We start from the raw sequence: 144,179 nt of genomic DNA, 5'->3' as shown, positions 1-144,179 counted from the left end.
ATTTTAGTCGTTTCACGTGAATATGTGCGTATTTTCCCTTATAAGTGCATATAAATGATGTGTTTCTTAGAACGGTTATATCTAAAGAATGTTTCATTCTAACAAAAAAATTATCAACTCCAAGTTTGTGGAAAATTTTTCGATCTACAATATTTGCTCGAGTCACTTTTTGATTAGGCCCACCGTTTTCAAGAAAAATCCGAAAACCTAACAAAATCCCTAAATTTTGACCCCGGAATAACCTTTTTTGTACACATGGGATTGTTGGAGACTTTTGGGACATTGCTTCTGATGGCAAACCCTAGTTCTCCACCAAAATTCAGCTTTGTGGGAATTTTTGCTATTTCAATGTCTATCTTGACTGGACTAAAATGGAATATTGGGATGTACGCCAACCTATTTCGCATCATTATAAAGGTGACAGATATTCTTCTTCTATTTACGGGCTTTCCTTTTGGAATACGCCTACTAGAATTTTTCTCCACGTAACTTTTTTGTCCATTCCGACCCCTGAATATTATGCGACCATCACATACCAGACCAATATGCTTCTTCCTCTCTGGGTTCCACCATTAGCCACCAAAATTTCGTGATGATCCGATTAAAAGTGCGCCCTGGAAAAATGCATTATCGACTTTTGCGATATCTCAGGTGTTTATCTTGCTACGCCAACCTTTTTTGCATCAATGTAAAGGGGATATATTCTTCTTCGTAGAAGAAGCGGAGATATTAACATAAGAACAAATAAAATCATCAATCCCAAAATTTCGCGATTATCCTATCTAAATTCCTACTTTGCATCAATTTAAAGGACACCTTTTCTTCTTCCAATCCCCAAAATTTCGTGATTATCCGATCTAAATTCCTACTTTGCATCAATGTAAGGGAAACCTTTTCTTCTTCCATTAACGGGAATACTGGAATACTCCTACTAGAAGCGGATATATTCTATTCTATATGCAAAAAACGTTGAATTTTCTCCACCGCCTTTTTTGCTCATGCCGATCCATGAATATTACCCCACCCCCCTTAATCGGCTTCGTCACCACTGGTATCCCCATTAACCCCCAAAATTTCGTCACGATCCGATCAAAATTGCGGCCTGTAGCGTGATTACAAAAAATAGAAATTGAAATATGGGATGAAATATGTGTATATCTATTGGGATATCTCCGTTATTTGGCCACCTACGCCAACGAACTTTGTATTAATGAAAAGATGGGATTTTCTACTTTCATAGTCAGGCTATGCAATGCAAAAAGTTCAGCCGATTTGGATGAGAAACTTACGTAAAATCTTCAAAATACCGAAAATAGGGAAGCACCGTTATATGGGGTCTATATCAAAACGTGGACCTATTTCCATAATTTTTATCGGGAAAGTTTTTTGTCAACTGGGAACCCTGCACCACAAAATTCAGCAAATTTAGTCGATTAACTTAGCTAAAATATTGAAAATATCGAAAATTGAGAAGTACCGTTATATGGGAGCTATACCAAGACGTGTACCGACCTTCCCAATTGCCCTCGTCATTATCAACCAACAATAAGTACTTGTACCACAATCCACCTACTCCAACTCCTTCTATTCTGGGCCACCGTTTATATGAACTCGCGACGTAGTGATCCGTAGACCCGGACGTCCGAAAAGTGATTGGAGGAGAACAATTAATAATGAATAGACATCGGATTTTGCATATTTGCATATTTTTTATTAATAAAGATACGAAAATTCTGATTGGACCAAAATTCGTTTTGAAGAAAACTGAATGCAATGACAGGCTCATATTTTTTATTTTTTTGCATATTTGCATATTTTGCATATGCACAAAATATGCAAAATATGCAAAAAAATATGCAAAAAATATGCAAAATATGCAAGTAATTTTTTTGACAAAAATCATCAAATTAAATTTGGAAAGTCATTAAAAAGTGTTCTAAATTGAGTCTATTGTCGTTAAACGTCGATTTCTTAGCAGATTATTATGTTATTAATTATTATTCCGCCACAACAATGAATGTGGACTAAAAGACTTATAAAATTTCCTATAACCCAGTCTTCTTATTACAACATAAGTTGCTTTCTAATACAAATTTGTTCAACAACTCAATCAGAAATGTCAAAATGTACGTATCCAAATATGTTGATAGTTTCTGCTCGGCCAAAATTGTCTGACAGAATAACAAATGAGCTAGAAATTAAGGGCCTGTTTCACTATGTAGAAACAAAATGAATGCGAACGAAAAACACCTAAACTTTGTTTTTCATGGTAATATTGATTTTGTTTTTGCTTCGAAACAACTACAAAATTTGAAAACCATACACGAGTTAAGAAGTTTTTCTTTCGTTTTCATTTTCGTTCGACAAATGTTGAAACAGGGGCTAAGACTAAGAAAATATTGAGTATTACATAAAATCTTTCATATTTTAATAAAAACATATACCATATAAAAACCATATACAGGGCAATCATGAATATTTCCCTCGGAATTTTCGGCACGGAAAATAATTTTAAAAAGTGAAACTCTTTTAAAATTAATATTTGTTAAAAGTTGAAAACTACTAGATTTGCTTCATTATGGTGTGTTGCATAAATATGGAAATAAAAAATTGTGAAATTGGGGAAAGGAAACAAATTCTGCGCGGAATTTTTATTCATGATTGCACTGATAACTATATTTTAGTAGACTAAGGGTTTATGTCTTAGTGAATGAGTTTTCAACATACAAAATGAAACGAAATAGACCCACAGTTCTTTTTGATGATCTGCATAGATTGGCACTTATCCATCTGGCCATGTCTTTTTGACAACAAAGTACAGGTCACATTTATAGACCAATTCGCATAAAATTGGAGATTTTTTGGCCCTAGGGCGATCCCTATTTATTTTGGTAAAAATCGATTCAGATTTGGATGTTGCTCCCATATTTACAGTATATTCGTGATAATCCCTACACCACAGGTTTCGGCGGTGTCCGAATTATCAAATTGTCTGGATTAAAGAATTGTAATGAAAATAAATTATTTTCTATGATCAAATCACTCGTGGAAGTTATATAATAATACTTTTTTAAATTGTAATTGCTAATACCGAACACTTAAATGGAAGTGCTCTACGTGTAAAAATAGTGAGATTTTTCTACTCGACAATCCGGACATTTTTATTGGCATAGCCCGTATTTGTATTTCAGGATGAAAGCAAAACAAGAGACATATGTGGAATTTCATTGTTATGTAAATTAAGATTCCTTGAAATCTTTGCCTTTTAGGCAACTTAAATGACAATATTGCGACGACTACTTTTCTTAATATATTTATTTATATCCAATACAACAAGACTAATGTGTCGTAAAAGGTTTGTCCTTGTACTAGATAATTTTTACTAAATGTTGCTGAAACATTTTTTCACGAACTGTAAAATTCGAAGCATTGTAATAATTAGTAAAAATTATCGAGTACACGGACAGATATAAATTAAAGAATTGTGTATACAAAAGGGTTATGACTTTTCGACTGTGTTATCAAAATTGTATTCCTGTAGCAGGAATGGAAGAACTATAGAATTCCAAATGCTTTTCTAGCAGAAATATGTGAGTGGTTTTGCCATGTTAAAGATAATTCCAAGGCTTTTGACTTATTTTACCACTACCACGCTATTGGGTGGTATAACAATAATGCATTACTTTTCGCCGAGGAGTGGACATTCTGCATTAAGCGGTTGTATGCGTACAATATATTTCGATATTATAAATTTATGCATTTTTAGTGCATTAAACTAAAACCATGTCATCAATATTAAAGCGGCAGTTAGAGCATTTTTCCAAAAAACCTTTTTGGCCACAAAGAACCAAAATTGCCAATTTATGTCTGTATATACTGAATAAAGGACTAAACACTATAAAATATATTCAAATCTAATATGTGAATATTCAAAACGTATACTTCTAATTGGTACTCTAGTAGCTTTTCCCATTTTGAGCTAAAAAACGAACCCTTTTTCCAAAAACTAGAAAAAATTTCGCCTTTATCTAAACAAAAATTGCAATGACTACCTCTAGCTCCTTTGTTTTTCTGCTAGACAATTTTGGCCGATTAGAAACTATCACCATATATGGACACGTTGATTTTGGCATTTCTGATTGAGTTTTTGAAATTTTTCCGTTATCTACATTTGTATAGGAAGCAACTTATGTTGTAATAGGCATGCTGGGTTATTTGACATTTTCTCACCTTGTGAAAACTGATTTAAGTCTCATTAGTCCAGATTTATTGCTGTGGCGGAATATCTGGAGAATCTCAATAAAATAATAATTTGCAAAAACTATGTTAAACGGCAAAAAACTTAATTTAGAACGCTTTTTGATGATTTTACAAATTTAATTGACGATTTTTGACAAAAAACACTTGCATATTTAGCATATTTTTTGCATATTTTGCATATATTTTGCATATTTTTTGCATATTTTTCGCATGTTTTTCGCATGTTTTTGATATGACCCCAAATATCGAGAAATTGACCCTCAAAACGCCTAGATCCAAAATTTGAGTCCAATCTGATAAGAAATAAAAAACATGCTAAAATCCGATGTCTAATAATGAATAAAACAAAATAAATAAATAATTCGATGAAATAAAATTAATATGTCAAGATAGATTAAAATGAAAATATATTTTAGAAGCCCTATGTTCCCAAGTAAGTAATTTTTCTTTATGTTTCATAATTCATTTCAAACATTTTTAAGCATACAATTTTTAAATATATAGGTAATCTCCATGAACATCTTTCAAGAAATACGTCTATCTGATTAAGGCTATGATGTCTCTAGTAAAATAAAAATACACTATCTTACACACTCTCACACAATCTTTATGAAATGTTTATAATTCACAATAACGTTTGTCGTCAGATAGGTGCGTGTCTTTGCTAAAGAATTTAAACGATTGCATAGACTAACTAAATATAGACAACGGAATGCTTCGTCTTTATTGTTCGAAAAAAATTTCAGATTAGGATGGCGTTGGTGTGCAAATTGAATTTCCCCTAAAAAATGAGTGAAAACATTAACGTTCGCAAAAAAAAAACAAAAACACAATAATAAAAATATATTTGCTAATAAGCCACACAAACTAAAACGTTTTATACAGCGAATGATTATTTATCATTGTAAGTGCTTCACAATTGTGATGTTGAGTTTAAACAAGTGAGCAAAGGCTATAGTCGGGACGGGGCCGACCATGTGATACCCTACACCACTACCCCTGTGGATAAGCTTTTTACTGGTAAACATTTCTTTTAGGGAATATAATCCGACTACCACCAAAAATAATATGCCTCTTTCTCTATGGGACCCCCATACGCAACCAAAATTTCGTGACCATCCGATCAAAATTACGACCTGTAGCTTGATTGCAAAAAATGCAAGAATTGGATGCATTACCGACTATTGCGGTATCTCCCTTGTTTGTCCACCTTCACCAACCTGCTTTACACCAATGTAAAGGTAATATTTTCTTCTTCCATTGACAGGCTTTGCCGTTGGAATACCCTTACTAGAAGCCGATATATTCACAAAGAATAGAACTTTGAATTTGTCTCCAAATGAGTTTTCCCCATTCCGACCCCTAAATATTATCCGACTATCACCAAAATCAATAGGCTTCTTACTCTGTGCGCCCCCATCTACCCCCAAAATTTTGTCACTATCCGATCAAAATTCCAACTTGTAGCGTGATTACAAAGAATGGAAAAATTGGATATATTACTGGCTTTTGCGATATCTCGGTTTTTGTCCACTTATGCCAACATACATTAAATCAACATAAAGAAGATCTTTTCTTCTTCCATTGACGGGATTTCCCTTTGGAATGCTCCTACCAGAAGCGGAGATATTCGCATAAGAAATAAACGTTGACTTTTTTCCACATAAGCTTTTTGCTTATTCCGATTCTTGAATATTATCCGACCATCACCAAACCTTATAGGCTTATTCCTCTGTGGGACCCGCATCAACTCGTGAGGATCCGATCAAAATTGCGACCTGTAGCGTGATTACAAAAATAATCGGAAAATGGGTTGCATTACCGACTATTGCGATATCTCTGTTGTTTGACCACCTACGACAACCTACTTTACATTGTTGTAAAGGCGAAATTTTCTACTTTCCTTGCCAACTCTTAAAGAAACAGAGCTATTGGCTTTGAAATAAAACGTTGACCTTTTCTCCAAATAAGTTTTTGCCCATTCCGACCATCAAAAAAATCAATAGGCTTCTTCCTCTGTGTGACCCCATTAACCCCCAAAATTTCGTGACGATCTGATCAAGAAAAATTGAAAAATGGAAAGTATTACCGACTATTGCTATATCTCCGTTATTTGGCCTTCTACGCCAACCTACTTTGCATTATTGTAAAGGTGGGATATTCTTCTTTAATAGTCAGGCTTTGCTTTTGGAAGCACCCTATCCCAAGCTGTGATATTCGCCATTATAATTAAAATCGCAAAAATGAAAAGTTCGGTTGTATTTGCGTTGTATCTTCGTTGTTTGACCACCTACGACGACCTACTGTACATCGTTGTAAAGGTGATATTTTCTACTTTCAGGTTTTGCTCTTGATATACCCCTTATAGATTCGGAGATATGCGCTTTGAAATAAAACGTTGACTTTTTCTCCAAATACGTTTTTTGCCCATTCCGACCCCTGAATATTATCCGACCATAGCCAAAATCAATAGGCTTCTTCCCCTCCGGGACCCTCATCAACACCCAAAGTTTGGTGACGATCCGATCAAAATTGCGACCTGTAGCGTGATTACAAGGTTTAGATGGACAGACGGACGGACGTACACACATAGCCAGATCGACTCATCTCGTCGAGACATATATATATAAGTATGGCTCTTTTCGATGCGTTACAAACTTTTTGGCCAAAACCAACTTATAATACCCTCCCCACATAGTGGTGTAGGGTATAATGAAAATGAAATAAAATAAAATAAAAATAAAGTAAAAATAAAATAAAAAACTTTGAAATAGTGTTTATTCTAAGTGATTTATAATGTTCCTTTATCAAAATTTAGTCAGCAAAAACAAAATGCATAGTTGTTTTTTTATTTTTAATGGGCTTTTTTGGTCAGATTTATTAATGAATAAAACTAATGTAAATTCATTGTTTTTCCCAACGTTTCGTCAGTTTGTTTCCGACTTCTTCAGGGGATATTTATTGGAATTTTCTGTAAAAACATAGCAGCATTTGTTGAATATACTTTTTTCTTGTGTACTTTTTTGATTATACTTTTTACTTACAATTAGTTCATTTTCCTTATATTTATATTTATAAAAAACGGGACTTCACAAACACGCATTGTATAAATATTAAATAATTAAATAAATAAATAATTGTAAATAAAAAACTTAATCTATATCACAGAACGTATCACTTAAGCTATTGCAACCGAGTATTGTAGTTTAGTATTGTCCTTGCATAGTTTTCTGTGGAACAAAAGAGCAACATTTTTTGCAAAATCTTATCAAAATGCACTTTGCAGTTACAACTTTTCACTTAGCAGAAGAGGACGTTTGTGGAACAGAAATAAAAAAGAGAAGAAAAATTTGTTGAGAACTTAGCAAACTCAACTTATCATTAGCAACTTATCACTTATCAAAAATAAGGGTAAGGGTGGAACGGAAAAATTTGCGAGTTTTCAAAAATATTGCTAAGTGCAAAATGAAAAGTTGATAAGTTGTTTCGTGGAAAGGGCCCAGTTATGGGAGTTTAAAAAGAAAAAACTATTTGAGGGCTCTTCTCTGGATTTACAAATATTTCTGAGTACGAACGATACAGAATTTTGGGACAAGGTTCAGAAAAATACTGACATGCATGAGCTACACCCACTGCCTTGTGTTTTATTTTAATATGATCTATATTGTTATTTACACACAAATATAAATATGGTTACAAAATTCCCCATAAAGTATCACATTCTCTACAAAGGTTGTCATACAAATTTCTTCAAGCCAAAAAAAACGAGAGTATTTCCTCCATATTTGAGATTCCAACAGCATTACATTGGATTTTAGTATGAGAAATTTTATTTCAAGTTGAAACAAGTTCAATATCACGCGTCAACAACGATGTAACACAACAATAACACCCATGCGATTGTTGCAGCGTAAAAATTTCATAATCCATGCCAAATACAATTACCTCATTGTTGTAATATAAAAAACAAAAACAAAATGAAAATCACGAGACCAGAGAAATTTGAGTGAACAACAACCACAATCGACAATAACAAGTATAAGCCAACGATATAGCAACAAGGAGAAGTAATATAATAAAACCTTTCTCTTCACAAATCAGGTTGACTTGCTTTTGTTGTATTTTTTGCGTGCTATACGCTTCGTTAGCAGAGTTTGTGGTCCACCTTTTTGTGGCAATACACACCTGTAGTAATAAAGAATAAACTGCATGTGCTGCTTGCTGCCACTGGTCAATAACAACACTTGCGAAATCTCCCCCTGTTCGTGAGCTGAACAAAGATAGTGAATTGAAGTTTTAAGCTGAAATTTCTACCGATAAATGGGTCTAATGTGAAGAAATGGAAGTGACCCTCGGAAGCATGTAAAACTTTGACCAAAATAAGATTTGATTTGAAATTCATTGTCGACTTCTTAAATGTACACACTCCAAGACCGATTATTTGGAATATGAAGTTTAAATAATGGCATCAGTCGGTTAACTGCAGTTTTTCTAAATTAAGCTTAAACTTACCTCGTGTTGATGTCACTTGTCTCCAAACATTACCATCTGTAAAGAAGAATGATACAAAATTATTAAAACCAAAATATGTAAAAACAAGTAAAAACAAGTAAAAAAGTAGGCTTTGCCGACAGAGAATAGAATTGAAACTATCATCTAAGGACAGATCGAATGTATTTAGGATCTTTTCAGAATTTTGTGGCCCTTTTTGGACATTTCAACATGCCTTTAAACCTAGAAGTTAAACTAAATTTGGACTAAATATTAGGAGATCCCAAGTTTGGACTAAATTGGTTGGCCCGTTCAAGAGATATCGTGCTTGCCCTTTTAGTGACACTTTTAATGTCTGGCAAAGCACAGGATTTATCTTGGTCCCTCTTTCATCTCAAGTGGACACTGACCTCCCTGTGGTGTCACCTGGTGAACTGCCTTTAAAACCCGTTAAAGGTAGTGAGCTAACATGTGCCGCGCGTTCACCCATAAGAACGTTAAAAACTTGGGTTTGGGCGTCGGGTTAGTAACCCTCCCCTAGAAAAAACAGCCTACTATGGAAAAACGAAAGAAAAGAAAATCAAACCCTTCTAAAGTTGACGAACCCCGCAAATGTTTTAAGGACCATGATCTGCGAATCTGTACCTGGAATGTTCGCACTCTTTATAGAGAAGGTGCAGTTTACGCATTGGCGGATGTTCTTGAAAAGTACAAGGCCGACATTACTGCCATACAGGAAATACAATGGAACGGGAAAGGCGTCACAACAACATGTAAAGGTGCCGCACTGTATTATGGCTGCCATGACACAAAGCATGAGTTTGGTTGCGGATTTGTAGTTGGTCGGAGGTTAAAACATCTGGTCTCCAGCTTTACCCCAGTGAATGAAAGACTCATTGCAAATCGATTAAAAGCAAAATTCTTCAACATCAGTTTTATTTGCGCTCATGTTCCCACTGAAGACAAGGACGAACAGACCAAAGATATATTTTACGAGCGCTTAGAAGAAACTTATGGCCGTTGCCCTGCCCATGACATTAAAATTATTCTAGGCGATTTTAATGCCAAAATTGGAAAGGAGAATATCTTTGGCCCAACAGTCGGGAAATTCAGTCTCCACAGTGAAACATCTGACAATGGTATGGGGCTGATAGACTTTGCAGCTGCAAGAAACATGGTAGTTAGCAGTACCAGATTTAAGCATCTCGATATTCATAAGGGCACCTGGCTGTCGCCAGATCAAAGAACAATAAATCAAATTGATCATGTTGTGATAGATGGAAGACATGCATCAAGTGTGTTGGATGTACGATCGTTCCGAAGTGCAAACATAGACTCGGACCACTACCTTGTTGCGGCAAAGGTACGTACCAGATTAAACGTAGCAAACAAAGTGCGAACAGACACAACACGGAAGTTTGACACCGGTAAGCTGCAATCACAACAGATAGCCACAGCATATTCCACTCAACTGGCCCAACTGCTTAATCAAAGCACTCCTCGTTCCAATAACATATCAGGACAATGGCAAAGCATTGCCCACTCCATGCAAACAGCCGCAAAATCAGTACTTGGATACCAGAGACCTTCACCAAGGAATCCATGGTATGACCAGGAGTGTCGTGCTGCTAACGAAGAGAAAAATGCGGCATATAGGGCTACTTTACAATCAGTAGCAACGCGTAGCGCACGAGAGAGGTATCGGGAGAAAAGGAGAGAGGAGAAACGTCTTTTCCGCAGGAAAAAGAGAGAGATGGAAAAGCGGGAGTGTGAACAAATCGAGATGTACAGGAGACAGAATAAAGTCCGAAAATTCTACTAAAGAGTGAAACATCAAACTGATGGCTTTGGAACTGGGACATCCTCCTGTAGAGACCAGCAAGGTAATCTGGTAACTGATACAGATAGTGTGCTAAGGATATGGAAAGAGCATTTTTCCAAACTGTTGTTATCAAATAGTAGCGGAGTCGACGAAGATACCACAGATCCAATCCAAGAAGACGGTATTGAATGTATACCAACCGGCCAAGATGAGCAATAAAACGGCTGAAGAATAATAAGGCAGCAGGAGCTGATGGCCTATCAGCCGAGCTGTTTAAACCCGGAGGCAACACGCTGATAAGGTGTATGCATCAGCTAGTTAGCTCCATCTGGCAGGAAGAACGCGTACCCGGCGATTGGAACCTGAGCATCCTGTGTCCCGAAGATAAGACTTTATGCTCCAACTACAGGGGCATAAGTCTTCTCCCTATCGTATAGAAGATAGTGTCAGGGATATTGTGCGAACGACTAAAGCCCATGGTCAACGAAATAATTGACCATACCAATGCGGCTTTAGAACCTGGCAAGTCCACCATTGACCAGATATTTACCCTGCGCCAAATGCTGGAGAAGACCCAAGAGATGCAGATCGACACCTACCTCTTTTTGTCGATTATAAAGCAGCCTTCGACTGCCCGCTACGTTCAAAGGTTTTCCAAGCAATGTCTGAATTTGGTATCCCCGCAAAGCTCATTCGGCTTTGTAAAATGACTCTAACTGACACAAGATCTCCAGTTAAAATAGGAAAGAACCTCTCCGAGGAGTTTTGTACCAAAAGAGGTTTCAGGTAAGGAGACAGCCTTTCGTGTGACCTTTTCAACATCCTGCTAGAAAAGGTTATACGAGAGGCAAACGTCAAAAGAAGTGGCACAATCTACACCAATAGCCACATGTTACTTGCTTATGCTGAAGATATAGACATCATGGGACGATCAGTAAAAGAAGTAACCTATACCTTTATGAAGGTCGAAGGAGAATCTGCTAAAGTGGGTCTGTCGGTAAAGGGCGAGCAGACCAAGTTGATGGTGCCAAAGCGCAATGCGTCCATTGAGATCGGACAAACTGTTGAAGTTGGTTCGTATAAATTTGAGGTAGTAAAAGACTTCGTATACCTCGGCACCGCCGTAAACACAACAAACCACATCAGTTGTGAAATAACAAGTAAGAAAAGCGTTAAGTTCGGTCGGGCCGAACTTTTTATACCCTCCACCACAAATTTCAGCCATTTCGGTGGATTAATGTGGCCACAACCTTCAAAATACCGAAATTCGGAAGGTACCGTTCTATGGGGGCTATATGATGGCGTGGACCTATACCTACAAATTTCTGGGGAAAGTTTTATACGCCTAAAAAAGACTAAATACCAAATTTCAGCCATCTCGGCGTGATAATGAGGCTAAAACGTTCAAAATATCGAAAATCGGGAGATACTGTTTTGTGGGGGCTATATCAACACGTGGGCCTATATAAACATTTTATGGCAGAAATGTTTCTTAGCCTCTGGAAACACAAAATACAAAGTTACAACCGATTATTTGGTCAAATGGGTCAAATAGATTAAAAATATATTAAAATGACGCTTGAAGCAATCCATATTTCACTAATTACACTTTAATGCCCTCTACATTTCAATAGTAACAATATTCATAGTTTTGTACCTTTGTCATTGTGAGTTTGTAAATATTCCAATTTCCCATTGTGATTGATTCATTGTATTTTAAAGTTAACTGACAGAATGCAACTATGTAAATAATTTATTCTACTACTCTTGTAATACAACTCATTATTTACTACTTTCGATATACCATTTTATGCAACTGTAAACTATTAACGCCCTACTATTTCTTCTCACGATTAGTACTTAGGCTAGAACAAAATTCAATAAAATCGCTCAGTTTGTGATCTACAATCTAACGCGTTACATAACCATCAGATAAGATCACAAGGGGTGATCTCCATTCTAACACGTTATGGTAACCATCAGATAAGATCACAAGGAGACAATTTGTCCGTCCGGCAGTATACAACAATCCTCACTGGTGTTTTCATATACAATCGACACCAGATTGTTATACGCTTACTTTATAAGGGGCCTTATATGGGGGCTATACCAAAACGTGGACCTATATAACCCATCTTTGGAAGGAATGTTTTTTGACCTCTGAAGACACAAAATACCAAATTACAACCAATTCTGTGGTCAAATGGGTCTAATACATTCAAAATATATTAAAATGACGCGTACTTTATATGGGCCCTTATATGGGGGCTATACCAAAACGTGGACCTATATAACCCAACTTTGGTAGGAATATTTTTTGGCCTCTGGAGACACAAAGTACCAAATTACAATCAATTCGGTGGTCAAATGGGCCAAATATCTTAAAAATTCCTTAAAACGACGACGCGTCACGCGTCATTTTGTATGGGGGCTATACGAAAGCGTGGACCTACATAGCCCGTTTTCAATACCAAAAGTCCTACGTAAATATAACATATTTTCCCAAAATTTCATCAACCTACGTCAATCCGTTCGGACGCTAGAGTGATTTCCACAGACGGACAGACGGACAGACGGACAGACGGACGGACATGGCTATATCGATGTAGAATTGCACGCACGGTCTACAATGATTATTTCGAGTAGTTACAAACGTAGTGACAAACTTAATATACCCCCATCCTATGGTGGAGGGTATAAAAAGAAGAATTGTATTGGCCAACAGATGCTACTTTGGCTTAAGTAAGCACTACAAAAACAAAGTCACAACTCGTCAAATAAAAATAACGCTTTACAAAACACTGATATTACCCGTGCTGATGTATGGCTCCGAAGCCTGGGTACTTGCGCAAGCAGATAAGGCAGTGCTTCAGGTGTTTGAGAGAAAAATGCTTCGAAAGATCTACGGACCAATCTGCGTTGACGGTGAATATCGACGTCGCACAGTGGTTCAGAATCGTTTTTTCCTGGTCAAAATTCTGTAACTTTTGAACGGATAGAGATATTTTCATAATTCTTTTTTTGTTAGATAGATAACACAATCAGCTATCAGACGAATTATGAGCGGTAAAATTCGGTCTGGTAGATGCAGAGAAATTCAAGGTCAAAGTTAAACTTTTGAGTTTTCCAACTATTTTTCATCAAAATATGAGTGTTTTTGTGGTTGTTATATCTTCCTATGTATTAAAGATGGTCAAACACCAACAAATAAACATTAACATTACCAAAAATTAAAAAAAAACAAGTGAGCCAAGGCTATAGTCGGGTCGGGGCCGACTATGTGATACCCTACACCACTACCTCTGTTCATAAGCTTTTGACTAATAAAATTCAAAATATTAAAATTGGGATAGCTTAGCGCCTTTGCTCTGAATGTCTTCATTAACACATGTAAATTTTTTTGAAACGCATTTAAGTGCATCGACAGTACAACCCAAATAAAAAATGGAAAAGTGGGATGTATGCCAACCATCAATAGGCTTCTTTCTCTGTTAGACCCCCATCAACCCCCAAAATTTCGTGAGGATCCGATTAAAATTTCGAAAAAGGGATGCATTACCGACTATTGCGATATCTATTTTCTACTTTCCTTGCCAGTATTTTCTACTTTCCTTGCCAGGTTTTGCTTTCATTATACCTCCTACAAATTACAAATATTAACTTTGAAATAAAACGTTGGTCTTTTTCCAAATATTTTTTTTCACATTCCGACCCCTGAATAATATCCGACCATTATCAAATCAAAAGGTGGGACCCCCAATAACACCCAAAATTTCGTGACGACCCAATTAAAATTGCGACCTGTAGCGTGATTTCTAAAAATGTGGAAAAATGGGATGTATTACCGACTATTGCGATATCTCCGTTATTTGGATACCTACGCCAACCTGCTTTACATCATTGTAATGATGGGATTTTTTAGTTTCATTGTCAGACTTTTGGAAGGTCCCGAACCAAAGCAGTGATATTCGTCATTATTATTAAAATCGCAAAAATGAAAAGTTGTGTTCTATTAGCGGCTACTGCGATATCTTCGTTGTACGTAACATCGTTGCAAAGGTGATATTTTCTACTTTCATTAGCAGGTTTTGCTTTTGATATACCCTTTTAGAAGCCGAGATATTCGCTTTGAAGTAAAACGTTGACTTTTTCTCCAAATAAGTTTTTTCCCATTCCGACACCTGAATATTATCCGACCATCACCAAAATCAATAGGCTTCTTTCTCTGTAGGATCCCCATTAACCCCCAAAATTTCGTGACGATCCGATCAAAATTGCGACCTGTAGCGTGATTACAAAAAAAAAAAAAATGAAAAAATGGGATGTATTGCCGACTATTGTGATATCTCCGTTATGTGGCCACCTACACCAACCTACTTTGCATCACTGTAAAGATAGGATTTTCTACTTTCATAGTCAGACTTTGTTTTTGGAAGATCCCCAACCGAAGCTGTGATACTCGTCATTTTATTATTAAAATCGCAAAAATAAAAAGTTGGGTTATATTAGCGGCTATTGCGATATATTCGTTGTTTGATCACCTACGAGAACCTACTTTATATCATTAGAAAGGCGATATTTTCTACTTTCATGGCCAGGTTCTGCTTTTGGTATACCACATACTGAAGCTGGGATATTCGCTTAGGAAAAAACGTTGTCTTGTTCTTGTTCTTGTTCTCCAAATAAGTTTTTTGGCAATTACGACCCCTAAATATTATCCGACCATCACCAAAATCAATAGGCTTCTTCATCTGTGTGACCCCCATTAACCCTCAAAATTTCGTGACGATCCGATCAAAATTGCGACCTGTAGCGTGATTTCCAAAAAAGTGGAAAAATGGGATGTATTACCGACTATTGCGATATATCTCCGTTATTTGGTCACCTACGCCGACCTAGTTTACATCATTGTAAAGATGGGATCTTCTACTTTCATAGCCAGGCTTTGCTTTTGGAAAGTCCCCAACCAAAGCTGTGATAATCGTCATTATAATTAAAATCGCAAAAATGAAAATTTGGGTTTTATTTGCGACTATTGTAATATCTTCGTTGTTTGATCACCTACGAGAACTTACTTCACATCATTAGAAAGGTGATACTTTCTACTTTTATTGTCAGGTTTTGCTTTTGGTATACTCCGTATATAAGCTGAGATATTCGCTTTGGAAAAAAACGTTGTCTTTTTATCCACATAAGTTTTTTGCCCATTCCGACCCCTAAATATTATCCGACCATCACCAAAATCAATAGGCTTCTTCCCCTCCGGGACCCCCATCAACATTCAAAATTTCGTGACGAACCGATCAAAATTGCGACCTGTAGCGTGATTACAAGGTTTAGATGGACAGACGGACGGACGGACGAACACATATAGCCAGATCGACTCAGCTCGTCGAGACATTGATTTTGGTATATATAAGTATGGATCTACGACCATTATTTCGATGCGTTACAAACTTTTTGGCCAAAACCAACTTATAATACCCTACCCACATAGTGGTGTAGGGTATTAAAATCGAAAAAAAAATGTTGAAGACATTTTTTTTTCAAAAATTGTATAAAAAATTTTTACAAAAAAATTAATTTTTTTCAAAAATTAAAAAAAAAAATATTCATTGAGTTTTCATAAAACTTATATAACTCGTATAAAAACTCATATACTCAAAAAAATGTTAATTTGTGTCAAAAAGCTGTAATCCATATGGAAACAGTATAGAAAAACACACATTTTTACCCATGTAATTTCAATAAATTGAAAAAAGTGTTAAACGGACTGAACGGGACGGGTACAAAAGTATATATGTGCTGAAAGAGGAGACCCTTGGGCATCTTTCTGTGAAAACAGAACTTTGTTCCATGTTGTTCCACAAAGGTTATAGTCCACTAAATTTGGAATTTTATAAAATTTAGTACCTGAAGAAAAATAAAATAGCTCATGTTGTGTAAACGCTACGGTAATTTACTAAAACGGTTTTTAACGGCCACAATCCTACCTATCTTACAAAAAAACAGTGAACGCAATAACTGTTATAGTTTCCGAGAAATAGCTACGTCTTTCTCGAGAAATTTGCAAAACTTACGTAATGGGGAAATTTTTCGTCTTTAGGGGCACACCACGCCCACACCTTCCAATATTTTGACCTAATTTTTTGGTTTCCTTAGTTTCAATATGTTTACTATCGAATTCCATATAGAAATTAAATATCTTTGATAAAACAAAATTTTGATTTTTGGCCAGGAAAATCGATTCTTGAACCATTGTGCGTCGTATGAACCACGAGCTGTATCTGGTATACAACGACATCAATATAGTTAAACGTATCGAGATGCAGCGATGGCGTTGGCTAGGCTATATAATAAGAATGAGTGATGATGAGCCCACTAAAAAGGCGTATAAATTTGAGCCACATGGCGGTGCACGCAGTATTGGCAGGCCAAAGAATAGATGGAGCAAACAAGTGGATGAAGAGATGGCAAGGCGCGGTATTCTAGAAAACGAAGCACTAAACGGAGAGAATTGGAGATCTTTTCTTAGTTCTGTAATGGGCCAGCTAAGTAAGTAAGTAATACCCCGGTTACACTTAACCGGATTAACTCAGTGGGTTTGGATTTCAAATGTCAATTCCATAGCGCAAACGTCAAATAAATCCTCTCGAAGCGGCAAAAAACCGGCAAAAAACTTTAGTGTAACCGTACTATAAAACCATTATTTCGATGAGGCACATTTTGCCCGTATGAAAGTGTTTATACCCTCGTTAGCATAAATGCTGAGGGTATAAATATCAGTAGTGGGATTCTGTAACTCATTTTTGCTGTTATCGATAATTGTCGGTAAAATTAAAATGCTTATAATTTCGATAATTAACGAAATTTTTCGGTTAAGTTAACGAAGAATAAAAAGTAGTCGCTAGCCTCTACCGACACAAACAGTGACGCCAACTTTTCTTTATGTTTTTAGTCATAATTTTGCGATTTAATTTTACCAATTTTTGTCGGTATCAGGAAAAATGAGTTACAGAATCCCACTACAGCTTTGCTAACAGAGACATGATATTAGTCTGTGCCTGTACCAAAGAACAATAACAGAAGTGCTAGACCTGAATGTGGTATGAACAGATCTCTAATTTTAAAAAAGGAGCATTTTCGTAGGTGACAAAAGAGTTCTGGAAGCTTCCATATTAATTTCAAGGCGTTTATGGACTAGGTGTCATAAACAGTTGACCTAATTATTCCTCGCACAGACCCAATAAAAACAGTATACACAGAACAAAATTTACTCATTGTAACAAAGACTACTAAAAACTTGTTAGTGGTAAAGTTGTATGACGGAGTGGCGCTAAATCTTGGGGCATTTCGTGGGTCCATATCAAATCAAAATCCCCTAGCAAATCAAAATCTAATATTAAAGTCATGATTACAATAACTACCCGCAATTAAAATTTCAACACGATCCAAACTGGCTATTAAATACGATTGAAGTATGGATCTGGAACTGAAACTAATTTTGAGAGTTATTCCTTTCGACAATTATCGGTGACAAGCAGTCATTTAAGTTGTTTACAGTATGACATTTTAGAAGCCCACAACAAAATTATATCGTTGTAATCAGAATTTAGTGCCCGTAATTTGATGAAAATTTCAAAACAATCCTCGAACAGCGCTTAATCAATGCCAAAGCGAATACTTTTAAATTGTGTGAGAGAAGTACAGGAAAGAGTTATCCGATCCATAATGTCCATCTTCGAACTTGATTTAAGTTTGAAACAAATATTACGGTGCAAAAGTTGAACCAATGACAATCGCTGCTTTCGACAGTTATCGCACCCATCAATCGGTTTATTTAGATACCGTAGGATATTTTAAAGCTTAAGGACCACTAATTCAGAAATCATTACCCACGAAAAACGTTATATCGATGTGAACAGGACCGCAAGACACACAACTATTCTCAAACAGCCCTTAAGTTTTTCTTAAGTAAAAACTTAGAGCTTTTGCAAGTTACGGACCCGAAAATGTTGTCCGATTTAGATCTTCTTGGAAGTTGATGAACGTTTGGAAGAAATTTCACAAAGTGCCAAGTTTCGGCCAAATGTTTCACTCAATCGTAAGCTTTCATCTCCCATTTTAGTTGGTGCTGGCGGTATTTTTTTCACTTTAGGTCACAATCTCAGGAAATATCGACATTCCCTCAAAAACAATTTTCCCGTTGTAATAGGGGCAGCAATTTTGAGAATATCTTTTATATGTTTTGTGAAAGGTACACGAATAATGAACCATTATAGTCCATACTCGAACCTAATGTATGTTTCAAAGCAATGTTACAATGGGCAAAATTTGAACCAAATTGGTTTCTCTTTTCGGGAGTTGTCGTGCACGCCATTTTAGGGAACCAAAATTTGGACAAAATCGGTTGATCGGTTCCAAAATTATCCTTAAAATATTTTATGAATAGAGGACCTTCTAATGGTATTTTATTTATAGATAGAAAGATATAAGCCGTCCTGAAGGTCTTCTAGGAAAAAAATACCTCTTACAAATAGAATACAACTAGAATACCTTCTATAGATAGAATACCTCCTATAGGACTTCTATGGATAAAAGATCTCCTATAGGTCTACTACCGACAGAGGACCTAATATAGGTCTTCCAGGGGTAGAAAATCTCTTATAGCTATTCTAGGAATAGAAAATCTCATAAAGGTAGGAAGGAAGGTCTTCTAGGGAAAAAACGTCTTAAATGTCTTATAGGAATAGGCCTTTAGGAGAATATATCCCAAAGGTCTTTAATGGATAAAATACCTTGTAAAGGTCTTCTATAGACAAAAAAAAACTGCTAATTTTTTGTTTATAGATAGAATACCTTCTTTTAGATCATCTAGGGTCTTCCAGGGATAGAAGACCTCTTCGAGGGATCAAAAACCTCTTAAGGGTCTTCTAGGAATATAATATCTCCTAAAAATCTTCTAGGGATAGTCGACCTCCAAAATGTTTTTAAGGAATAGAAGACCTCTTCGAGGGATAGAAGACCTCTTAAAGGTATTCTGGGGATAGAAGACATCTCAAAGATCCTTCAGGGGTAGAAGACCTCCTAAAGGTCTTCTAGGGATAGAAGGCGTCTTAAAGGTCTTCTAAGAATATAATATATCCTAAAAATCTTTTAGGGGTAGAAGACCTCATAAATGTCTTTTAGGGACAAAAAGTCTTTCAGAGATCGAAGAGCACATAATTGTATTCTAGGGATAGACCACTTAAAGGTCTTCTAGGGATGGTCATTAAGATAAATTGGTATTTAATTAGTGAAGATACAAACCACTCTAGCGGCGACACAAAGCGGTCTGTTAGCCCTTTTGCTAACAGAGCGTTAGCAGAGCACTGTTAAAGTTAACAAAGCTATTCAAAAATGGTTTTCTTTGTAAAAAAAAAATATACTTTTTAAGGCCTTTAAGGAAAATTCTGCCAGGACAACATGGGTACCAGGTCCTGGCAGAATTTTATTTAAATGATCTGTGCTCAAAATAATTATCCTTACTGCAGGATTTATCCCAAAAACCGTAAATATCGTATCATCGGGCAATATTTTTTAAAGATTTTATTTGGTCAGAGGATAGCAGACTCGATAACCTTTCCAATGGTACCCATCTTTCCAATGGTACCTACCTGGCAGAATTTTCCTTACAGGCCCTAAAAAGGATATTTTTTACAATAAAACCATTTTTGGATAGCTCAGTGCTCTGCTAACGCGCTGTTAGTAAAAGCGTTAACAGAGCGCTTTGTGTCTCCGCTAGAGTAATTTGTGTCTTCGCTAATTAAACGCGAATTTATTTTAATGGACATCTTCAAAGGATAGCAGACATATCAAACGTTTTCCCGGGGTAGGGGACCTCCTAAAAGTCTAATAGGGTTGAAAACCTCCTAAAGGTTTTCTAGAAACAGAAAACCTCCTAAAGGTCGTCTATGGATAGAAGACCTTCTAAATATCTACAAGAGATAGGAGAAAACCTTCTAAAGGTCTTCTAGAGATAGAAGACCACCCAAAGGTCTTCTAGAGATAGAAGACCACCCAAAGGTCTTCTAGAGATAGAAGACCACCCAAAGGTCTTCTACGGGTAGAAGACCACTAAAAGGTCTTCTAGGGAAAATAGACGTCCTAAAGGTCTTCTGTAGATAGAAAACTTCCAAAAGCCTTCTAGGGATAGAATACCGCCCAAAGGTCTTTAACGAATAGAAGACCTCCTAAAGGGAAAGAAAACCTTTTCCTTCTATAAATAAAAAAAACTGCTTCAGGTTTCACAGAGATAGAAGACTTTCAGTAGGTCTGCCATGGACAGAAACCTCCTAACAGTTTTCTAGGGATAGAAATCCTAATGCTCTTCCTTGGATAGAAGACCTCCTCAGGGTCTTCTAGGGATGGAAAACGTCTTAAAGCTCTTTTAGGGGTAAAATACCTCCTAAAACTCTTCAATAGATAGGAAAATACCTAAAAGCCTTCTTTAGGTAGAAAGCCTCCTAAAGGTCTTCTAGGGATATAGATAGAAGACTTTCGTAGGGCCTGCTAGAAATAGAAAATCTCCCAAAGGTCTTTTAGGGATAGTAGGAGTAGAAGACCTTGTAAAGGTCTTCTAGGAATAGAAAACATCCTAAATGTCTTCTAGGGATAGAAGACCTCCTAAATGTCTTATAGATAAAAGACTTCTGTAAAGCCTTCTAGGAAGGTCACCTAGGGTTAGGAGAAAACGTTCTTAAAGTCTTCTAGAGATAGAAGAAAATCTCAAAAGGTCTTCAGGTCTTCTAGGGATAGAAAACGACTAAACGGTCTTCTAGGGACAATAGACCTTCTAAAGATCTTCTAGGGATAGAATATCTCCAAAAGGACTTTTAGGAATAGCATACCTACTTAAGGTCTTCTAGGGATAGAAGACCTCCTAAAGTGAAAGAAACCTCTTAAAGGTCTTCTAGAGTTTCACAGGAATGGAAGGCCTTCTAAAGGTCTTACATGAACCGTAACCTCCTAACAGTCTTCTAGGGATAGAACACCTAAAGCTCTTCCCTGGATGAGGACCACCTCAGGGTCTTCTACGGATAAATCGCTTTTAGGTGTAAAATACCTCCTAAAACTCTTCAATACATAGAAACACACCTAAAAGTCTTCTTTGAGTAGAAGGCCTCCAAAAGATTTTCTAGGGATAGATGACGTTCTGAAGTCCTTATTGACAGAAACGTTACTCTAGTATTTAAGACTCATAAAGCTCTTCCGTAGACAGAAGACGTTCTATATATCTTCTAAAGATAGAAGACCTTCTAAAGATATTCTGTATATACTCGACCTCCTAAAAGTCATCTACATGGAAAATACCACCTAACGGTGTTTTAAAAATAGATGACCGCCTCAATGTCTTCTTTAGATAGAAGAGCTCCTTAAAATTTCCTATAGACAAAATACACGGTGCTCTTGAACTACAGTGTTCATAAAAGAGAAAAATCAAAAAACTAAAACAAACAAAAAATCGCCGGAGCGCTTTCTAAATAAATCGCGATTCAAGTTGACATTTTTAAGGGCTTTTTTAGGTTTTCACAATTTTGCTTGGAAACCGCAAGCCCTATCAAAATGGTACTAAAAAAAATGTTGTAGCTATGAAAATTCTCTACAAGATTGACTTTTACAATATCTTCGTAGTTTTTACCGTTATTGAGATACAGAAGTTCCTTATAAACCCAGCAAAATGTTCTATGGCAAAGATGCCATTCAATCATGGGTTAAAATTATCTGGCATGTCATCTTTTTAGCATCTTCATCGATGAATTTTATATGAGCGTGGACCCCAAAAGATGCTATTCATTTTTGGATCCAAAGCATGTCATTTACACCAATGCTTTGACATGTCATTTTCACCAATGCTTTGGCTTGTCATTTCCACCAATGCTTTGGCATGTCATTTACACCAATGCTTTGCAATGACATTATCATTACGACGAGAGTTTTAACAACGTTGGTTGCGATTTCGAGTCTCCGACAACATCAAGCCTATTGTAAATATTTAATCTTATATGGGAAAAATGAGTATAAATAAAAACACAAAATTCATCTCTATTGGATCGACGGAATGGGTCCAAATGCTGATGAAAAGATCGGATCTTTCACGACTTCCTTTGCATTGGTTCAAATGCTAATGAGAAGATCGGATCTTTCACGACTTCGTTTGAACCAATGCAAAAGATGCCATGAAATCACGTCACCACATGGAACCCCTTCCTTCCCTTTTGCTTGGAAGCAATACCATGACTGCAATTTCCAATTTAAACTTATATATCTCAAAAATGGTACAACCTAGGAAAAAATTACGAAAGCCAATCTTGTAGAGAATTTTCACAGCTACAACATATTCCTTAGTCCCATTTCGAAAGGATTTTCAGATTTCAAACTAAATCCTGAAGACCTAAGAAAAAAATCTTAAAGTTTGATCTGAACCTTTATATCTCAAAAATGGTAAAACCTAGGAAAATATCAATCAGCCAATCTTGTACAGAATTTTCACTGCTACAATATTTTCTTTACTCCCATTTTGATATGACTTCCAAGCAAAATCGCGAAAACCAAAAAAAGCTAAAAATGTGAACTTTGATTGCGATTTATTAAAAAAACCATCCAGCGATTTTTTCTTGTTTTTGGATTTTTCTCATCTATAAACATTGCTGTTTCAGAACCGGCAAAAACTTCCTTGGTGTAAACGGTTGTGTTTAAAGCTAGTTAAGCATAATATTTTAATATAAGGAGGCGATACAGTCAATCTATTGTCCTAATTTGATCTTCTATGTCTCAATAACTGTAAAACCTACGAAGATATCATAAAAGTCAATCTTGTAGCGAGTACAAAAAAGTACATAGCTGCAAAATTTTCTTCAGTCCCATTTCGATAGGATTTGCGGTTTCCAAGCAAAATCGTGAAAACCTAAAAAACCCTTAAAAATGTCAACTCGAATCGCGATTTGTTTAAAAAGCGCTCCTGAGATTTTTTTTATTTTTGATTTCGTCTGCCACAATAACAACATCCTAATACGCTTGAAGATCGGCTTAACCACCCGTGAAACGTAGCGTAATGGTTGGATGCGTGGGACTTCGGTAGACTCCTAATTTTTCAATGTATCGCTTAGGCCATGAAAGCTCAACTCGAAAGAGGATTTTTTTTGTTTTTGAGTTTTCTCATCTATGAACATTGTAGCTTCAGAAACCCCAAAAACTTCCCAGGTGTAAGCACCTTCCATTTAAATTTGGTTCAAGAGCACCGTGAGTACCTTTTAAATCTATTCTGCTTCCAATTTCACTTTCATGGTTATATGCCCCTTTTAATATTGTTTTCAATTATAAATTCTTCCGACTCGTTTAACACATCTTTCCATGTCATAGGCCATTGTTAACCAGCTTTATACCAAAGTAGTTACCATTCTTTAACCTTTTGTCATGGAAAGGAGCTGCTATTGTTGACTACGTTTTGATTTCCGCAACGGCTTCAGACTGTAAACGTTGAATTTTTCTATTCAAGTCAAGTTCATGTGCTTTCTATATAACAAAAATGGGAGCTTGGTCATTTGATTTTTACTCTTACTTTTGTTAGAAATATAATTAAATTGCAAAATTCAATTTAAGACGGCTTTAAAATACTCTACGAAAATGACAACATTAAGAGGAGAGAATATTACATCATTATGGTATAGCCTATAGAACAACAAATGTCCTTATTTCAAAAATGCATCACATAACAGACCATAAACATTATCACATAACGATGTTTAAACTTGTAAGTGATGGTGGGGAAAATTTCTGACTTGTTCAGTTGTGAAAGCTTCTCTTTCAAGTTAGTCCCATTATATAAAAAAACGAGGGTAATATTTTTTTTAAATATTGATCTTTTGATTTTAACATATTTGGTGTCAATAAATCTTAAAATGAAACTTACACAAAATTCTATACGGTACCATCTTTATCATATCACCTTAAATATTGCGCCGACCCTACGCCATGTTTATTATATTTTCATGTACTTCCCACAGTTAATAACACTATGCTATGCCGTAGGGTAGTCCAATCCAGCAGACAATAGGTGCAGAAAATTAAACAGTAAATTGCAGACCGAGTAGTGATGTTCGTGGTAAATGTTTTGATGCCACCACTGTAAATTTGTATGTGAATCGTAAGTCATTAAGCTTAGACGAAGCGGGAAACCGTCTTTCTTTGTGGTTTGCTTGTAAAAGTAAATTGTTAAATTGGTGAATGAAAACAAAGCCCACTGCCAGAGAGTAAAATACATAATTGGAAACATTTTTTTCAATAATGGCTGTTAAATAACAACACAGAGTGTGTCTCAGGGTACAAAGATAATTTATTAGGAGTTGTGGGACAACCCACTGGCTTGTAAAGCTTATAATTTACATAATTGAAGCAATTAGTTCACATTCCATATGAAGTTCAGAGGTTATGTGAAAATCGAACTTTGAAATATCCAACAGAAAATGGCAATTTGAGGTAACATGCAATAATGACATGAGGCTGGTGGGCTTAGCATTTGCAAATATATTGTAGGTGGCAGTAATAGATTGAAACATATACCAAACTACTAGAAACCGGAATGATCATCTTATGAAGGAAGCAATTATTTACAAGCCAGATCGATCAGAAGAGCGAGTATCAGACCTTTAGCTTGTAGCACGATTTATGGGCTTTAAAAATATTTAAAAAAAATCCACGATTTATGGGCTTTAAAAATATTTAAAAAAATCCACGATTTATGGGCTTTAAAAATATTTAAAAAAAATCCACGATTTATGGGCTTTAAAAATATTTAAAAAAATCCACGATTTATGGGCTTTAAAAATATTTAAAAAATCCACGATTTATGGGCTTTAAAAATATTTAAAAAATCCACGATTTGTGGGCTTTAAAAATATTTAAAAAAATCCACGATTTATGGGCTTTAAAAATATTTAAAAAAATCCACGATTTATGGGCTTTAAAAATATTTAAAAAATCCACGATTTGTGGGCTTTAAAAATATTTAAAAAAATCCACGATTTATGGGCTTTAAAAATATTTAAAAAAATCCACGATTTATGGGCTTTAAAAATATTTAAAAAAATCCACGATTTATGAGCTTTAAAAATATTTAAAAAAATCCACGATTTATGGGCTTTAAAAATATTTAAAAAAATCCACGATTTATGGGCTTTAAAAATATTTAAAAAAATCCACGATTTATGGGCTTTAAAAATATTTAAAAAAATCCACGATTTATGGGCTTTAAAAATATTTAAAAAAATCCACGATTTATGGGCTTTAAAAATATTTAAAAAATCCACGATTTATGGGCTTTAAAAATATTTAAAAAATCCACGATTTATGGGCTTTAAAAATATTTAAAAAATCCACGATTTATGGGCTTTAAAAATATTTAAAAAATCCACGATTTATGGGCTTTAAAAATATTTAAAAAATCCACGATTTATGGGCTTTAAAAATATTTAAAAAATCCACGATTTATGGGCTTTAAAAATATTTAAAAAATCCACGATTTATGGGCTTTAAAAATATTTAAAAAATCCACGATTTATGGGCTTTAAAAATATTTAAACAATCCACGATTTATGGGCTTTAAAAATATTTAAAAAATCCACGATTTATGGGCTTTAAAAATATTTAAAAAATCCACGATTTATGGGCTTTAAAAATATTTAAAAAATCCACGATTTATGGGCTTTAAAAATATTTAAAAAATCCACGATTTGTGGCGTCTAAGATATAGATAAATATTGTTTTCGCTATTCAAACCACTGTATGTGTGTAGTGCTAATGACTTTAGTTTACAAATTAAGTAATTAGAAATGATTTTACGTAAATATGAAATGAAATACGAAAATATTAAAATATGGTTTAAAATGGGTTGGGCTGGATCAAAGTTCATGCAAGTAAAACATTTCAATCACAGACTAATTTGTGTTTCTAGTTTTGTGATTTTTGACCTTTCCCCATTATGACCCAACAAGACCAATGTACATTCGAATACAATTAAAATGTTATTTGTTTCATTTCATGGCAAATTTAATTACATCCATATTCACATTTTATTTGTTGATGGTTTATACTATATTTTCAAATGTTTTGAACAAATCGTTCATGCATTTCAGAATTTATTATTTTCCTTGTTGCGTTTTTCAACGTTGAATTTGTAATTAATTGGTTTATGAGTTTAAAATTAACGTAAACAACCAAAAAAGAGGCAGTACAAAACATGTTGATATAAGAAGAGGAACAAACAATGGAAAAACAAATTTATTACCTCCTCAACTACAAGGAAATAGAATACATGAAAACGTCGCTGCTGACCACCACCACCACAATATACGCGAACACGCGAATTTCAAAATCAAAACAAAGTAAATGAAAATGGAGCGCAGCGAAACCAAAGTTGTCCTGTTAACCAACATTGTCTTCGTCATCGCTTTCATTGAAAAAGTTTCCATGGAATCATAGACGGCAACTGGGCAAGACAGCAACGTGTTGTACTATAGATGGTCCGCATTCTCAAAACGCTCAGTACACAACTGGCTTGACAAGAATTCCAGAAACCAGAGACAATTTTCCATCTGTTCTAAGCCAAGCAATAACGGCTGATTGGATTTTCTTCAGTTTTCAACAACCAGTGAAACATCAAAGAAGAACCATTTTCAAGTGAAGAAAGTGCAAATGTTTTAGCAAAATTAACAAAATTTACTTTGTAACTATGTGGAAAATATTTACATTTATTGTTCTTTGCAATGCAGAAGGTAGAGAAATTAACAAAAAATTTGAAAAGTTTTGCAAATGAAAGTTTATTATTGTGTTTGTTATAATTTCTTTAATATCGCCATGCAGCTCACGTCTATGTCTGGAATCGTTCAGATTGGAATATTTTCATACAACGCCATTTAAATATTGAACCGTTATATTGCCAGCTATTAAGAACGGATGCATGTCCCCATAAATATTTAACGTTTCAATTTTATTCCAAGTAAGTTGGTTGATTACGAGAGATAATTGATTTGCTGTATATTCCGCTAGTGCAGACAAAAAAAAACAAAAAACAGAACGACAGACAATCAAAAGCTCATTAAATGCTAGTTCAAGAATGAAAACAAAAGACTTAAGACACGAACACGATCACGATCATTGACCATTAAACGGTCTTACTCACATTGCAAGTGATTTTCGTGAGATAAACTGTGCGAAATTGTTTTTCTTTTTTTTTTTGCAAAATTGTGTTAAATGTTGTGAGCGTATTTATTTTTGATATAAGAAAAAAATTGAGAAAATTACGATGAAATCGAAAAAAATAAATACATGTGTATTATTTTTCATAAAACTGAAAAACCATATTGAAAGTGAAATACTCGTACATGTCAAATTTAATGAAACTACTCACATTGAAATTGTTTACGAGAGTTATTGTTGGTGTGATGGGTTGAAATAATGATGGATTTTTTTTGTCAAATTCATTTTAGAAAGGTAAAACCTACATACTTTGACGTTTGTTATTCCCGCCGAACTTTAAGGAAGAATTTCACTATTTCAAGTGACCCATATAGTTCATATAGCACGAGTGTTTAATAGATATGTTAAAAATTAAACAAATAATAACAATTGTTTTATAATAGGATCGTTACTCGTTTACTTCTTATGCCCTCATCCCTCATAATGAGGGTGGGTATATGGTGAATGTTGTCAAATATTTAATATTCCATTTCAAAAAACATAAAAAATATATCGTCGGAAATCGAGCTTTATAATGTATCTGAAAAAGGAAAGCCGACGACTCGAACCCACACACCTACCACAATGTGACATGACATATTTCACCTTTGGTAATGAAGGCTCCTCAGACATATTGGATGTGGGGCGGCTACGCTATCATCTAACTTTTACTCTTTCAAATGCAATTTGTGTTTTTACAACTCTGAATGTTTTGTTCAGTAATTGTATGGCTCTCAACACACGCTTAGCGTAGTCTTTGAAAGTTATGAGTTTGGCTCTGAACACTAGCACGCCGTGACAACACTTTTTTCTTTGTGTTTTTCAAGGACGTGGGTTCAAACCCTAGCCTGGCTCAAATTCTCAAACAAGTAAAAAGTCGTTAAGTTCGGCCGGGCCGAACTTTTTATACCCTCCACCATAAAATAGTCTTGATTAAAATGGAATAATTAGGGTCTTTTCACAATTTTAGGTGGAAGAACTTTTCGACATGGATAGACTCCTACTGCTTCCCAATATTGCTTAAATTAGACTGTGAACACAAATGTTGGGGCAGAGATAATTCCTTTTGGAGATGAAAGCCCTTGGTGTGTGTATATTAAAAACCCCTAAGGACAGATGCGCCGTGAGTCGAACTTCCGCGTTATGGCGTGATGAAGTTTTTGCAAGAGACCCTGTAAGCCATCATGAATTAGCATTATATATTTTTTTGTTGTTTTTGTTGAGCACTTAAGTAACAGTGAACAAAGATATAAAGCTAATTCCTGATGGCCCACAGGGTCTCTAACAAAAATTTCATCACGCCATAACGCGGAAGTTCGACTCACGACGGATCTGTCCTTCGGGGTTCATAATATACTCACCAAGGCCTTTCTTCCCCAAGAAAGGTAGGTGAAAGTACCACCTACGGGGCTAAATCAAAGAGTCAACCTATCTTTAAATTTTTTGGCGGAAAAGTTTTATAGCTGCAGGGAACTTCAAGAGTCAAATTGAGGGTAGTTTCATCAAAACAATGTAGACCCTCAAAAATGGACCCATGCTGATGAATTTTAGTGAAGAAATTTCGTGACCACTGAAAATTCCCGAAAATCGGGAGGTACAGTTATATGGGGGCTATACCAAAACATGGACCTATGTTGACGATGCTTGGTGGAGATATTTCATGACCACTGAGAACCTCAAATGGCAAATTGCAGATAGTTCGGTTACAAATTGTGGCTAAAATTCTTAAAATACCGAGAATCGGAAGGTACCGTTATATGGGGGCTATACCAAAACATGGACCTATGTTGACGATGCTTGGTGGAGATATTTTATGACCACTGAGAACCTCAAATGGCAAATTGCAGATAGTTCGGTTACAAATTGTGGCTAAAATTCTTAAAATACCGAAAATCGGGAGGTACCGTTATATGGGGGCTATACCAAAACATGGACCTATGTTGATGATGTTCGGTGGGGATGTTTCATGACCACTGAGAACCTCAAATGGCAAATTGCAGATAGTTCGGTTACAAATTTTGGCAAAAATTCTCAAAATGCCGAAAATCGGGAGGTACCGTTATATGGGGGCTATACCAAAACATGGACCTATGTTGACGATGCTTGGTAGAGATATTTCATGACCACTGAGAACCTCAAATGGCAAATTGCAGATAGTTCGGTTACAAATTGTTGCTAAAATTCTTAAAATACCGAAAATCAGGAGGTACCGTTATATGGGGGCTATACCAAAACATGGACCTATGTTAACGATGCTTGGTGGAGATATTTCATGACCACTGAGAACCTCAAATGGCAAATTGCAATAGTTCGGTTACAAATTATGGCTAAAATTCTCAAAATACCGAAAATCGGGTGATACCGTTATATGGGGGCTATACCAAAACATGGACCTGTGTTGACGATGCTTTGCTGGAGATGTTCAGGTGTCAAATTACAGATATTTCGGTTAAAAAACTGTAGCTAAAATTCTCAAAATACCGAAAATTGGGAGGTACCGTTATATGGGGGCTATACCAAAACATGGATCTATGTTGACGATGTTCGGTGGGGATGTTTCATGACCACTGAGAACCTCAAATGGCAAATTACAGCTAGTTCGGTTAAAAATTTTAACTAAAATGCTCAAAATACCGAAAATCGGGAGGTACTGTTATATGGGGGCTATACCAAAACATGGACCTATGTTGACGATGATTGGTGGAGATATTTCATGACCACTGACAACCTCAAATGTCAAATTGCAGAAAGTTCGGTTACAAATTGTGGCTAAAATTCTCAAAATGCCGAAAATCGGGAGGTACCGTTATATGGGGACTATACCAAAACATGGACCTATGTTGACGATGCTTGGTGGAGATATTTCATGACCACTGAGAACCTCAAATGGCAAATTACAGCTAGTTGGGTTAAAAATTGTAGCTAAAATTCTCAAAATACCGAAAATCGGGAGGTACCGATATACGGGGGCTATACCAAAAAATGGACCTATATTGACGATGTTTCGTGGAGATGTTTCATGACCACTGAGAACCTCAAATGTCAAATTGCAGATAGTTCGGTTAAAAATTGTGGCTAAAATTCTCAAAATACCGAAAATCGGGAGGTACCGTTATATGGGGACTATACCAAAACATGGACCTATGCCCATATCCTTTGGGATATAAGTTTGTTGATCACTGGGAACCCTAAGTGCCAAATTATAGCTAATTCGGTCTGCAAATGTGGCGAAGAACGTCAAAATACCTCAAATTCGGAGGTACCGTTATATGGGGGCTATACCAAGGAGTGGACCGATATAGCCCATCTTCGAACTTGAGCTGCCTATGGAAAAAAGATCCTCGCGTGCCAAATTTCAGCACTCTATCTCAATTATTGCGGACGCTAGAGTGATTACAACAGACGGACAGACGGACAGACAGACGGACAGACGGACATGGCTAGATCGTCTTAGAATTTTATCCTGATCAAGAATATATATACTTTATAGCGTCGCAAATGATTAGTTCGATGTGTTACAAACAGAATGACAAACTTAATATACCCTCCATACTATGGTGGAGGGTATAATAAATAAAATAAGCTGAGCCAGGCTGGGGTTTGAACCCACGTCCTTGAGGAGCCTTCATTACCAAAGGCGAAACATGTCATGTCACATAGTGGTGGGTTCGTGTCGTCGGCTTTCCTTTTTCAGATGCATTATTGATCATAAAGCTCGATTTCCAACTAGAAATTAATACTAAAAATGATCTTCGCCTAAAAAGGCAAAATTCTCAAAAAATATATACGAATGCGCTTTTTGTTAACTACGGGCAAAAGTTAAGGCGGTTTTATTTCTGCTTTAAAAAAATATATTATAAAAGCACTACTTATTTTAATGAGCACAAATTTTACTAAATAGTTATCACAAAGTGACTTCAGCGAGTAGATTATTGTATTTATAATACTAGCCGACGCGGTCCGCGATGCTGGCCCTTGAAACAGTTTTATGCTACCTTTTCTTAAGTCAATTATATATTTCTTGCATCCATAATTAGTCGGGATCTGCAAGTGAGTATAAATAAAAAAAATTTCAGAAATGTTGGTGTTGATAAGCAATTTTGACATACCGCCAAAGAACTGATGCCTTGAGGCATGCATTTATTTCATCTGCTGGAATTAAATCCTTCAAAAAGCGACCTATAGCTTCTAGGGAATTTTTATGTGCCATCGTACATTCGTTCCAAATGATAACTTCTATTTAATATTGTACTTATTCCCTTCATTCATATAAATTTCCAGTGGCAACTTAAGGACCGACTGTGTCGTCCTTCCACCTTCTTATAATGTATATCATATATAACTGATGAAGCTATATCTATCTATATTTTGCCTTCTAATCCAAACACTTGCTTTAAAATAAGATGTTATGTATAACATCTGGTATTTCCATTGACTTATAGCTTTCGTAAGATTTACATATATAGCCCATTTAAAAAAGTAGGGCAAACGGGATAACCCTCTTCTCCGAAATTCCACAAAATATATAGCTTATTTCCCACCATTGGCCATCTCTGTACATCATCTGAAAATGATATGGAAATCGACTCAGAAGTTTTGGCGATATAACATATTAAAAAGAGGCATGGTCGGGTCTTTAGGTCCCAAATAAGGACTTAGGGTGGGGGACACAACCACCATTGCAAATTCATTTTCAATCCTATACGTTCGCAATATTTACAAAAATAGCGGTTTTAAAAAAATAGGGCCTTGTGGAGGTTCCTCTCCGAAATTCAACAAAATATATTTTCACCAGGGGCCATCCCTGTATATTCTCTGCAATTTTCAACAAAATCGGTTAAGTAGTTTTGAATTTATAACATATTTAAAAAAGTGGGTGTGGGGTGGGTCTTTATGCCCCAAATGAGTACCTAGGGTCGGAGATACAACCACCATTGCCTCGCAAATTAATTTTCTCACCGATACGTTCGTCAGTTTTGCTAAAATAGTGTTTTTTTTTTTTAAATAGGGCATAGGGGAGGTATACCGCCACCACTGAAATTCAACAAAATTTATAACCCTTTTCACCACGGCACCTCCCTGTACATTCTCTGACATTTTCATGAAAATCGGTTCAGTAGTTTTGGATATTTGGATATTTAAAAGTGGGCGTGCTAAAATAGCGTTTTTAAAAAATAGGGCATAGGGGAGGTACCCCGCCGTAATTCAACTAAGTATTTTCAAGAAGATGGGTTAAGTAGTACATTCTCTGAAATTTTCAGGAAAATCGGTTCGGCAGTTTTGGATATATAACATATTTAAAAAGTGGGCGAGCTAAAATAGCTTTTTTAAAAAAAGTAGGGCATGGGGGAGGTACCTCGTCTTGCCTATTTGCACCACCGGTGTTCCCTGAACATTCTCTGAAATTTTCAAGAAAATCGTTTCAGCTGTTTTTGAGCCAATACGAAACATATGTATGTACATACTAACATACACACATTGTCTTTTATATAAGAAGAAGAAGATGAATGACTTTTTTAAAGAAATAGGGTATAGGGGAAGTACCCCGCCCCCTCCGAAATTCAACAAAATTTGTATCCCATTTTATCCCGGGGCCATCCCTGGCAATTTCAGAAAAATCATTTTAGTAGTTTTTGAAGAAAAGATAAAAATTTAAAATTTAAAAAAATGTGTGGCTAAAATTTCACAAAAAGAATTATCCAAATCGGCCCAGCCGTTTTCAATTTTAAATGAAAAGTGCTTACACCTGGGAAGTTTTTGCGGATTCTGAAACTACAATGTTCATAGATGAAAATAATATATAATCAAAAATCAAAAAATTGCCGGAACCCTTTTTAAATAAATCGCGATTCAATTCGGCATTTTTTAGGGTTCTTAGGTTTTCACGATTTTGTTTGTAAACCGCAAGCCCTATCAAAATCGAACAAAAGAAAATGTTGTAGCTGTGAAAATTCTCTATAAGATTGACTTTTATGGTATTATCTTAAGTTTTAACGTTTTTGCGATATAGAAGTTCAAATTTGGACAATGCACTGACTGTATTGTCTACTTATAAAACAGTGTCATGACTGCAATTTCCCATCTTAAACTTATATATCTTAAAAATGGTACAACCTAGGAAAAAAATATGAAAGCCGATATTGTAAAGAATTTTTACAGCTAAAACATTTTCTTAAGTCCCATTCCGATAGGAACTGCGGTTTTCAAGCAACATCCTAAAGATCTGAGAAAAAAATCTGAATCTATATCTCAAAAACGGTAAAACCTACGAAAATATTATGCAGGTCAATCTTATACAGAATTTTCACTGCTAAAACATTTTCTTTAGTCCCATTTCGATGGGACTTGCGGTTTACAAGCAAAATTGTGAAAACCTAAAAATGTGAACTTTGATCGCGATTTATTTAAAAATCACTCAAGCGATTTTTTCTTATTTTTGGATTTTTCTCACCTATGAACATTACTGTTTCAAAATCCGCAAAAACATCTCAGGTGTAAGCGGTTTTCACTTAAAGTTAAGGCGCATCATGTATAACATTGTTTTATAAGGTAGCGTTACATTTGAACTTCTATATCTCAATAACGGTAAAACTTACGAATTTATGATAAAGGTCGATTTTGTAGAGAATTTTCATAGCTAAAAAAAAGTCAACTTGAATCGCGATTTATTAAAAAGGCGCTCCCGCGATGGTGCCATAGGGGGTTTTTACAGCCTTCGAGCTGTTTGCTCAAGAAGTATGGACTTGCCCCTAAAAAAACTTTTACCATCGTAATTGAGGCAGTGAATGCAAGTTGTTCAACAAAAATCAAAGTGATTCGATATCAGGTCTTAAAATGAACTTATCCGAAATTTTGTGTGGGAGGTACCGGATGGAGTGGACAAATATAGTCCATATTTGAACCTGATCTATGTATATCTGGTAGGTATATTAGGATGTGTAAAGTATAGACCAATTCGGCCACTCCCTTCAAGAGTTAACGTACGAACAATTTTTCCGAACATTTTTTAACATTTGTGGGGGAGGTACCTGAAGGAGTGGACCGATATGGCTTATCTTCAAACCTGAACTATGTTTGGACAAAATATTACAAAGGCCAAATTTTGGACCGAATCGGCAGATTCGTTTGAGAGTTATCTTGCGCTCCAACCACCTCACACTATTTTCTATTTTCTCAGGAAGTACGCTATTTTCTCAGGAAGTACGAACTTGCCCCTTATGAAACTTGTACCGTCGTATGGGGGACAGTAAACACAAGTTGCCACAATAAAAATTAAAGCGATTCGAGAGCAGGTCCTAAACTGAACTTTTCCTAAATTTTGGGTGGGAGGTACCCGAAGGAGTGGACCGATTGAGTCCATATTGAAACATTATCTAAGTCTGGTACACATTTCAGGATGTGCCTTTGCATGGACCAAATCGGTTACTCCCTTCAAGAGTTATCGTGCGCACAAATTTTCCGAACATTTTCGAACTTTTATGTGGAGGTACCAGAAGGGGTGGGCAAAATATTACGAAAGCCAAATTTTGAACCGAATCGGTTGCTCCGTTCTAGAGTTATCGTGCGCACCAGCCAGACAGACGGACAGACAGACGGACGGACATTGCTAAATCAACTCCAAATTGTCAGAAACACATTTCGTCCAAACATACTTGGGGTCTAAAACCATTATTTCGATGAGGCACATTTTGCCCGTATGAAAGTGTATATGGTAAAATTCAAATTTCCTTTAAAATTCCATCGAGAAAAAAATTAAAAAAATTTTGAGAAGCACATTCACGATTTTTGTTACATGGGTTAAGAAAAAAATCGTGGCTTCAAATATGTTCGCGTTCACAAAATTGGATGCTGCGCCCAAAAGTTATGGGGGGTTTTATTCCCTTATAAAGAAAAAATATTTAAAAATTCCCTTTGTGTTGCAATACCAAAATGTATATATAAATCGGTAACAACATTTAATATCTATCCGTAGACGCCTAAATATTAGCTAAATTTATTTTCATTTTCGCGGAAAATCAAAAAATAATGAAGGAATCTTGGAGTAAATTTTATTTATTCTTACTCAGAGTCCATAAAAATCTCTAAAAAATAAATTAAAAATACGTACAGAATCTTGACAATGTCCAGAAAAATGTGAGACCAAAATTTTATTGATTAGGATTTTAAATTGCATATTGCAGCTACAACAAAAGACAAAAGTTTATTGTTGGAACATTATTTCAAGAATATATTTTTTGGTTTAATACGAAAAATTTGAGAAAATTTTTTGGAGTTATTCTACTATTTCGCTAAATTTCCTAACAAAACCTGAATTATTTTGCTAAAACCTCTTCAAGGAAAATAGTTTATCATCGTGAAAGTATATTTGCATAGTGTGATAAGCAATAGAATTAAAAAATAAAGAGTGATATAGATATTACAATCAAAGAAAAAACATAAAAGTTAAAAACCGTATAACGCGCGAAATAGTGCTTTTCGCATAGAGCGAGTGCATCTCTGCCAATATGTTTGCATTTTTCCATGTTTCATTTAACCGCAAAAGTGTGCCATCAGTTGCATCTTACTGCACCAAAATGCTTCATGTGGGTAAAAATAACGCGATGTTCATATGATTATAAGGCGCATCCGATTTCAGTGACCCCCTGTTAAAAATACGTCAATAAGACAAATTTTATACAGATTCGTCAAGAACCGCGGATGTGCTACCTGATTCTATTTTTGGTTAAATACGAATACTACTCCCGAATCTCTGAAATTCATGACACACCTTTTTGACAAATATTATAATCGTGCATAAAGGATTCCATTTATGTAAAAAAATTTAAGGGCAATCGCGGTTAAGTATGCGGATTAGTCAAAATAAAATTTTGCTTATTTTCCTATTTTCAGGGTATCTATATCAGCGGTTTTAGTGGATGGATTCGATCGCGGTAGGGCTCATTGAATCGGGCGCGGAAAAAAACTAAAATCACGCGGGGTTCAAGGGTACCTGAGTCATAGTTGTAAATTTTGAAGCCAAAAAATAGGTTTTTAAAGAAAAATTACGTACCAAAATTCGACTTTGGACTCCTATTACTAGGGAGCTGTGGGAAGCACACTCATGAGATATACATCAAACGACGTGGAATCACGAGTTCTACAATCCAATAAATAGATTAGGTCATTATCTGGTTGCGCCCTCCAATTATAAGAAAAATTCAAAAAACCCCGATTTCAAAACTTCAAAATGTCAGCATCGATTTAAGAGGGATGCACTGTATATATCGAGAAGTCACACATTAGCATCATGTTGCCCAAGGGGTATTTTTCAATCCTTTCTTTGAGCTCAGGTCTGAATTTTCCCTCGTTTGACCAGAAATCAAGAAAAAACACAAAAAAGCTTGCTAACTTCAACACATTTTTACCCATTTTTTTATATTACCACCAACTAGAGTTTGGGAATTCCCGACTTTTTTTCATTCCCGGGAAATCGGGAATGAAAATTTCTCATTCCCGGGAACCCGGGAATTCCCGGGACTATGGGAAATCGAATCCCTGAGGCATAGACGTGACAGAGAGTAAGCAAACATGAAGTACTTACTCCCTTTATGTGTAGTTGTGTCGTTAGTTGTCTCTTTGGAACAATATTAAGGGTAAAATACTAAAGGGTCAAAAAGCAATAGCAAACATCCAAAATTTTGAAAGAACAATAAATCATATACAGCATAGGCAGCTGTTCAAGAATATCTATATGTATGTGATCAAAATCCAATTATTCCTGATTAATTTGCGGAGGTTATATAGAATATATTTTTCGCACTACCATCCTAGCAAAGCTTCCTTGATATCAAAGAATTTTTATACGGCTGACCTTTTGAGTACACGACTTCACAATTGCAACACGGTGGCACCAATGATTAGAGGCGTACTTATATGAACATTCATACCATAGTTATTACTGGCTTCCAACCCTAATATACTCTATTTGCCACTTATACATTATACAGTTTTTAATATTGCATACTATAATTTTGGAGAATACAACAATTCGAATAGATCACAGCTTTTATATCATGGTAAATTAATATCCTTCAAGAACGCCATCAATAAAAATATAGACTAGAACAACAAGGAAATGGCTTCAAAAAGTTCAGAGTGCTCCTATTCTTTGCCGGAATCAACTAAGAATATAGACTTATGTGAGGTTCGAATTCCAGAGAAAAACACCAATTATCGAGAGGACCAAAATAAATATATTTTATACGAATTACCGCGATTTTTACAATGGACCCGCAATTACGAATAATCGGGGCACGAATTATCGCGACTACACTATATTGCCGACATTAAATAACTATAAGGCAAACAAGTAAGAAAGGCGTTAACTTCGGCTGGGCCGAACTTGTTCTACCCTCCACCACGAATTGTATTGAAGTAAAATGGAACAATTAGTTTCCTTCCTTTATGAAGAAGACAAATACCAATATTTCTGTAAGATAGTGTGGTTAACAGGGTGTAAAAATGCTTGCCTGTCACACGAACCGTTCGTACTAAAACGTATACGTTAAAAATTTGGTTCTTGTAAAATTTTACGAACAATTCGTTTTTATCTGAAATCTTTCGTCTATTTCATAAAAGCTTTTATATTTCAGGGTTTGCATGATACTTATTTTGGAAATTTTGCATAGACATCTGCACGTAAAATGTGTTACTTGATGGCAACCCCGATAAACAGATGGAAAACAAAAAATAAGAAAAAATGTAATCAAATTTGTCCAAAAATATTTGTGATAATATGAAGAAACCGATGTACATATACGCGTGTGCTTCTATGGAAATGAATAAAATTGCATTCCCCTCCAGTTTTCGTGTGTTTTGTGCCATTTATTACTCAAATTATATATTTTTCATTCAAAACGATGGGTCTATTCCATTCGTTTATTTTTGACGTATTCGTTCGTTTGATTTTGTTACGAAAATAAAAAGCTTTCATTTGTTTGTCACACGAATACAAACGTCAATCGCTATGAAAACCAAATTGTGTCTTCGTTCATGAAATCGACGAACGAATGGGCAAAAACTTTTTACAAAAACACGCTGTAAAACCTAACAAATACCAAAAATCAAGAGGTATGCTTCCATGGGGGACATAGGAAGACGTGGACCTATACTAATAATTATTTTCTGGAATATTTTATAAACCCATAGAAGACTAAATAACAAATGTCAGTCATTTCGGTGAGATATTGACGTCACAGCCTTCAGAATTACGAAAATCGGAAGGTATCGTTCTATAGGTACGGTGACCAACCGTACTCTATTATAGAGGACAGTACTCTGTCCTCCAATGGAAATGGTAAATGGCGCCTGGCATTGTTGTCAAGCCCAGAAACTTATGTAGTAGCCCTCGTATGTGTACTCTATTTTCATCCAAACCTGGACCTGTACCGACAAATTTATGGGGGAAAGTTTTATACCACCAACGAAGATTAAATATCAAATTTCAGCCATTTCGGAGGAATGTTGAGTCCAAAACCTTCAAAATATTGCGAGCTGTATGTTGATTTCAACAGACGGGCGGAAGAACGGACAGACGGACATGGTTATATCGACATAGAATTTTACCCTGATCAATAATATATATACTTTGTATGGCCCCCGATGAATATTTCGATGTGTTACAAACGGAATGACAAATTTAATTATACCCTCCATATTTTGGTGGAGGGTATAAAAAAATACATGCCTTATACATGAAAATACAAATGCCCGTATTCCCGGGAATTTCAAAAAAATTTCCCGGGAAATCCCGTTCAAAAAATTTCGGGAATTCCCGGGAAATCCCGGGCCGGGAATTCCCGACCAGAAACTCTACCACCAACGCAGCTTCCACGAAAATTATTTGTTATGGTTCATATTATAAGATCGTGGCTAAAACACTTCAGTTCATGTAAATATATTCATATTTTATAAAATATATTAACAGTTCGCGACTTATTAAATGGTGAACCTTAACTTCAACGATTGTAAAACATTTTTGAATATTACCATATACCCTCGTTAGCATAAATGCTGAGGGTATAAAAAATAAAAATTATATTATTCTAATTTTGTTGTTTTATGATTTTAAAGGAAAAGTTGAAGAAAAAAATGTTAGAGTTCTTTCTCTTTTTCGTCAAAATTTCGTGCAATAATGAATATATTCCGTTGCAACCAATTTTTGCTTTATAGTTTACCTACGTATTGGCGAAAGTGTTTATATCATTAGATTAAATCACAAGGACTTCATATTGTGGCATAAAATTAAAATAAAGTTAAAGTAAAATATTGAAGCGCATAGAAACCGCGTAGTCGTGGAAATTACATGATGCGCATCCGATTTTCGTAAACAGCGAATCAATCCCTTTTATTTGATATACACTTTGTGAAATTTTATTTGGTGACCACGATGTAGCATCTGTTGAATATTAGGGGGTAAAAAAACAGTAAAATGGCTATGATATACGCATCCGATTTCAATGATCACCATTAAAAAATACATCATTTTATGCCGTTTCAATGCGATCCATCGAGAACCGTGGAGGTAGCATCGCACTCAATTCTTAGGAAAAATCTATTATATCTCTGGATTCGCAACAATTTTTAAATATCTGTTTTCGCAAATTTTAAACACGCGTATCGATCTATTTATTTAAGTAGAACTGACACATCCAAAACTCATTTTACTACGCGATATTTTCAAAAAAAAATTTTGCACTTTTTCGAAATTTGAGGGATATCATATCCGCCGATCTAGTGGACCGATTTGGACGCGTTGCGGCTTATTAGATTCAGAACGCAAAAAAAAACTAATTTTACGCGGGTTTCCACGGAAATTATAAGACAGTTGTACATTTTGGACCAAAAAAGTAGGTTTTTCAGAAAAATTTACGCACAAAAATGTTGACTTTGGGCGAAGATTGCTGCGATCCTATGAAGACTACACACTCGACTTATACATCAAAAATGCGAATTCGCGAGTACTCCAATCACATAATAAGTTTTAGACAAATCTCGTTGCGCGTCCGGATTAGAGCAAAAATTCCAAAACCACTTGTTTTTTTGCATCAAAATGTCAGCATCCTTTTGACGTGGTTAAAGTGAAACTTCGAAAAAATTATACGTAGGAAGCTTAATGTCTGAAGTGTATTCTTTAACTTTCTCTTTGAGCATTATGCTGTGCATTGTGTTCTAAAGCTAATAATTGGACAATAATAAAAAACGTGTTAGCTTCAAAACATTTTTCCCTATTTTTTACATTAATGTGGTCAAAGCTTCCGCACAAATAATTATTTAAAAAAATCCTTCGGTGAATCGTGCTAAAACAGTTCATTTTACCGATATACGTTCAGAGTTTGTGTTGATGTACAATAGTTCGCGTGTTACAATACATCAAACATACGCTTCAACATAAGTTAAATTTCTACAAATATGGCCATATACCCTCGTTAGCATAAATGCTTAGGGTTTAAAAAGACAGATAGGCTTCAACCCATTTTTTATACCCTCAGCGTTTATGCTAACGAGGGTATATACACTTTCATACGGGCAAAATGTGCCTCATCGAAATAATTGTTTTAGACCCCAAGTATGTTTGGACGAAATGTGTTTCAGACAATTTGGAATCGATTGAGCAATGTCCGTCCGTCTGTCTGGCTGGCTGGAGCGCACGATAACTCTCGAACGGATGAACCGATTCGGTTCAAATTTTGGCTTTCGTAATATTTTGCCCAAACTTAGTTTAAGTTCGAAGATGAGCTATATCGGTCCACTCCTTCCGGTACCTCCCCCACAAAAGTTCGAAAACGTTCGGAAAATTTGTGCGCACGATAACTCTTGAAGGGAGTAACCGATTTGGTTCATACTTTGCCCATCGTGGAGCGTGTACCAGACTTAGATCAGCTTTTAATATGGACTCAATCGGCCCACTCCGTCGGGTACTCCCACACAAAAATTTGGAAAAGTTCAGTTTAGGACCATCTCTCGAATCGCTTTGATTTTTGCTTTAGCAACTTGTATTCACTGCCCTCCATACGACGGTATAAGTTTCATCAGGGGCAAGTCCATACTTCCTGAGAAAATAGCCTGAAAGTTATAAAAAACCCCTATGACACCGTGTGAGGAGGTTGGAGGGCAAAATAACTCTCGAACAGGTCTGCCGATTCGGTCCAAAGTTTGGCCTTAGTAATATTTTGTCCAAACATAGTTTAAGTTCGAAGATAAGCCATATCGGTCCACTCCTTCAGGTACCTCCCCCACAAAAGTTCAAAAATGTTCGGAAAAATTGTGCGTACGATAACTCTTGAAGAGAGTGGCCGAATTGGACCATACTTTACACATCCTAATATATCTACCAGATATAGATCAGGTTCAAATATGGACTATATTTGTCCACTCCATCCGGTACCTCCCACACAAAATTTCGGATACATGTTCACTTTAAGACCTGCTTTCGAATCGCTTTGATTTTTGTTGAAGCAACTTGCATTCGCTGACTCAATTGCGATGGTAAAAGTTGTTTCAGGGGCAAGTCCATACTTCTTGAGCAAACATCCCTGAAGTTGTAAAAAACCCCTATGGTACCATATGTAGTGTCTGGAGATCCATTATTTTTAGTATCTTCTCCACAAAACTTTTGATCTCTAATCCTAATCAAAATTTTTGTCAGTTCAAACGCCCAAAAATTTTAAAACTCCCTAAATACATGCGTTTTTTTTGGGAAAAAATTGTTTCAATATACACAGGCTGAGGGTATATCTCTGTCGGCAAAGCCGACTGATACTTTATTACTTGTTAACATAAACATAGCCACAGCTTCCACGCAAATTATCTTTTAAGGCCAATATTTTTTGCCACGTCCAAAAACATTTCATTTTATCTACAAATATTTAATGTGTATAATATATAATCACAAGTCGCATGTTTTAAAAGGATAAACCTTGGCTTCAGCCATATTAAATTTTCAAAAATATTGGTTATATAGATTTGGCTCTCATTTATGGAACAAATTAGTACTATTTCGCATAGGATACGTAACGGCAGTCGCACGATAGTTTGCGAAATACATGAACGCCTTTTTAGGCGGAAGTGAGTGACTGATTTCCTTTCGTACGGGTTTTCGTGCGACATACATAAATAGGCTGTTAATGTCTACAATTATTAAAAAATTTTCACATATATTATTTGCAAAAAGTGATTTGCTCCATTACAGACGGACATTTCATGAAGTAATCTTTTGTATGAATTTCCAAATTTCCCACAAATAAAAGTATGTAATACCTATCTAATACAAAAAAATCTTTCACACAATCTCCATATTCTGATTAACATATTTGGCTCATATTCATACAAAGACAAAAGACTTAAGGCACAAGCGTTTACAATTTAATTGTTTCCACCCTGATTAGGAGCCAAAGAAATGCAACATCATTCCAAACAATCTTAACAACAACAACTACAATGAAAGTAACAACCCACGTAATAACATTTCACATTACATTTTCATTTGTATTCATTTCACCACCGAACAACAATGGGAAAACATAATTATAACACATGTCTATCTAAATTAAAACAAACCAAGCAGCCAACCGACCAAAAAGCTACTGTGTATAGTGTTGAAGATGCACACAAGCTAAACACAAATCACATATGTTTAGAAGTAAACAAAGCATAACTCTGACACTACACCACTCTCATAACATAAATCCCAAGTGTAATAATTGAAACGACAGCAGCCCAACACAACAACAATAACATCCATAAAATACCAAAGAGACTAAATATTTTATTTGTTGTTTTGATCATGATTCCATAAATCAAAAACAAAAAGAAAACAACAACTTCACTCAGAAGTCAAAATAATGACCATCGAAAGATCACTGTGAACAGTTTGAGCCAATTTAAGCGAAATTGAGTTAAAGTCTATAGATCGCGAATTGTAAACATGCTCAAAATAAATCAAGCCAGTCAAGTGCGCCATTCATAATGGCAAGTTTTCAAGAGGGGAGAGTATGATAAGACAAGATGTGAAAAAAAACAACAACAGAGAATATATGACATAGTTCTTGGATAGTTTATGAAAAACGTGATTTCGGCAATTATTTGAGTTTTGTTTCATCCATCGGCTGTGTTAGGAAATCATTAATATGCTATAATTACTCGATTAATTAGTAGCTTTAACTAAACCAGTTGTGGAATTCTTTGCCTATTTTTCCGTTACCGACAAAAATTGGTAGATATTTAAAGGCAAGTTAATACTGTTGCTATCGGTCGCTAACTTGTTGAAAATAATCGTTATTTGAAAGATTTATGAAGACTGAAAATTTCCACTTATCAACGAGTGTCGCACAATGGTTCAGAAATCGACTTTCCTTAAGAAAACCCCAATTTTGTTGTTGTTTTTGTTGTAGCAGCATAGAAACCTACGTAAAGCACAGGCTGCCAGGCCAGCGGCTGCCAACCTGGTCGAAACACTATGGTTTCGGGTCAATCCGGTACGAAAGAACTCGCTGCCGTGGGATTACCCAATTTTTTTGTTGTCACCGATTGTTAATTTTTACAGTGTTTTATTTAACTTGTTTTGGTGTCCGTTTAGTTCAACTTTGCACACTTTTCAGATTTGGATGACAACACATGAATATGAAGCCAGAACCAATATGGGTCCATTTTTTCATATAGCCCCCATATAGCGGTACCACCAGATTTCAGGCATTTTGAGGATATTATTTTTATATTTAGGCCGAATTGGCTGTAACTTGGCATTTAGAGTTCCCAATGGTACAGCAACTTCCCCACCAAAAATTGTGGACAAAGCTCCAGGTTTTGGTATATCCCCCCATATAGCGGTACCACCCGATTTCAAATGTTTTAAGGATTTTATCTTCATTTTTAGGCCGAATTGGCTGTAACTTGGCATTTGGAGTTCCCAATGGTTCAGAAACTTCTCCACCAAAAATTGTGGACAAAGGTGCAGGTTTTGGTATAGCCCCTATAAACATTTTTTTTGACCGATTAATGGTCAATAAACGACATACTTTTTGTTAAAAATTGAATTTTTGACTTTGTATTCTTTTCCCTGACGGTGTATTCTTTTTCGGGGACAAGTCCATGCTTTTTGAGATAATGGCCCTGGAGCTTCAAGAAATCTGCCTGCACTAACTAAAATTGGTTCTGCCTAACATAAGACTCGCGTACATACTTGGATTACGTCCAAATATAGAACGTGCATCGACCACTCCTTAGGGTATCTCCCACACAAAATTTGGAACATGTAAAGTTTAAGGTTTTTTATACCCTCAGCATTTATGCTAACGAGGGTATATACACTTTCATACGGGCAAAATGTGCTTCATCGAAATATTTGTTTTAGACCCCAATTATGCTTGGACGAAATCTTTTTCAGACAGTTTGGAGTCAATTTAGCATGGTTCGTCCGTCTGTCTGTCTGTCTGACTGGCTGGAGCGCACGATAACTCTCGAACGGATTAACCGATTCGGTCCAAAATTTGTCTTCCGTAATATTTTGTGCAAACTTAGTTCGGCAATTTTCGGAACATTTGTGCGCACGATAACTCTTGAAGGAAGTAACCGATTTGGTCCATACTTTCGTGAAAATTCGTGAAATTTCTACCAGACTTAGAGAAGTTTCCAATATGGACTCAATCGGACCACTCCTTCGGGTACCTCCCACACAAAATTTCGGAAAAGTTCAGTTTAGGACCTGCTCTCGAATCGCTTTGATTTTTGTTGTAGAACTTGTATTCCTTGCCACCCATATGTCGGTACAAGTTTCATCAGGGGCAAGTCAATACATCCTGAGAAAATAGCCTAAAAGTTTCAAAAACCCCTTATGACACCGTGTGTAGTGGTTGGAGCTCAAGATAACTCTCGAACGGATCTGGCGATTCGGTTCAAAATTTCGCCTTCGTAATATTTTGTGCAAACTTAGTTTAAGTTCGAAGATAAGGTATATCGGTCCACTCGTTCAGGTACATCCCCCACAAAAGTTCAAAAATATTCGGAAAAATTGTGCGCACGATAACTCTTGATGGGAGTGACCGATTTGGTCCATACTTTACACATCCTAATATATCTATAGATCAGGTCCGAATATGGATTATATTTTTCCAAAGTTTTGGATAAATTCACGTTAAGACCTGCTCTCGAATCACTTTAATTTTTGTTGAAGCAACTTGCATTCGCTGCCTCAATTACGACAGTAAAAGTTTTTTCAGGGGCAAATCCATACTTCTTGAGAAAACAGCCCGAAAGTTGTAAAAAACCCCTATTGCACCATATGTAGAGGCTGCAACCAAATACTGCGTTCGTCCACACTTTAAATATTGTAATATTTCTTCGAATATTAGATGAAATTCGAAGGTGGTGCTTATAGGTTCACTCCTTCCGGTACCTCTCCCACAAAAGTTCGAAAATATTCGCTAAAATGCTACGCGAGATTTCTCATAGACGTAGCAACCGATTTGGTCCAAACTTTGGATCTCTAAATATTGTCGAAACTTAGTTTATGTTCAAATTTGGGCCCTAACTGTCCAATCCTTGTGGTACCACCCACACAAATATCCAATTTTTTGTGGTTAGGGGTTAATTTTGTCCACATAGTGGAAGATATCGGTGGTATTTCCTCAAAAATTATTTGTAATGGTCGAAAATCATCGTACAAACCCTCAAAGCAATTAATATCCATAGCACGGATGCTATTTTAATGTAAAAATAATCTGATAAAACGAAGGAAATAAGACCAAATCTTTTGGAAACGTGCTAAAAATCCACTTTTATGGATTGGTATGGTCTTCATTTTTGTTATCCAGAACTAGAGCTATACGTTTGCCAAAGATCCAAAAATGAAAATCCAATCGGCTTCCGAGATATGAAACCAACAATTTATAAACATAAACTAAGATTAGCCGGCTGTAGACGAAGTCATAAAGTGACCGGGCTAGAGATGGACAGTGGGTAAATACCCAATGGGTAAATACATGGTAAATTGGGTAAATACCGGGTAAATACCCATTTGTGGGTATTTATTTGGGTATTTACTATATTGAATCCCCAATACAACATCTTACACCCTATTTCTGGGTTTAGGTTGTGAAATCGTTTCAAAATGGATAGTTTAACAATACTTTAAACAAGTGGGTAAATACTTGGGTAAATACCCGAGTATTTACCCAAATGTTGGGTAAAAACTCTTTAACTGCCGAACCACTTGACGAAGAGAACATCCGGTATTGAAAATGGGGTCTCTGGGTCCATGTTTTCATATAGCCCCTGAAATTTGGCACAGTGATTCCACCATGAGTATAAAATAACTTTGCAAAATTTTGTCAGCGTAGGTCCACGTTTTCTTATAGGTACGGTTATATGGGGCCTATAACAAAACATGGACCCAGGGACTCCATTTTCAATACCTTTAATACTATTGATATGAGAAAGTTTTGAGCCAAATTTTGTCAGCCTACATGAAGTGGTTCGGCAGATAAAGACTTTTTACCCTATATTTGGGTAAATACTCGAAATCGGGGTACCCTTATATGGGGGCTATAAGAAATCGTGGACCTACGTTGCCAATTGTTTGCAAGGATATTTTATACTCATTGAGGACTCACTGTGCCAAATTACAGCCAATTTGGTTGTATAATGTGGCTAATAGGTGAAAAATAACTTAAATCGGGAGATACGGCTATATGGGGGCTATATCAAACCATGGACCCAGGGACTCCATTTTCAATACATTTAATACTATTGATATAAGAAAGTTTTGTGCCAAATTTCGTTAGTGGTTCGGCAGATAACGAGTTTTTACGCTATGTTTGGGTAAATACTCGGGTATTTATTCAAGTATTTACCCACTTGTTTAAAGTATTGTTAAACTATCCATTTTGAAACGATTTCACATCCTAAACCCAGAAATAGGGTGTAAGATGTTGTATTGGCGATTCAATATAGTAAATACCCAAATAATTACCCACAAATGGGTATTTACCCGGTATTTATCCACCGTGTGGGTACACGCAAAAAAATAACGGCCTCTCTAACATATGTCCCAAACATATTTTGCAGCAAACATATATATGTTTGCAACAGTCCCAAACATAATATATGTTTGGGTCTGCAAACAAATATATGTTTGGGTGGAAACAATTTTATGTTTGGGTGCAAACATTTTATATGTTTGGGTGCAAAAAAATACAAACCCAAAAGGCACAACAAAAACAAACACATGCACCAGTGGGCGCTTACTGAGAGCAAGGGAGCGTAAAATTCAATGTAAAACACTTTGAAATGTGTGCTCACTTGCTCTCAGTAAGAACTCACTGGCTATTACTATAGTATACACACAAATCTTGAGGTTTTTTATTGAAAGGCAAAAGAACAACAAACACATAGGTACATACAAAATTCCAAAGAAATACATAACACACTTTAATAAAAGGAAAACTGATTGATAGTTGAACGCTTCTCCTTAGTTGTGAAATAAAACTAATTGTCCTCATAGTTGAAATCATCAGCGGGGAATCGGCATCTAGACTCAAATGATTATGTAATGTAATAAATAAATTTTACTAAATTTACTAAAAAGCACAATTTCTTTAAGAAAACACAAAACACTGATTTATTCACTCACTTTACCGTCTTGACTCTACAAAGGCATCTAAAACACTGAAGAAAGAAAAAAAATATAATTCATATCATTTCTTCTTCTAAGTTGGTTAACAACAACAAAAGCTAAGTTAGTTAACAACAACAAAACAAGAAACACACGAGTTTGACGCATACATGCCGCCAAAGCCCCCTTCTTCGCTTCCACGTCTTCTATTATACAATACACACAACTCTTCATTACAAAAACATCATTCCACAGCCGCGAGAGCACTGTTATTACTCTCGTTGACAAACATCCTCTCTCCACCCATGAAAAAAATGTTCTAACATAAAAAATATGTTTTACCCAAACATATCAAATTGAGATATGTTACAAAATGTTGCAAACATATATTTGTTTGGACCCAAACATATTATGTTTGGATCCAAACATATATTTGTTTGGATCCAAACATATTTCTAACATAAATTTTTCTGCGTGTATTTACCGGGTAAATACCCAGTAAATACCATCTCTAGACCGGGCATTTATTGCATTCTCCTAATGCAGATTATTAAATTAATTTAATGATTTATAGCAGTATTATTGCAATTTTCGTACATAGTAGTTCCGCACTGCTATTATTTTGCACGCAACTGTATATATCGATATAGATTTTCATGGTGAACACTGAAATCGGATGCACTCTGAGCAAATTAGCGATGTTTTATATGTTTTTAATGCTAAAATGCAGCCGATGTTTCATCTTAGCGTCGAAATTATATTTCTGTAGGTTTTTAACAACTTTACTCATTGTTTATTTTACAACAATTTCTTTTGAAACAAAAGAACAAAAGAAATTTTAACAACTTTTCAATCGATAAAAGCTACAGAATTCCTATAATGGTCTCGCTGTATATGAAAATCACATGCGGACAAAATGATTTTGATATTTACGCGATTTACACATATTTTAAAAATGCATATAAATCAAAACTCTTTTTCCGTTTAAGAAGCCTAATGATTATCTCAACAACCCGACAATTTTGCTCAATGGGAAACCTTGTATGTGAATGTAGATAAAACAAGTAAAAAGGTATCAGTCGGCCTTGCCGCCAAAGATATACCCTCAACCTATGTGAATTGAACCTTACATCTACGGACAGATCGAATGTATTTAGGGTCTTTTCAGAATTTTGTGCCCCATTTGGATTACAGACAAAAATCTGGATTAGGATTAAAGTGTTGCGAAGGAGGTACTTGAAAGTGGATCTTGTTTTGGAAGTCATATCTTTCCGATAGATATCGCACACACTAGTAATTTCGGTGGGTCATCGTATAACATTTGGGCCAGTATACCAGGAAGCATGAACTTGTCCAAGGAAAACATAATATCGCTGTAAACAGGACCACAACCAATAGCATCGGTATACATTTCCAAAGGAACTTCGAACAGACCCTAAACTGCACTCAAACAACGTTTTGCGGGGGAGGTACCTTAAAGGGAGAACCAATATGGTCCATTTTAAAAGTTAAACTAAATTTGGACAAAATATTAGAATGTTCACTAAAGTGTATCTTGCATACCATTTTAGTGAAATTTTTTAAGTTTTGGGGGAAGTACTGGAATTTGTGGACCGGTATTGCCCAAACGGAGGCCAAATTTCTGACCAAATCCGTTGACCAGTTCGAGTGCTATAGTGCGCTCCAGCCACTACACATGATGTCATAGGGATTTTTGCAACTTTCAGGCTATTTTGTCAGGAAGTATAGGCTTGACCCTGATGAAAGTTGTACCATCGTATAGGGGTAGTGAATACAAGTTGTTACAACAAAAATCAAAGCGATTCGTAAGCTGGTCCTAAACTGAACTGTGCCGAAATTTTATGTGGGAGGTACCCGGAGGATTGGACCGATTGAGCCCATCTTGAAACCTCATTTAAGTCTGCTAGAAATTTCACCATGTGCAAAGTATGGACTAAATCGGTTACTTCCTTCAAGAGTTATAGTGCGCACAAATTTTCCGAACATTTTCGAACTTTTGTGTGGGAGGTACCCGGAGGATTGGTCCGATTGAGCCCATCTTGAAACCTCATTTAAGTCTGTTAGAAATTTCACCATGTGCAAAGTATGGACTAAATCGGTTACTTCCTTCAAGAGTTATAGTGCGCACAAATTTTCCGAACATTTTCGAACTTTTGTGGGGGAGGTACCGGAAGGAGTGGACCGATATAACCCATCTTTGAACTTAAACTAAGTTTGGACAAAATATTACGAAATCGGTTCATCCGTTCGAGAGTTATCGTGCGCACCAGCCAGCTAGACAGACAGACGGACGGACATGGCTAAATCAACTCCAAATTGTCTGAAACACATTTCGTCCAAACATACTTGGGGTCTAAAACCATTATTTCGATGAGGCACGTTTGCCCGTATGAAAGTGTATATACCCTCGTTAGCATAAATGCTGAGGGTATAAAAAAACAAGAGTGACTGGATTATCGAGCTAAAAAGAGATGCCGTGACATAACTCCCAAAAACGATTTTGTGAGTCATGTCCGCCTTGGAATGGGTGCTATGTCCGTTTTCAAATAATTTTATGAAATCAGGAGGATTTTGTGGATAGTTCGAACACCCCACATTTTTTACGGTGCCCGGACATAACGCCCAAAATGATTTTGGACATAACTTCCAACGAATTTTGGGGGTTACATATGTCCGGGCACCGTAAAAAATGTGGGGTGTCCGGATTATGGAGTCTATAGTGTAAATAATTTTAGTGTCCGGAATACCGCGTTGTCCGGATTATCGAGAATATACTGAATATCGCAATTAGTTCAGATTTATATATTTCTCCGATATATTTTACATATTCACAGTGGTGTAGGATTTCATATAGTCGGACCCTTTCCTCACTAGTTTGTCTTCCATTACCCCGCTGTGTCAGAATATGGTTATTCGTTCATGCTGTAAATTATTATTATTTAGCTAATAGTTCTGTTCTATTTTAAATAGTTTGGCATAAAAGCCAATATTTTAGCATAAAATTTTAAAACTATGTCCCACCAAGTCTTTTTTGCATACCAATAACATAGCGTTCAATAACCATGGTCGATTTCTCTTAATTTACAAACCAACCATGTTAACATTGCACAGAAGTTGTAAGGAATTCAAGTGCAACCAACAACAAACAGGTAACTGCTGCTAAAGCCAAATACTGCAGAATGGAATGACTGACTAGCTTTGGCTAACTAGCTGGTTGGCTGGCTGGCTTGCTGGCTTGCTGACTGGCTAAACGTAACGAAATGTGAAATGTAAACAACATAACGTAGCGGTAGCTCAAGGAAGAAACACACACGAACGAGTGATCAGCGAGCGAATCTCTTGCAAACGGGCGCGAGCTTCTTTACGCGATTAATTCAAAATAAAAATAAGCGGAAAAAAGTGCAAGCTAATTTTAGAAGCCAAGCGTAAAATCACAATGTTCGTCGAATAATACTCGCGTAGAAGGCAAAACGTTTCGCATGAATATGAAAAATTCGAAAGTGAAAATTAAATGAAAGTGTGAAAGGATCTGTTTGTTTACCAAAAAATATTCCAAGGATTTCATTTAATTGCAAATATAAAAGAAAAGGTTTTAACATATTTCATTTATAATATTGTGCGAAATTTTCAAAAGGAAAATGTCCATAAAATTATATTTTCCTTGTGCATTGACGTTGACACTGATCTTCGTGTTCTTCTGTCCATCATCGAATGGCATAATTTTCAGCCAAACGGATTTAAAAAATTTTATCCAAAGTGGTGTCTGGGATGTAAATGTGTTACGCTGTATGCTAAAGAACAATAGGATATGTCCTAGTCCATATTTAATGTATCGCCTGTATTCACCGTAAGTGATCCAATACAAAAAAAACAATTCGTTAAAAAATTTAATTTTTGAAAATTATGACAGTGCTTTTAAAACTACCCAGCAAGAATTCGGAACCGTTAGTCATTATGTAATCCCTTACAAAGTGATGAAAACAAAAATAACTACTTATATTACCCCTTACTAAGTTATGAGTACGGTGGCACAGAGCGTGTGTGTCCGACTACAAATCAGAGGATTGTGTGTTCAACACTCACCGCCGCACAGAGGGTTGAGATCGCAAAACATGCAGATTAATTCAAAAAATGAATTTAGGTTTTTGGAATAACTATTATTATACGGTTATAGGGTACAAGATCTACGTATGTACAGAAAATATCAAGGCCATATGACTTTTGAATTTTTATTCACATTTTCAAAAGTAGCTGCAAAAAAACAAAATGTGTTGCTTTTAAAGTGAGATATTTTGGTTTTGCGGATCAAAAGTGAAAATTTTAGAATGGAATAGTGGAATGCAGTTACTTATTAACATTTTAGAAAAAAAGAGCTATAGAAAATATGGTGTAAAACTATAATTGAAATTAAGTAAAAATGTGTCTATATTTTCAATATTTTCGAAAAGTACATTTAGTTTTAAAAAAATTGCATTTGAGAGGTGTGAAAATTTTAATTTTGTATTTTAGTGTAGAGTTTTTTATTTCAAAATCAACTCATAACTCGTGCCGTTTATAGCCGTTATTTTTTCATTGAAGAAATTGTGAAAATAGTCATGTATTAAAAAAGTGGTAATTATGGAGATTTGAAAATTTTTTCTTGTTATTGGACTAATGGTTGTTATTTTTTTCTAGTATTTGTTCTTCAGCACTGAGTATTTTGTTTTTACTCTACGTACGACAAAATTTCGATTCGTAAGGCCGACATTGTTGTTGAATAGTTATAAGAGCACCAATATAACAACATGTTTAACCGTAATTTTTGCGATATCTGAACCACGATTTTTAAAAATGCAACTAAATGCATGGCTAAGGTCTTCAAAATATGTCAAATTTGACTGATTCTATGTATTGAGGTTATTCCACAACAAGAATATATAGGACGATATTAAGGTAATTATTCTTAGTCCCTTCAAAATGCACAATTCACAATTTAATCAACTTTAGTTGCAATATGTGCCCAAAATATTCGAAACCCCCCTAATTTGACTGCACTTCTATATGGGGACTATTCCAAAACATTGACCTACATATATGGACAATTTTTTTGCAATATGAATTCATAGGCACTTAGAACAAGAAATCCTAATATGCAGAGAAATATGCTAAAAATGTGTTCAAGACCCTCAAAATACACAACATTTTTCAACTTCCAGTGACCATGGAATAACTAGTTATTCTAGTGGTCATAGAATAACTAGTAATTCAGTGCGACATGCCCTTGTTAAAATAATGGGTTAGTAGGGGGATTTGTAAGTAGTTACGGCTGCCAAAAATCCCTTATAAAACCCATTATTTTGGGAGGATTATTAGGTATGTACTGGAAGAACCCGGTCATAGTGGCCACAAGTATGAAAAATGTGAATTGAAAACCTGGTACAAATAGTGGAGTAATCTAAATATGAAGTAATGAAACCAGTTCAACGAACAGATTACCTCTGGAAAGACGTGGAAGAAGAATTCTTTGATCATCATACCGTTAAAAATATCAACATATAAATGTTGATCAATAGGTCCGATAATTTAATATAGTTCTATTATTCTCTGTGATAATATATAGTAAAAATGTGTGACTTTAGAATACCCCGGGAAAAATTGTGCGTGCCAACTATTTTATCGGAGTTTCCTTTTGGAGTACGCCTACTAGGAGCGGAGATATTCACATATGAATAAAACGTTGAATTTTCTCCACATACGTTTTTTGCCCATTCCGACCCCGGAACATTATCCGAAAATCAATAGGCTTTTGCCTCTATGGGACCCCCATTAACCCATTAGTGCAAAACATCCGGTTAAACGGACGTTTTTATTTCTTACGCCAATTCTTTATTTAGGTTGATGCATTGTATAAAACTGTTTGGGATGATTGACAACATACACAGAAAAAATAGTTCATACTGTACAGGTACCTCACATAAGATACATGTGTAGTTTCTTATTTCCATTCGAAAGCCACTATTTTTTTCAAAAATATGTAAGATTTTCATGAGAAGTAAAATCACTTTCTTATTTTTCCCTATATTCCGCTATTTGCCCTCATATTTCCTCTCTTGTTTGGTAAATGCCCACGACTTTGTTCTCGTTTTCTTTTGAATGGTCTCATCGCCTCACCATCGCATTGACAATATATCAACAAACCACAACACAACCCCCACCATCGTCTCGCCATCTCAATAAGACTATATCAACAAACCCTGCAAACATTTTTTCAAATTTTTAATCGCTTAAAGATAATCTGCGATTCGCGGGGAAGATCAATTCAATCGCGGAAGAGCGCGCCTAATGATAACCTGCGAATCGCCGACATAAAGTAACTGTGTCCGGGAAGCGAATCGCGAGGAAGAATCGCAGATTAATCATCTGGAAGATCTTCAGAAGATCAACATGTAAAGAAAAATTAAAAAAAGAATAGAACAATTGTTTTTTTTTCTTTTATTTGTTGTTTAGTTTTCTGCTTTTGTTTTCTTTTCTGCTTTGTTATGGTTTTTAATTATTCCTTTATGTTGTGGTTGTTTGTTATACGCACTGTACTCAGTACTGTTTCCTCAGTCACTATGTTGTCTTTTGGTTAAACTTGGCAAAACCTGGACATGTGTGGTTTGTCAATACTCATAATATTATACGTGCCATTTATATCAAAGTTCTGTAGAAAGTGTATATGAGAATTATATGCAACAAAATCAAAAATGTTAGTAACAATCATCTGTTGCTCTTCCAGAAGAGTCTTCTGTGATTCCCAACGGCGATCATTTGAAAAATGTAAGAAAAAAATGTAAACAATCACCCAATGATCGCCGTGGGGAATCACAGAAGATTAATCCAAGCGAACAATCTTCCAAAAATTGAAAAAATGTTGGCAGGGAATCACCACACTACACACATACACACCACTGTAGGTCGCAACAAGTTTGTTGTTAGTTAGGGGTAGTTTATACTATATGTAAATGTCATATGACATGAAATTTTCCATCGTTATATATTCGCTAATATGTGTAATATTGGAGATTTTCCTTACGTCATTTACTCTGTGCGTCCACACCAGCAAAAATTTCAAAACACTATGTCTCCACATTGCCTCCGTGGGTAAATATGGAATGTTTTTATTTCGTATCATATGACATTGATAGATAGTGTAAACTACCTCTTAACTGACAAACCAAACAACTACAGTACGTTTTGTGTCGAAAAAAAAAACAAAGTGTTTGGCTGTATAATTCGCAACGACAAATTTTTAATTTCTTTAATACGAGGGCGGTTCGGAAACTTCTTAGTCTATCAATGAAAGAGAATAGTTAGTTTTTCAAAAATATTTTTATTTTTCAATATAATCTCCTGAAACTTCAATACACTTAGTCCAACGCTTTTCTAGCAATTCTATCCCTTGATTAAAATAGTTTTCCTCAAGGTCTTCAAAATAGTGGTTTACAACTGTAATTGCATCTTCATTTGAGGTAAAACGCTTGCCAGCAAGGATTTTTTTTTCGATTTGGGAACAAGTAAAAGTCACTGGGAGCTAAATCAGGAGAATAAGGTGGGTGGTCACGCAACTCGTACTTTAATTCGTTGATTTTAGCCATTGTTAAAACACTCTTGTGCGCTGGTGCGTTGTCTTGATGAAAAATTATTTTTTGTAATTGTAAGCCAGGACGTTTTCTCGAATTTGTACATTTAATTGATCCAAAAGGTTGCAATAGTACTCTGAATTTATTGTTTTACCCTTTAGCAGATAGTCAATCAATTTTGCAGGAAGCTTTTTCATCTGTAGTTCTTCATGCAAAATTAAATGGACTCGATCATTTGAGATGCCCATGATATTAGCAATTTCACGCACTTTTATTCGTCGATCATTTAATACCATATCATGCACTTTGACTACAATTTCTGTTGTTGTTGCTGTTTCCACTACGTGGTTCATCTTCAATGCTTGTACGACCACGTTTAAATTCAGCAACCCAATTTTTTACTGTTGTATATGAAGGAGCACTTTCACCTAACACATTCACCATATCATTATGAATTTCTTGTCCCGATAAACCTTTTTTATGTAAATATTTAATGACGGCACGCATTTCTAATTTTTCCATTGTAAAAAAATTGCGGATGCGTCTTTTTGGAACACCTGTTTCTATATGAAGGAGTTGCCAGATCGAAACAAAATTTAACATGTGTTCATAACAGAGATGGAAGTTTCCAAAACACTTAACTTTTTTCTGTTTATACCGCGCTTTTTGTGCTAGGCTAAGAAGTTTCCGAACTGCCCTCGTATAAAGGCAACATCTAATATCTCAACCTAGTGCTGATAGATTCAACATGTATGTACATATGGTTCGTATTGTTCTGCTATGTTCACAAGACGATAACAACTACAGTGAAAATGCATTAGAAGAAACCGCAAATTACAATAATACAAAATAAAATCATTAATTAATAAAAAGCAGCAAAATGTGTCTCTGGTTTGGTTGGTGGTGTTGTTGGTGGTTTGTTAGTCAATAATAACAAAAATTACAACAACTCGACAAAATTATTTTTTCTTTTCAATCTCTCAGAAAAAAACTGTTTTTTTTTTTTTGCTTTATGAAAGGCGTTCATGAAATGCAGAAATTTGAACTTTGGCAAGACTTTATGAACACTATTCCTGAAATGCAGTAATTATTTTTTAGCAGTATTTTTTCAGAAGATTCCTCTTTTTTCCCTCCTACTCCTTGTTTTTGGCTGACTTATGTGTTCACGAAATCTTTTATTCCTATATTTTCGTGACTTTGCACGAAAAATAAACAAAATTTCCTTTTATTTCTACCGTTTTTATAATGAAATATAACCAGGTTTCTATTTTCTAGGATAGCGTTTTTCCTAAGCGCCACATTTTAATAATTTGCTATACAATATAATATTTTTACACACAGGAACAATGATCCTGTTCGCAATTATAAAAATGTATACTAAAATTGGCCATCGTGGTGCAATGGTTAGCACGTCCGCCTTGCACTCAGAAGGTCTGCTGTTCGAATCCCAGGCCAAGCAACATCAAATTTACAACGGTGGCAAAATTCCCCTTCAGTAATGCTGGCGACATTTCCTGAGTATTTCAGCCATGAAAAACTTTTCTAAAAGTGGTGTCGTAAGACACGCCGTTCGGACTCGCCGATAAAAAGTAGGTCCCATATCATTGAGCCAATATGAATCGGCGTACACTCATTGATATGAGAGAAGTCTCCCTTTTACCTTTGGAGATGTTGTGGGAACATATGTATGTATGTATACTAAAATTGCAGAAAAAGGTCGATAATGACCTGTTTTTGGCAAAATATTTAACAAAAGTTACAAAAACCGAATATTTTTGGCGCATAGAAAACAGGGTTAACAAATTGTTCGTTGTTGTTGTTGTAGCAACGCATATATGTTCGTTCGTGTATTATTTCAGTTATCAAGTTCCTCTGTATCCAGACTCAAGAATTCTGCAACCTGGACTGGTTGCGTCCATAAAGAATGAGGAGACAGGTGAGTGGGGTTAGCTGGGCAGTTGAATAAATGCAGAGTATCGTGTGGTCCCAATCCACATGCTAGGCATATGTTGGGTATCGTGGCGTCAATTCTGGACCAATACGAATTGAGGCGGCTGCATCGTCCGGATCTTAACTGAGCTAAAACCACTCGTGTTTGCCTTGGCAGCTGTCGTTCTTTGGCTGCGATGGATGGGGGATGGTTTCCAAGTACGGCATTCACACTGTATCTTCGTACTGCTTGCGCAACCATGTTGGTGTGAATGCGATTCAAGCCTGCCTGATAGGCTCGTTGATCTAGCGGTTCTCTTTTATACCTTTGGACCTCTCTCTCTAGATCATGAAGGTCTCTCCTGACGTGCCTGGGTGGGGGGCGCCTGTCCATTAAATCGTGACAGGGATGCTCACTGCGGTAACACCCAAGCAGGTACTGCATCGAAAACATCTTATTGTGCTGACGCACCGGTAAAACCTTCGCCTCCTCATGAAGATGGTCCACTGGTGTCATGAGTAGGCACCCTGTTGCAGTCCTCAGGGCCGCATTCTGGCAGGTTTGAATCTTCTTCCACTGCGGTGCGCTAACCTTTGCGGACCACGCTGGCGCCGCATAGCTTACCACACCGGCCTATTGCATTGTAGGTGATCAACAAGGTTTCTTTATCAGCACCCCAAGTGCTGCCGGCCAGCGACTTGAGAACCTTGTTCCTACTTCTGATCTTATTGCAAATAGCTGTGGCATGCGCGGACGACTTGAACATGCTGTCGAACGTTACACCCAGTATTGTAGGGTAGTTAGTGGTCGGAATCAGTGCACCATCGACCAATATGTTCAGTGGGAGCCTCATCTCAGCCGTCCATGTGGTGAACAGCGTGGCTGTGGATTTAGCGGCGGATATTTTCATATTCCTCAGATGGAAGAACTGCACTAGGTCAGCTATGTAGACATTTAACCTATCACATATGTCATCGACGATAGGACCCGACGCCAAGATCATACAATCATCCGCATACATCACGATCTCTATGCCGTCTGGAGAGTGTGGAATTTCAGAAAGGTAGAGGTTAAACAGTTCCGGAGATATCACCCCTCCTTGGGGAACTCCCTGTTTCACTCTACGGGTTTTGGACTTCTTGTTTCTGAATTCTACAAACGACTGGCGTCCACACATATAGTTGATTACCCAACGTTTCAAACATGGCTGGAGATTAGTTTTCTCTATATCCTCGAACAGCTTGGCATGGTTGACGGTATCGAAGGCCTTCGATAGGTCAAGAGCCACCATGACTGTTCGGTCGCACGGCCTTTTCTGGTTCAGTCCTCTACTGATATGTGTGGATATGGCGTCTAATGCTGTTGTAGTACTATGCATTTTCCGAAATCCATGTTGATGTTGGGCAACTGGAAAACACCTTCTCATCGTGGGGAGGAGAAGCGCCTCTAAGATCTTTGCTACTGGCGACAGGAGTGAAATCGGCCTGTACGATTCACCTCTGCTGACATCCTTGCCAGGCTTCAGTAGCGGGACCACCCTGTCAACTTTCCAGGCATCCGGTACAACATGGGTGGCTAACGATAGGTTGAGAACATTTGTTAAATACTCAACTCCAGGTTCATCCAGCTGCTTAAGCATTACCATCGATATTCGGTGCGGGTCCAACGCTTTGGATGATTTAGCGTTTCGGATGGCATCTGCAACATCGCTCATCGTAAATTGTGGTGGTACCTCCTCGGCTGGAAGAGTTCTTCTTATACGGCGTAGCACACTTCTCTTCGCCCTATCACTCTCGGGGTGCTCTATGAACTGCCGGTTAAAATAACACGCGCACCTCTTTGGGTCAGTTACTGTCACGCCGTTGAAAGTAACAGCCGTTCTGTCATCCTTCTTTTCCGGACTCGAGAGTGATTTAACCGTTGCCCACAATTTACTTATTCCTGCACCCATGTTGCACTGCTTCAGATGTGCGATCCTTCCGCAAAACATTGTAACCATCACAACGTAAGCTACAGGTGGCGGTGAGCTTTGTTTCCTGGATCGCGGCGACCATGATGTTTTTCCGACTCATAAAGTCCACAATTTCACTGACCTTATTGCGGAGACCGTTGCAATTGAATTGCAGGAATGATGCATTTCCGGGCCGTTGAACAACAACATGTGGTGTTAGATGCTGCATTTGTTGTTGTTGTTGTTGGGGAGACTGCGGGGGCGTCTCGTATTCCGACGACGGCGAAGAGCCAGACGACGACGTAGAAGACGCACTGGGTGATGCGCTGACGCAGCAAGCAGCAACATACCTGTCGCTGTAATCCCGGGTGCTACTAAGGCCAGAGCACCCACGAAATTGCACCCATTCCATACATCCATTACATCTCACCATTGTTGACATGTGGTGGATGCGGATCTGGCCCGGGGTTCATTTCTATCCCGGCACGGACCAGAAGAGCTCGGAGCAGGCATTCCGGGATAAATTGCCGCTCCCATGTTGAAAAAAATACACGAACACAAACACATAATTGTTGAGGTGACGGCCCCTGGTCGAAGATTCCTCCGAGTCAATCCGGAGCATAGAACCGGCCGTCGCAGGATTGAACAAATTGTTCGTTGTTATTCTCTTATAGGGTTGCCGTGGATCCATGTTATATACATTTTTAATAGCCATAACTTCTATATCTCCATAACGGTAAAACCTATGAAATTATCATAAAGGTAAATCTTATAGAGAATTTTCATAGCTACAACATGTTCTTTAGTCCTATTTCGATAGGACTAAGCAAAATCATAAAAAGCTAAAAACACCCTAAAAATGTCAACCTGAATCGCGATGTATTTAAAAAGCGCTCCGGCGATTTTTTTTGTTTTTTGATTTTTCTCATCTATGAAGATTGTAGTTTTAGAATCCGCAAAAACTTCCCAAGTGTAAGCACCTTCCATTTAAAGTTGCTTCAAGAGCACCGTGTAATTTGTCTGAAATGCAACAAACAACATAAAACCAGGTACAGTAATAAAATATGCCACACGCTAAGTGTTTCCATTGCATAGCGTCCGATATAACGGACAGTCTGTAAAACCTAAGATAATTTATAAGTGATGAAAGTTGTTGTTGAAATGGTTTATTTATCTTACTCTTATTCTAAAACAAGTAAAAAAGTATCAGTCGGCTTTGCCGACAGAGGTATACCCTCAGCATGTGCATATTGAAAAAATTTTTTTCCCAAAATACGTATGTATTTAGGGGGTTTTAAAAAATTTGGGCGTTTGAACCGACAAAAATGTTGATTAGGATTAAAGATCAAAAGTTTTGCGGAGGAGATACTAAAAGGAATGGATCGACATTGACCGTTATGGAAGTGGATCTCCAGCCACAACATATGGTGTCATTAGGGGTTTTTACACTCTTCGGGCTGTTTGCTCAAGAAGTATGGACTTGCCTCTAAAAAAAAATTTAATATCGTAATTGAGGCAGCGAATGCAAGTTGCTTCAACAAAAATCAAAGTGATTCGATATCAGGTCTTAAAGTGAACTTATCCGAAAATATTGTGTGGGAGGTACCGGATGGAGTGGACAAATATAGTGCATATTTGAACCTGATCTATATCTGGTAGATATATTAGGATGTGTAAAGTATAGACCAATTCGGCCACTCCCTTCAAGAGTTACCGTAGGAACAATTTTTCCGATCATTTTTGAACTTTTGTGGGAGAGGTACCTGAAGGAATGGACCGATATGGCTTATCTTCAAACTTAAATTATGTTTGGTCAAAATATTACTAAGGCCATATTTTGGACCGAATCGGCAGATCCGTTCGAGAGTTATCTTGCGCTCCAACCACCTCACACGGTGCCATAGGGGTTTTTCTGCAACTTTCATGCTATTTTCTCAGGAAGTATGGACTTGCCCCTGATGAAACTTGTACCGTCGTATGTAGGGCAGTGAATACAAGTTGCTATAACAAAAATCAAAGCGATTCGAGAGATGGCCCTAAACTGAACTTTTCCGAAATTTTGTGTGGGAGGTACCCGAAGGAGTGGACCTATTGAGACCATATTGGAATCTCATATTACACTGGTAGAAAGTATACGCTATACAAAGTATGGACCAAATCGGTCACTCCCTTCAAGAGTTATCGTGCGCACAAACTTTCCGAACATTTTCAAACTTTTGTGGGGGAGGTATTACGAAAGCCAAAATTTGAACCGAATCGGTTCATCCGTTCGAGAGTTATCGTGCGCTCCAGCCAGCAGGACAGACAGACAGACGGACGGACATTGCTAGATCGACTCCAAATTGTCTGAAACACATTTCGTCCAAACACACTTGGGGTCTAAAACCATTATTTCGATGAGGCACATTTTCATCGTATCAAAGTGTATATACCCTCCTTAGCCTAAAGGCTGAGGGTATAACAAGCAAAAAGTACGAATAAAAGTCGTCAGGGAACTTCATGCATTAATGGGTTAATCATCAAAATTTCGTGACGATCCAATAACGACCTGAAGCGTGATTAAAAAAATGGAAAAATGGGAAGTATTACCGACTATTGCGACATCTTCGTTATTTGGCCACCTTCGTCAACCTACTTTACATCACTTTCAGTGAGTGATATTCGTCATTATAATTCAAATCGTAAAATGAAAAAAGTATGGGTCTACGGCCATTATTTCGATGCGTTACAAACTTTTTGGCCAAAACCAACTTATAATACCCTACCCGCATAGTGGTGTAGGGTATAAAAACAATCCTAAATTGAACGATAATTTTTAATTAAACAAAAGTATATTTCTTAGAAAATGTATAATTTTATATATCTACATAATATAGGCAAACATCTCAAAAAAATCTTTGGTATCCATGGAAAGTTTATTTAATTTTATTTTGGAAGCTACCTATGGCAATTTATTCAAAACAATTTAACCTTAAAAAACAACACAGCTTGTGAAAGTCTATCGTCTGTGGCCAATTTTCTATGTTGAGCCTTTTCTTGTCTATACAAAGATCTGCAGACACAGCATCACGAAAAAAATGTTTGTTATTTAAATAAACAGCCAAAACGTTTTTGGCCACTTCAGTTCATTCGTTTGTCAACCGGTTCAACGTCTACACAAATGGATTAAAAGTAGTCCTCTATAGCCTGGAGTTCATAATGTTAACTTAAGTTTTGTTTTTCTCAATGATAATGGCAGACACTTTATTTGAGTTATTTTAAAATGCGAGTGATTGATTAATCAGCTTAAGCTGAACACGTTTTTGTTAAAGTAAAGTGTGGTAAACAATTTCAATGAAGACCACGACAATGTGTTAGAGATTCAATCGACTTAGTTTGTAATGTTCATTATAATATTATTTTATATCAATCAAGTATGCTTGACTTTTGAATTTTGTTGTATTGTCAATGAGAAAATATTTTTTCATTCCCAAATAAAATTTCGTGTGTTCAAATCGTTTGTTCTCGAAAGGAATATTTTTCCACATATTGCGCCGCTAACAGGTTATAACGTATGTGTTAATTTACGTTGATGACATATTGGTTGCTAGCGAAGAGAAGTCAAACTTCGACGAAGTAGAAACATTAATAAGAGGTAACTTTGATATAAGTAACCTTGGAATGGCGAACCACTATTTGGGTTTGGACATTTTTCAAGACAATTTGTCGAACTTTTGTATTCGTCAGAGAAAGTACATTAACGACTTGGTCAAAGAATTTGGAATGGAGAATTCGAAAGATTCAGATAGATCCAGGATATGGAAAGTCTGAATTAGAGTAACTGCTTGATAACACAAAATATCAAAAATTAATTGGATCACTACTATACGTAAGTGTCAACTCTAGGCCTGATATAGCCGCTAGTATTTCAATTTTGGCTCAAAAAGTGAGTGCACCAATTCCAGAAGATTGGACGGAATTGAAACGGGTCCTCAAGTACCTAAAGCGAACCAGTGAGTATTTCTTGCGACTAAACTGTGTTAATGCCGAGCAATCTTCTTATTATATAAAAGAGCTCAGTGATGACTGAGTTACTGAGTGACTGACAGATCATCGCCCAGACGAAACCGCTGAAGCTAGAAACCTGAAATTTTGAGTATGTGTTGTTGTTGGCGTGTAAGTGTGCGATAAGGCCGGGTTTTTGGAAATTCGAACTAGAAGGGTACGAAAAGTACTAAAAGGTACTAAATATGGTACCCTTTGTATTAGACAAACGGGAAGAGCTAGAATTCTGAAATTTTGCATGAGGGTTACTGATGGAAAGTTAGAAAGATGTACCAAAGGGTTTTTGGAAATTCGACGTCTAAGTGTACTAAAAGTTACCAAATTTAGTACCAATTGTATATTTTGATCGGATATAGCTAGAATCTTGAAATTTGGTATGGAAAGTGTTATTTAAAAACGGAAATGGTTTGGGGAATACACACTCGTACGAAAAGTACTAGATGGTACTAAATTTAGTACAATTTGTATTTGGGTAAACGGATAGAGCTGGAAACCTGAAATTTGGAATTCAGATTACTGTTGAAATCGAAATGAGGATCGTTTTAGAAAATCGTAATTATGTGTACGAAAAGTACTAAATTTGGTACAATTCGGATATGGGTGAACGGATAGAGCTGGAAACTTGAAATTTGGAATAAGGATTACTGTTGAAGTGTGGGATTGAGATATGGAGGTAGCTTTGGAAATTCGTACTTAGGTGACCGAAAAGTACTAAATGGTACTAAATTTGGATTTGGGTGAATGGATAGAGGTGTAATCCGGAAATTTCGATTTAAGATTACTGTTGAGGAGTAGGATTGAGTTATGGAGACATCTTTGGCAATTCGTTCTTATGGGTACGAAAAGTACTAAATTTAGAACAATTTGGATTTGGGTGAACGGATAGAGCTGCAAACTCTGACATTTGAAATTAAAATTACTATTGGAGTGTAAGACTGAGATATGAGGGTGGTTTTGGAAATTCGTACTTATGTGTACGAAAAGTACTAAATGGTACTAAATTTGGTACAATCTGGATTTGGTGCTGGAAACCTGAAATTTGGAATTCAAATTGCTATTGGAGTGTAGGATTGCTATATGGGGGTAGTTTTTAGAAGTTCGTACTTATATGCACGAAAAGTACTAAATGGTACTAAATTTGATACAATTTGGATTTGTGAGAACAGATAGAGCTGGAATCCTGAAATTTGGAGTTATGATTACTGTTGTAGTATAGGATTAAAGTAGTTTTGGAAATTCGTACTTGTGTGTACGAAAAGTACTAAATGGTATTCAATTTGGTACAATTTGGATTTGGGTGAAAGCATACAGCTGAAAACCTGAAATTTGGAATTGAAATTACTATTGTAGTGTAGGATTGATACATGGGGGTAGTTTTGGAAATTCGTACTTATGTGTACGAAAAAGTACTAAATTTGGTACAATTTGGATTTGGTTACACGGATAGTGATGCAATGATGAAATTTGGAATTAAGATAACGGTTCGAGTACATGATTAAGGTAGTTTTAGAAATTCGTACTTATATGCACGAAAATTACTAAATGGTACTAAATTTAATACAATTTGGGTTTGTGAGAACGGATAGAGCTGGAATCCTGAAATTTGGAATAATGATTACTGTTGTCATATACTCGACTGACTTTTTGGAAAATCGTACTTATGTGTATTACGAATAGCGCAGAAACCATGAAAATTACGCTTGAAGTGTATGATAGAGATATGTACGTAGTTTTGTCAATTCATCTTTTGTGTACGAAAAGAAATAAATGGTACTAAATGTGGGTACAATTTCAATTTGGATGAAAGGATAGAGCTGGAATCCTGAAATTTGGAATTAAGTGAGGGGTTAATATATGGAGGTAGTTTCGGAAATTCGTACTTACGTGTATGAAAAGTTATAGGTGGAACTAAATTTGGAACCGTTTGGTATTTGCTAAACTAATTTTCATACCTAACCATTTCCATATGAAATATTGTTTATTCCCTTTCCGCATACGAAGTAGCGGGCATTTTGCTAGTATATATTATGAAAGGCTACGCCGACGCAAATTGGGCCGAAGACAGGGTTGAAAGGAAATCAAACTCTGGTTACATATTTCAAATTAACGGCGGTACTATCAGTTGGTCATGTAGAAAATAAACATGTGTATCTCTTTCGTCTACAGAAGCTGAATTTGTTGCCCTTTCCGAAGCATGCAATTAGAAGCCATATGGATTAGAAAAAGAAAAACTTAGCAATAGGACAAAACATATTGACACCAAAGTTCATTTTTTGAAGGATCACATTGAACAACAAAATATAATATGCAAGTATTGCCCTACTTGGGGTCTAAAACCATTATTTCGATTTGGCACATTTGTGGAAGAATAAATCGCTACAACAACAAAGAACGAAACACAAGCGTTTGGCCGAATACCGGCATACACCAACCAAAATAAAAACAAACATTTTTACCTTCCCGTCTTTTATTCAGGGCTGGCAGCCCTGGCAGATTATTTTTATGAAAAATCGTCAAATCAATTTTACAAAATCGTCAAAAATTAATTAATGGTAATATTAAGTTATATTTAAATATATTTTTAATTAAAATAAACAATAAATGGCTATTCGAGTTACTAAACATATTTTTATTGCAAATCAGTATTAAGTTAAACGATAAATTAAACGATTTTGTAAATAAATTTTTATACCCTCAGCCTTTAGGCTATGAAGGGTATATACACTTTCATACGGGCAAAATGTGCCTCCTCGAAATAATGGTTTTAGACCCCAAGTATGTTTGGACGAAATGTGTTTCAGACAATTTGGAGTCGATTGAGCAATGTCCGTCCGTCTGTCTGTCTGGCTGGCTGGCTGGAGCGCACGATAACTCTCGAATGGATAAACCGATTCGGTTCAAATTTTGGCTTTCGTAATATTTTACCCAAACTTAGTTTAAGTTCGAAGATGGGCTATATCGGTCCACTCCTTCCGGTACCTCCCCCACAAAAGTTCGAAAATGTTCGGAAAATTTGTGCGCACGATAACTCTTGAAGGGAGTAACCGATTTGGTCCATACTTTGCCCATCGTGGAGCGTGTACCAGACTTAGATAAGGTTTCAATATGGACTCAATCGGTCCACTCCTACACAAAATTTCGGAAAAGTTCAGTTTAGGGCCAGCTATCGAATCGCTTTGATTTTTGTTTTAGCAGCTTGTATTCAGTGCCCTCCATACGACGGTACAAGTTTCAGCAGGGGCAAAACCATACTTCCCGAGAGAATAGCCTGAAAGTTGCAAAAAAAAACTATGACACCGTGTGAGGTGGTTGAAGCGCAAGATAACTCTCGAACGGAACTGCCCATTCGGTCCAAAATTTGGAGAGAATAGCCTGAAAGTTGCAAAAAAAAAACCCTATGACACCGTGTGAGGTGGTTGAAGCGCAAGATAACTCTCGAACGGAACTGCCGATTCGGTCCAAAATTTGGCCTTAGTAATATTTTGTCCAAACATAGTTTAAGTTTGAAGATAAGCCATATCGAGCCACTCTTTCAGGTACCTCCCCCACAACAGTTCAAAAATGATCGGAAAAATTGTTCGTACGGTAACTCTTGAAGGTAGTTGCCAAATTGGTCTATACTTTACACATCCTAATACATCTACCAGATATAGATCAGGTTCAAATATGGACTATATTTATATACTATATACCTCCCACACAAAATTTCGGATAAGTTCACTTAAGACCTGCTATGGAATCACTTTGATTTTTGTTGAGACAACTTGCATTCGTTGCCTCAATTACGATGGTAAAAGTTTTTTTTAGGGGCAAGTCCATACTTCTTGAGCAAACAGCCTGAAGAGTGTAAAAACATCCTAAGGCACCATATGTTGTATCTCCTAAGGCACCTTTTAGTATCTCCTCCGCAAAACTTTTGAACTTTAATCCTAAGCAACTGTTGTCGGTTCAAATATCCAAAATTTTTAAAACCCCCTAAATACATACGTATTTTGGGAAAATTTTTTTTTTTTTCAATATACACAGGCTGAGGGTATATCTCTGTCGGCAAAGCCGACTGATACTTTTTTACTTGTTGAGTTAACATTCTTAACAAGTCGTGTTTAATCAATGTGTCAAACAATTTATTTTGTTAAGTATACTCTACATTGAATCCTTATGAAAAGAATTTCGATACACATTTCGTTTTGTGTAGATTTACTTGGCTGAAAACACGTTTAACATTTGCTGGGGAATGTGGTAATACCTATCATTATTTTCTTTAAAAATTTTGTTATTATAGGAAAAACATATGAACCATCAACACGTTTCAAATCATATATTAAAATGTGAAAAAAATACGTTTCATTATTTTCAAACATTTCCTCAAAATCAAAATCTTTAGTTCACGAAATTCTGAATCCAATTTTTGCTTTTTCTTCTTGTTGAATAAATAAAACTATTTTCCAAATCAAATCTATTAAACTTTTAAAATTTCTGCACAAAGCTCAATATAACGCAGTTAATTGCCCAGAACAGAATCTATTATTGGTGAAATTTTGACTTTTTGTTCTTTTATAAATTTACCAAAAAATAGGAGATTGTTGCAGGTTCTGAAGCAGTACAATTATATATTTTGCTTGTTTCCATTGAATTCAGTTTGGTTCTAGTTAAATTAAAAACTCCTTTGCATATGCACCCAAACATATCGTCACCATTGATGAAATCTGATACATAAAGCTAAAATACATGTTCTGGCAAAATTTCAAGCGTCTACGTTCAAAAACAACGATTATTGTGATTGTTGTTTAACAATTAAATTTAAAATCAACTTAGTTTTTACAAATTCATATTTTACAAATTTTTTTATGACTGCATTATCAAAATATCCAAAAATCGTCATTAAGTTTATATTTATTGAGTCTTTTCTTATGACAATGAACATAAATGAATTAGATACATAGTATGAAAAACTTATGACTATAATGTATTATCGTAATGACATGACAAAAATTTCAGCACATAGCTTTTACCTAAAAAGTGAAATTAAATGTGGACATACACAATGTGAAGTTACATACGTCCTTGCTCCCGAAAAATCGTAATTTTTTGGGGAAAACCCGCCAAATCGTCATTTATCCATTTTTGACCAAAAAATCGTCAAAATGACGATAAATCGTCAAATCTGGCAGCCGTGCTTCTATTACACCATACACACAGTTCTTTGTTATGAAATAAGCGAGAGCCCTGTTGTTACGCTCTTTGATCAATATCCTCTCTCCACCCATAAAGAATAAAGGTAGAACAAACAAGGTAAAATAAATACTACAACAAATACAACTAAACAGCAACCACATAGAAATTGCTTTTTCTTGTAATGTCAGCGTCACCGATATATGTAAGCAAAAGAAGGAAATGTCTATAAAACAATGAAAATTGGTTACATTTTCAATTTGAATGTTTCCATATCATTCCATTAAATGGATAATTTCTCGCTGAAAGTAGAATTCTTGGATCGCTGGAAATTCATTGAAAAAGGAGAAGCTGGTTCAGTCTTTTGTTTTTGAAATCAAAAGGCACATGCCTATTAGGGATTTATTTTTTTAAAATTTAACAAAATACCACACATATTAACAAATCTTGTACCGCCTCTCTAAGTGATGTTTTAGTGTGCGGCACGTCGTTCGGACTTGGATAAGGTTACATGTACTTGATTTAAAGAAGTATTTATGTGAAATAGTTTTTTTTCGGAATGATATATGTTTTCTCATTATTTTCAGTGAAGTGGCGGAAGAGAAACTTCATGTTGTCTATGCAGCCACCTGTTTCCCTCATATCAGTATTATCATTGGCAAATGCTGTTTTCAATTAAACATAATGTTTTATGATTCATCCATCGTTGTTATTCAACGGCACATAACAGTAAAAAAGGTTTGTCTTGTTTTGCAAACACTTTCGTTGGGGTTACATGGGATTGCCAAAGAATAACTTCTCATAGAGAGTGTTTCTTTGGTCAGTCCTATATTTCGAGCCGACTCACACTGGTGGAAATCACTGGTCTAGCGAAGCGAAATATCAAAAAAACTCAAACTATAAAATTGCGAAATGTTTTTCTTTGTATCGATTACAGACACTCTGCTGACTAAAATGTTATTTTTACTTTGTTGTTGTATATATTCTCTCAGCCATTCACTATCCAATGCAAGAAACTTTGCTGCATCACATTTTAAGAAAATTGTTGCAAAATATTTTACTTCATATTTGTTTAATTGATAAATAAATTCTAAACAAAGTTTATTTTTAATTCATAGAAGAGGGTTTAGATTAAATTAAAAAAATTAAATTGGACTTCTTGGGTTCCGAATAATTAACTTTTGGCTGATAAATATTTGTAAAATGTAGCTTAAATCCTCAAAATACCAAAAATCGGGCTGTACAGTTATATGGGGGCTATATCAACACGTTGACCAATCTTCACAATTTTTGATGGAGAAGATGTTTAACCAACGAGAACCTCCAATACAAAAATTCAGCTTATTTGGTCTGAAAATGTGAACAAAATCCCCAAAATACTAAATATTCAGAGGTACCGTTATATAGTGGCAATATCAAAACGTAGATCTATGTCCATAATTTTTGGTGGAGAATATTTGTGTCCACTGGGAACTCCAAATACCAAATTACACCTAATTTGGGCGGAAAATATAGCTTAAATCCCCCAAAATACTGAAAATCTGGAGGTACCTAAAAAGGTGCCAAAAGGAGCATATACCCCAATTTTTGGTAGGAAAGTTTAGTGACGACTAAAAACCCTATGTACTAAATTGCAACTAATTTAGAAGTAAAGGTTGACTTAAATCCTCAGAATACCGAATATCAGGATCTACCGTTATAGGGGGGGGCTAAAATATTAGCCGATGTTTTTAATATTTATTCCATTATTACCCACGAACACGTACTGAGTTTGTGCAAAATTTCAGAAACATATCTCAATTCGTTTGCAAGTTATTAAATTCGCGCCGCTAGATCAGTGATTTCGACCACTGTGCGACAATTGATGTTTGGGTATAAATTTTTTTTTTTTTGTTGAGGAAGTTATTGAAAAACACTTTGGTGGTGAATATTCACAAACAAAAAACCAGTAAGGAAAGGATCAAAGTCGGGCGGTGCATGGGCGTGAGGATAAAATCGATTTTAACTAGCGGAGACAAGAACCACATTGGTGGTGGTATAACAGTCCCAGCAAAATGTTTGCCTCCAAAGATGCATTTAAATGATATGTACAAGTGATCTGGATGTGCATCAAATTATGCATTTTCACTGATGATTTTTACAAGAGCGTGACTACTGAAAGATGCACTCCAAAGCACTGCATTTTAACTAACCCTTTGGCACTGCATTTTAACTGACCCTTTGGCATTGCATTTTAACTAACCCTTTTGCACTGCATTTTAACTGACCCTCTGGCACTGCATTTTAACTGACCCTTTGGCAATGCATTTTAACTAACCCTTTGGGGTAGAATAGGAGGCAGTCCAAAGCACGTGTTTGGTACAGGCATTCTGCGGAAATTGTGCAAGCCATTACAAAATATGCCAGAACAAATAAAATGCATTTATTATTTGTGCAAAACAAAAATATTAACAACTTTATTACATTAACACAAATTATGAAAATTCTCCATTGAATTCAATCGCAAACATGCGTGTTTCCTCCGCTTGCATTTGTTCCAAGCTGAACTGTTTTTGCTTCATTTGCTAAATGGGTTGTCTTCCCATCACCAGTTAAGATTTCGACACGTACTCCAACAGCACTCCATTCGGAAATTTTCTTCTGGTGAGTTGCCGGAAAAATGTTCACAAATTAAATATTATTAAAATATTAAATATTATTTAGTTTGTATTAACAAATGTTTGGACATGTTAACACGCTTATCTCTTTTTGGAAAATGAAAGCCGCTGCCTGTAGAGATGTACAATCTGATTTATGTACATATAGGGATCTCTAACAACTGCTAATAAAATGTAGCGAACGGAGTGCCTTTTTCACGACTCCGTTTGGACTGCATCCGGATGCTGTCAAATTGTGAGGAATTGGAGTGCCTTTTTCACGACTCCATTGAACTGCATCCGGATGTTGTTAAAATGTGACAAGTGGATGTGATTCTTTGGATTGCATCCAAATGCGGTTAAAATGTGAGGACTGGAGTGCCTTTTTCACGACTCCAGTTGAACTGCATCAAAACATGCCGTGACAGAACTAGTCCACATTGCACTACTTCCAATTTATTTTGCTGGGGTATAACAGTTGTAAAAACGATTTTGAAAAATATGGAAATGAAATGAAATACATGGAAATATGTATGTTTTAGAAGATTACTCAGAATAAAAAAAATAAGAACATGCATAGCACTAAGTATTTTATTGTGGATATTTTGAGAAAATTGGAAAATTTTGGAGAAGATTAAACAAAATGGACCGATGATTAAATGCCTTCATGTATGGGATGGACCTATTGAGGGGCCCTCTAGGAAAAATTTATGAACCCTGCGGATATATGGAGGGCACCGTTAAATAGGGTATTGAGAGCACTTTCAGACTATATATATTTCAATACATGATGATTGTAGAAATTTTGAAATATTGACCGTTTATGAAAACACTCTATATTTGGGGGTGGACCTATTGAGGGGCCCTCTAGGAAAAATTTATGATGATTGTAGAAATTTTGAAATATTGACCGTTTATGAAAACACTCTATATTTGTGGGTGGACCTACTGAGGGGCCCTCTAGAAAAATTTATGAACCCTGCGGATATATGGAGGGCACCGTTACATAGGGTATTGAGAGCACTTTCAGACTATATATATTTCAATACATGATGATTGTAGAAATTTTGAAATATTGACCGTTTATGAAACACTCTATATTTGGGGGTGGATCTATTGAGGGGCCCTCTAGGAAAAATTTATGAACCCTGCGAATATATGGAGGGCACCGTTAAATAGGGTATTGAGAGCACTTTCAGACTATATATATTTCAATACATGATGATTGTAGAAATTTTGAAATATTGACCGTTTATGAAAACACTCTATATTTGGGGGTGGACCTATTGAGGGGCCCTCTAGGAAAAATTTATGATGATTGTAGAAATTTTGAAATATTGACCGTTTATGAAAACACTCTATATTTGTGGGTGGACCTACTGAGGGGCCCTCTAGAAAACTTTATGAACCCTGCGGATATATGGAGGGCACCGTTAAATAGGGTATTGAGAGCACTTTCAGACTATATATATTTCAATACATGATGATTGTAGAAATTTTGAAATATTGACCGTTTATGAAACACTCTATATTTGGGGGTGGATCTATTGAGGGGCCCTCTAGGAAAAATTTATGAACCCTGCGGATATATTTTTCCTAGAGGGCCCCTCAATAGGTCCACCCCCAAATATAGAGTGTTTTCATAAACGGTCAATATTTCAAAATTTCTACAATCATCATGTATTGAAATATATATAGTCTGAAAGTGCTCTCAATACCCTATTTAACGGTGCCCTCCATATATCCGCAGGGTTCATGAATTTTTCCTAGAGGGCCCCTCAATAGGTCCACCCCCAAATATAGAGTGTTTTCATAAACGGTCAATATTTCAAAATTTCTACAATCATCACGTATTGAAATATATATAGTCTGAAAGTGCTCTCAATACCCTATTTAACGGTGCCCTCCATATATCCGCAGCGTTCATAAATTTTTCCTAGAGGGCCCCTCAATAGGTCCATCCCATACATGAAGGCATTTCATCATCGGACCATTTTGTTTAATCTTCTCGTGTAATAATATTTTTTTTCAAAAATTTCCAATTTTCTCAAAATTTCCACAATAAAATACGTAGTGCTTGCTATGCATGTGCTTATTTTTTTATTCTGACTAAACTTCTAAAACATACGTATATCCATGAAAATCGTTTTACAACTGTTATACGAATCTATTATACAACTGTTATACTGTTATACCACCATTGTGGTTTTTGTCTCCGCTAGTTAAAATCGTTTTCATCTTCACACCCATGGACGGTGCCGACTACACGCAGAGAAAAATATTTTTCGGTTTTGTTGGAACAAAAATATTTATTTTGGTTCCAAAAATGTGTTTGTTTTGTACAAATATTGTAATCCAAATCCAAAAATACCATCTTTTGTTCTGAACATAGAAAACAAAAACAACTTTCGAATTTCCGCAATATTGTAAAAATCGTTAACAATACCGATTGTAGGAACAATCATAATCTAAATTTTTTACAAAACATATTGTCAGCCCTGAAAACCAGATACTAAATTTTTTGATTTGAGTGTATATACTTCTCATATACACTTTCCACACAACTTTGATGTAAATATCGCGTATAATATTACGAGCATTGATGAACGCAATACATGGTTTGCTACTTTAGTTGACAACAAAGACAAACAAAAAGCCACAAGCAGCCACCACAACATAAGGAATAATTAAACACTATAACAAACATGAAAAGGAAAGAAGAATGAAACAAAACAGAAACAAATAAAAACAAGAGTCTCACAAGTACATACACACAAAAACAAAGGTAAAGGCAGCATGTCATACAAACACACCACAACTCACCAAAATTGTTTTTTCAACACGGCATCGAATAGCGAGAGAAGAGAAACAAATTTTCGAAGAAAAGAGAGAAATATTGTTCAATTGACACAAACTATTTTTGGATTTACAATACTACATGAGGAATCCAACGATATGTTAACAATACATATTTTGCTCTTGGAATATTGTTGGATCAAACATATTTTTTTCTATGCGTGTACATGATACCTACATCACTGTGTGAAAATATATATGAGAGTTATATCCAAATGTGAACAGATTTCGATATAATTTGGCACATTTATTTATAGACCCAATTCAGTCACACATTCCAAATTTCATTGAAATCGGACGCATATATCGTGTTTATTGCAGCAAATACGTGAAATCGGCCGAAAATATATATGGGAGCTACATATATCCAAATGTGAACAGATTTCGATATAATTTGGCACATTTATTTCTAGACCCAATTTAGTCACACATTCCAAGTTTCATCGAAATCGGACATATATAGCGTGTTTGGTGCACCAAATATCTGAAATCGGGCGAAAATATATATGGGTGCCATATCCAAATGTGAACCGATTTTAATAAAATTTGGCACATATATTTCCAGACCGAATTCAGTCACACATTCCAAATTTTATCGACATCATACATATATAGGGTGTTTGGTGCAGCAAATACGTGAAATCGGCCGAAAATATATATGGGAGCTATATCCAAATCTGAACCGATTTCAATATAATTTGACAAACTTATTTCTAGTCCAAATTTAGTGACATTTTCCAAATTACATCAAAATCAAATAGAATTTGCGTGTTTGGTGCACCAAATACCTCAAATCGACCGAAAATATATATGAGGTCTATATCCAAATCTGAACCGATTTTTACCAAAATAAATAGCGTTCGTCAATTAGCCAAAAACAAAATTTTCCCAAATTTTCATGCGAATCGGACAATAAATGCGTCCTGTACTTTGCTTACAAAAATACATGGACAGGCGGACATACAGACAGACAGACGGACATGCGTAAATCGACTCAGAAAGTTATTCTATGTATATCCCTAAAACTAATGCACAAAGACATCATACCCTTTACCACAGTGTGGTGTAGGGTATAACAACAATAAGAAATAAATAATTATGCAAATGGTTAATGTAAGTTGAACGAAGCACAATAGGTCACAAAACAAAAATATAATAAAAAATTGCTCATCGTTACTAGAATTGAATAAAAATACGCCTTTGAAAATTTGGAGACAAGCAAACGAAACGTTAAGCAAACATGAAATAATTTCATTTATATTCATTTATTAACCTGACCAAAAAAGTCCAATAAAAACATCTATAAAAAACATGGGAACTGATGAGATCCTTTGGGGAGGATCAAAACTATAGTCTTCACCGCCTTACACCTTTGGCGAACAATGCCAAATTTTCTCCACTAATAAATTCGTTCCTTTAAAATATTTGAACAGCAACAATGGGATTAAGGCAGACAATAAAAAAAGCAACAACTATCCCAATAAAAACAAGTAAAAAAGTATAAGTCGGCTTTGCTCTGTGGCCATTTTTGTACATTTGAACTTGCCGACAAAAATGTGGATTATGATTAAAGTTCAAAATGTTGCGGAGGAGGTACTTGAAGGAATGACCCTACATTACATAGTCCATTATGGAAGTTGACTTTGAAAGTCATATCTTTAGTGTGTCATAGTATAACTTTTGGATCAGTATGCCAGAAAGCATGGACTTTTCCGCGGAAAACATAATCTCCCTGTAAACGGGACCACAACGAACACTATCGTCACTTAGACAAAAATGTTGAACTTTTGTGGGGGAGGTACCCGACCGATATGGATCATTTTAGAAGTTAATCTAAATTTGGACAAAATATTAAGAGATCAAAAGTTTGGACCAAATTGGTTGCCCCGTTCAAGATATATCGTGCATACCATTTTAGTGTCATTTTTTAAATATTGGGGGAAATACCGATATTGCCCATATTCGAACTGAAACTAAGTTTGGACAAAATATGACGAAGGCCAAATTTTGGACCAAATCGATGATTTGTTCGAAAGTTATCATGCTTTGCAACCACTAAAAACGGTGTGGTAGAGGTTTTTTGCACCTTTCAGGCTATTTTCTCAAGAAGTATGGACTTGCCTCTGAAAAAAACTCTTGCCGACTTAAAGAGGCTACGTATGCAAGTTGCTTCAAAAGAAATCAAAGTGATTCGAGAGCGGGCCTTAAAGTGAATTTTTCCGAAATTTTGTGCGGGAGGTACCCGAAGGAGTGGACAAACATAGTTCATATCTGGTAGACATATTAGGATGTGTAAAGTATGGTCACCCAATTTTTCTGAACATTTTTGAACTTTTGTGGGGGAGGAGAAAGGAGTGGTGTGGACCGATATAGCTTATCATCAAACTTAAATTAAGTCTGGAAAAATATTACGAAGGCTTAATTTCGGACCAACTCGGCAGATCCGTTCTGGAATTATCTTGCGCTCCAACCACTACACACGGTGTCATGTTGGTTTTTTGCAACTTTCAGGCTATTTTCTCAGGAAGTATGGACTTGCCCCTAATGAAACTTACAGCGTCGTATAGAGGACAGCGAATACAACCTGCGTAAACAAAAATCAAAGCGATTCGAGACCAGGTCCTAAAGTGAACTTTTCCGAAATTTGGTGTGGGAGGTACCCGAAGCAGTGGACCGATTGAGTCCATATTGGAACCCATCTAAGTTTGGTAGAAATTACACGATGTGCAAAGTATGGACCAAATCGGTTATTCCCTACAAGAGTTATCGTGCGCATAAGTTTTGCGACAATTTTTGAACATTTGTGGGGGAGGTACCTGAAGGAGTGGACCTATATGGCCCATCTTCGAACTTAAATCGAATCTCGGCAAAATATTTCGATACCCAAAATTTTACCCGAATCGATTGATCCGTTCGAGAGTTATCGTGCGCACCAGCCTGCCAGACAGACAGACAGACGGACGGACAGACAGACGGACGGACATTGCTAGATCTACTCAAAATTGTCTGAAACGGATATCGTACAAACATACTTGGGGTCTAAAACCATTATTTCGATGAGGCACATTTTTGGTCGTATCAAAGTGTAAATACCCTCTTTAGCCTAAAGGCTGAGGGTATAAAAAACTCTTGCCGACTTAAAGAGGCTACGTATGCAAGTTGCTTCAACAGAAATCAAAGTGATTCGAGAGCGGTCCTTAATGTGAATTTTTCCGAAATTTTGTGTGGGAGGTACCCGAAGAAGTGGACAAACATAGTTCATATTCAAACCTGACCTGTATCTGGTAGACATATTAGGATGTGTAAAGTATGGACCAAATTGGTCACTCAATTCAAAAGTTATCGTGCGCACAATTTTTCCGAACATATTTGAACTTTTGTAGGGGAGGTACCTGAAGGAGTACTTAAATAAAGTTTGGAAAAATGTTACGAAGACTTAATTTCGGACCGACTCGTCATATTCGTTCTGGAGTTATCTTGCGCTCCAACCACTACACACGGTGCCATGGGTTTTTTTTTTTTTTTTGCAACTTTCAGGCTATTTTCTCAGGAAGTATGATGAAACTTGTACCGTCGTATAGGAGGCAGTGAATACAAGTTGCTACAGCAAAAATCAAATCGATTCGAGTGCAGGCCCAAAACTGCAAGTTTCCGAAATTTTGTGTGGGAGGTGCCCGAAGGAGTGGATCGATTGAGTCCATATTGGACCAAATCGGTTACTCCCATCAAGAGTTATCGTGCGCACAAATTTTCAGAACATTTCCGAACTTTTGTTAAGGAGGTACCGGAAGGAGTGGACCGATATAACCCATCTTCGAACATAAACTAAGTTTGGGCAAATTATTACGATAGCCAAATTTTGGACCAAATCGGCTCATCCGTTTAAGAGTTATCGTGCGCACCAGCCAGCCAGACAGCCGGACATTGCTAAATCGACTCCAAATTGTCTGAAACACATTTCGTCCAAACATACTTGGGGTCTTAAAACCATTATTTCGATAAGGTACATTTTGCCTGTATATACCCCCGTTAGCATAAATGCTGAAGATATAAAATTTAATGAATCAATGATCACTTGAAAATGCGCACTTATGACCTATTCCTGCAATTTATTAAGTAGGTCATGTAAAACAAGCAATCAATTTTTTTCTGAATCGTCGTCCTACAGTTCGTTCTGAATCATCGTCCTTGATGTGAATTTTTGAATAGTTGATGGCCTCTACAAAAAAATTAGGGCAAAATAACAAACTTCATGACAGGGCCATATAATTTAAAACAAAAAAAACTAACCCAAAACGTGAGTTAGTAAATGTGATAAAAAAATCGTTATATTTGCAAAAAAAATCATGCAAATATTATATTAGCAAATTTGCAAACTGTTATACATTGGTGATAATTGACATCAAACAGAACTGACCATTCCACGAGCTTTAATTTCATATCAGACAAACCAAATATTTCGCCATAAATCATTGATCCATACATACATATATATGTAGGTATGTCCAAACGAAGTAATCTCATTGAAATGAAAGTTCATAAATTAAAATGGAAATACAAATTTCACCAAATCCAACATTCTAAAACCAGGAAAAGAAATGAAAATCTTATTAAGTGAAAATAGCAAAAATGCAAAGAAAAAGAGTTTCCCCCTTTGAGAGATACGTGCGTATCTCTATTGATGAAACACAAAACTAGGTCATATTTGTTTACGCAAGGATCCACATAAACTTGACGAAAATCGAATTAAAAAAACCAACAACGCCAATCAACAGGTTTCACAATTGTCTGACCCACAAAAATGACAAGTTTACTGAAAGTTGTGTTAGCAAGTTCGCCGACGTATATTGTGACAAAACTACAAAACCAATTGCCGTTAAGATTTTTGCAGCTACGGCATCAACACTGCCGACCAACCTGTATTTCTAACGTATCTTCGCATTTGGGAAAAGAAACGCGAATGGAAAAATAAATATTAGCGGCGGAATAGTTTAATAATTATGGCATCGACTCTAAATAAAAACAAACAAACAAAAAATGTATCCATGGTCAATGCTAAGCTGAACATCTGCCCCAATATAAGCTCATTTTTGGTTTTATAGAAAGTAACTAGTCCTGCACAGCTGCAGAAGTAGCAACAAATGTTATTTATGTGAAATTGATACTGAAATATTTTTGCGCTACCCTATGAAGGATTGAAGTATGGGCTATAGAGAACAGGTGAGCTGACTGCTGGAAGGCAATTCCCAAAATCGACACATAATAAGGGGTTTATAAACGCATGATCAAAACGAAAAATCCTTCTCCTTTAAAGGCATTAAGTAGAGTTGGGCAATCTCGTTCAATTGAAGGATCCGGATCACTATCTCGTTCAATGGACACCGGTAATTTCTTTGACAAAACTGCGTATACTTATTTTCACACGTTGGTTTTCATGATGTTACTCATTCGTCTTTGAACGAGGACAGTGATCCGGATCGTTCAATTGAACGAGATTGCCCAACTCTAGCATTAAGTAGAATGAATTGTTAAAGGTGGCGCATGACCACTGACGTCATTCATACGGCACATAGGAGGAACTGAAGGGAACCTTTGTTAATAATTAAAAAATCCAGGATTAGTGGTCTTGAAAGTCTTGGGAAAAATGTTTAAAAAATCCACGATTTATGGTTTGAAAATCATGGGAAAAATGTTTAAAAAATCCACGATTTATGGTTTGAAAATCATGGGAAAAATGTTTAAAAAATCCACGATTTATGGTCTTGAAAATCTTGGGAAAAATGTTTAAAAAATCCACGATTTATGGTCTTGAAAATCTTGGGAAAAATGTTTAAAAAATCCACGATTTATGGTCTTGAAAGTCTTACCAAAAATGTTTATTTGTGGTCTAGAAAGTCTTACCAAAAATGTTTAAAAAATCCACGATTTATGGTCTTGAAAATCTTGGGAAAAATGTTTAAAAAATCCACGATTTATGGTCTTGAAAGTCTTACCAAAAATGTTTATTTGTGGTCTAGAAAGTCTTACCAAAAATGTTTAAAAAGTCCACGATTTGTGGTCTTGAAAGTCTTGACAAAAAAAAAATTAAAAAAAAATCTACGATTTGTGGTCTTGAAAATCTTGCAAAAAATGTTTAAAAAATCCACAATTTATGGTCTTGAAAATCCTTCTAAAAAATGTTTAAAAAATCCACAATTTATGGTCTTGAAAATCCTTCTAAAAAATGTTTAAAAAATCCACGATTTGTGGTCTTTAGTCTTGCCAAAAATGTTTAAAAAATCCACGATTTGTGGTCTTCAAATTCTTGCCAAAAATGTTTGAAAAATCCACGATTTGTGGTCTTGAAAGTCTTGCAAAAAATGTTAGTCTTGCCAAAAAATGCTTAAAAAATCCACGATTTGTGGTCTTTAAATTCTTGCCAAAAATGTTTAAAAAATCCACGATTTGTGGCCTTGAAAGTCTCTCAAAAAATGTTTAAAAAATCCACGATTTGTAGAGTTGAAAGAATTGCCCAAAAAATGTTTAAAAAATCCGCGATTTGTGGTCTTGAAAGTCTTTCCAAAAAATGTTAAAAAATCCATAATTTGTGGTCTTGAAAGTCTTGCCAAAAATATTAAAAAAATCCACAATTTGTAGTCTAGAAGGTCTTGCCAAAAATTGTTTAAAAAATCCAAGATTTGTGGTCTTGAAAGTCTTGCCCAAAAATTGTTTAAAAAATCCAAGATTTGTGGTCTTGAAAGTCTTGCCAAAAAATGTTTAAAAAATCCAGGATTTGTGGTCTTGAAAGTCTTGTTTAAAAAATCAAAGATTTGTAGACTTGAATGTCTTCCCAAAAAAATGTTGAAAAATCAACGATTAATGTCATTAAAGCCTTGCCAAAAAATTTTTAAACAAGTAAGAACGGCGTTAAGTTCGGCCGGGCCGAACTTGTTATACCCTTCACCACAAGTTGTATTGAAGTAAATTGGAATAATTAGTTTCCTTTCGTGTATGAAGAAGACTTAATACTAAATTTCAGCAATTTCGGTAAAACAATGTGAGGCACCGTTCTATGGGGGCTATTTCAAAACGTCGATCTATACCGACAAATTTCTGACGGAAAGTTTTTAGGCTCAAAGAAGACTAAATTCCAAATTTCCTACATTTCGGTAAGAGAATGTGGCTAAAACTAAAAAAATACCGAAAATCAAGAAGTAAGCTTCTATGGGGATATAGGAAGACGTGGACCTATACTGATAATACTCTTCTGGAATATTTTATAACTCTTGGAAGACGAAATAACGAATTTCAGCCATTTCGGTTGGATATTGTCGTCACAATCTTCAGTACGTATTACGAAAATTTGGAGGTACCGTTCTATGGGGGCTATATCGAAACGTGGACCTATACCGACGAATTTTAATCAGAAATGGGGCAATATGAAAGCGTGGACCTGTACAGACATATTTCTGGCGAACAGTTTTATATCACATTGAAGACTAAATACCAATTTTCAGCCATTTTGGTGGAATATTGAAGACACAACCTTGAAAATACGAAAAATCTGGAGGTACTTTTCCATGGGGGCTATATGAAGGCGTGGAGCTATACCGACAAATTTTAAGGGCAAGTTTGAGTACCCCCATCGAAGTCTAAATACCAAATTTCAGCCATTTCGGTGGAATATTGAGGCCACAATGTTCAAAATATCGAAAATCGGGATGTATCGTTCTATGGGGGCTATATGAAGGCATGGACCGATACCGACAAAGTTCTGGGGGAAAGTTTTATACCACCAACGTAGACTAAGTACCAAATTTTAGCCATTTCGGTGTCATAATGAAGCTAAAACCTTCAAAATACCGAAAATCGGGAGGTACCGTTATATGGGGGCTATATGAAGGTGTGGACCGATACCGACAAAATTTTGGGGGAAAGTTGTATACCCCTAAATCAGACTACGTACCAAATTTCAGCCATTTTGGTAAGATAATGAAGCTAAAACCTTCAAAATACGGAAAATCGGGAGGTACCGTTATATGGGGGCTATATGAAGGTGTGGACCGATACCGACAAAATTCTGGGGGAAAGTTTTGAACCCCTAAAGAAGACTACGTACCAAATTTCAGCCATTTTGGTAGGATAATGAAGCTAAAACCTTAAAAATACCGAAAATCGGGAGGTACCGTTCTATGGGGGCTATATGAAGGTGTGGACCGATACCGACAAAATTCTGGGGGAAAGTTGTATACCCCTAAAGAAGACTACGTACCAAATTTCAGCCATTTTGGTAGCATAATGAAGCTAAAACCTTAAAAATACCGAAAATCGGGAGGTACCTTCTATGGGGGCTATATCATGCCACCATGCCATTTTCAATACCAACCATCCTGCAAGTAATAAAAACTTCTGTACCAAATTTTGGCTCTCTATCTTTAAAATTGCGAGCTGTATCTTGATTTCAACAGACAGACAGACGGACGGACCGACGGACATGGTCAAATCGACATAGAATTTTATGCTGATCAATAATATATATATATTCTTTATAGGGTCTCCGACGAATGACAAATTTAATTATACCCCCCATATGGTGGAGGGTATAAAAATCTACGATCTGTAGTTTTGAAAGTCTTGCAAAAGTGTTTGTGGTCTTGAAAATCTTGCCAAAAAATGTTTAAAAATCCACAATTTGTGGTGTTGAAAGTCTTGCCAAAAATATTAACAAATACACGATTTGTGGTCCTGAAAGTCTTGCCAAAAATGTTTAAAAAATCCACGATTTGTGGTCATGAAAGTCTTGCCAAAAAATGTTTAAAAAATCCACGATTTGTGGTCTTTAAAGCCTTGTCAAAAAATGTTAAAAAAATACACGATTTATGGTCTTAAAAGTTTTGCCAAAAATTTTTAAAAAATCCACGATTTATGGACTTGAAAGTATTGCAAAAAAATGTTTAAAAAATCCAGGATTTCTTGCCTTGAAAGTCTTGCCAAAAAATTGTTAAAAAATCCACGATTTGTTGCCTTGAAATTCTTGCCAAAATATGTTTAAAAAATCCACGATTTGTGGTCTTGAAAGTCTTGCCAAAAAATGTTTAAAAAATCCCCGATTTGTGGTCTTTAAAAAATCCACGATTTGTGGTCTTGAAAGTCTTGCCAAAAATTTGTGAAAAATCCATGATTTGTGGCCTTGAAGGTCTTGGGATATAATGTTAAAAATACACGATTTGTGATCCTGAAAGTCTTGCCAAAAAATGTTAAAAAAATTCACGATTTGTGGTCTTTAAAGTCTTGCCAAAAAATCTTAAAAAATCCAACATTTGTGGTCTTGAAAGTCTTGCCAAAAAGGTTACAAAGATCCATCATTTGTGGTCTTGAAAGTCTTGCCAAAAAAATTTTAAAAAATCCACGATTAGTTGTATTCAAATTCCTCCTGAAACCCTTATTCAAAGTTACTCTTAGAAATTTGTTAAAGTCGGAGACATGTCCTACTGTTGTGTCGAACGAGTTATCTCGCTTCTGGTTGTAGCGAACTGGTGGACATTGTTTACAAGAAAATCACTGGCATTAAACGCTATTACAAACCGCGAAATTCACTACCAACAGCCAGCCTGCCTGTTGCTTAGTAATTCCGTATTTAGGAAAATCAAGTTTTTCATGATTTGTTTTCCACATGGATTTACTTTCATTGCCAACAAATGAAATGTTTACAACAAATTCACTATTTAATCTAAATACGAAATTGGAAAATAAACTCGCGCCAATAGCTTTAGGAAGTTTCTATGAAAACATAACGCAGACTTAGTTGCGAAGGCGTCTACGGATAAGTAACTGTTAGTGTCCGAAAGAGATAAATGGTGCGAAAGACGAAAAAGGGGATTTTGTATAAAAAGTTTTACTTTCATGGCCTCAAACATCAAATTGAAAGGTGGCATTTTTCTCCTTTAATGTATTGAAATTAATCGAATGAAATTAATTGTATTTATATGTGTAAAAACAGCTGTTATAATAATTAAAATGTAATTACGGGGTATAAAATGTATTTCTTTTAACATTCGGCAACTTTAAAGGAAAGGATATCAAACGCCTAAAAACAAACATTGCACTCAATGCATACGTAAAGCAAACATATTTTTTTTCCTAAAAGGAATTTTTTGGGAATTTGCCTCAGCATTACAATCAATGTTCATATTCGAAAATTGTTGCAATACAGAAGGTCTGCTCTCAAAGATTTATACCTTTTATTGAAAAGTCGATACACCATTGCTTAAGGCAAATTATTACACAATTTCACAAATAGGGAAAGGGAAAATTGAATTGCAAAATTCCATTGATGCATAACGTCGGTCAAGACGGACTTCATAATCGTATTATAATAATATACATTTGCATTTAGATCTCATTATTTGCATATCATGGCAATTGCTTAGCAGCGCACATTTGTTTGCAAAAGCTGCTGCTATTATTCATTGACCCCGCGACTACCCCAGCAAAATGTTTGTAGCCAAAGAAGTAGTTAAATCATGAGTGCAAGTGATTCCGGACTACATCTTTTTACGTGAAAGAAGTCATGATTTTTACAAGGGCATGGTGCAGTGAGGATAATGTCTAATTTACTTCTTAAGCACACATTTTGAATTAGTTCTTTGTAGTGAATAAATCACAACAACATATGATTCAACTACTTCTTTGGCTACAAAACAAACATGTAGTTCGAAATCACTTTTATTATTTTTTGTATACAAATTACTTTTTATGGATGCAAACATATTGCTGTTATTATAATTAACAAGAAACAAATTATGTTCTTTGTCTTTTTAAGTTTTTTTTTATTGCAAAATTTTGAAATTTTTAAAATGTGAAAATTTTATGAAATGGTTTCAAATCGGACATTGTCAAAATGTGGAAGAACGGACTGCATTGTTCATGACTCTGCGTGGACTGCTTCAAAAAAAGCTATTCAATCACTACATCACAAGGAACAACTTCAAATAAATTTTGCTGGGTAGTGTCTTATTGCAGCAAAGGTTTGTTTGTACGCGCCACTTGCATGAAACCAACAAGGTTATCCAGTGTCCAATTGAGGCGATCAATTGTTTTCGAAATATGTTTAATTGAAATGCTAATAATTCCGATACAATTGTTTAATAATGTTAAGAAAAATCTAAATAGTTTATCATAGATTTGTTAGCATACTCGTATACATATTTTTGGGAGACCGTTCAGATACCAAATGGTGGAACTTTCAGAGATATTATTGTAGATTTTTAGGAAGATCTTTTATGGAAACCTTTGGTGGACATAACCCTGGATTTTTAATTAGACATTTAAAAATATAATAGAGGATTTTAGGGAGACGTTTCAGAGATTTAATGGAGAATTTTTAAGGAGACTTTTCAGAGACCTTATGTAGAATTTTTAAAGAGTCTTTTCAATTTTTAAAAGATTTTTCTAATACATAATCATGGATTTTCGCGGAAACTTTTCGAATACATCATCATTGTATATTTATGGAAACCTTTCACAGACATAATAGGTGATTTGTTTGTTGTACCGGGTCTGTGGAAAGAGGTAACAGTAACTTACATTCCCAAAGCGGGAAAACCTAGTAACTCTGCCACCAAAGGACTACAGACCCATCAGTTTATCATCCTTTCTCCTTAAGACTTTCGATAGACTGATCGATCTGGAGATAAGGAGCCATGTAGACACCGCCTATATAAGCAACTCACAGCACGCCTATATCAAAGGCAAATCTGTGGAGTTTGCCTTGCATGAGGTGGTTGGCTTCATTGAGAGGAATATGGAGAACTCAAACTTTACCTTGGCTGCCTTTCTAGACATAGAAGGAGCTTTTAACAACGTAGAACTTGAGTCCATAAAACTCTCACTTAAGAAAGTGAACACACCTGAACCTCTAACTTGTTGGATAAATAATATGCTAGAAAGCAGAATTATAAACTCCAGCATTTGGGAGACAAAATTAGGAAAACAGTAACTAGAGGCACCCTCCAAGAAGGGGTGCTGTCACCGTTACTGTGGCTACTTGTTATAAACAATATTTTGACTGATCTGGACAATCAAGGTATAAAAGTTGTTGCCTATGCGGACGACGTAGTACTACTGATTTCCGGTAAGTTTCCGTCAACCAATGCGGAGCTTATGCAGGGAGCATTATCGACGCTGTCGCGCTGGGCTAAGGCCAATGGCCTTGGAGTAAACCCAACCAAGACAGAACTGGTAATGTTCGCGAGAAAGCGTAAGCTCGGCGTGTTTGTACCACCAACACTGGATGGAGTGCAGCTTCAGCTCTCGCCCGAGGCAAAGTACCTTGGCACAATCCTGGACTGTCAATGCGATGGAACAGGAATGCTGAGGAGCGGGCGTAGAGAGGATTGATTGCACTTTATTCATGTAAGAATTCTATTGGGAAAAGTTGGGGTCTAAACCCATCGATTATACACTGGTTGTATAACACCGTGGTTAGACCCATCTTATTCTATGGTTCTCTTGTTTGGTGGCACTCACTGCGCCAAAAATCGACATCCAGTAGGCTTGACAAGGTGCAAAGAGCTGCCGCGATTCTCATAACTGGAGCCACCAGGAGCACACCACATACATACATTAGGGTGGGGCGATTTGAACCACCACGGGCGCCTGGATTTTCTGATTATTGGGATTGTACTGAGCAAAAAAGTCCTCTAGACCAATGTCTACGGTGAAAATCGAGCCCCCCGAATTTTGACTTGAAGTTTTTTCAAGGTTTTTTGGATATTTTGGCATATATGTAACAGCCAAACCACTGCGATTTTCGATCCAACACAAAGACAAAAAATGTAGCCAAGACAATAAGTAAGAACTCTCTAGTACATATCAAAAGCATTGGAACGCTCCTTCAGGCAGATATGGCCCCCGAGAATGTGCACATTTTTCGGAAAATATCGATAAATTACACTGTGCTACAAAATTTGACTCATACTCAGTGGGTGGAAATTTTCTTGGGAGATGAAAGCCCTTGGTGAGTGTACTAAGAACACAAAAGGAAATTTTCAGGATAGATCAAGTTTCTGAGATATGGTTTGGCCAAAATATCCTTGAAAAAATTTTCAAGTCAAAATCCGGGGGCTCGATTTTCACCGTAGACATATGGTCTAGTGGATTTTTTTGCTCAGTACAATCCCAAGAATCAGAAACTCCATGCGCCCACTATAACTTTTTTCCTTCCATACAAATCGCCCCGCCTAACCCAGCACAAAAAAATGGAAGTGGTGCAAGTTGGAGTGAGGATTTCATTACATGCATGGATGCGCTTCCAGTGGACTAATGAAAAAGGCAATCCTTTTCCTCACATTTGGATTACATCCAACAAGCACTTTTATGTATAAACGATAAAAAATTCAGTTTTCATTCAACAAATGAAATTAAAGTAATACGGCGTTTATATTATAGTTTTTTGCAGGGTTAACCTTCTTTATGAGGATTTGTTTGAAGTATATACAATGGAAATGACATTTGAAACCCAGACCCACTGGGTTAACCTTGATATATATAAACGGCCTATAAGAATAAAATTAAAATGTCTTATTAATGGCCTGTTCCCGTACTTTACAAAGTGGTAAAGTCGTAAACGATTTTCATACAAATTTTGTGTACGGGAACGCAAAACTCGTAAAAGTGGTAAAAATTGTAAAAATGGAGTGCTTCCTAGCTGCGTGCTGCGGAAGCAAAATGGAGTGCTTCCTAACTGCGTGCCGCGGAAGCAAAATGGAGTGCTTCCTTTCTGCGCGCTCCCTTGTAAAATTCACTGAGGAATTCATAGAAAAAGAAGCACTTCGTGACACTTGCACCAGTGATTTAACTGCTTCCGTGGATGCAAACTTTTTGCTGGGAACATACATACATACATATGTTCCCACAACATCCCCGAAGGAACAAGGGAGACTTCTCTCACATCAATGAGTGCACGCCGATTCATATTGGCTCAATGATATGGTACCTACTTTTTATTGCCGAGTCCGAACGGCGTTTCTTACGACACCACTTGTAGAGAAGTTTTTTTCATGGCTTAAATACTCAGGAAATGTCGCCAGCATTACTGAGGGGGAATTTTGCCACCGTTGAAAATTTGACGTAGCTTGGCCTGGGATTCGAACCGCAGACCTTCTGAGTGCAAGGCGGACATGCTAACCATTGCACCACGGTGGCTCTGAACGCAATGCTGAACTTAAAACCACTGAGTCTCAGCATTATGTGTCAGGCAACTCGCAGTGCCCTACGGCTGCATGAACAGGATCTCTGGTGCGGTTGTGCCTAGGGGCATGGATGGATCCTGAACGAATCAGGTATAAATGTGAACCAACGCGGGAAACTGAGCGACTATATATCACCAGTCCTGACGATATAGACGTCGTTATACCTAGTAGAGACGACTGGAACCGCAGTAACCCCCCCCCCCCCCCTGGACTGTCTGGCTTTTTATACAGACGGTTCCATGATGGAGGAAGGTTCGGGGGCTGGCGTCTACTGTGAAAGGCTACCTCTTGAGTACACCTAGAGGCTCGACAGCAACTGTTGTGTCTTCCAGGCTGAAATCTTCGCGATTTGGAATTGATAAAAAGTTTGGATGCAGTAATCTTTGAACCGGTGACTATCTTTGTTGATAGTCAAGCGGCTCTTAAAGCCATCAAATCCCTTTCGGCTATGCTGGGTACCAGGACACCACGACTATCTGGGTAATGAAAGAGCAGATGAATTAGCTAGACGACGATCGCAGTCTATAGATCTAGCTATCGCTGACTCCATCAAACCATCCATTCGTCATTTCTTCCAAAAAATTGTAGCGTTATCTGACAAAAGAGCAAGTGAATTTTGGCATAATGAACCTAGGTGCATTGTGGCAAGATCCATATGACCGTCTCTGTCAGTCAAAAGAACGAACTCTCTGTTGAACCTGAGTAAAGCTAAAGTTAGAGTAACGACGGGAGTCATCACTGGACACTGCTATATCATGGCCTTTACCATCAAATGGGATGAGGATGTTACTGAGGAGGATGAGGAGGAGTTGGAGACGATCGAGCACCTCCTGTGTCGTTGTCCAGCCCTGACTCGTAGACGACATAGGTTAGTAGGTGTTCACTTTCCACCGTGTCTATCTTTCTACTCAACTGTGGAACCTGCTGTGATCTACAACATCATCAAAAATCTGAAGTGGATGGGACAGCGCAACCTGAACGCGTAAATGATGTTTCAAATATTCTGCCTACCATCAAACTAGAACTTTTTTCCCTTCTCTAAAGCTATTCCTCCCCTCTTAAACTTTCTGTAATTTATTTGCTCTTTACTTTTTAATAACTTCCTCTTTTTTATTTCTTCCCTCTCTCCTCTCTTTTCCATCTCCTCTTTTCTTTACAGCTTGTTTCTCTTTTTTCTACTGGATGATCACAATGGACCGGAAGGTCTCTGAGTGACGCAGTCACAAGTTAGTGGCTGCACATCCCCAAAACCTAACATAACCTGTCGTGTTGTTGTTGTTGTAACAGCTTCTACAAGTACATGTAAATCTTTATTTTATTGATTCGGTTCTGCCTCCAGCTCCAAGTTCAGAAAGGACGCCACCTGAATAGGATTTTCGTCCAAAGAGAGAGTGGAGTTAAGTTAGTCGGGTGGGCTGGGCAGTTAAACAGGCGCTGCGTAGTATGCGGACTGGTGCCACATGCTGGACAGATATTCCGCGTGCGATCAATATTGACCCAGTAAGAATTGAGGCGGCTGCACCAACCAGATCTAAGTTGTGCCAACACGACTCTCGTTTGTCTTGGCAGCTGTTGTTCTTCTGCTGCCAAGGGTGGTGGATGATCGTCGAGGACGATATTCGAACTGCAGGCTGCCAGAGCCTCTGCAATCGCATCAGTGTGAATGTTCTCTTTTATATCTTTGGACCTCTCTCTCCAGATCTCGATAATCCTCCCTAACTTGCCTGGGGGTTCAGGCATATCCACCAGATGATGATTTGGGTGGTCTTGCCTATAGCATCCAAGCAAGAACTGCATCGTCAACATTCTGTTGTGTCGACGCACAGTAAGGATCTTGGTCGCCTCATGTAAATGGTCCACTGCAGACATTAGGTGACACCCTGTAGCTATTCACAGGACAGCATTCTGGCATACAATTTATCCAATTATCCAATTGCGCATCACGTACGTTAACAAACCACGCTGGCACCGCATAGCTTACCACAGACCGACCTATCGCGTTGTATGTGGTTAACAAGGTTACTTTATCCGCAGCCCAAGTGCTGCCTGCTAGGGACTTGAGGACCTTGTTTCTGTTTCTTAGCTTATCGCAGATAACTGTAGTTTGCTGGGACGACTTATACATGCTATCGAATGTGACCCCTAGGACTTTGGGGTAGTTTGAGGTCGGAATAATTGCACCGTCGACCTGCACATTCAGTGGGAGATTCATTTGCGCCGTCCATGTGGTGAACAGTGTGGCTGTTGACTTAGTGGTGGAAACTTTCATATTCCTCGCGTGGAAAAACTCTACAAGATCAATGAGATAGGCACTTAGCCTGTCACAAACGTTACCGATGTTGGAACCTGACGCCATGAGTGTACAATCATCCGCGTACGTAATTAATTCAATGCCGTCGGGAGAGCGTGGAATTGCAGAGAGGTAGAGGTTAAACAGTTCCGGAGATATCACCCTTCTTAGGGGAACTCCTTGTTTCACTCTGAGGGGTTTGGACTTCCTGTCTCTGAATCCCACGTATGACTGGCGACCACACAAATAGTTGATGACCCAGCGTTTCAGACAAGGCCGGAGAGTAGAATTCTCGATATCCTCGAACAGCCTAGCATGGCTGACCGTATCAAACGCTTTGGTCAGATCCAATGCTACCATCACTGTTCTGTGACATAGTTTGTCCTGGTTGAGTCCTCGTCCAATATGTGTGGAAATGGCGTGCAGTGCTGTTGTGGTACTATGCTGCTTCCGGAAGCCGTGTTGATGATCCGCAACTGGATAACACGTTCTGATGCTGGGGAGGAGTAATGCCACGAGTATCTTTGCTACTGGCGATAGGTGATTTGTTAGGAAACCTTCCAGGAACATTATCGGGGATTTGTAAGGAGACCTTTCCAAAACATCGTGGAGCTTTCTTAAGGCGACCTTTCAAAGACTTCGTCGAGGATTTTTATGAAGACCTTTAATGCATGATTATGGACTTTTTAAGGATGCCTTTCAAAGATATGTTCGTGGAATTTGAGGGAGAAATTTTCGAGACATCATCGTGGATTTTTTAGGATTCATTTCAAGGACATCGTCGTTGATTTTTTTTTTTTTCAAAGACATCGTCGAGGATTTTTAATGAAAACCATTCGGAGACATAATCGAGGATTTTTAAGAAAACCTTTCAGGACATAATTAGTGCTTTATAGGGAAACTTTTTAGAGACATTTCATGGCTTTTAAAGGAGAACTTTCAGAGAGATAACCGTAGTTAGAAATTTCCGTGTATATACTCGTTTATTTTAAAGGATTTTAAAAAGTCCTTTCAGGGACATGTTGGTGAATTTTAAAGAGACCTTTCGGAGACATCGTTTTGAATTTTTTATGAAAACCTTTCAGATATATCCTGAAATTTGGAGGGTACATTCCAGAGACAAAATCGTAAATTTTTAAGGATACCTTTTAAAGACAAAATCGAGGATTTTTAATGAAAACTTTTTAGAGATATAACGACGATTTTTAAGGAAACTTTTCAGACACATAATCGTGGATATTTAAGGAGACCTTTCACTGAGATACTCTACAGTATTTAAGGAAACATGATCGAGGATATTTAATAGTCTTTTCGGAGACATATTTGAGGATTTTTAAGGAAACTATTCAGAGACGCAATCAAGGACTTTTAAGGGACCTTTCAAAGGCATATTCGCGGCTTTCAAAGTAGACCTTTAATAATATATTGTTAAGCAGACCTTTCAGAGGCATCTTTGTGGATTTTTAAGGAGGTCTCCATAGACAATATCGTAAATTTTTAAGGGACCTCTCGAAGTGATAATCTTGGATTGTTAAGGAGACATTTCAGAGACGTCATCGAGGATTTATAAGAAACCCTTTTTTGAACCATCATTGTGGATTTTTAAGGAGACCTTTCAGAGACATATTTGTGACTTTCAAAGGCGAGCTTTCAAGGACACATTCGTTAATTTTTAGGAAACCTTTCGAATACATAATCGAGGATATTTTAGGAGATCTGTTAGAGGCATCATAGTCAATTTTTTAGGATACCTTTTAAAGAAATAATCGAGGATTTTTAATGAAAATACAAATACACAATCGAGAATGTTTAAGAAAAAGGTTTCAAATATAATAGTGGATTGGGTGCTACTGTGGTGCAATGGTAAGCACGTCTGCGACTTGTACTCTGTTTTCCGGAGTTTCCCGTGTCCAATCGGAGGTGTGTTTGGGAACATACACTAATTATCGTGGATTTTTAGCGAGACCTATCTGAATCATAAAAGTAGATTTTTGAGGAGATTTTCAGAGACAGGACCGTGTATTTTAAGGCGACTATTGAGAGACATATTTGTGGAATTTAAAAGCGATCTTTCAGAGACTGAATTGTGGACCTCCTACTACACCATTTTCACATGTAATTCGAAGAATTCTGTTGTAATTTGATTATTTCATTAAAATTCGAAATTTTTAATTTGAATTTTTTTCATTTGTAATTCGAATTTTTCCATTTGTAATTAGAATTTTTCTATTTGTAAATCGAACTGTTTCATTTGGAATTTCAAATGAAGAAAATTCAAATTACAAATGGAACAATTCGAATTACAAACGAAATAATTCGAATTACAAATGAAAAAATTCAAATTACAAATTAAATAATTCGAATATCAAATGGAATTCTCAAATTACAAATGAAATAATTCGAATTCCAAATGAAAATTTCAAATTACAAATGAAATAATTCGAAATTCAATTGGAATTCTCAAATTACAATTGAAATGTTTCGAATTACAACTGAAATTATTCGAATTACATGTGAAAATGGTGTAGACTTTCGGGAATTTTTAAGGAGACCTTTCAGAAACGTATTTCTGGATTTTTAAGAAAACCTCTAGTGGATATAATCAATGGTTTTTAAGAGACCTTTCAGAGACATATTCTTGGATTCTCAAGGAAACCATTCAAAGACATAGTCGAAGATTTTTTAAACAGTTCTTTGACGGGAATCGTAGTGGATTTTTAAGGAGACCTTTCAGATACATATTCGTGGCTTTTAAAGGGGACCTTTCAAAGAGAAAATCGTAGATTTTGATTAAGACATTGAGGGATTGAGGGTTTTAAGGAGGCCTTCAATGTCAATATTATGGATTTTTAAAGAGAGCTTCTGGAGACATGATCGTGGATTCTTAAGGAGTGCTTTCAGAAGCATAATTTTGGATTTTTTGGAAAAACTATCAGAGACATAATATAGGATTTTTGTTAAAGAAACCTTTCAAAGACATAATCCTGGACTGGAGGGGACAATTCCAAGACATCATCGTGGATTTTAAAGCATACCTTTCAAGGCCATAATCGAGGATTTTTAATGAAAACCTTTTAAAAACATAATCGAGGATATTTAAGGAAAACTTTCGGGGACATAATCTTGACTTTTTGAGGAGACTTTCAAGGACCTATTGTTGGGTTTTAAAGGAAGCCTTTCAGAGACATATTCGTGAATTTTCAGTTATAAATATCGCCCAGAAGGAATGTTTCGCCGAAAAGGATGTGAAAGGAATTGAGTTAGAAGAATCAAATATTCTACAAAAAGATTCGCCAATCGATTTGACTGAAGACATGTATCCACAAAACAAAGCTACAATAACGCCAAAGAGAGCTATGCAGCTATTTTCCCAAGTATTATAGGAGAAAAATCAAAAAATTCATCACGCGATATCTCAGAATTAGAATCAGATAATTAACTTAAAATTTTATACCCTCAGCCTAAACAATGGAAGCTATGGATCAACAGATTTGGACCCAATCTCGGTTTTCGGAATATTTTGTTTAAACTTAGATCAAGTTCGAAAAAGGGTCATATCGGACATTGCTTCCGGTACATCCCCCACAAAAGTTCAACATTTATCGTTAAAATAGTGCACAACACCTCTCGAAGGGACTTGTCGAATTCGTTTGGAAATGTTGCCTAACATTATAGTTCATCCAAGCATAGATACCTCCCCCATTAAATGTTCAAGATTTTCGCGCAAATGCTATTTAAGGGCTGTTCGATAACAGCTTTGACATTTTGAACTAGGAAACTCCGTGTGATATGTTTTTTTATACCCTCAGCATTTTTGCTAACGAGGGTATATCATTGGTGGGCAAATTGCGAGAGACTCATGTATTTTTTACACTTTTGTGTATGAGGCCGAGCATTTCTGCCCAACAGTGGTATATACACTTTCATACGGGCAATATGTGCCTCATCGAAATAATGGTTTTAGACCAGAGTGAGGTAGAGACATTTTGTGGATCTCTCTTGTGCTCTCAATGAGCGTAAATTTGTTGTTGCTCGCAACGTGTTAGCATCTACACAGGCTGTGAGCGATAACCAATTTACGCTCACTTAGAGCACATTGGCTCTCTTGTGAGTCACAATGCCTTCCACTGTTTTAGACCCCAAGTATGTTTGGACGAAATGTATTTCAGAAAATTTGGAGTCGATTGAGCAATGCCCGTCTGTCTGGCTGGCTGGAGCGCAGGATAACTCTCGAACGGATCAGCCGATTCGGTCCAAAATTTGGCTTTCGTAATATTTTCTCCAAACTTAGTTTAAGTTCGAAGATGGGTTATATCGGTCCACTCCTTCCGGTACCTCCCCCACAAAAGTTCGAAAATGTTCGGAAAATTTGTGCGCACGACAACTCTTAAAGGGAGTAACCGATTTTGTCCATACTTTGCACATCGTAAAATTTCTACCAAACTTAGATGAGGCTCCAATGTGGACTTAATCGGTCCACGTCTTCGGGTACCTTCCACACAAAATTTCGGAAAAGTCAGTTTAGTACCTGCTCTCGAATCGTTTTGATTTTTGTTGTAACAACTTGTATTCACGGCCCCCATACGGCGGTTCAAGTTTCATCAGGGGCAAAACCATACTTCCTGCGAAAATAGCTTGAAAGGTTCAAAACCCCCTATGACACCGTGTGTAGTGGATGGAGCGCAAGATAATTCTCGAACGGATCCAATTCGATCCAATATTTTGTCCAAACTTATCTTAAGTTCGAAGATAAGCCATATCGGTTCAATCCCTTAGGTACCTCCCCCACAAAAGTTCAAAAATGTTCAGAAAAATTGTGCGCACGATAACTTTTGAAGGGAGTGACCGATGTAATCCATGCTTTGTACATCCAAATATATCTACCAGATATAGATCAGGTTCGAATATGGACTATATTTGTCTACTCCTTCTGGTAACTCTCACACAAAATTTCGGATAAGTTCGCTTTAAGACCTGCTCTCGAATCACTTTGATTTTTATTGAAGAGATTTGCATTCTCTACCTCCATTACGACGGAAAAGTTTTTTTCAACTGTTCAACCGATTTGGTCCAACAATTGGTCTTCGTCATATTTTATCCAAACTTAGTTTCATGGAGCAATACCGGTCCACAACTTCCGGTACTTCTCCCCAATATTTAAAATGCCACTAAAAAGCTAGGACGATATCACTTGAATGGGGCAACCAATTTGGTCCAAACTTTGGATCTCCTAATATTATGTCAAAATTTAGTTTAACTTCTAAAATGGCCCATATAGGTCCTCCCTAAGGATACCACCCCCACAAAAGTTCAACATTTGTGTTTTAGTGCAGTTAATTCCCAATCCACATTTTTTTCGGCAAGTTCAAATGTCCAAAAAGGGCCAACAAATTCTGAAGAGACCTTAAATACATTCGATCTGTCCGTATGTGAAAGTTTGACTTTACGATGGTTGAGGGTATATACATATCTGTCGGCAAAGCCGACTGACTCTTTTTTACTTGTTATACCCTCATTTTCTGAACTATGTAAATAAGTTAACCTACCCTCACCCTACTCAAATCTTGTGCCAAATACTTATTACAAAATTAATTTAAACACAGACTTACATCATTAATCAACATTTTAACAAGTTCAAGTTATACTTGACAATTTTGTAACAAATCGAGACAGAGTGTACGTACTCACATCGCACCCACAACACATCGTTGTTACATCGTTACAATTTCTTAGATGGCACCACCTAATTTATGATTTCTCTTTGTTTGTGCTTCTTACATTGCAGGAAATCGTCACGGCTTGGTGTTGCCATTAATATCCATAATCCGTTGACATTATTCCAAGGTGGTTTCAGCAGTAAGCGTGATACTGTTTTTATTGTGCATGGCTTCAATGGAACGGCCACTGACAAACATTTGCAGTTTTTGAGGGATGGTTAGTGAGTAAACTTGAAGCCGCAACGCAATTATTATTCAAGCGTATATATTAAATTAATAAAAATAATAGTCATTTTTTATGACGATGATCATATCAAGAAGATGATGATGATGGTTAACCATAAAAACTATTTTATTTTGTCATTTTTTAATCATAGCATACCTATCGAGAGACTTCAATGTCATTACCGTCGATTGGAGGCCATTGACTGAATATCCATGTTATTTGCAGTCGCTGATAAATACAAGATTAACAGCTCAGTGTACGGCCCAGGTAAGGGGAAACAGATGAAAATATATATTTTTCGATTATATATAAGATGATAGTGAATATTTTTCTTTTTCAGATCTACTCATTTCTTACCCACTATGGAGCTGCACGGGAAAAAATCACCTGCGTTGGCCATTCCTTGGGTGCGCATATTTGCGGCATGGTCAGTAATCATTTGAATGTCAAACAATATCGCATTATTGGCCTTGATCCGGCCAGACCTTTAATTGAACGCAAGAAAAGTAATCAGTTTCGCTTGTCGTTGGATGATGCCAATGTTATTCAAGTGATACACACAAATGCCGGTTACTTGGGTCAGCTGGAAAATACCGGGCATTTGAATTATTGTATAAATGGTGGCCGAGTTCAGCCGTACTGTAAAGGAAGTCCAATCAGTAAGTTGATTTAAGGAAAGATTAATTACTAAATTATTATAAAAATAATTTGTTTATAGGACGTTCCCGATGTTCACATTTCTTAAGCATCTGTTATTTGGCTTCAGCCATGTTTAAACATCGCCGTTACTTGGGTGTACCCTGTCCGAATGGTTGTGTAGAAATAACTGGACCCAACCGACTGCCAGTATCGAGTGCGAATCCATTTAATGCAATATCACAAATTCGGGAATATTATATGGGAAATGATGCGCCAGATAAGTAAGTTGTAATTGTGTGCCACAATTTAAAAATGTTAAAAAATATATTTCAATTTGTTTTAATAGTGCCAAAGGTTGCGTTTGCATTGATGTACCATTTGTCAGACATTGTCCTTTCAGTGAAGTCACGTAACGCAGCTTTCCGAGATTTAAAACTAGTATTAATTTAGTTTTAATATAGAACTTATTGATATTTGTACCAGTTCTGAAAATAAAACGGAAAAGGTACAAATGCCTGCTAGATATAACCAATTTAAGAATGTTCAATGTTATTTGTTAATATTGTTTATAATTAGTCTAATTTTAAAATATTTATTTATTTAAATAAATTAAAGAAAATATAAAATAAAACAACTGAAATGGCTTTAATGAATTTTGTAAGGGAATTTTTTGACCCACTGTGCCTCCAAATAGCGTTTATTTATAAAAGGCATTGAGTTCCATACTGCATGGAGAATAGGGCATAAATATTGCGTTGGTTTCCCCAACAAATACAAATTATACATAATGTTGTAGTCATCATCATACGTTGACACGATCCAAGATGTGACCTTAAAGTGGATTAAAGCGCAAAAAGTGTGGAGCACTTAAGGAGGAAATGGCTGTAAGAAAAAACGACATAGTCCATCTTGAAATTGTATATAATTTTGGGAGTAATTTTTTAATAATATGCGTACCATTTTAGTTAGTCACTGTAGGATTTTTACAGCTTTTATGACATAAAAGTAGGAAGGAAATACTTGCTCACGAAAAAATTATAAATTTGTAAAAGCATAAAATACCTTCGATGAAAATTTGAGCCAACATTTTGAACTTTTGTGAGTGTAGTTGTCCCATATAGTACATCTCCGAACTTTATTTAATGGTTGGACTAATGTCATTTACTGCTTTCGATATATCGTGTTATCTAGCCATTTTAGTTGGTCAAAATAATTCGACAGCTGGTCTTAAACTGCATCTTCCGAACCTAATATATGTCTCGAAAATTAATAATAATAATAGTTATTCCTTCGAGATGTTTCGTGCTCAGCATTCTAAGAAAACTTTTGTAAGTGTTTGAAACAGGGCTTCGGAGTTGGAGTCGGAATAGTGAAAAAAGCTCAACTCCGACTCCGGGCAAAAATCTGTTCTACATTTATCAAAATTTGTCAAATCAATTTAAATTATTTAAATGATCATAATTTCAAAAACTCTTAATCTCTATTTTGACTACAAAATGCATATCGGAAACATTTTTGGGTCAATTGATTGGAATAATGTTTGCATGTTCCAAATATACTTAGGGAAGATCTTTTAGAAGATTTACAGGCCATTTTATAGAAGACTCATTGGTCTTCTCTTGTTGTTTTTTATTAGAAGTCATTTATGTCTGCTGTGAAAGAACCTGTTGTACTTCTATGAAAGACCTTGTAGTACTTTAAGGGAAATCATACGAAAGACCTACTAGACTAGACTGCTGAATTTGTATGAGAAAAGTTAGAATGTTCTTAAAGACGATGTTCCTGCAATTTTTTAAACGACATATTCGATCTTTTGAAGAACCATGCGTCTTTCATAAAGAAGTCTGGTTTTTTATAATAGAATAGTGTGTGGTTATCTATAAGTAAAACTACTTTAGCATTTCTCTCTCTATTTAAGGGGATATTCCTCAGAGATCATCAATGAGTTACTTGTCCCCGTAAGCCAATTGTGCACGCACAAGTTTTTTGGGCCTTTTGCTTTTTTAATGCGTGTGTTTTCTTGCACTCTGTATTTTTTCCACCACCACCAAAAATACTTGCGACGCATCAAGACCGTTGCTTGTGCGTAATAAGTAAAACAAGTATTAATCATATTTTGCACTGTTACAAAACTCGCAATCGTAGATAGTTTGCCAAGTGACTTATCAAGTGGAAGCACACACACAACATTACAAAAAATAAACATTTCTACTTTTATTTTTTGTTGTTTCGTTTGTGTGTGATTTTCTTTATTTGCTTGGAATGTTATGCGTGCTTTTGAATGCTCTTCTAACCTTTGAAAATCAGTGTTAGAAAATTATTTTTGCTCTCACTCTCTCGGAGAACATAAGACAAACGGTTGAATTACAAGGGTTGAAAACAACACTTGATGTGCGATGAGCAAGAAAGTAAAACAGAAAATGTAATTGCGTATTTAAAACTACTTGGCAAAGCATACGCAAGTGTCAAAAAATATCCATTTTAAAATAACTTATTTTTTGAGTGGCTAGCCACACTCGTACATATTTTGAGAATGGCAAGCAACACTTGCATTTATTTTTTAGAGTAGCAAGCCGCACATACGCTTGTTTTTTTGCATGTGGCTTATGAGTGTCAAAATCAGCTACTTACGCAGTTCTCTGATATTCCTATGCTATCCTGTTGTTCTTCGATGAGAAGAGATCAAATGATTTTTCGATAAATTTGTCAATATATTTATGCTGAGGAATGCAAAATATTTAACAAATTGGCGTTGAATTATGAGTATTACCTCTATAGGATGGTGGATATATAAATTTCTGGAACTATTTAATCATTTCCGATTGTCAGTTCGGCTTAGCCGTACTAAACGTTGGTTTTATTTGTATTCTTTTTGAGGTGGTAGACAAAGACACTTTCCACCATAAGATACTAACTTGTCATTCCGTTTGAAACACATCGAAATATTCGTCGGGAACTTTATAAAGTATAAATATGAAAATTTTCCATAACTCAAAAAATTACAAAGAGTGTTACCGGTCATTGGGTACATAAGTCAAATTCGGAAAATTGTAAATATAATCGTATGTCGGTGTTTAGGTAGAGAAACGTTGTAACGATACCGTCCGATTGCAGTTGCTTTGAAGGGTGTTGCTACATGTTCTGAAGTGTGAAGTATGCTGAAGTGCTTGTTACTTTGTCAACGATAGGTTTTGGTATCCTCCCAATGTAATATATCGTGAAAGTTTAAACTAAGATGACTGTAATTTAAGTTGTGAATTTGATTTTATCTATTTTCGGAGTCAACTCCGGAGTTGGAGTCGGAGTCGAGAAAAAAATTGGACTGGAGTCGGAGTCTGACCAAAAATGGCTCGACTCCGAAGCCCTGGTTTGAAAGAGCAACCAGTTATGACCAATCTTTGGACTTGCTCTATATTTGGACAAAATATCCAAAGTTTAGGCCAAATCGGTTGATTCCTACGAGAGTTCTCGTGTACACTAGGCAGCCAGACAGGCGGACAGGGCTAATTAGACTCCAAAATGTCTTAATCATACCTGGGGTCTAAAATCATTTACGAATTACAAGGACTTTCTATCCGAAACATAACCTAGATAATATTGAAATAAAGTGAGGGAGGTATCAGACGGCGTGGCGATTCCAAATATTAGATTTGTGTTTTTAGTGTCATTATAGTCGCCTTCTCCAACGAAAAAGTTGTATAGGTATCATCACCAATACATATTTATATTATACAGAGTGGTGAGGAAAAAAATAAACCATGTGGGTACAAACCTTACGACAATACCAACTATGGAGGCACCAAGGCAAATTGGACAGGTAGTGGTATCAACAAATTCAACATTTTCTTTATGTTGTTGGGGTTATTACAACAAAATAATTTTTTACGAAGGGATTTTGCACTTCATATTCGAACAGCTAGTGTGACACCACTACCTCTTCAATTTGCTTTGGAAGGCACCAACATCTTCTCAAATTCATATAAATTCTAGGTGACAACCGTTATAATTGATTATTTACACTCGGAGACCTAGCCAGAAAGATGTACATCCCGACACAACTTGTTGTTGTTGTAGTAGCATAGGTTTGATGCTGGGATGGCAGCCGCTGACCGAAAGGCTTTTGGCTTCGGGTCAATCCGGTGCAAAGAACCCGCTGCCATGGGATTTTCGGCACCACTTCGGGAATTCGACACCAAAATGCCTAAAATAACACTCTTTTGGAGGAGGAGGTCGGTCCAGCGGGAGTCTAAACTGAGCGAATATTGAAATTTGATCTTCATGCATACTAAACTTGTATCGTGTATGAACTTTTTTATATTACATACATGTAAAATAATAGCAGAATTTGGAACAAATTTCCTTTACCGACCCTTCGCAGAAAAAATCAAAAAATTTTGTTTTAAATCGCAAGTATTCTTAAGTAGCCGGCCTTCGGCCGGGGATTTAAGACTTTCTCCTATGGACAGGAGCGAATTTCGGCTACGCGAACAAACTTTTTTTTAAATCGTAAATTTTTTCCCAAGTAAACAAGGGAATTTTCGGAACTTCGGAGGCCTATATCTCGGTAAGTATACATTTCCCCAACAAAAGAAATACATTGTTGGAATCGGCATGAAAAGCACTATCTGTGGTAATTTTTTCATAATTTTCTGCGGTGGGTCGGTAAAGGAAAGATATGCCCAGAATTTTAATTAATATATAAGATGTGGCAAAACTTATTGTTAAATTACTTACCTCCTATTATTTGTAATTATATCGTCTCTCACAAAACTCCAACGATTATAATTTCACATAATGAAATCTGTATCGACTATCCAAAAGGGGTTTTTCCAATAATGGACACACAAGTGCAATGAACATTCCGGAAATATTTTAAAATACATTTAAAAAGTATGAAGCTACTAGTGTTACTTCTAGATTGGGACTTTAGATTGTTTTTAGACATTCCTCAAGTCTTCGTTTATCAGTAATTATTTCGAAATGCCCTGTTATAATACATTCGAATCATTATTCACACACTATTGTCTTAACGATTTATCACACCGATTCATTCGACAAAACCGAAATACAATCTTATATGCCATTTAGATATGACACCATTAGCCGGATTTAGCCCATTATCAGGTTTTATTTGCTAAATCCAGCCAAAATCTACCTGATTTCCCATACAAAAATAAATCCTCCTATTGAGTGGATTTGTTTTAAATCTGGCATAAATCCTCGTATACAACTCTGTTTTTCGCAACATGTTGCTAGAAAATACAAAAAGTTGCAAGCTGGCACAAGAAACAAGGTAGATGCATCGGTGAATTGCTACACTAAAAATAATTTAAAATGTAAACATTTGTAAACAAGGCGGAAAAATTAAATTTGTTTTGATGTACAAAGTTGATTTTAATCAACCAAGACTAATATTTGTGATGTCTAAACGATAAATTAATTCGTTTATTTATTTTAGATGGGCAAACTGCGATAAAATAATTCTTTAATTGCTCTTTAGTTAGCATTAGTAGCATAATATGCTAACATTTTCAGTATTAAACAATAAATTTATAATTTGACGTATGCTGTTTGAGATGAATTCAATTTACAAAAAATTATTTTGACGTTTCAAATTCGTTCAGATGGGCTGATGCATCTACCTTGGTAATTGTGCTACGAACAAAAATCAGCTGACTGCCATTTAAATCCTCCAAAATGTATATCTAAATGCAATGGGATTTGTACTGGATTTATTAAATCCAGTCGAGGATTTATGGCTAGTCTAAATGAGCTATTAATAGCGATATTTGAAAACAATAAACAGAAATATTATTGTTTTCAAACAGATTAGTGAAATGTTGTATTTATTCTGATTTTGCTGGCCTCTTTACATTCGCTTTTCCGCTGGCCGAAACGCTTTTGATTTTTCGTGGGATTGTCGGCACAACTTTGGGAGTCCCAATGGAAAATGTCTAAAAAACGAACCTTTTAGGAGGGGAATGTTGGGAACGTATATTGCAAATTGATCTACTTGTGAATGTAACCATACTAAACTTGGATTTGTTAATATGAGCTTCTTTATACCTGTAATAATAAATATTAATTTAATATAAGATATGGCAAAATTAAATGTCAAATTACTTACCTCCTATTATTTTTAATTATGTGGATAGTGTCCCCATTTTCTGCATTTCACACAAAACGCGAACCTAATGAAATATCGACTATCCAAAGAGATAATTTCCAAATAATGGATGAATTTTCCGGAAACATTTAAAAACTATGATGCCACCCACCTCTGTAAGACCGTGTTTATATTATAGCCTTTTACAGGGTTAACCTTCATTATGAAGATTTGTTTGACGTATATGTAATGGAATTGGCATTTAAAACCCAGTGGGTTTGTTAAATCCGGTTATATATAAACGTACTATTACCTCTGGATTGGGACTTTAAATTGTTTTTAAAAGACCGAAATGCCCTTTTTAAATACGTTCAAATTATTATTCACTCACTTAATGATTTATCTTCCGATTCTTTCTACAGCAGCTTGTCTATTGTAACTTTCATTTTTCTTCTCAAAATTTTCTTTATTGTGATAGACCGTAACGAAATCGAACCCGGCGTACCAAAACACAATCTTAATCGCCATACTATTTTCAAACATATTTGTTAAATGTTGTGGCTATTCCCACTTTGCTGTAATCTTTATCCTTTACAAAGTTTTGTAGTTTTTGTTTATTATTTGACGTAAGTATGTAGAAGAAGTGTATTTTGTCGTTTATTCGAGTGGCATATTTCAAAATTGTAACGAAATAGTATTTAATAGGGACCAATTGTGAAATTGTAACACATATCCGTTCGCGCCTCTATTTTCGACACAACAAATAACAATCCGGGCAATCATGAATATTTCCCTCGGAATTTTCCGCACGGAAAATAATTTTAAAAAGTGAAATTCTCTTAGAACCAATATTTGAAAACGTTGAAATCTGCTGGAATCACTTAATTATGGAATATTCTCGCTGAAACGACAAAAATATTCTCTTTTTGGACATAAATATGGAAATAAAAAATTGTGAAATTGGGGAAAGGGGACAAATTCCGCACGGAATTTTCATTCATGATTGCCCTGAATATCAAATGTTCATTCATTAACGTCTGATCATTTTTTTGCCGGCGTCACGAAAAATACTACCGCCAAGGAAGTCCTCTAAAAAAACCGTTAGCCGAAAAATAAAATTTTTATATTGTACTTTTCTATCTGTTTACTTACATTTTCTTATTGGCATGCATTTGTTAATTGTTCCACTAGTCGTTGGGAATACTTTCCAAAAGTTTTCACACTTTAAATCAAAATATAGCATACGAAATTTGACCGACACACATCTCAACGAACACGACCCCGACCGACGAGAAACGATAACTGTGTTGCAAATATTTGGTGCAATCATTTATCGATGACAGCAATGAATTGGTCTGTTCCAGTACTGCACTTTTTTATGCCTTGTTCAGACTGACGGTGTTTCGCTTTCTATTCGTTGTTCGACCCCAAATTACGATGTAATTACTTCATTTCCCATACAAAATATTGAGAACGAACAACGATTTGTGTACATTGTTCAATTTAAATTACTCTCAGAACGACGATAAAATATGTCCCATCTCTAACAAATGAGAGAATTTATCGAAATAAATTAATAATGACAGGAAAAATAAAAAATTAACAATGTATTAAAAATCCAAACCTTTTTAGAAAAACTGCAAAATGTGAATGAAAAGTAAACGGTTTAACGACTAGTATACATTCAAATCAAAGCAAATTTTGTCTTATCTTTCATTGCAGTTACATTTCTTGTCTATCGTTTCAAATTCGCGTTAGAAACAAAAATTAAATGCCTGCCGGAAAGTCTGTATACCTGTATACTGTATACTTTATTTTGGCAGGTCTCTCTCTCGTTAATTTTTAAAATAGACAAATTTGAAAATATACTGAAAAGACCAAAATTATGAGAAAAAATAGAAAACATGAATGAAACTAATATAATTAAATATTAAGTAGATATCTGAATGAAGGACAAATATTTTTTCAGTTTATATCAATTAGCTTTACTCGTCTTTTGGCTGAAACTTTCTTTAAAATCAGTAAACAAAAACTATGAAAATATGAATCATGTTGCTATGAATTGTGTACCATGTCGTATGAACGGGTTAATTCGTGTACGTAATTATGAGAACGAACGACGTGATTCAAATGCTGGTATGAACATGGCATTACACATTTTTACTATTTTTTTCGATAACATAAAGGAAAAATCGGTTATCGGAGTAAAAATATGTAGAAATGTGTAGTACTGCATGGTACAATAATACAGGTAGCATTATCATGCCAGCTGATGGTAACATATGGTCTGTTCCTTTACTTTTGAAAATAGTAAAACTGGCAAAAGTGGCAAAAGTTGTAATCTACTTCCATATGAATTGTATAGTGTCTGAAGTAAAGGAACGCTTTTCGAGTAAAAAGTTGTAAAACTTGAAGATTCTTGCACGTAAAGGAACAGGGCTATAATGTGTCAACTGCATTGAATTGATGTCAAATTTTGACACCTTATGTTATCAACAATTGCCGATGCGGCTACCTGTGTATTTGTACCATGTAGTACTGGAACAGACCAAATGTCAATTGTGTTACATTAGCTTTGTTCCTCTAAATGGTTAATTATTGAAATTTGTCGGTATATTATGGACCAAACTAATAGAATACCCAGAATATTCCAAATTTAATAAAAATATTTTTAATCTGTTATGTGCAGTGACGCATTAAGGGGTAGTTTACACTATATGTAAATGTCATATGACATGAAATTTTCCATCATTATATATCCTCTAATATGTGCAATATTGGGGATTTTCCTTACGCCATTTACTTTTAGAGTCCACACCAGCAAAAATGCAATGAAATTACGTCTCCACATTGCCTGCGTGGGTAGATATGGAATGTTTTTATTTCGTGTCATATGACATTGATAGATAGTGTAAACCAAGGCAAATTCATATAAGGTATATGCATAAATTACAACAACTAACAAATTTACGAAAACAACATTGTTGTTATTGAAAATTAATTGTCATACCCCCATTATTACAAGTCTTCTTTTGTTATAGTTTGGATTTACCGAACAGATTTATAGCATTCCGGTTAACTTAAAGTCATAAGTGATGATTGAATTCCAAGGGAGAGCTTCTTGGCAATTACTTTCAATGTAAAAATTATATTTTTAATGCCTCCAAATTGGTTTATTTTGCGTTTTCAAATCCATCAGATAGTAAAAGAACACATATAATAATGGCCCATAGATAAATATTGAATAATAGGGTCGTTCGAAAAAATTTTTCAGGAAAAACATAAATACATTTTGAAAATCATCTAAAATAGAACAAATTTCAATCAAAATTTAAATATAACGCATTCAGAACTCTCGTAGGTAATTTTTATTACAGGTTTATGACGAAAAGAGTATTTTATGGTAGCAAATTTCGAAGTTTCAAATTTCACAAGTAGACCCTATTACATTTTGAAAACCAAATTTACAAAAAAAGTAAAAATACAGCTGATTGACACTTCTACCTTCTATAAATGTGCCTTGGTGGAAACTACCTCTAAAAGGATATGGATTAGGCATGGCACAATTGGGAAGGTAGATGCATCAGCCCAGCTGATCGAATCTAAAACGTCAAAAAACTAGGAATTCGCCATGAAAAATCAAAACAAATAACCATATGATTGGGTAAGTAAGAGATAGCATGTCATCACTTTAAAGACAAACACAAGCGATAAAAAGAGACAACAAGAGACCATTCGGCGAAAATTTTGACAGTTTACATTACAAAAAAAGTTGCTTTGTTGTAGCAATTCGCCGATGCATATACCTTCCTAATTGTATCATGGGATTAGGGCACAATTTTTCGATCTACAGATCCATCTGTCCATTTATTTTATTTTTCGATCTACAAATCCATCTGTCCACTTATTTTAATTTTCGATCTACAGATCCATCTGCCGGTTTATTTTTCGATCTACAGATCCATCTGGCTTATAATTTGCGCGTTTTACTTCTCATGTTGTTATCGTGTTTTTGTTTTCATTTTGTTTAGTTGTAAAATTGCACGGAAATTGAATAAAATACTTTTCCAAACTCATCTTGGATAATAAACAAAGTATCATAATGTCTGGAGGTAGTCCATTTGTTTTAAAACTTGGTTTAATTAATATAAAACCCCGGACACCACAACGTGAACGTGCTGATACATTGGGCGATATTGAATCTCCTCACAATTTTTCCATATCGTTGATGCCCGGAGAATTACAGAGAATGCTGGACAGTTCTGTAATGAATAATAGTGGGCTATTTGGTTCCTCCTTTCATGGTGGTGTCGGCGATACCACAAGCCTATGTGATCGATCAGTTATCGAGCAGATGGACATTTTTAAAGAGAAGGCAGACACGTTATTTCCACAGTTTCTGGAAGTGCTGCAGGCGCGTACTAATGATTCGGAAGTATTCGATACCATAAAAGATCTTATACACACTTGCTCTGCCATATTGGATGATTGTGTAAAAGACGTACAAAGGGGTAGTGATAACCGAACAAAATCGAAAGTGGAATGGCTGGAGTTGGAATGCAAAACCTGGAAACTATTGTATGCCTTGTATCAAGATCGTATTTTATTGCAGTCCGCAGAGCAGGGAATGGATGATATACCAACAATGGGATGTTCTGAAAAGGAAGTTATTTCCCAGTTATACAATTGCAATTCCACATTGAGAGAGTATCAATTGATTATAGATTGGTTGGAAGCATGTTATGAGAAGAAAATGACTGGTCCCCAAATAGGCCATACAACAGATCGCACAGTGGCTTGGGAAAACACTTTGTTTCAGTTAAAGAAGCAACAACAAATTGCATTTGGTTCAGGAGCAGAAATTGTCAAATCCCTTGACCCCGATGCACCGACAAGAGAAAAGAAACCGCTGCACACATTAGATGAGGAGGATAATATGCGTCTGTCACGTTGTATATTTGAAGAAATACGCCAGGGACGTATTGATGAGGCTATGGCCTTGTGCAAATACTGTGGTCAAACATGGCGTGCTGCTATATTAGAGGGTTGGCGTCTGCATGAAGATCCCAACTATGAACCCGTTCATGGTAACTCAAAGGAAAAGATTCCCATAGAAGGTAATCCACGTAGAGATATATGGAAGAAATGTGCTTGGATGATGGCTGATTCAAAGAAATTTGATGAATTCACCCGAGCCATAGCTGGAACATTTTGTGGTCATTTGGAGTCTTTGAAATCCCTTCTTAATAACTCATGGGAAGATCTTCTATGGGCATATCTAAAGGTCCAAGTTGATATACGTGTTGAAAGTGAAATACGGGCCAATTGCCCCAAGCCATACCACCCCATGCCAGAAGAGTATTGGAATGCAAAAATGTCCATGGAGCAGATATTTGATGAACTTCTCGTACACAATGATGCTGCCGTAAGGGATTATGCCCAAAGCAAAGTTGGTATTATACAAAAATATTTAATACTGGATAATATTACGGAGCTGCTGCAGCAAATACGCCGTTGGATTGAGGAAGATCAATTGTTGGATAGCAAGGATTCCTCGGTGTCCTCACATATGCTGAGATTTTTGACACATATTGTTTTGTTTATGCGTCAAATTGGCCGCGTAGACAAAGAGGAGACAGCGGACCGCATAATAGCCGCCTATGTTGAGTGTCTAATACAAATGAAAGATGCCCAGCTGGTAGCTTTCTACACTGCTGCCCTACCCGGTCATATGCAGGTGTCGTTATATTCCAAATTCTTGGAGACCCTCAATGAAACACCTGCACGCCAAGCGGCCCTTGAGGAAGCAATGAATGCTCATCTAGATGTTGAAAATATTACACGTCACGCTGTCGAGACAATACGACAAAAAGAACCAGCCGAAACCGATGTCCAACAAATGCAAGATGAACCATTACAACATGGTGACATCTCCAGTTTTGATCAACATAAAATTAAATCCCTAGAATGGTTAACATTTTTACCCACACAACGTGGTGAGCTGTTGTGGCAAGGTAATGCTATGATACGTTCATTTTTGGCTGAAAATAAAATGGAATGTGTACGGGCCGTGTATGATATGATACCACAGGATTCATTGAGCCACATATTGAATATCTATGGCAGTAAGGATAATTTCCCATGCCGTGAAGATTGCTCCATTAAAGAATATCTAAGTTATAAAGTTTATTTGGCTGCCATTGATTCATTTAATGAATGGTCACGTTTATATCATAATCGTCCTAAGGAACCACAGCTGGTTACAGCCGGTGCTAATTTCACCGAACGTATGGCTTCGGAACACAAGGAACAAGTGTATCGGGGTGAACTGAATCGCTGGAAGGTCTCACTGGAGGAGCAAGCGAGAGGTAAGTGAAGAAATCCAAGACAACCAAAATATCTCGAAGACCAGAAGGTCTCCTTATAGAAGACTCGATGGACCAGATGTTCTTAAAAGATACCTACCAGAAATTATCGTTCAACCAGATTCATTCATTGATCACATTTATAATGCTCTCATTTTTTTCTTATCTCTTTTCACAGTTTGCCGAGATTCCCTCTTCAATGTTCTGTTGTTCCCAGAAAAAGGTTGGCTCATCGATCCTGATACCCCTAAAGATCCCGCCAATATTAGCCCTATTATATGGGAAAATCGTCAAATACAATTGGATAAAATTCGTAGTATTTGTATACCGGAAATAACTTTACTCTTACACAAGGTCTTACATTTATCTGAAGATTATCAAGGTTGTGTTAAATTGGCCGATGAAATTGCATCAGAAAATCGCCAGCTATACAAAGTCTATACAAAACATAAGCTTGCAGAACTTCTCTCCAAATTGGCAGAATCATCATTGGAGTTACTCAACAAAAAATTGGATCCATGGGGTTATCCTGTAACAGTATAAATAATGTCAGTTGTAAGCGCCAAGCATTTTGAATTAAATATAAGATTTTTTGCTAATAAAAAAAACTTGTTATAAAAAATTTAAATGGAATATTTTTCAAATACTTCTTTTCAACAACCAACAACCAACTATGTATTTTCACTTTCCATTTATTGACATTTTATTCATTCGTTTGTGAGGGATTTGTATGAAATAATTGAAATAATTGCATCTTAGATTTTCTTCATGTATCGCACGGTTTATCAAAAAGGCTGTTTTTCGGTGTTGTATAGTGTTGGTGGTCGTCCGCTGGATAACTGGTCCACACATGTAAGTTTGATGGAATCAAACCAAATATCTTTGATTACATTTTCCCTTTTCTTAAGACTCAAAATGGTTATGTGAAACGTGTCCTTGATGATGACATAAAATCAATGGTCATCGAAATAATGGGTACCAATGTCTCCACAATGTATATCACTTCGCCACGAGATCCGCGAAAAGAATTGGGCATAAAGTTGCCGTTCCTTGTATTGCTTATAAAGAATATGCATAAATGTTTTTCATTTGAAGTAAAGGTGAGTCTAAATAGTCCCTTCTGTCCAAAACACCGTGTTTCAATGAATGGTAAACACATTCGCCTTGCACGCTCAATGCTCGGGTTCAATTCACAGGCCAGACAACATCACACATTTTCAATGGTGGCAAAAATACACTTCAGCGAAATGTTGGCGACATTTCCTACATTTCCTAAGTATTTCAGGATAATAGTGGTGCCTTTAGACCAGGGTCGGGCTTCTTTGCAATGAAGTATAGTGAGGGCGCCCACTGAGTTGTTTTTGCATTTGCTTCTCTCTCTCACTTACAGTGTGCGTGAATAAAAACATCATGTGGTTGTCGGTTTTTATCACCCATACGTACATATATACTAAAACTAAAACAATCCCACGGCAGCGGGTTCTTACGTACCGGATTGACCCGAAACCATAGTGTTTGGGCCAGCGGCTGCCAACCCAGCATCAAACCTATCCTTCTACGTAGGTTACATGCTGCTACAACAACAACATATACTAAAACATTGATGGTAAATCTTGGGCGACGCTGCTTTTGACACACCGTTCGGACTTACTTTCTGACAGGGATATCCTGTGACTGTACAAAAAACAATAACAGCAGTAGTGGACCAAAAATAAATAGCTTTTTCTTAAACAGTGGGCACAAGTATTCCAGTGACGGGCCTGATCAACCGATTATGAACAGAATTATACAGGTATGTGATGAAAATCGATTTCGGTGTGATGCATGTACATTTTTCGATCTCGAATTGTTTTCGATATCGGTTTCATATTCCATTGTGTTCTATGGAAATTTGATCAAAAAAGGGTGTGATGCAATCCGATAATCGTTTATTTTTCTTGTTTTGAAAACGGTCATATTTTTGTGGTCGATTTATAAACGATGTAATGAATTTTGAGAGATTTTTAGGAGAAAAGGATTGAAATGTAAGCTCGTTTAGAAAATAGATAAATTTCGATTTATTTTGCCTACTTTTGGAATATTTTGTTGAAAAAATTTTTGATATTTTGATAAAAAAGCATAGAACAAAAAATTTACTTTTAACATCTGTGTTTTCTCCAAATTGGTGAAGGCACCCGCTTAATATGTTGTTATGCACTGTTTGTAGTTCTCATCATGTAATAGCACAAGAATTCGCTCGCCAAGCTTCCATATAGGCCCATTTAAATAAGAACACACATTTATCTTATTCTTCAGTAAATTTATTTCGGTTTTTGCTTTCGCCACAACAAAACAATTGTATGCCGCTTTCATCTGAGGATTTGGGGTCACTAGTCTGTTTTTTGTTTGGGGGAATTTAATGAAATTGAAACAACGTGGAATTGAAATTCGATGCGGTTTCCGTCACATCTAAATACGATTCACTCGTTTTGGGCAAATCGTTTTTATCCCAAATCGATTCGGAATTCATCACATGCCTGATAGAATTAACAAACAAACGTTTTTGGAACCGCTCATGGCCCTATGGACTAGGTTACAGTATTTGTCAAATAAATTAAATTAAGGAGAGAGGTCCTCATTATTGGGTGATTTCGGGGCCCATATCTCGGGAAGTATTGTCTTCTCCTAGCATATTTGACATTGGGATTTTTGAGCATTTATGTCCTGAAGCATGAATTTGCCCACGAAAAACTTAAAATATCTGTAAACAGGACTGAAAGGAGTACCTTCGGTAAATATTTCATATATTTCGCATTTAAGAGTTGCCCGATATGGAATATCTTGATGTATGTTTAAGAGAAATATTAAGAAAGGTTTCACCAATGTCAGTCACTCCCTTTTTATTATCGTGACCATGAGATAGGATGGATTTGCCCACGAAACACATTATATCGCTGTAAACAGGACCACAAGGACTATCTACCATTAAAACAATCCTCTAACAGCCCTTAAACTGCATTTGAGCGAAAATTTCAAACTTTTGTGAGGGAGGAGGAGGTACCCTAAGATGTTGTCTGATATAGACCTTCTCGGAACTTCAACCTGCTGCAAAGTGTTTAAAACGATCCGAGACATGTCCTTAAAATGCGATGCGTTTGCACATTTTTTTTTTAATTTTATGTTTGAGGTACCCGAAATAGTGAACCTATATGGTCCATATTTAAAGTTCGAACCTGATCTAATCTGGAAGGAATATTACGATGACCAAATCTGCTGATTCGTTAGCAAATTATCGTGCTCACCATTTTAAACATTTTTGGGGTGGCACCTAATGCAGAGGGCTAGCCCATATTCGAAAAAATCAGTTGATCCGTTCCCCAACGAATTTCGTCCAAACATACTTGGGGTCATTATTTCTATGAGGCAAATTTTCAAAGGCTGTGCAAAACAAGAAATGGAAATAAAGAATGACTTATTTGTGTCACCCTTCATTTGGTTTTGATCACAATTCTGTAGAACGTAGATTTGTTGGGAAGTTCATCATATGTGAAGTATCGTGAGGCTGGAAGCGTCATGTTTACATTTACAAGTAAAGTTCGTCCATTGTATGCGTAGATGAAGTTGTGCCAACATGGAACGTGTTTGTTTGAGAAGTTGCCGTTCACTGTCCGAAATTGCTGAAGGATTTGAAGATAACGATCTTCTTCAGAAAATCACCTACATACTTGGAACCGATGATCTTCAGTGAACATACCAATAATTGGCAACAGTAAGTCCCGATTTACATTAGACGATTCTCCTTGCTGCAATTTTTGTCGTTCTCTTTTAAACTTGCCTCTTGCGTTTATGCATGTAATTCTGGTAATTCTGTTTCAGCAAGTTTTGTTTTCAAAATATTGGGCAAAATGTGCCTCATCGAAATAATGGTTTTAGACCCCAAGTATGTTTGGACGAAATGTGTTTCAGACAATTTGGAGTGGATTTAGCCATGTCCGTCCGTCTGTCTGGCTGGAGCGCACGATAACTCTCGAACGGATCAATCGATTCGGTTCTATGTTGTCCAAACTTAGTTTAAGTTCGAAGATGGGTTATATGGGTCCACTCCATCCGGTACCTTCCCCACAAAAGTTAAAAAATGTTCGGAAAATTTGTGTGCACGATAACTCTTGAAGGGAGTAACCGATACGGCTCATGAGGTTACAATATGGACTCAATCGGTCCACGCCTTCGGGTACCTCCCACACGAAAGTTCAGAAAAGTACAGTTTAGGACTTGCTCTCGAATCGCTTTGACTTTTGTTGCAGCAACTTGTATTCACTTCCCCCCATACGACGGTACAAGTTTTATCAGGGGCAAGTTCATACGTCCTGAGAAAATAGCCTGAAAGGTTCAAAAAACTCCTATGGCACCATGTGTAGTGGTTGAAGCGCAAGATTACTATCGAACGGATCTACCGATTCGATCCAAAATTTGGCCTTTGTAATATTTTGTTGAAACTTAGTATAAGTTCGAAGATAAGCCATATCCACACCTTCAAGTACCTCCCCCACAAACGTTCAAAAACGTTCGGAAAAATTGTGCGCACGATAACTCTTGAAGGGAGTGACCGATGTAATCCATACTTTGCACATCCTAATACATCTACCAGATATAGATCAGGTTCGAATATGGACTATATTTGTCTACTCCTTCCGGTACCTCTCACTTTAAGTGGATAAGTTCACTTTAAGACCTGCTTTCGAATCACTTTGATTTTTGTTGAAGCAACTTGCATTCGCTGCCTCAATTACGACGGTAAAAGTTTTTTCAGGGGTAAGTCCATACTTCTCGAGAAAAAAGGCCCAAAGTTGTAAAAAACCCCTATGGCACCATATATAGTGGCTGGAGGTCTCGAACGGAATACTGCGTTCGTCCACACTTTAGATATTATAATATTTGATGAAATTCGAAGGTGGTGCTTATAGGTCCACTCCTTCCGATACCTCCCCTCCCCTTTGAGGGATACGGTTGTTGTTACTGTCGTTAGTGAACTTGATAAACAGGCAGGTTGCTTAATTATGGGTCTCTTTGGGTGGGCATTCTCAGATGACCTGAACGTTTTGGCATTTTGTTGGTGCGAACAGATCTATCGTCTTTCCCTCGGATTTAGATGTCCCAGCACCTTCCTGTCCAACCGGTTCCTTGAGACAATGTAATCTTTTTTGGTAGTTGTAGCGGATCGTTTAAGAGGTGACGCCGAATTGTTCTTAACCTTCGCTATTAGAATGACAGGCTCTGCAATATTACATTAGCAAATATAATACAGAATGGTGGCCTTTCAGAGGCTCCGTTAGCTAGTACATTGAAATAGGTGACTGATATACCTGTTGTCGTGAGGTTGCCTTAGGCGCAAATAACCTAATCCCATATAATACTTTCGGCATTATCTTACTTACTTCTGGAGGTTTATGTCTCATGTGGCAGTCTCTAAACATACGCTTTTGTACATTTACTATTTAAAAATAGACGACTACAGATTGTATGAGTTGAAGTTATTGTCGTTAACTCTGGAGGTCCCAGTCTTAGTCTTAGGCCAAGATTACATTTTTTTCTTCAACTTTTAGATTATTGACGATCAACGTTTTCTACGTCGTTTTCGTGTCTCGAATTTCCAAAGCAAAACGTCCGTGAAGCCATTTTGTACCTCAATGCCAATGGGTATGTCAGCGGGATGGAATCAAATCCACTTTAATTTAGCCGATTTTACGCGACGTGCATATGGGACAAATTACATGGAAACTGTGCGTTTACAAATACATGCTAATGTTAGGATACGACGTATATATTTTACGGATCGTCTATATCAAGAGAATGAACTACCAAATGAATATCGTTTGATACAACAACCAAAAACTAAAAAGTCCTTAATATGGAAAATTCCTGCAGCAAGACCGCCTTCACCACTCTCAAATCGTATGCCAGCAGCGGATGAAATGCAAACAACAGCTAAAACAACTAACGATGATAGCAGGAGTATTGGAGGTATGACAAATATCACAAACACCATTGAAGATATGGATTTGGGCGAATTGCCTGCATCAGAAAAGGGTGATTAAGAAAATATGATATATTAATTTGATATATTTTCTAATAATTTTATTTTTTATTAAAATTATTATTTTTTATTTAAATAAAATTAAATTTCTAGTACACAAAAAAAACGCAAATGTTTTTAAACCTCAACTTTTGCCATCAAAAGTTTTCATTTATACTAAAACAAAAACAAAAGAAATGCAGAAATGCTCTGTTCGCCATTATCCCAGGATGTTAAAATGAATGCCGTTCATAAAAACGATAATTTTCTTTATATTATAGACTAGGAAATCCTTTTAAAACACAAACATCTGGAATAAGGGATACATCCCTTGACTTGTATTGTATCTAGTGTCTAATGCTATTTTCTTGGGCCGCAACTTCACCGGATGATGGGGGTGCGGTTAACTGCAACAATTCACTATCAACATTTTTCAATGCATTTTGATATTCTGTAATCTCCAAAGCCTCCCATTCAGCCTTAAATGCCACCTTGGGATCTTGTGGCATTGTCATGGCAGCACCAGTCATGGCATCAGCTTGAGCTTGCGTCTGATCAGCTTGATTATTTTCACCCAATACCAAAGTGTAAATGGATCTTAAACCAAAAACGTTTAAGAAATACCATGAAGCTGAAGAAACCCAAGCAGCATCCAAGGAGGCCAATTCAATGCCTCGCTGTAACATGGGCTTGAAACGCAATGTCAAAGGGAAAGGCACTTTTGTTGTAACAAAACCACTGAACATCCAATTGATCCAACCACCAATGATCACCATGGGCAACATATTAACGAAATTACCCTTAAGCATGTCTGTTATCATGGCTGTGGAATTTTGTTGTACAGGTGCTCGCTTTTGTGTCTTGAAATAACCCGTTTCCTCGTTGTTGAAAAAGTTTTTACGCATAGCAAAGGACTGGGCTGTCAAATATTTGCCATTTTCTCTTAATAGACGGGCCCGGATCATGGCTTGACTGTAATGGTAGAAAAAATTGTAAAGAATTTAGGTCACAAGGTCCAATTCAATAATTTATCACAGAACACTAACCTGTCTTGAATCTGTGTAATTTCAGCCTTTTTCTGTGAGGCTATCAATATGGTCACATAATGCCGCAAGATACCAATGAAAAAGGCAATCAACACAATCGGAAGAAACACCCAAACACGAATATTGGGATCAATTAGTAATTCTGTCATATTTAATTTATATTTTCGTCTAAATATACAGAATTTTCTTCCAACAATCTATTCCCCTAATGTGAGCAAATAAGACAGTCAAGTCACTAATTGATGTCAAAAAAACCTGTCAAAAAATGACGTTTAAATTCAATCACAATAGCACGGTATTTTATAGGGGTTGCAGAGTTGCTTTCTGAATGTAGGCGATAGTTACACACAGAAAGTTTAGTAGAAGGAAAGTCCATATTTTGTTAGAAATTTAAAGAGTGTCATGTTTAACACAACCTCCCGTTTAAGCCTATAAACTCATGTTTTTTATATTTGCTGTTTTGTTTAGTTGTTGCATTTCCCGCCAACAACGATTTACTCGACCTTAATTTACGTCCGTAATTTAAAGTCAAAATTGCAGATTCCTTGTCATTTTTGGGGAAATCTGTACAAAGTCAGCCAAGTCAAATCCTCTTTCATACCTTTTGGACTTAATTGTTCTAGAACATTCTCACATAATATCCCATGACCGCACAATTGCATTAACGCTACAAAAAAATCTAGGCTTAAATGTCGTTTAGGGGCCCTCATCGGGCTGAAATTTTTATAGTAGATAGCCCTTGGCACCCTGAATACAATGATATATAGCCGGGGGGAAGTCCATACTTCCCGAGATATGGGTCTTGACATTTTACAATTCTAACGTGGGCAATATGGGGATCGTTTTAAAGCTTATAGCTGGTTTACATTACGAAATCGAGTCGATTTCAAACTGTCAATTCCTTTGCTCAAATGTCAAATGAAATCGAAATGATTTCATTTGAGTTTACATTTGACGTATACGCAAAGGAATTGACAGTTTGAAATCGACTCGATTTCGTAATGTAAACCAGCTATTATGGAGAGAACTTTTGTGCACGTGAGCCATTTTTTCACCAGTTTATAGGAGAATGTATTAAATTTCTCGTCGGCCGGCTACTTAGGAAACTTTCAATTTAAAAGAAGCTTTTGATCGCGTAGCCCACTTTTGCCCCTGTCTATAGAGTAAAGTCTTATATCCCCAGCCGAAGGCCGGCTACTTAAGAACATTTTTAATTTAAAAGAAAGTTTTGATCGCATAGCCCACTTTTGTCCCTGTTCATAGGAGAAAGTCTTAAGGCCTGCGTACATAAGCTGCTCTGCCTGATTGCCTTGCCTTCCTGCTTCATTTTTGACATAATAAATATAAAAGAATAAAGAAGGCCGAGGAAATTTCGAACTGGGTTGCCCTTTTCTTTTTTATTCTTTTATCAGAAGTAAGCAAGGTAAGCAGGCAAGGCAGCTTATGTACGCAGGCCTTTAAATCCCCGATCGAAGGCCGGTTGATTAAGAGCACTTCAATTTAAAAGAAAGTTTTGATCGCGTAGCCTATTTTTGTCCCTGTCCATAGGAGAAAGTCTTAGGGGTCGATTGTCGATAGCAATTATCGTTGAGTGGAGTTGCCAGTTACTTTATGTATGGCAATCTTCAACTGAAGTTGCGAATCTCAGTTGACGAACCGGCTATTTTTCAGCAACCAGTTATTTTCAGTTGCAGTGAATATTTTCGAAGAAACAAGAAGTGAAATTGAAAGGAAGAAACATTTTCTTAACAATTGTTGATTATTTAATTAATTATTAATTTTGTGTATCAAAAATATGGTGAAAATAACAACAAAACAAGAGTTTGAAATATTAATAATTTATCAATCAAGTGCAAATCATATGTGCACAAGGGTTCTATCTATACAGCCGACTACACCAGGAAATTTCCTTTTTGAATAAAAATGATTCTTGTTTTGTCTTTTTTCCTTCCTCTATCAAGTGGACAACTTCCTTCAATACGTTCGGCAATGTAGATTGAGCCATGCAATTGTTGTAATCATTGCCATGGGACTTTTGGAAACTTCCCTCCACAAAAAATCTCAACTCAGCGCACACTTTTAAAAGTGGAGGTATTGCTGTTGATCTGTAACTTACTTTGAAGACATCCTTTAACGTTTCCATAATGTAAACTACGGCATCCTTTGGCAATCGAAAATACGCCTTAAACATAAAATAATTTACTGATCATTCCAACATGAGCTTCAACTTAAGGGGTGAGTACATAAGCTGCCTTGCCTGCTTACCTTGCTTGCTTATGATAAAAGAATAAAAAAGGAATGGGCAACCCAGTTCGAAATTTCCTCGGCCTTCTTTATTCTTTTATTTTTATAATGTCAGAAATGAAGCAGGAAGGCAAGGCAGCTTCTGTACGCAGGCCTTTACAGTGTAGATGGCAGTTCCAATGTATTCGACTTTTCCATCAAATTTCTTCTAATAGATGTCATGTCCTGTACATTTTCTTCATCATCAAAAAATAATTCCACTGAACTTATCATTTTAAAATATTTTTTTGGCGAATTGTGCCTTTTGGATTTAATATAGAGTTCCCAAGTTTGAAAAAACAATGATCGATAAGAAGTTTATCGACAACCTAGTTATGTTGACATCAATAGCTTTGTTCCTTTACTTTTTTAATGGTAAGAGTGGTAAAAGAGAAAAGTGTCAAAATTGCTCAAACTTGCTCTCTCATGAACATTTTTACCAGAAAAGTAAAGGAACGAAAAAATGGTAGATCTGGCAGCAATGTCGAAAAGAAACATAAAAAAATCAATTTTCGTCTTTTATTTCACAGTTTTTAATTTAGTTTTGTCAGCGTTCGACTTTTTCTTCTGTTTTTCGTCCATTTTCTTCTTCATTGTGAAATAATCGTCAAACAAAAGTCGAAAAATCAGTTCGCCATGTTTTACCTGCTGAAATTTGTCTGGTAGCCTGTGGTAGAAGAGAAAGCCATTTTCGGTCTCTCTCCTCTCTTAAAAATTCCTTCCAGTTTTGCCACTTTTCGAGGTTAAGGAACGCTTTGCAGGTTAAAAATGGTAACAATGGTAACCTCATAGTGCGGTTACACTACAGTTTTTTTTGCCGGGTTAACCCACTTTATGAGGATTTATTGCTTAATCTGGTCAAATCTGACCAGATTTGCCATACAAAAATTAAATCCTCTCACGACTGAGTTTATTTTAAATCCGGCATAAATCCACCAAAAATACAGTGATGTATTCGGTATTTGTGCAAAAAAATCCAACTCTACTCAAAAAGTACCAAAAGCTGCAACTGTTTTTGCAGCAGAGTTTGTCGTGTTTTACACGTTTACGATTGATCGCATGAGATTTTATGGAGTTAACAAATCTAAAGTTATTTGAAAATCATAAAATTATTTATTTTTTTACATTAGACACTTTCTTAACAAAAAGTACGCTTGATACCTTGATACAAAAATGTATCCCTGTGTGTAAAATATACCAATATGAGCAAAGAGGGGACGATATCTCAAGCGAGAAATTGTAAAAGTGTTAAACACGACTTTATTAGTTATTTTGTATGTATACGTAAACAAACATCAGCTGACAGTTTATATCCTCGAAAAGCTAAGTGTAACCAGCAAAGATTAACCCACTGGATCTATTAAACCCAGTGGGTTAATCTTCAATAGTGTAACCGGGGTATCAGGTAAGTAAAGGCAAAGACATAAATACAACAAGATAAGACATTTCTTTTGCTATCATTCTTCAGTGAATGGCTTTTGAATTTAACATAATGTTATGTTACGATATGGTGATATAACATTTTTTTCTTTTATACATTTTTACGTATTTAACCGAATTTACCGATCCAATTGACATGGAATTATTCTTGAATAGATCCTTGAATTCATAAATTTCGTTTCTGATACCATTACATGAAATGTGCCTCCTTGGCAGGGATGCCAGATAAGTTTGGTCGAAAATCGGCACTTTTCGGGTGCCAAAATCGGCAAAATCGGCAAAAAATTTTCAAAATCGGCAAAAAATCGGCAAATTAAAAAACATTTATTTCAGTTCAAATTATCGCTTTATTTAATAAGCATAAGTTTAAAAAATAACATTTTAAGTACAACAAATCAATTAACAATTCATAAAACAAGGCAACAATTTAAAATATGTATGAATATAAATGGTTTTACCATATACATATGAAGTATATATTTAGCTAAACAAAACTTATACAAATATTATCTTAAAAGGTTAACTAATAAGGTGATCGTTTGTGTATTGCAATTTTGAAATTTTGGTTTACAATTAAATTCAATTTCATTCATAAATATTTGAATTAAAGTTTCGTAACAAATAATTTTTAATGACAACATCATAACAGTTGGACTTATTTAATTTTAAGAAGTCTTTAGTAAAGATAATTCCTTCCATCGATTCCCTAGCTAATCGATTTCGACACTTGTTTTTATTTAAATTCACTTGGCTAAAAACTATTTCCACATTTGCTGAAGAATGTGGCAAGACTAAAATATGTTTAATAAATTTGCATCTTTGTGTTTATTTCAGCTTTAGTCCATATTTTGTTGTATTCAAGTATTTGAATAACAACAAAATGTTTTACAGTGGATATGAAATTGATTAGTTGCGGGCGGAGGGTCGGGAATACTATAGTTTCAGTTGTCACCAAACAACTTCATCAGTTCCCTTTCAGTCCAACAATAAAAAACGCCAACAACAATAATAGGCATCAGCACGGCCTTGTTGATCAATGCGTAATGCAAAAACAACAACTTTCTCGTTGTTTTACCCCCGCTTATTGAAGCAACACTCCTATGTTCGTATTCTTTGCAAACCAAAGACGACATAAAAACAGTGGTGGATATAAAATTCTTTAGTTCGACTCAAATTGTAGGGTAATCAGTTTTAGGGCCATATAGCAAATTTCTCATTTTGTTTAATTTGCTGGATGGGCTTATTGACCTGTTTATCGATACAGAGTCGGCGGAAAAGGGAACTGATGAAGTTGTTTGGTGACAACTGAAACTATAGTATTCCCGACCCTCCGCCCGCAACTAATCAATTTCATATCCACTGTAAAACATTTTGTTGTTATTCAAATACTTGAATACAACAAAATATGGACTAAAGCTGAAATAAACACAAAGATGTAAAATTCTGCAGTCCAACAATAAAAAACGCCAACAACTTTAATAAATTTGGACAAAATAGGAAATAATGGTTCAGAATTTGCACATATTAATTCACACACTGTTTTCCAAAATTCTAGGAACTCTACGTTTTTATCTTTAAACAAATTTCTGAAATTTAAACGTGAAAGTTCGCGTTATTCTTGCTTTTCGTTCACATTCGTATTCCTTTATAATGTCGAAAAATGAATCTTCTGTGCCATTTATTATAAAACTTTGATTTATTGAAGCTAGGCACTTAAATTTATTTTCAAAATTAAACCGCTTCAAAATCTGTTCACGAAGTTCAATGTAAAAGTTTGTGCAGTTTTTAATTATTTCCACTAACCCACTTCTCGACAATTTCGTTTTTTTTTTTAACAATTTCCTTGATGAATATACTGAAGTACACGTTTTGGTAATCAAGAAAATTCAAACCGTTTTTAGAATGTGTTAAAAAATTTTATTATTATTAACCAAACTACTCTTGACGATATAGTTGTCTTTGTTATTGTACCAAATTAGTGCTAGCAGCCACAATTTTCATACAAAACGGAAATTTTATGTGAACAAGTTGCCTTAACTAAAAATCGGCATTTTAGGGGTAAAAATCGGCAAATCGGCATTTCTATTTTTTTTGGACTAAAATCGGCAAAATGCCGATAAATCGGCAAATCTGGCATCACTGCTCCTTGGTTGCGATTTTGAATTAACTGCAACCTCATGGTACAATTATTACAGGTAAAAGCAAGTGTTGTTGTACAACAATCGATACAACAACCACATAGAAATTTGTTGTTGTACGTAATACTAGTGTCAATCTAATTTTTCAAAAATGTAAACAAAATATGAAATATAAATACATACATATGTTTTGAAGTTTCATAATTGTAAATTAAAAAAATGAATAAAAACTAATTAAATTTAAATCAATCAATAATGTTTCTGCTTGGTATGTTCCGTAAAAATGTTGACAGTAGTAAGTATTAATGCATCTAAATATCCAGAATAAAATAATTCATAGTTTATTTCAGATTATACCAAAAATTGTTGGCTGAAGTTCCTAGATGCAAACTTGGTTCACTATTTTCATCCCTAAGGGTAAAAAGTGGTAACGAAAGGAGAGTTTCAACGTGCATTATAGTAAGTTTAGATTTTCTGAACGTGGGTTATGGTCTGTTTAATCCATTGCTTGACGTTTTGTGTAGCTAAAAACAACAACCACATAGGATTGCTTTCGTGATGCCAACCACAGCAACACCTGAGATGAGACTGCTGTTCTGATACCTCTTCCTTAGCATGTGCCAGTAGCAAAACAACAAGCTAAGACAGATTTTGAGAAATTTAATTATACTGAAATGTCCACCACCGATTTGGTACAGAATTCTGGCAGAATGTGAGTGGAAATTGTTTGCATTATAACAAATGCTTAAAATTAATCTTTTTCTAACTATAGCATCTATCAGGTCCATTATGAATTGAAAGACAAAGATTTCCGCTATGAGATGAGTTTGGTTGGCAAAGAAACAAATGGAGTACACCGTCTAAATTAAACATTTCGGAAATCTCTTATGACGACATCGCAGCTAAATATGAGATCGGACGAAGCATACATATGTGGGACCTTAAGTTATATTTGAAAATATTCCGACTCAATTGGAAAGAGCAACGTACACGTTTCAATTTTTATTAAAGTATACATTGCTAAATACATATGTTTTCAAACCAGAATTTGTGCATTATTGACAATGTTGTAAGGTATCACCTTTTTATTATACGCATTTAACGTGAACATCAGACTAAAATTGCTATTGCAGCCATGAAACAGTATAAATTGAGTCTGAATAAATGTTGCAGTTCTATTAACAAGATGCAGTCGCAAAAGAAGTTTAAAACGCATTGCTAATTATACATTTTTACCGTTAAAAATATCATTTATAGATGGACTCAAATATCGATTACAATTTAATCAATAATCAAATTTATGTTTATGCATTTTATTCAAATTAACTATTATATACATTGACTAATAGTGAAACTTAATATTAGGAAAATTCGCGTAAACATCTATTAAAACATTCAAAATAAAAAAAATTATGTTTATAATACAAGAAGCAGCCAAACTCCGATCTAAAAATGCATTAGGAAGTCTGTCATTTGTATGCTCTCTCAATATAACAAATATTAAAAATACACTCCCAATAGCGTACAACAATAAGAAAGGGCAACCACGTTTTGATGAAGCCCACAACACTAACATATCTGCCACAGAAGAATATCCATGCGGCCAACATTACCATGGAACTTTACAACTGGAATCTTTGTAGCGCATACAATTTTATGCAGTCGCTACATGCGAATGGCAATTGTCACAGAAGAGATTGTGCATTCGTGTGCCATAAAACACGGAAGCTTTAGATACTGCTTCGTCCCACATTAAAGATCATCCCTCAACATTATTGGGACTTAAACGTAAATAACGGGTAGGTCTCGCAAATCCCATGTTGTCTTCCGATACAAAATATGGTCCAACGAAATCTCTTATAATGCCATTTGACATGCAAATACCAAAAACTGCTGTTTGATACCTCCCTGCTAGGGATATTTAGAACAAATCTGCTTCGCCATAGTTAGCCAAATTAACACGGCTGAGGTTCCGTAATAAAAGGCTAACCATACTCTGAACTTATCTTATTCCGTATAATTCACAGTGCATCCAATATATTGAGATTCCATTCATAATGTTTTCAATCAGATCCTTGTCTGCAATGAGATATTTTTACATTCATAAATACCCACTTTACCATGAATAAATATAGCACTTACCTGTATCCGCAAATTCCTGGCACACCATTTTAAACGGCCTTTTGTTCTCTTACACCATTTGCTGATCTATTTATTCGAAGTTAGCCGTGAAGTCTATAACTTCAAAAATATGTGTTTTATGTTTGTTTATCAGCCAGTAAAAAACATAAATACTAATTGACAATTAACGAAAAGAACAACATGTATTAAACTTCATATTGTTTTTGACACTAGTATTACGTGTCAATCTAATCAGCTGGGACTTGCTTTTACCTGTATTATTGTACCATGCTGCAACCTGTTAAGGGTAATGTTTCTATACAAAGTTTCGTAAACATTTTTTTGTTGCATGCATTTTGTCAGGTCTTTATTACTTTATGTCTTTGGTAAAGGAACACAGCTAATAATACAATATTTCATCTCAGTTGTGCTGACAATTGACAACGCAACTCAAGTTTAGTGGCAATGCATAATCGACACCTTAAATCCCCGGCCGAAGGCCTGCTACTTAAGAACACTTTCAATTTAAAAGAAAGTTTTGATCGCATAGCCCACTGGCTACTTAAGAACTCTTTCAATTTAAAAGAAAGTTTTGATCGCGTAAGCCACTTTTGTCCGGCTACGTAAGAACTATTACAATTTAGAAAAAATTATTATTATTAGATACAACTCTTCGTTATACCACGTTTATATATAACCGGATTTAACAAACCGACTGGGTTTTAAATGTCAATTCCATTGCTTATGGGTACTTTACACGGTATGTTTTTTACATATGAGTTGTCACTTCTCCAATACAAAATGTATATGCAAAGTGACAACTCATATGTAAAAAACATATCTTGTAAAGTAGCCATTATATTTCAAATAAATCTTCATAAAGAAGGTTAACCCTGCAAAAAGCTCTAATATAAACAGCATATTAGCTTTAAAACGTGTCCCATATTGCATAGGTTTTAAAAATAATGGTGTTAAAAGTCAAGACCCATATCTCTGGAAGTATGGGCTTCCCCCCGGAAAACTATATATCGCTGTGTTTAGGGTCCCAAGGGCTACCTATGGTAAACATTGCAGGCCGATCCGAGAGGTGCCCATAAACAACCTAATGGGGGTAAATTACGAAATTTCCGAAATGACAAGACCCATATATCGGGAAGTATGGACTTCCCCCCGGAAAACTATATATATATCGTTGTGTTCAGGGTACCAAGGGCTACATATGGTAAAAATTTCGGACCGATCTGGAAGCTGCCCTTAAACGACACTTGTTCCAAAATCTATTTTGTGAGAGGAAAATGAGTTTTTGAAGAGAAGATATATTTTTGTTCTTTCCTCTTTCGTACTTACTTTTACGTATACTGTACGTTCGTAAATACTTGACTAATCATAAAAAATAAATAATTCACAATAACAATAGCTTCATCAAATGTCATCTATTGATTGAGAACCTTTCCGATAGAAAATTAAAATATTTATATTTTTAACAATTTTGAGAAATTTTAACCGGAAACCCCCTTGGAAAAGACAACAAACCGTCAGTTAAATAGTAAGTTATCAAATATACAAAGTCTTAAGTCTGACATTTGACATTTTATTTTATATTTCCGATATTTCCGTAGTTCTAAAACACCATCACCATGGAAAAAGACGCTGGTAATCAGAATGTACCGCCTGCTGAACCACAATTAAACGCAAACAATGCAACAAATAACCAAACAAATTCTAATAATACCAATTCCTCCGTCGGTAATAATGCCCAGCAAAAGAAACCCAGACCCGATTTAAACTCCTTACCCACAAGACAATATTTAGATCAAACTGTAGCGCCGATTTTGCTGCATGGTTTGCAAACTCTAGCAAGAGAGCGGCCACCAGATCCAATAAGCTTCCTTGCCTCATATTTGTTAAAGAATAAGAATCGCTGTGAAGAATCCTCCATACCAGAGAATGTTTAAATGCAACAAAAATAACAACTAGTCGCCTAAGAAAAGCACCTGCGGAGCTGAGGACCAGGAGGAATATAAAATTAAATGTACGAGTTTTGCCGAGTTTTCCTGAATATAGAGAAAGATTCTAAGATACCTTTTTGTGAATGGATAATTATGTACCATTCTTTTACCAAAATCGTAAAGACAAATCAGTAACACAAATGTAAGGAAATGAGGAGTGCTTAAAATGCATATCCTTATTTCGATAGACTATACCATTATATACATACACGTTTGTTTAGTAGCATAACAAATATACTATTTGAATATAAATACAGATAATGTAGAAATACTTGAAGTACGAGAAGATTTTGTTTGTTGCTTGAAGTTGGAATGGTCTTTTAAAATTTTTGATCATAGCAATCATGAATACTCACGTAGGGAGCTTCTCACGAGTGAGTTGCAGCTCACTTCTCACGTCTCGACCTATCACAAATGACAAGGGAGGAGCGAAAAAAGTGAGGAAGGGTTCACAAGTTGGAAAATTGAAAATAGTACCGCATTTTGTGAACCCTTGACAATATAATTTGTGTTGCCATATCGTTATTTTATTTACAAATGATTTTGCAATATCTAAATAATCGTAATTTTTTATAAAACACTACTATATTTTAAATTAAATTAATATTTCTAAAACAAAAAATGCTTTTTAACAACAATCCACTTTAAAAATACCTGGTAATTGATAAAAAATTACTAAATGTTTGACATGTGGCAGCATCTGTAACAGCTGTTTTTTTGTTTTGACAAATATATATGTAAAAATTGTTTATTTACGCCCGAAGAATTTCTGCAATTTGCAAAAAGTGATCAAACATCGTTTAAAGGTCATTAAATGGCAAAAAGAAATGAAAATGTTTAATATTGCATATTGGATGATGGCCGAAACGACAAACGCTGAGGAGTACAAAGAAAATCAAGCAAAATTTTGTGGAAGTTGTTCCATGCGATGCCAATATCTCACTGGATCTTTTGTATTAGTTCAAATAAAGTTGTGAATGATCCCATCTTCAGCATTTGAAGGAATTTCAAGAATTGTAAATAAATACAATACGGAAACATCCGATCTTTTCACCAGCATTAGGACCAATTTTATGAATGCTAAGTACAATTCAATTAAATCCCTTTCTTCAACATTTAAACTAATTTCATAATGTTATCTTTCTTTTTGTTATGTTTTTATTTATAATATTTTTATGAATTTAATCCTTCATATTTTGACCCTTCTTGATGCCATCCAAAATGATTTGGATCTTTTGGTGGGTAACGGTCTTGTAAAAAGAATGGGCGAAGGTGGTAAAAAGGTGACATTTCACTTGCACTCATGCTTAAATAGCATCTTTGGCATCGAATATTTTGCTGGGAACCTTAGCGAACAAAGAACAATTCAAAGGCACTTACGATATGTCACTCGAGTTGCCGCAAAGTTTGTAAGTACCTACATGCATATGTACATTAATATGCACATTGTTCTATTGAAGAACAACAATTGCAGAAAGGGGTTGCTCCTGATTGGGTCCTCTCCCATTCTTGTTGCCATCCTATGATTCTGAACCGCTTCCCATATCTGAAAAATATTGGCCAACTTCAACTCCGCCTCCAAATTACGCCTTGTTCATTAAAACACGGATGAATATGTACAGTTACCAAAAGAATTTCTAATTGTTTTTTATTTGTTACTTTCAACGTAAAACACAAATAAATGCAATTAATTATCATTACAAAGAAAAAAATTCGTTTTCGTCGATTTTTTTCTATAAAAAATTTCCATATTTACATTTTTTTGTTCAACTCACCTTGAATTCTGTAGTGAGAGAAAATTGCCTCACATTCTCACTTTTTTGACATTTATGATAGCTACTTTTCTCACGAACGTGAGTTTTGTTCTCCCTTATGATGTTTATAATAAGGGAGGAGGCGAGAGTGAGAAAACTCACGGTGAGATGATGTTTATGATTGGGCTGGATATTGTACAGACCGATCGACTCTAGTAAAGTCCTTCCTACAAGAAGACTTTCCGGTATTCTAGGGGCATTTCTGATCCTCTATATTCTTATATTCTATGGGAAGACCATCAGGTCTTCTATGTAAAGAACTTCCGATCTTCTATGGAAAGACCTTCAGGTCTCCCACGAAAAAAAAAAAACTTGATTCTTAAATGTGTTTCTTATAGTATCATCAATATGTTTTCCTTCTAATCCAAGCAAGCATTATGTTGGTACTATTTATTTTATTTCTCAAACTTTAAAACATTTTATTCATCAGCCTCAACTTCACTTACACCAAACATACCGGCCATTAGACAGCCATAGTTCAAAGCATTGGCAGCTGTAATTTCAGTCGGGGTGGGAATTGGACCATCATCTCCCTCATATATATAGGGCAGACGTAACATCCAATAAGCACTTTGTGTCAATTTAGGTTCACAACCCAAAACAAAAACATAATCTCCATCACCGGTGCGAACTTTGGGATCCAATGAAACATTTACCGGAGCTTTTGGGGTGACCACATGTATACGCATCAGCTGGGCAACATCGAATTTTTTGGTACGACAAGGACAGGGGAAATACAGTGGCATGTTGTTATATACCACCTTGCTGCCGCTGTCACGTAAAATGCCTACGGAGGAACACAGTTCAAGTAACAAGGGTAAACTTTTATTTCATTCTTACTCACCTGAACCACCCCTTAAAATCTTATCCGGTGCCGACATCATAAAACGATGTCCCCTCGGACATTCATATTCAAAACCAACGAAAATTTTCAAAACAAAAACTTCACCCATTTTGCGATAGCGTGTCTTTTCATATGCCCACTGGGCTGAATGTTCCAAACGCACCTGAACATCCCAGGGTAGAAGGAAATTAGAACCCGATAAGAATCCTGACTGGAAATGTTCTTGAAGTCCATGATTATGGCTGTAAACCGAACTGGCACCAACACAACACAGCGACCAGCTGGGAAATTGTGGCAATAGTCCTGCGGGACTCTGTGTATGCATCATACCTGGTAAATATTCAGTCGTTGAGGGTTGTCGATAAATTGTACGATCTGTGGTTTCCTCGCTAATGGCATCCGTTTCCTTAACCTTCAAAATAAGTTCATTTACCGATTCATCTGAACTATTTTCTTCGTCATCGTCATCATCTTCTCGATCCTGATCTTTATCGATTTTATTCATGTTATCAATTGAAGTGGAGAGACTTAAATTCGTTAGGGTACGTTGTGAGGCAGCCAAGGGTTGAGAATTGTTTATGGGAAATTGTTCTTCATCTTCTGAATAGCCGTGTATTGAATGTTCATCCATATCTTGATTTTTACGCATGGGTAGTTTGGGAAACCCCCGCTCAAATTCAGCAGCTCGATAGTCGTTTATAGAAGGTTCAAACACAGCAAAATTGATACGTTTCACTTTGGCACACAAATTACAATTGCTGGCCATATATTCATAAAATTCATAATTGGCATGCCTTGTGCTATAGGGATCTTCTCGTCTGCCCTGCAGTTTACCACAATTACATGCCGATATAAATATCAAACCACTTGAATGTTCGGTGGGATCTTTGGCATTGTGTTTAGGTCGTGCACATGGATTACCCCTCAAGCTGGGATATTCACATTGTTCTTTACCACCCCTCCAGCAGGCTTCACACATTTCACGCAACTTGGCTTCGTTGGTGGCTTTATCAGTGCCACGGGCATATTTCATGTAGAGGGCAACTGCTTCTTCAACCTGGAATTAAAAAAATGATATAACATTTTAAAGACGAAAGTGTTCTCTTAAAGCAACTTACCAATTTTTTGTGCACAGCTGCACTGTAGTAGGTTAATGTAGGATTATTGTACATCGCAAAGGCTTTTTGAAGTCCAATATCACAGCAGGCTTTAAAAAATCTACAAGAAAGGTCAGTAGGTAATTTTAGAAGCGACATACATATTCTTAGAAAACAAGATGGTTCCTTGGGTAAGACCAGTGGTACTTTATGTAGAAGAAGTGCTTCTTATGATTGTAAGTAGAAACTAAACAGACAAAAGTTTTCTTATAGAAATACAAGAAGTACATACTTATTTTAGAAGACCCGAAGATATTCCGTAGGAAACCAGATGTTTTTTTATAGACGACGGAGAGAAAGAGAAGAAGTACATCTTATAATAAAATACCAGAAGGAAAATAACAAGCCCCTCAATTTAAAATACGGAGATCAAACTTTGATCCCTTCTACAGTAGGGAAGGTTTTCTTATGAAATTCTTCTTAAAAACAGAACTTTTAGAAGGCCTGAAAGTTTTCTTAGTGGAATATATTATGTCGGTATATTATCGACCACAACAGGTATCTCTATAGAGGACCAGTGGATTTACATATAGTAAATCTGAAGGCCTTATTACAAACGAACAGAAGGACTTCTTATTGAAGACCCAAATATCTTTTTGTACAAAACCAAGAGGATTTTTACTGGCGTGTGTGCCTAGAACATGCTACGGAAATCTTATAGAAAGTGTGAAAGGATACCGGTACCGATTAATTAACTCGTATTTTACTTGTTGTCGTAGGCTACTTACTCACTATCATAGTTCAGAATTTTATCAAAATTTTCTAAATACGATTTCTGAAAATAAAAATAATTAAACATTTTGATAAAGCGAAATGTTTTAGAAAACGTACATAATCTGGATCATTAGCTTCAAACTCAGGATTGTCGGGATTTTCAATGAAAAGTTTATGTAGCATTTTGAAAATTTCATACCATGATTTAAAGTTAAGAAGCTGGAATTGAAAAATATCAATACATGTAAACTAAAATTTAGAATTTCTTTTCATACCACAAAATAATGTTTCCCTTTAAATTTAATTAGATTATCATTGAAGCCTGTTTTAAATGCTTGCTCTACATGATCCTTAAGTAAATCCATAAATTTGCGATTTTTAACATACAAATCCTCAGATGATTCGGATTTGATGGAAAGATTGGAGAAAGACAATGGTTTTCCAAAACCCTGAAATAAAAATAATTTAAAGTAAAATTTACTATTTAATTGAACTAACATCGTACCTTATAAGGCAGTAAATCCTCCAGCTCATCATCATCCTGTGTAAAATTCGGTTTGTGTAATAAGTCTTGCAGCAAATTCACCGATTTCAATAGAGGATCTTCACGTAGCTTCTCGTTCAAATTGTAATAGACAAAACGTAGATTAACAGGTATTGAAAATAAGGAATTATTGCTATTGTTAACTACAATAAATTCATTACGTAGCATTTTGTAAATGTTATCCTCAACATCGAATTCAAATTTTGAAATTGCATCCTTTGTTTTTTCTGGAAGAAATTAAAATTTAAATTCATTATTCTACAACCCAATCAGCATTTTTTGAAAATTTTAATCAAATTCGAGTCTTTTTTGATCCGACTGCACGATTAAAAAGCTAGAATATGAGCTCATTTTCTGATCATAAATGACTCCTTTGTCGGTAGTAAAACATAACCTCAGGCGACTCTCCTAAACAAATCACAAATGAGTCTTTTTCGAGTCGTATTTCAATCATTTATTGGTGTTTTGTTGGTTAATTTCGGACCCTTTTTCGAGTCTTTTTAGAGTCATGTTTATAATCATTTATGAGTCTTTTTGTTAGACGAAATAAATTAAAAAAATTTTCTTTTTATTCTTCTTTGTTTCTTTCCTTTGTTTTATAGTCTTTTCTGCTTTGTTATGTCTTTTAATTATCCTTTTTTTTGCTTGGCAAAACCTGTTGTGTTGTGTTTGTCTGTACCTTTAATATTATACGTTACATTTATATCAAAATTTTGTAGAAAGTGTATATGAGAATTTTATTTTTTTATTTACAACCAAATAAAAATAAAACAAAGCAATCAGTTTTTAATCACCTAACTGTTCAAAATATGATCAGAGTATACATAATTATAATCACTTTTCAAACACCTGTATGACCCTTTTTTGATTAAGCATTTTTCAATCTTCCAGATGATCAAAATGTGACAATAAATAACAAAAAATTGTCACATTTTAAACACCTCAATGATTTATTTGTGATTGCTACACATTTGTTGTTGTATTTTAAATTGAACTCTTTTTAATCATTACAGGGAGTCACTTTCGAGTCCCTTTCTGATCACACAAGCGACTTAATCAATTTTTGATCACCAAAAGGACTCAAAAAAGACTCCTCAATGTGATTTTTGAAAAAACAGTCTTCTAAATGCTATCTGGGAAGATAGTAACTAGTTCACACATACCATGACCATCGGGCAAATTTTCAAACAAGAATATTACACGCGGCGAACATAGACGTGCTGGTTTACCCAAAATGTAACCAGTATTGGAATTTTTTAGTAATTTCGGAAAGAATTTTAATACATGGCGGTCCCTTAAAAGAATAAGAACCAAATTACAAAACTTAATAATAAAAAATATTAAGAATAAACTTCACAAATTAATACAAAACCTACCTTATAATTTTCAATGCCTTAAAGATCCCCAATAGCGAGGCATCAAATGTAACACTCAACTCCACGAACACAATTAAATGGCAAACTTGTGTGGCAAATAAAAACATGCGAGCAAAACGGCTACGAACCTTTTGATTGAAAGTTAGGAAATCTTCAAACTTTTGCTTTTCCAAATCATCCAGCAACATTTGTTGCATACACGCTGAATCAAAAGAGGTTTCAAAATGCAAATATAAAATAGATTCCAAAGGGTTGAAGTAGAACTGAATTTGACCCTAGAAGATAGCACCAACAAATGAATAAACTACAAATATCTAACTAATATTATATTCCTTACCTCCTGTGGTTCATGTTTGAGGATACTTGGATGGCAACCCAATACATCTAATGCAGCCATTTTATTACAGTCTGGAAAGGCTGACTTACCGATAACACCCACAACCACGACTTTTTTGTCATCTTGGAAGAGAATTTTGCTAAATGACATTTCAAACAAAGTTAATAGGAATTAAAACTTAAAGTGGTTACAGTACATACTGGAACTCTTCTGGGATATCGTCAGGGAATGACCAATATAAATGTTCCGGCATTTTTTGTATTGTTTACATGGAATGATGATTGTGCTCCTCCCAAAATGTTAGTTCATATTCACCTAAAGGAACTATTTGTTTACAACAGGTGATTTTGTTTACGCTTACATATAATCAAAAGATTGTAGTTATGAAAATGAAGTAATAAGGAAACACAACAAGTTTTTTAATTAATTAATTGGATTAATCGAGCTAGTTTTTATTTGTCTTTAATTCGGAGTAGTGACATATCTGCGCTTTGTATAATGTATTACATTTATTGGCCATAAGGCTTTGTTTTACATGTAAGGATTCAATTTAAATAACTAAATAGGATTATTTCATATGCACACTGAGTAGTGATAACATACAAATATGTAATATTATGTAATTCATTTTAATTGGCCTGATGGCTTGAATTATTGTAAAGTTGATTAATAAATAAAAATAAAATAAAATAATTGTGCCCAGGCATGGTTTAATAATAAAGGTTAGCTAAAGCTTCCTGTCAATTTAATTTTTTTTCTTTTGACTGTTCCTAAAACGTCAAAACAATATACACAATCTTTGTATGTGTGTGTGATGTTTGAATAATATGCCAACAATTTTAAAAACAATCGAATTCAATGATTTTCAAAATTGTTTTTAGAACATTTATATGAAAGAAATCCTTCAGCTTATTATTGCAACAAACATTTTGCCATATCCACAACTCGATTATGTGGAGAAACCTAGTCCCTTCATTCATTTTTCACGTTTTTTATAAAATGCTCAAAATTGGTATTTTGTAAACAAACCCACTTGTTGCCTTTTTGTTTTAAAATTTTGAAGTTTTATGAATTCAGGAAAAACAAGGGTTCTATAGATTTTTTCATTTAAATCTACCTCTTTACTTATACCATGTGCCCAGGGGCTTAATTCTTGTTCTATGAAAATGTGAAATTAAAACTTTTATAAAGGAAATAATTGTCAAATGAAAAATTTTATAAAGAAAACATTTTTCATTTCAAATTTTCATAGAACAAGAATCCAGCCCCTGTTCCATGGTGTTTTGTACAGTTAGACACTAGAGCTTTTTGCCAGGTTAACCCACTTTATGAGGATTTATTTGACATTTGTGCTATGGAATTGACATTTGAAACCCAAACACACTGGGTTTAAATCCGGTTAAGTGTAACCGGGGTATTACGGTGTTACATGAAAAGCAATTGATTAGTCCTTGTCCAGACTAGAGTGGTTTCAATGAAACAATTTCAAAAATTTCTGTAAGTCCCGGTCCACACTAGAGTGATTTCATTGAAAAAATTGCATGAAATTATGCGTCTCTACATCGACCTCCATAGTAGAGTAAAATCATAAAATTGCTGTAGTGAGGAATTCGATTTAAGAACACCTAATTTCATTAAATTATTTCATTGAAATCTATCTAGTGTGGACTGGGACCAATGCTAAGTCCCGGGCCACACTACAGTAATTTCAATGAAATTTTGATATGAAATTATGCGTCTCTAGATCGACGTCCATAGTGGAGTAAAATCATAAAATTGCTGTAGTGGGGAATTCGATTTAAGAACACCTAATTTCATGAAATTTTTTAATGAAATTCACGCTAGTGTGGACCGGGACTAAGTTTACATTTACGAAATCCACTTGATTTCATCTGTCAATTCCATAGCTCAAACGTCAAATGAATGTCATCTGAAATCCATTGGATTTCATTTGACGTTTAGCCTATGGATTTGACAGATGAAATCGAGTGGATTTCGTAAATGTCAACATAGCACAACTGAAATATTTTGACGAAGTTTAAAAAGTTAGTCCCTATTTACATTAGGCAATTTTCTTGCGGCAATTTTCAATTTGAAGGAGAGAGAGGTGAGGCATATGATAACCCTTTGCCTCTCAACACCCTCTGTCACCGACAAACTGACAATTGCCGCAAGGAAAATTGCCTAATGTAAATATGGACCTACAAAGAATCTGACTATACGCAAGGAACCAATTCCGATCGAAAGTGGAATTGATTCCACATTAAAACACTCCAAAAGCACTTACAAATAAATGGTCTGTTCCAGTACTGCAAGAATCTACTAATTTTTACATTTTTTTCCGATAACATAAAGGAAAATATGTTATCGTAGTAAAAAATAGTAGCTTCTTGCAGGTTCTGGAACAGAGCAAATAAAAATATTGTTTTATAATAAAACTTTTATTAAAAAAAAAAAACAACATTTAATTTCATATTTTTTTATCATTTTATTGAAAAAATTCGCAAATGTCCTAATGGACATTAGCTGTGTTCCTTTACTTACCTGATGTTACCATTTTTACCATTTGTTACCATTTCTAACCTGCAAAGCGTTCCTTAACCCCGAAAAGTGGTAAAACTGGAAGCAATTTTTAAGAGAGTGAGAGTGCAGAGAAATCGAAAATGACTTTCTCTTCTACCACAGGCTACCAGAAAAATTTCTGCAGGTAAAAAATGGCAGAACTGATTTTTCGACTTTTGTTTGACGATTATTTCACAATGAAAAAGAAAATGGACGAAAAACAGCAGAAAAAGTCGAACGCTGACAAAACTAAATTAAAAACTGTGAAATAAAAGACGAAAATGGATTTTTTATGTTTCTTTTTGACATTGCTGCCAGATCTACCATTTTTTCGTTCCTTTACTTTTGACACTTTTCTCTTTTACCACCCTTACCCATGGTAGAATAAGAAAAGGTAGCAGCAATACACAGCTGACTGAACTGGGTTGTAACGTTAGTGTCAAATTTCATATGACATTTTATACATTTATTTCTATTTCGATGTACATTAGGGACATATATTTTTTGAGAAAAAAATATATCATTCGGAAAAAAAACATTTCCCAGAAAGACTTCTTCATATCAATGATATGTAACCTCCTCCAAGTTCGAACGATAAGCCGCGCAGTAAATCCCCGCTTGTAGAGGCGATACAACGTTTGTTAATATGTGAGGTATTTGGTTAAAATTTAAAAAAATAAAGCCCTAATAAACATGTGCTTCTTTGTTTTCTAAAACAATACATTGAAACAGCTTCTCCTTTTTCTATGAATTTCCAGCGACCCCAAACTTTTCTGCAAGAATTCTACTTTCTGCGAGAATTTATGCATTTAGTGGAATGATGCGGAAACATAAAAATTGAAAATGTAACGAATGTTTATTCATGTTTTCCAAAATATTCAACCAAATGTGAAAAATTATTAGTTTTTTAAATTCCAATAATTTATAGACATTTCCTTGTTTTGTTTACAAATACAACTGGCAGTAACGTCCCAGCAAACCAATCGTACCGACATCGTAACGAAATCGGAACAAAATTCGGACGATACGTCCGATATCTGATCCGAAATCGTAACGATATCTTAACGAAAGTTGTATGAAGTGGTTGACATAATTTCGGAACGAAATGTCTTAGCGACATCGGATCGATTTCGGTCCGATTTCGTAACGAAATCTGAAGAAAATCCTTGGGAAATTCGGAAAGGAAATTTCTTTCCGACATTCGTTCCGAAATCGGAACGAAATCGGTACAAAATCTGCATTATTTCCTATCCGAAAAATCGTTTAGAAATCGGAACGAAATCTGAACGACTTTGCTTCCGAAATTGTTCAGACGTGTCGGACATCAGACATTTGGTTTGCTGGGGTTATAAACAAAAACAAATACCTTTGTGGTTGTTGTTCGAGTTGTATTTGTTGTAGTATTAACTTTACCTTGTATTTGTTCTACCATGACCCTTACCATTAAAAAAGTAAAGGAACAAAGCTGGAATTGAAACCATTCCGATCGGAATATGTGACATGCCTGAATACATCTGATTGTCACTTCTACCTTATATAAATATGCCTTGACTATACGGAAGTCAGTCATTATTTGGTCTGTTCCTTTACTTCTGAAAATGGTAAAACCGGCAAAAGTAGTAAAAGTTGAAAACTGCTCCCATATGAATTGTATTGTGTCTGAAGTAAAGGAACGCTTTTCGAGTAAAAAGTTGTCAAACTTGAAGATTCTTGAACGTAAAGGAATAGGGCTATTATTTCACTATGATCCATATTTTTGTTCGCCGCCTAACGCCCATGCGCTTTCATTTAATTCCGTAACATTTCAACATGTAGATGAGAGCTGGCAACTGTGGATCTCATATTTATTTACTGCAGTCCAAACTAGAGTGATTAGACGACATTGGGAGAAAAAATATAAAAACAACGGCAAAATTAGCGTTGTAAACATTAATAATTATTAAAAATCTTTGAATACTTTCACACAAAAGCAACATGGGATGTGATGGCGGAACAATACCAAGACGCGACGAGTTAGTTCGTCTCAAGAAGAAACCAGAACAGGTGAACATCAAATGGATATAATACAATGAAAATAGTTAATTATTTTAGTAACTCATCTTATTTTATTTCCAGAAAGACAAAGATTCCGAGCGTGAATTTCGTTGGCGACATTGCGCCATAACACAGCAACGTCTGCAAGAGCCGATCGTAATGTGTGGTCTTGGTCGCCTCTACTCCAAACAAAATGTTATTGAACGTTTATTGGAAAAGGAAACAATGCCCGATGTGGCTAAGCACATTAAAAATCTTAAAGATATAAAACAATTGAATTTAACTCCCAATCCTGCATACGCTGAAACAGAGAAAACAGAAGGACTGTTAGACACCAGTCATGCTCCATATATCTGTAAATTGACTGGATTGGAAATGTCGGGCAAATTTCGTTTTGTTGGAATGTGGTCTTGTGGCTGCGTATTGTCAGAGAGAGCTCTGAAGGAAATTAAAGGTAGTTCTGCGGGGGCATGTCCTGTTTGTCAGCAGACGTTTGGTGTGGAAGATGTTATAGTGTTAAACGGTAATGAAGAGGATATGGAATTAATGCAGGCAAAAATAGAAATGCGTGCAGCTAAAAAGAAAGCCAATAAGAAGGATAAAAAGGAGAAGAAAGAAAAAACAAATAGTGCAGAAGGTAAGGTGATGGTTAAGGAGGAGAACTCAGATAATCTGCCATCGACAAGTAAGACGAGTAATGGAGCAAATTGCAATGGGAAACCATCTACATGCAATGGCGTAAAATCTAAACTCATAGCAAACCCGAAACGTTTGGGTGCAGCATCCGAAGCAATGCAAGATCCTGAATTGAAACGTTTAAAGACGGACTATAGTGTAGCTAAAGATCCAAAGGCCAGTGACGTTTTCAAGTCACTGTTCACCTCTCACAAAAGTGAAAAGGAACAAGATCGTGCCCATTGGGTTACATATAATCCATTTTATAACTAGCATTAGTTTAATATTATTATTATTATATTAACACCCATTATTAGTCCGTGTTTAGACACACGGGAAAGTAAATTCAGTTTTTAGGCAATAGGGGGTAGGAAAGAGTATTGAGGAGCTCTTTCCTCTCCGCTCTCTCCCAAAAACTCAATTTACTTTCCCGAGAAATTTTTGTGTCTAAACACAGACTTATAAGTTTTCTCGATATTTTGTGATATACCGAAATGATTTATAGCGTTCCGGGTTACTTAAAAGTGATGATTGAATTTTAAGGAGGAGCTTCATGTCATTAACTTTCAATATGAAAATTATATTTTTAATACCTCCAAATTAGTTTATTTTGCATTTTCAAAACCATCAGGTAGTAAAAGAACACATGTAATAATGGCTCCTAAAACGCTTAATGTACAAGACACAATATCGTCGAGTTTTCGATAGAGTTAAGTTTTAAATTCTCAATCGAATCAATCACGTAATTAGGCCCCTGTTATGTCAAAAATCGAAAAACGAATAGGCGAATAAAGAAGATGTCAATTGACATTTGCGAAGAAAACGTAGTTTCCATTTTTAGTCAGCATTTCAAATTGCTGTTTTGTAGTAATTGTTGCCATTATAAAACGTGTATAATATTTATAATATTAAAAAAATTCACTTAAAATAAATGAAAATGTCAGTTATGTTTCAATTTTTCGTTTTCATTCCCTTATAAATGGCACGGCGACAGATAATTTGTTGTCGACCGAAAATGAACTTTATGGCGACAGAATTTGACGGCGTCAGGCGACAATTGCCATCCGTAATGTAAAAATTGCACATGGCAAATATTGCATTTATAAAGTCAGTCACTCTATTATAAAAAGATTACACTTTTTTATTTCAAAATATGTTTCTTTTATTAAAAACTATCTTAGAATTTACAATACTTTTTTAATTCTTCACAACTAAAAATAAGAAAAAAATACAATTGTTTGTTTTGGAAAACTATAAAATATAATAGCAGCCTTAATAAGAAAAATAAGTTCCATAAAAAATGGAATACAAATGGAACCGTTTTCAATACTGAGAAAATATTTAAAATTGCTATAGTACATATATATTACGAAATAAACTTACAAAACCGATGTTGTAATTTTATTCTTCTGTCTCCACCTCTTCTTCAGCCGCATAATCATCATAAAAATCAAATTTTGTATCATCAATAAATGGATATTCAGACATTTCAATGTCTTGACCTAAATCGCCAATCTCTTCCTCTCCGCCCACCTCCTCGTTATGGCCATTAGAAATGGGAGATGACATACCATTATGATTATTGTTATTAAAAGTGAATTGATTTTGATTTCCATTATTAGCTTCATTATCACTGTATGCCTCCTCTCCCTCTTCATCACCATCTGTTTCTGATAAATTTTGCATTCTAAGGCTATTGGTATTTGTCTGAAAATAATCCTGACTTCTTTGTTCATCTCTGTAATAGTATTGTTGTTGTTGTTCTTCGCCATTGTATTCTTGAGAAGCCGCCGGCTCATTATTCTCCAGCTCACTTCTCGAAGAATCACTATAATTGGACGCATCGTCACCATCTTCATCATAGTCGTCCTCTTCCTCCTCCCCTTGCTGCATTTCCTGTTCCATATTATTACCATTGAAATTGAGTTCTTCATTAAAATGTTCATAAATGAATGGATTTGCTGGTTGGGGTTCCTCCCCAGCATGGTTATCATCATCACTGTTATAATTGGAGCTCATTTCTTCGTGATTTTCTTGGCCTTGAATAGGAGTCTGTCGGCCCATACTATTTGTTTCAAGAGATTCGCCATTTCTTTGTTCATGTTCCCTTCTCAATTCTCCTTGGTTTCCTAAGTGGTCCTCTTCTTCTCCTCCAATTTCATAAGTTTCTTCCCCAAGCATTTCTCTTTCCGCTTCTTCTCCATTCACATTACCCATGGCCATTGGTTCTTTTGCAGGTTTAAGTACTTCTTGAGGTGCAGCTGGTCTCATCATAAGGTGCTGTTGTTGCTGCTGCAACAACATCAGTGCCTGTATTTGTTGCATATACATATCCTCTTGTCTTCTACGCTCCTCTTCGCTAATTTCTCCAACTTCTGTTTCACGCATATTATTCAACAGGGCAGCATGTTTTTGGGTTACATGCAACGCCAATGAATTTGAATCCTTGTGGAGTTCACCACACACTATACACAACAAGGTTTCCTTGGGTTCAGATTTAATTTCCACACCACCACCTCCTTGTTTCTGGGCATCGAAATGATTCTGTATGTGTTTGTTGAGATAGGCAGCTTGACTATATGATTTACCACAAATATGACAAGGGAAAGGTTTCTCACCGGAATGAATTTTCAAATGGACACTTAAACTGGAGGCCTGTGTAAAAGATTTATTACAAAATTTACAAACGAACGGCTTTTCTCCAGTATGGATACGCATGTGTATGTTGAGACTTCCGGATTGGGTAAATGAACGATCACAAATGGAACAGGTAAATGGTTTTTCTCCCATGTGACATTTCATGTGCTGCACCAACTCCGAGGAGGTGGCAAAAGCTTGGCGACATATGGAACATTGATATACCAACGATAGGCTATGCATGCGCATATGTTCCTTTAATTGTGACTCATGTTTAAAGGTCTTATCACATTCACTGCAACTGAGTGGAGCCTCCCCGGTGCTGTGGGTTTTCAAATGTATGGCCAGTGAGGTGGAGTTCACAAAGCCCTTATCACAAAGATGACATTGATGAGGTTTTTTAATGGAATGTGAGCGAACATGGACCATGAGACTACTCGACTGGGTAAAGGCTTTGGAGCAAAGGTCACATTTATACGGTTTCTCACCACTGTGGATACGTATGTGGGTGTTCAAACTTCCAATGTGGGTAAAGGTTTTCTCACAAATAGAACACTGGAAAGGTTTGTTGCTAATGTGGCACCTCACATGTTTCGATAAGTCACCAGCACTGGGAAATGATGCCTCACAATGGCTGCATTGGAAACATTTTGGCTCACCACTAATCAAAGAAGACATTTCAATGGCTGCCTGTTGAGCGGCACTTCTACGGCCACGACCCCTCTTCACCGCTGGTAGTACTGGGGTAATTGTTGTATTTGCAGCAGGATTTAGTAACAATACGGAAGTAGACTCTTTAAGATCTGACAATTGTAGATTAACACCATTTAAAGCACTTTGCGAATTCGAGGAATATTGCGATTCTGCTTCAACTTCTTCATAGGCTCCCTCTTCAATACCCTCCATTGTGGTTTGTTCCTCCTCTACATTAAATTGTTGTAGCTCTGGAGCATCCCTTGTTGTTTCATCTTGTGTTGGATTGGAATTTGAGCTAGAATCCGATGAGGAACTTGATGATGAAGATGATGTGGTGGAACTGGAATCATCGTCATCAGAATCGGAGTCTGATGATGAGGAAGAAGAAGAATCATCATCTTCCTCTTCTTCTCCATTCTCTTCCAATGTTGGTAGTTTTTGCTGTTCTCGACCGCCACCACCACCGCCCTGGCCACTATCTTCTGCCACTAGCTCACACACCGGTTCAAATACCCAACTATAATCTTTACCATCATCCTCCAATTCTTCTTCGGATTCTTCTTGTGGTACTGGCAGATCAGCATGTTTGGTATTCAGATGTTCATACATATGAAATGGATTAACAAAATATTCCTCACAACACATACAATGGAATGTAAGATCGGGAGTATTTTGTTTTATTACCGTTGTAACCGATGCCTGTTGCCGTTGCAGGACATCTTCCGTAAGTGGTATTATTGTTAAGGGAAGACTAACATTTTTATTTATATTATTAATTGTTGTATTGTTACTGATGTTCTGGTTGTTATGATTGTTGTTGTGATTTGGGTTAATATGTGAATTAAGTTGTAAGGCCATGTTGTAGATGAGTTGTAACTGTAAGTGGAGAAGAAGGGAGAAGGATTAACAAACAAGTTTGGAAAATATTTCGGATTAATTATGAGGGATTATTTACATGGATGTAATACAGAACTTTTCAAAGAATATCAGGAGCACCACTTAAGGATGACAGTAAATGTGAAAGATTTCATTTTTATGGGTTTAAAGTTCGACATAAATATGACAATAATCGTGGATTTTTTAAAGATCATGCGATGAGCCTAATGTGGTTAATAACCGTCTAGAGTTTTCAAAGATGTAAACAATTGTTAATTTTTTTTAGATTTGAGGGGGGAACCAAAGAGGGTCAATAATCTGAACGGTGTAAAAAGATGGATAATCGTGGATTTTAAAGATATTAGGAATCATTTAAAGATGAAAATAAACGTGGATTGGTTTAATAAGATTTGGGGGCAACCACAGATGACTATAAACGCGGGTTTTATAAGATAATGGAAGCAACCAATGCCCGCATAATTTTATGGACGAAGGCAATAAATTTGCCCTTTGGAACAAATTGAATACTCTACCACCTGACGGAA

At 35.9% G+C, this 144,179-nt stretch overlaps 8 protein-coding genes and 1 long non-coding RNA gene across 12 annotated transcripts in view; 5 read left to right on the top strand and 4 right to left on the bottom strand.

Moving 5' to 3' along the window:
• Positions 1–26,837: 26,837 nt before the first annotated feature.
• Positions 26,838–98,452, top strand: LOC141395149 (phospholipase A1). 2 transcript variants are annotated; one of them, XM_073970631.1, is made up of 7 exons: positions 26,838–27,384; positions 27,473–27,608; positions 97,012–97,160; positions 97,321–97,436; positions 97,510–97,828; positions 97,888–98,089; positions 98,155–98,452. In XM_073970631.1, exons 1-7 carry the CDS (start codon positions 27,342–27,344, stop codon positions 98,219–98,221), a joined length of 1,032 nt encoding a protein of 343 aa, XP_073826732.1. In that variant the 5' UTR covers positions 26,838–27,341; the 3' UTR covers positions 98,222–98,452. The 2 variants fall into 2 exon arrangements, with proteins under 2 accessions (XP_073826732.1, XP_073826734.1); XM_073970633.1 differs by lacking the exons at positions 26,838–27,384; positions 27,473–27,608 and adding an exon at positions 51,761–52,362.
• A 9,405-nt stretch (positions 98,453–107,857) lies between these two features.
• Positions 107,858–110,901, top strand: Nup107 (nuclear pore complex protein Nup107). Its single transcript, XM_073970626.1, has 2 exons — positions 107,858–110,282; positions 110,458–110,901. Exons 1-2 carry the CDS (start codon positions 108,017–108,019, stop codon positions 110,820–110,822), a joined length of 2,631 nt encoding a protein of 876 aa, XP_073826727.1. The 5' UTR covers positions 107,858–108,016; the 3' UTR covers positions 110,823–110,901.
• A 54-nt stretch (positions 110,902–110,955) lies between these two features.
• On the top strand, positions 110,956–116,458 carry LOC141395147 (uncharacterized). Its single transcript, XM_073970629.1, has 3 exons — positions 110,956–111,131; positions 111,188–111,379; positions 115,862–116,458. The coding sequence occupies exons 1-3, from the start codon at positions 111,048–111,050 to the stop codon at positions 116,351–116,353; spliced, it is 768 nt and encodes a 255-aa protein (XP_073826730.1). The 5' UTR covers positions 110,956–111,047; the 3' UTR covers positions 116,354–116,458.
• EMC3 (ER membrane protein complex subunit 3) lies at positions 116,368–126,970 on the bottom strand. Of its 2 annotated transcripts, XM_073970628.1 has the most exons (3): positions 126,964–126,970; positions 117,378–117,541; positions 116,368–117,303 (listed from the first exon to the last, which is right to left on the bottom strand). In XM_073970628.1, the coding sequence occupies exons 2-3, from the start codon at positions 117,524–117,526 to the stop codon at positions 116,679–116,681; spliced, it is 774 nt and encodes a 257-aa protein (XP_073826729.1). In that variant the 5' UTR covers positions 117,527–117,541; positions 126,964–126,970; the 3' UTR covers positions 116,368–116,678. The 2 variants fall into 2 exon arrangements, with proteins under 2 accessions (XP_073826729.1, XP_073826728.1); XM_073970627.1 differs by lacking the exon at positions 126,964–126,970 and having other exon boundaries at positions 117,378–117,624.
• On the bottom strand, positions 125,088–125,505 carry LOC141393290 (uncharacterized). Its single transcript, XR_012410053.1, has 2 exons — positions 125,381–125,505; positions 125,088–125,317 (listed from the first exon to the last, which is right to left on the bottom strand). It is a non-coding gene; the product is annotated as an uncharacterized lncRNA (long non-coding RNA).
• Dpy-30L1 (Dpy-30-like 1) lies at positions 126,761–127,637 on the top strand. The gene is made up of 2 exons (XM_073970630.1): positions 126,761–126,905; positions 126,979–127,637. Exon 2 carries the CDS (start codon positions 126,997–126,999, stop codon positions 127,312–127,314), a length of 318 nt encoding a protein of 105 aa, XP_073826731.1. The 5' UTR covers positions 126,761–126,905; positions 126,979–126,996; the 3' UTR covers positions 127,315–127,637.
• Positions 127,638–129,501: 1,864 nt separating this feature from the next.
• LOC141395143 (nonsense-mediated mRNA decay factor SMG8) lies at positions 129,502–134,523 on the bottom strand. The gene is made up of 11 exons (XM_073970625.1): positions 134,355–134,523; positions 134,155–134,293; positions 133,818–134,092; positions 133,605–133,735; positions 132,403–132,668; positions 132,173–132,346; positions 132,015–132,116; positions 131,912–131,958; positions 131,145–131,244; positions 130,027–131,083; positions 129,502–129,969 (listed from the first exon to the last, which is right to left on the bottom strand). The coding sequence occupies exons 1-11, from the start codon at positions 134,405–134,407 to the stop codon at positions 129,602–129,604; spliced, it is 2,712 nt and encodes a 903-aa protein (XP_073826726.1). The 5' UTR covers positions 134,408–134,523; the 3' UTR covers positions 129,502–129,601.
• A 4,026-nt stretch (positions 134,524–138,549) lies between these two features.
• Positions 138,550–140,816, top strand: LOC141395142 (replication termination factor 2). Its single transcript, XM_073970623.1, has 2 exons — positions 138,550–138,759; positions 138,832–140,816. Exons 1-2 carry the CDS (start codon positions 138,691–138,693, stop codon positions 139,696–139,698), a joined length of 936 nt encoding a protein of 311 aa, XP_073826724.1. The 5' UTR covers positions 138,550–138,690; the 3' UTR covers positions 139,699–140,816.
• The window catches only part of LOC141395141 (uncharacterized), a 4,787-nt gene continuing 1,170 nt past the window's right edge, over positions 140,563–144,179 (bottom strand). For both annotated transcript variants that reach the window (XM_073970621.1, XM_073970622.1), the window contains one exon: positions 140,563–143,634. In XM_073970621.1, the coding sequence (XP_073826722.1) occupies positions 140,827–143,616 (2,790 nt within the window). In that variant the 5' untranslated portion in view covers positions 143,617–143,634 and the 3' untranslated portion in view covers positions 140,563–140,826. The remainder of the gene's footprint in view (positions 143,635–144,179) is intronic.

The sequence above is a fragment of the Musca autumnalis genome, unplaced genomic scaffold (genome assembly GCF_047663935.1).
Source record: "Musca autumnalis isolate F117 unplaced genomic scaffold, ASM4766393v1 scaffold_2, whole genome shotgun sequence".
NCBI lineage: Eukaryota > Metazoa > Arthropoda > Insecta > Diptera > Muscidae > Musca > Musca autumnalis.
The sequence above is the reverse complement of the archived record's forward strand: the minus strand, read 5'-3'. Positions and strand labels throughout refer to the sequence as shown.

What these genes read in the sequence shown, in the direction of transcription:
- LOC141395142 (XM_073970623.1), top strand. Translation starts at nt 138,691, where the DNA reads ATGGGATGTGATGGCGGAACAATACCAAGACGCGACGAGTTAGTTCGT. An exon ending in TCAAGAAGAAACCAGAACAG is followed by an intron (nt 138,760 to 138,831) that starts GTGAACATCAAA and finishes TTTTATTTCCAG; the next exon opens with AAAGACAAAGATTCCGAGCG.
- LOC141395143 (XM_073970625.1), bottom strand. Translation starts at nt 134,407, where the DNA reads ATGCCGGAACATTTATATTGGTCATTCCCTGACGATATCCCAGAAGAG. An exon ending in AAATTTGCCCGATGGTCATG is followed by an intron (nt 132,669 to 133,604) that starts GTATGTGTGAAC and finishes AATTTCTTCCAG; the next exon opens with AAAAAACAAAGGATGCAATT. An exon ending in AAGGGAAACATTATTTTGTG is followed by an intron (nt 132,117 to 132,172) that starts GTATGAAAAGAA and finishes TTTCAATTCCAG; the next exon opens with CTTCTTAACTTTAAATCATG.
- Nup107 (XM_073970626.1), top strand. Translation starts at nt 108,017, where the DNA reads ATGTCTGGAGGTAGTCCATTTGTTTTAAAACTTGGTTTAATTAATATA. An exon ending in ACTGGAGGAGCAAGCGAGAG is followed by an intron (nt 110,283 to 110,457) that starts GTAAGTGAAGAA and finishes CTCTTTTCACAG; the next exon opens with TTTGCCGAGATTCCCTCTTC.
- EMC3 (XM_073970628.1), bottom strand. Translation starts at nt 117,526, where the DNA reads ATGACAGAATTACTAATTGATCCCAATATTCGTGTTTGGGTGTTTCTT. An exon ending in ATTACACAGATTCAAGACAG is followed by an intron (nt 117,304 to 117,377) that starts GTTAGTGTTCTG and finishes CTACCATTACAG; the next exon opens with TCAAGCCATGATCCGGGCCC.
- LOC141395149 (XM_073970633.1), top strand. Translation starts at nt 52,154, where the DNA reads ATGTCCATAAAATTATATTTTCCTTGTGCATTGACGTTGACACTGATC. An exon ending in TTTGCAGTTTTTGAGGGATG is followed by an intron (nt 97,161 to 97,320) that starts GTTAGTGAGTAA and finishes TTTTAATCATAG; the next exon opens with CATACCTATCGAGAGACTTC. An exon ending in CAGCTCAGTGTACGGCCCAG is followed by an intron (nt 97,437 to 97,509) that starts GTAAGGGGAAAC and finishes TTTCTTTTTCAG; the next exon opens with ATCTACTCATTTCTTACCCA.
- LOC141395147 (XM_073970629.1), top strand. Translation starts at nt 111,048, where the DNA reads ATGTATCGCACGGTTTATCAAAAAGGCTGTTTTTCGGTGTTGTATAGT. An exon ending in TGGATAACTGGTCCACACAT is followed by an intron (nt 111,132 to 111,187) that starts GTAAGTTTGATG and finishes CCTTTTCTTAAG; the next exon opens with ACTCAAAATGGTTATGTGAA. An exon ending in GTTTTTCATTTGAAGTAAAG is followed by an intron (nt 111,380 to 115,861) that starts GTGAGTCTAAAT and finishes TTCAACTTTTAG; the next exon opens with ATTATTGACGATCAACGTTT.
- Dpy-30L1 (XM_073970630.1), top strand. Translation starts at nt 126,997, where the DNA reads ATGGAAAAAGACGCTGGTAATCAGAATGTACCGCCTGCTGAACCACAA.